This window comes from Amphibalanus amphitrite, unplaced genomic scaffold (genome assembly GCF_019059575.1).
Source record: "Amphibalanus amphitrite isolate SeventyFive unplaced genomic scaffold, NRLGWU_Aamphi_draft 001352F_arrow, whole genome shotgun sequence".
Taxonomy (NCBI): Eukaryota; Metazoa; Arthropoda; class Thecostraca; order Balanomorpha; family Balanidae; genus Amphibalanus; species Amphibalanus amphitrite.
In genome coordinates this window covers 25,662-169,840 of record NW_024882845.1, presented here as the reverse complement: position 1 = coordinate 169,840, position 144,179 = coordinate 25,662, and the positions used below count along the sequence as shown (strand labels likewise).

Here is a 144,179-nt window from a genome sequence, read left to right as displayed (position 1 = left end):
AATGACATTTGACCTGTGTACTATTTCTCGAGACCATGTTTTTCATAAACGGCTTGTTTATTTCAGAAATTAAACAAATGGCAATACTGGACTATAAAATGGGTCAAAGCGATAACTGGAATCACCCGAAGCAATTGATCCGAAGGTGATCTGAAAACGCGCACAGTAATGTACATCGTCTTTGCTCGCAGTAATAGCATGACACAATCAACAGAATGATAATATCAACACAATACAATACGGCATGTCATCGATGGAGGATGCGCATTGCGAACCGTGAACAAAACGGGCTACCTACCACTTAGCTAAACAACGCGGCGTTTCACGCATGCAGACAGGCATGAGGAAAAACGCAGACAGTGTAGGCCAGGGCAGGAACAGGAAGACCTCAGCCACAGCACACAATGCACATACACTAGACATGAATATGGGTGCATAAACAATGAATAGGTACTTTGGTGTCGCCGCAACTGGCGTGTGAGTGGTAAAGTTGCTACAGGCTGTCGGTGGTTTCAGCCAGAAAAGATCTCCTGAAAACCATGGCGATGGTGTATTTTATGTTGCCGTGGCCTGTTCTTACTCCAGTCCATTAGCCTGTCTCTCAGGCCACCTTGACCATCCAAGACGGCCATAGATAATATCTATGAAGACAGCCACCCAAGCAAGTCTCATGTGGCGGAAATACACAAAAAATCACTAAAATCACAACCCATCACACCTCTCCATATCACAATACTGCACCCACGTGAACACACCAACCATCTCGAGACCATTTTTGGCCGGAATCGCGATTCGGCGGTCGGCTCACATTATCCGCGCGTTTGCAGTTTTTGTGGTTTTAACCCGCGCATGACTGGGGTGTCCATATGTCCAGCAATGTGGAAGATATTGCGGAAAAACGGAAGCGGAGTTCTGTTGAGCCCCTCCCCTCCCTCCAGTCATGCACGGTTAACCCGGCGGCCGCTGGGCCTCCGCGCCACCCGCCGGCCGCTGGGGGGGGGGGGGGGGGGCATATAGTTGCCCCCCCCCTTTACTTCCGCGGCGATATCGTCGCAACGCGAAGAGATAGAGAAGCGAAACTTTGCACACATCTTCCTGAATACCTAGCCGAGGTTGTGTCCAAATTTGGTGTCGATCTCATTTGAAATGACGTCACAGTGACGTCATAAGTCAAATTATAGATTTGCGACTCTCAGTTTCCTCACGATACATCAGGTATATGGGACCGAATATAAAGGGCCGATTATTGGTTAGGAACTAGATGGAAGTGTACTTAGATGTTTTAGGATGACAGCAGGTGCTGTCTAGTTCATTTACAGTTGAGTTTCATGCTCAGCGTCATCAGAAACGGTCCATATCGGGAAACGACAAAACTTTATGACGTCACTGTGACGTCATCTTAGATGCTACAGCCACCAAACTTTCTTCAAACATTGCCTAGGTATTCATTTGAAGCTATGCCAAGTTTCACGTTCGTAGCTCATCAGGTTTCGGAGATATTCCACAAAACGTAAAGGGGGGGGGGCAACTTTATCCCCCCCCCCCCAGCGGCTCGTGGGTTAACGGAGCCGGTGTTCCAAATATAAGCACTAACCACTAAGCAGTCCATTTAAAACTCCGTCAAGCTATTTGCACACACTTTCCCTCGCTCCCTCTTGCGGCACGGCCGGCTCCTGCAGTAGCGACAGAGGCTGTTGAAGGCCTTCAGCGCATCCAGGTCGCGGTCGGTGGGCGTAACCACCACGCTGGGACTGAAGACGGTGCCGCTGGGTCGTCCGAGCCGGGGGTAGTTCTGGTTGACCGTGTGACGGACGCATTCAGCCGACGTGGCGAAAAGTCTGTCATGAAGAAAAATACAATCGTTAGCTCAGGTAACATCAACAAACCTGAGAGAATATCTTAGGCTAAAAAGCACATGGTCAAGGTTGAGGAAGGTGTCGGTGCAATATAGGCTACGTGATACCCTAGCGGGGGACCCTGGGAGTGGGGAGGAGAGGGCAGGGTGCGCTAGTGTCAGCCATCAAAGGTCTTATCAAAGTTATCATAGAAGTTCTGTTTGGAGACACATGATAGGGTCAGCCGTGCAACGAAACTCAAACATCCGCGAACGTTGATATAATGCGCCGTTCATTTTCACCACCACCTTGCTGCACTGTGGGGAGGGATCAACCCCCTCCTAACATTTATTTTTTTTTACAAATATCTCAAACACAATGGAGTGCCACACCTTTATATGTATTTTTACTTGTGAAAATTTTTGACCCAGGCATTTTAACTGTTGCACTGGCGACAGTTAAAAAGGTCGATGTGACCCTCCCCTGTTTTTTTTTTTTTTTTTTTTTGGCGATGGGCGCCGAACTTTTAGTCGAATCGTGCTAGAATTTTACATAGCCTCTGAGGCATCCTTTGCACTATGTTTGGCAAGAAAAAATATTTTCGGGTCATTTCAGGTCACCGAGCTATGACGTCATAATAGGTACAATCTCCGACCGTGTTTGACAAGATCGTACATTCCGCGTAGCTGGATGTTATCTCATCGACAAGAACGAAACTATTCCATGTGATTTATGTCAGAATTTGACAAGACATGAATCTTTACACTGTATATTGACCTTTCAGAGGTCAACAAAGGTCAATGACCTCGAATCGTAACACGCTGACCTCCGTGATATGAGCTGTGTTTAGTGGAATTTCTTGAGGTCCAGAAGCTGGATCTGTGGCTCAGCTACCACCTAAGCGCCTTCAAAACTGTTCTTTGACCTCTACACAACGTCAACCCAGATCAATTACAACCGTTCTCGCCGGCAACGTGTGTGAACTTCAGTGTTCCCGGGGCCTAAGCCACGCAAGTAATGACTGAAATGCAATCAACTATACATCATTTTGTTGCTAATTCGTTGATAAATTTTACATTGTACATTCCGCGTTACTGGAATTTGTTTCACGTTCCTTCTTTCATAGATTCGCCAAAATTGGTTAAGTAACTTGGAAATTATAGCTTTTTCTCCGAAATTTGACCTTTGACCTGCCATAACGTGAGCAATTATTGACCCAGGGTCAAAAGATATACCACCAATCGCGAGTACTCGTTGAGAGCAATCGACTGGTCTTTGTTGCGAAGCGCTACGACGCTTAGTTTCGAAACGCTAGGGGCTGGGTAGCATCGAGCCCCCCCCCCCCCACGCCACGCTGTGTTATGAAAAATGCCCTGCCAGGGCGAGGGTTAAGGGCAGGTAACCAGGTTACGTCAAGTGGCGTTAGCCGAGATAAAGTTATAATGTTTGCAACAGCTACAGCGACTGAACAATGTGTTTGAAACTTTCAGCGATTGATAAGGACAGTACTATGCAAGGAACGCCATGCTTCAAAAAATTGATATCGGTGACCTAGGGTCAGGTCAGTTTTGCGACCTCTTAGTTCTAAATCAATGGAAAAAATTGAAATGCGTCTCTTTGGTCGAAGGATATACTAAACACTCTCAAGTTATAGGTGAACATGAAACTGCACTGAATCGGAAAATTACATTCGTGAGCCCTCTGTTTACCCCTTGGGTCATCGCAGGTCAGGAAAGGTCTTTATTATAGATATAGAAGCTTTACGACAGTAACTTTTGAAAGAGACTAGTAAAAGAGCAATGACTGAACTTTGCCTTAGTCTGAAAAAAGTGACAGAATCAAATTACCTATTTTTGATTTTTAGCGCTCTTTCGAACGCCGCCTACTGCATGTTGCTACGTGGCCTAAAAAGCCGAGTTAGAACGGGGGGATGGGATAGCTCAAACGTCAGATCCTGAAAATACAGGGGCGTGGTTAAAAAAACTTTAGAGTTGCATGCCAACATTTGTAGATTTGTGCTGAGATTTGCACTTTGTCGTAAGATTTGTTGATTGTATGTATTAGACAATACCCACGACAGATGTCTGACATGAAATGACAGATGTGCCGTAAAATATGGTTAAATATTTACATAAAAGCCCAGTCCTATCAAAAAGCCCGTGATCAAAAGTCAGAACATGAGATGCCTAATTAACATTCGCCCCAGTGGGGGGAGCATATGTTACCACCCTGTCGCGTTTTTGCGTGTGAATAAAAAACCGCGACGCGTAGCGCCGCGCCGCTTTAAGTAGCATTTTGTAAATCAATTTTGGACAATGTGTGAAATTTTCGACCCCAGGTCATGTCAGGTCAGGTCACCAGGTGAAGTTAATGCATACACTTACTGATTAAAGCCCGTGACGTAGATACCCAGTTGTTCTGTTATCATGCCAGTGATGAACAGATCGTCGATCCAGAAGAGCGGTACCTCGGTGGACCGTCTAACCATTGCACGAGCAACATCCTGACTGACGATGTACAGCCAGCCTGAAAACGAGCACAAATTCTTGTTAGAATCCCTGTAAGTGCCTTGACGTATTATTATAATGAATGTCCCTGTTTCAACTGCCAATTTTCACACTCATTGAAGTCAAATTGTTGATGAGAACAAAGTGACAGTGTTCTGCTACCTAGTGTGTCATATTGAGTTATTTACATATGACTATTGCAATATTGTGGACGGATGCGGGTCAGGCATGAGGCATGTGTACATACATGGCGGTCATGCGTACTTAAAAACAATATTTATCATTTTATACTGCTAGGGCTTTATTTCAATTTTTTTTTTTTTTGCTCCGCCAGCCTAAAACCAGTCTGGAGCCGGGGGTCATTACATCTGACAATTTTGGCCAGGAACAAAGTTTTACGTTAAGCCGGTTTATGTGAACCCGGAAGCAATAGCAACGTGGGAGCCCATCCTTAGCGTGTGTGAGCAAATTTAACCATATTAGTGGCAGGCTCCTGGCTACCCCTATTAGTGGCAGGGGGGGGGGGCTGTTTACGACCCCCCCTTGATATCTCGAGATCTAACGGGCTGATTTTCAAAATTCAAACGGCATTCGATTTGGCTCAACGAGATCTATATTTCTTTAAAAAAAAAATTAAAAAATGTCAATAGGGGGGTAGAGGGGGGTAAAAACGGGCAAATTGCAGATACATTTTAGACTGTTTATCACGGCCAGGTTTCTGAACCAATCTTAACGCAACTTTTGCCGATCGATAGAGAATGAACCAGGAATTCACATGGATCCTAAAAATATGCATTTTCAAAAATCATAGGCGGATACAGATCATTGAGATTGGGGGTGCACAAAAAGTATAGTAAATAAGGTTTTTGTTGGTACTGTTTCTAAAAAGGGTGGCAATGGTCTTGTTATGTTACAATTTTCTTATGAGAGAACGACTAAAATTGTATTGGTCATGCATAGGCGGTGTCAGGGCACCTATGTTGGGAGGTAAAAAATAACCCCCCTTTTTGGACGCCTGGATCCGCCTATTATAGCAAAAACGTGTCAAAAGAGGATGCACAAAAACTTTGTATATGTTATCACATGATACCTTTCATTCACTGTTCGTAAAACTGGTGCAGCATCGTGATCTTCGCCCAAATGACTCGCTTCACGAATAGAACCCCCCAATTCCCAGTGCTCTGGAGCCGCCCCTGGTAAAGTTATGAACTTGAAATTTTCAGGGAATGTGCCCAATTTAGTTTTAGGAAAAGTCAGAAAATTTCAGCATCGTAGCTTCAGCAGTTTCGGAGATATTCCCGAAAAACCTGAGGGGTGGATAAAAACAACCCCCCCTGCCACTAATAGGGTTAATGGGGAAACTTACTTTTGCCGAAGTGCCGAAAAAGCCGGAACAAAAAACACAGATGAAGAAACGGTAACATTTATTCACATCACATATTCATACACTTGTGGAAGGTGTCAGTGTACTGGTGTCGGGTGTATTGGTCAGGGAAAAAGTCCTAAATAACAAAAAACCTGACGCCTATTGCAAAGGGGAAAACCCCGCGTTGAAGCCAAAGAGCGCGGGGAAAAACCCCTACGTTTAATCTAATGTGTAGGAGGCAAAAGGGAAGGGATAATGACGGCCCCGTGCTGGGGAGGGGCGCCCGGCGACCACAGGCGTACTAACACCTTGGCCGCCAGTCGGCATTGGCTCTCAACGACTTCGCCTTAGCGGGTCGGAGAGCGCAATAGGGGGCCGCCAGTTGCACAATGCAAGAAACATCAATGGCTATAGCGTGAGCACACGATGCAATCATAAGGAAAATGTAAATAAACGACCGGGATTTAGGTTGCACAAGGAACTGGGCGCCGCGTTACTATCGTCCCCACGGCGCCCACTCATGTCCGTGCTCGGGTTCCTTTTGTCTCAGTGAGGTGGTTTTTATATGCTGTTAACCCTCGCCCGCACATGGGGGGGGGGGGGTGGTTGCCACCCCCCCAGGCAGTCTTTCTGCTCTGCACTCAACATTTTTAGAGCTAGAGGGCTGATTTTTCGTATAGCTGCTCGTCTATCCTTTCTTGATGTCCACTGAAAATTTCAAGTTTCTGTGATTTTTGGTTTCGGAGATATGACCTTGTTTTTCAGGTCATGTCATGACCCAAATGGCCAATTCTCAACATCTTGCGTTTGCCATGGGCCTTGTGAGCTTTTGACACCCTGATTTCGGCCTTTTTTGCCAGTCTTACCTCCCACCTATCATGGAACATGTTGTTCGACGATGTACAGAGGTCAAGGTCAGGGTCAAGGTCAACCTAGGTCATCTAAGATAATTGCGTTTTAGGCAAGCTGAATTTACTTTTTGTGAAGTTTTTTGACTGCATTGTTGGTAAAAGCTTCTCAGATCATGATTTCATGTGATATGCACCCAAAAACAATCGGTGCACACATCAGTATACACACAGACACACACAGACATACAAACACATATAATTGACCTTGACCTAACTTGACCTGAAATGACCTCAGCAGCAAAATTCTGGTCGGATAGTGTGACAAAGAGGTTCTAGCTGGCTTGGCACCAGAAAACAGCATCGTCATCGGTATTTGATAAGCAGCGCACTTGATATCCAACGGTGACCCAAAACAGCAACATTTTTTAGTTTGACCTGACCTGGAAGGTCAATGACTGACCTGAGAAGGTGAAACTGGATATCATTGGATTCGTCTCTTCCCAAAGAATCTTTTTGGTCTTTACTGCTAAGCTCTATCTCCAACAGGAACGAAATGGCGCGGGGGGGGTGGCAACCCCCCCCCCCCATGTGCGTTCTAGGATGGCAAAATGGCATGTGCGGGCGAGGGTTAATAAGACGTGCCTCCTGAAGAAAGATAAAAAGCAAATCATGAAACTCTGGATGATCGTCAATAAATTAATTTTGCTGCGCAAATACAACAAAGGCAGAAATCTGTCATAATTCGAGGACGCTACCGTCTCTGCGGGGGTTTATGTACAGCCCGTGATACTTTGAGGCACGTCGAACTAAGCGAGACAACACATCGTCTTAAAGTCGAGTAATTCCATTTCAGGTCCTCGATTACGAGCTGGTCAAAGTTTCTGTTCATAGACGCTATTCAATCTGGATCTCTTGGAATTCGTAAAATATCCTAACTACGGAAAAACCTACCTGATATGTACGGCGGGTAATACTCCTTTGGCCACTCCTCTAGGCTGACATGCCATTTAGAATTACCCCGGTAGGGTTTGGACGTTCGGAAGGCATTTCCACCCAGGTATCCCTTATCAGGGGTCTTCTCCAGCAAGTGCAGTACCTCGTACACATTGTAAGCTATGTCGTCATCCATCTTGATTATATGTCTGCAACAAAAGTGGATTGATCTGATCTGACCAACAAGTAAACCAAAATTGAACACATACATTTCTGAATAAATCCTGAAAATCGTTTTTGAAGCATCACCTCTACCAAATGGCCAACAGTCAGCTCTCGCTTATCAATGCATTGAGCAGTGAGACACCTCCCTTTAGTTTTGCGCCGGATTATCATTGGTAACCAACCATGTTATAAGATGAAGAAGACCTATAGACTAGGCCCCTTCGAGATGGCCATTTATCGTCTTATCCCTCTGACCGGGCTAAGTTCGGCGTTGCACCATTTGGTGGTCACTAACTAGAGCCCAGCGCCACTTAACCTACTCGAACTTTGGTCCATATCGTATCAAATCCTTATCCTTGTTCAATGCGGTTTCAGAGCGCACCAACCCATCCCCTCACCTGGCCTGGGGACAGAAGGTGGTGGCCCAGTCGAGGGCCATGATGTGCTTGTAGGTCAGGTTGTAGTAGGAGTCGTGGAAGTCTCCCTGCACTATGTCGTGATAGAGAGCATTCTCCGCCGCCACCGCAAACTGTGGTAAAAAATGCCAGTGAAAGGTAAAGCCTGAAACAGACTCTTTCTGCAGTCAGGAAATCGCGCTCGAGAGCCTATTCAAATACATGAAACACTCACGGCTCAATCACACGCACCTCACGCATGAGATTGATGCGGGTAGAATTATAATATATTTGAATATAAGCTCTCGCATGCGATTTACTGAATGCGGAAAGAGTCTGTTTCAGCCTTAATTAATTAACCCTCGCATGTGTAGGGGGGGGGGGGTCGGATGGACCCCCCCCATGGTTTTTCGCGAATAACTCGCGTAAAAAGCGGCTGATCGCGACGAAAGTTTCAGTACCCTCGCATTGATCAATTTTACACCTACCCTGAAAATTTCATGACCCTGACCCAAATGACCTTTGACCTGTGACCTCTTTTCCGAGACCATGTTTGGCCGGAATCGCGATTCGGCGTACGTCGGCTCGCATTAGCCGCGCGTTTGCAAGCTTTTCGTGATTTCAAACGTTCAAACATGTGATTTGATGTTGCTCCCATGCATTAGGGTGGGTGTCAAGGTCACCTGAAGGTCAGGTCAGGTCATTGACCTTTGGTGACCTCGGGTGACCTCGGTTCACTTTTTCGAGTTTTACATGTTTCTAGGCTAGTTTTTGGAGCTGAATTCGAATTTAGCAACCATTTGAACATTTACGAAGTAGTTTTGGTGCCTTCGTAACATGTTACGAAGCTGTCAGAGGCGGTTGACACGTACTACGAATACCCGTCACGACGCCTACTGATTGACCTGACCTGACCTGACCCGACCTGGTCTAAATGCTTAAAGACATCATCTGTGATCAAAACTAACACGATATTCGTGATCAGCACCCCGAAAAACCCCTTAGCAGCCACACTTTACGACTTTCTAATAGGTCCCGATTTTCCCGACTTTGGGTCATTGACCTGACCTGGAAGGTCAACCAATGACCTAGGACCTTAAAATTGGGTATCATCGGCTTCCTCTCGTCACGGGTAACACGCTCGTTTTTTCCGCGAAGCTCTAGCTCGATCAGGGGCCAAACGGCAAGGGGGGGGGGGTCCAACCGACCCCCCCCCCTACACATAAGCTGGAAAACGCCGCACACATGCGAGGGTTAAATCTGCCACATGAGCTGTCGAGCCAGGAAAAGAAGGTGATTTTTCAATGTCATGCTTTCTTTCATTTCGGTTTTCCTTTATGACCCATAACCCCTAATTTGATGACAATCTGCCCCAACGGTTCCTGGCCCTATGAAAAGCTGTGGGCAGAGACCCCACGGCCCCAGAGTTGTGAGAGCACGCTGCCCCCACTGCCCCTCCCCCTCCCCTGGTTTCCGCGCCTATGAACTGTAGCCAGTATATAATGGAACCTTTGTTCCTGGCTACCAAAATGTAGGTAAATACTTGACGCAGGTGAAAGGGAAAAGTTGTAACTTTAGAAAAGTACTTTCGTTTTTCTTATCAGGGAAAAAGAAAAAATGACTGGCCTAAAACCCGTGGGAGCACTAGACTTGGTGATTCCCTACGGGCTACGATGATCCATGTTATGAAACGATGCCAGGAAATATCAGGTGGGGACACCCGCTCCCATCCGTCAGAAAAATAGTTCCCGCGCCACTGCTCACTTGTAAGATAAGTCTTTGCAAGACCGCAAAAACGGCTCTCACTTGGGATATGGTGGTGTCGTCCTCCCGAAGCTTGGTGGACGCCTCTGCCAGCATAAAGGCGCGCCTCAGACCGAGCTGGGCCAGCTCGGCTGCCGGCAGCGAGTCCCTGATGGCCTGGCGCACCTCCGGGCGGCGCGGGTCCGAGTGGACCACGATCACGGCCCGCACCTCCTCCTCGCCACCACACACGGGACTGTTCAGCAGGTACTGGTACCGGCCGTACTGCGGCAGTACGGCGGCGCCCGGGCGCGGCTCCGGAACGGCTGGGGGCTCCATCCAAGGAGCCTGATGCACGACCTGCTGGGCCACCAGCAGCAGCACCAGCAGCGAGCAGCAGCAGGTCAGCAGCAGCCGCCGACGGAACGCGATAGGCGTCGGCATGGCGCCGCCAGAGAACGACCCTCTGGAATATGTTTTGGAGGGCTAAATGCGATAGTTGACACAGACTTATCAGTTTTTTTCATACATATGTCATCCATCCATCCATCCATCCATCCGTCCATCCATCCATCCATCCGGCATCCATCCATCCATCCATCCATCCGGCATCCATCCATCCATCCATCCATCCGGCATCCATGTCCATCCATCCATCCATCCGGCATCCATCCATCCATCCATCCATCCATCCATCCATCCGGCATCCATCCATCCATCCATCCATCCATCCATCCATCCATCCGGCATCCATCCGGCATCCATCCGGCATCCATCCGGCATCCATCCGGCATCCATCCGGCATCCATCCGGCATCCATCCGGCATCCATCCGGCATCCATCCGGCATCCATCCGGCATCCATCCGGCATCCATCCGGCATCCATCCGGCATCCATCCGGCATCCATCCGGCATCCATCCGGCATCCATCCGGCATCCATCCGGCATCCATCCGGCATCCATCCGGCATCCATCCGGCATCCATCCGGCATCCATCCGGCATCCATCCGGCATCCATCCGGCATCCATCCGGCATCCATCCATCCATCCATCCATCCATCCATCCATCCATCCATCCATCCATCCATCCATCCATCCATCCATCCATCCATCCATCCATCCATCCATCCATCCATCCATCCATCCATCCATCCATCCATCCATCCATCCATCCATCCATCCATCCATCCATCCATCCATCCATCCATCCATCCATCCATCCATCTATCATGCATACATACATGCATACATGCATATATAAATAGATACATGCATACATACATACATACATACATACATAAGTAGTCCAAATTTCACAATTTTAAACTTTTCAAATCTTTTTTTTCGGTACGTTTTTTACATCGTACAGTAATATAACTAGCATTATCATGTTCCTGAACTCAAACTGCAGCTAATAGCCAGACCGATACACGATATTAAATTCAATGACCAAAGATGACCTGGCCTTGACCTGACGAATTCGAAGTACAGGCTGGGTACCTTAACCCGCGCCGTGCTGGGGGGGGGCGTTTTTACGCCCCCCCCCCCTCAGGTTTTTCGCGAATATCTCAAAAACGGCGGCGCGCAGCGCCGCCGTTTTTGGTACACGTGTTCCTACATCATTTCCGCACATGTTGTGAAAATTTCAGACCTAGGCCATTCAAGGTCAGGTCACCAGGTCACGTCAAGTGACCTTACCTCAGAAAAAGTTCAAAGGCTCGCTATAGCTACACCGACTGAACGATCACTTTGAAACTTTCAGCGATTGATATGAGTAACAGTATGTATAAAATGTATATCTCGGATTTTTGATATCTGTGACCTAAGGTCAGGTCAATTTTGCGACCTCTCCATTATAAGTCAATGGGAGAAAATTGAAATGCGCCTCTTTTGGACGAATATCGTTCAAAACGCTCTCAAACATCGGTTCATAGGTAAACATGACACACTGAATAGGAAAAATGCACCTGTGACCCCTCTGTGTGCCCCTGAGGTCATCTCAGGTCATGAACGGTCGCCAGCAGTTTTTTGGCTATAACTTTTGATAGAGACGTGCTAGAGCGGTGAAAACACGTCAGATGTGTTCAGCTCGACGATACGGATCGACTGATATGCAACATGACCCTTTTCGGTCAGGTCATGACCTTGACCTGAGGTCAAATTTTCAAAATGACCTTTCAAGGTCAACGAATAGTTCATTCGACGCGTCTCGACGAGAGGAACACGATGCTGGCAAAAGTAATGTCATGGCGCTTATGAGTCAAAAGTTATTGACGAAAAAACGTTTTTCGTAAAAACGGTTATTTTTGGAGTTTTTGCCCTCTGGAGGCTAAACCGTTGACCTGAGGTCAAATCTGAGAACATTACTCAGAAAGGTCTGTAAAAGGGCTATCGAATGCGCTTTTCCGCGGCGCTGTAGCTCTATCGGTTCCCGAGATAGCCGTTGGCAGTTTACAAAATGTTGAAATAGTCAACATTTTACCTTTGGTGACCTCTGGTGACCTGACCTTTGACCTGACCCAAAAAATGACCGAAGTGTTTTCGTCCTTATTTTTGACGCTCTTTCGATTGCCGTTTACCGCGTGTCGCTACGTGGCCCAGGAGCCGAGTTAGACGGGGGGGCGTGAAAACCCCCCCCCCCCCAGCACTCGGCGGAAAGTTCAGGCCACCAGCACGGCGCGGGTTAACCCGGCAGTTGCTGGGGTATTTCGCCACCCACCGTTTGCTGGGGGGGGGGGGGGGGCGTTAAACGCCCCCAGCCGATAACTCGAGAACCAATAGGCGCAGCGAAACGCACGAGGCGGCAAACGAAAGAGCGCGACGAGACGCTTCAGATGAGTACTTTAAAGTTGAATTTTGAGGTCACAGGTTGGGTCAAGGTCAGGTCAAACACCTGAAATCGGGCTTTCAGTAGCATGGACCTCAGGAGTTTGCAATGGGCGCCTCTCGTCACAAACTCTGTCAAAACGGTGCACAATCCATCATATAAAGCCTACAAGAGTGTCAGATCCATTAAGGGGTCAGTCAAGCATAGGTCAGGGTCAAGGTCAGGTCAACCGGGTAGGCACATATCCCCAAAAATCAAAACTGATATCCGCAGCCTGTGACACATGTTTTATGGGTAATTTGGGGCGTAGAACACGATGGTAACATTCATTTTATCATATGTGTACGTGTTTGGCTCAAAAAGTTCAATTTAAGAAATGCATGTATCATGGTCGTGAAGCAATCACGTGAAATGTTCCAGATTTAGTTCAAGATTTTGGAAAATGCGGAACGATAATCAATAATCGAAGATAGCCATTTGATTGTTCATGGTATTGCCAGTCTAACGGCGTTTACGGCATGGCTGTATGTCTATTCTGTGATTTTATATGATTTTTTGAACATATGTCGTTTTTTGGTCGAAAACTCAGAAATCATGACGTCACTAAAACCTCGATATCTCAAAAATTTTCCAACCGATTTTTTTTCAAACTTTGTAACAATAAACTTCAATCAATTCCCTATAGGTACCAAAAATTTGGCGCGCATGCGGCGCGCCGTTTTTATGCTATGGCCCGGCGAAAAAAAGTGGGGGCGTTTAACGCCCCCCCCCAGCAACTCGCGGGTTAACCCTCGCCCTGGCAGGGGGGGGTCGATGCGACCCCCCCCCTAAGGTTTTTCGAAGATAGCGTAAAAACGGCGGCGCGCAGCGCCGCCAAATTTGGCACAGCCTATGGGGCAACCTTTTTACATATGACCTGAAAATTTCAGGTCCGGGTACCTTGGGTCAGGTCACCAGGTCAGAAAAACCGGTACAAGGTCATGGTCAAATTTCAATTTTCTTTTTGCACCTGTCCAGCTCACAGTTTTGGACTGATTTCCTTCAAACTTTCAGGGTGTGCTAAGTTCACCGAGTTGTATAACATATAGTTCGGGTTTTTTGAGGTCACTGACCTGAGGTCAGTTAGAGGTCATTACGTCGTAATGTTAAGCCTACGGGAAAATACTAAATTCGGAAAATACTGGAGATATCCGCTTCGTTCTATCACTTTTGTGCTTTGAAACCACAGTACTTAACAGCAGGTCACTTGGTGCTTCTTTGTTTGGTGTACTTATCCATGGGTCAGGTCAAATGAGGTCAACTGAGGTCAAATGACGTTTTGGCCAATAACTTGGCACATAATGACGCTAGAGCTTAAAAAAATGGTGTCATTGTGTTCCTGGTGATCAGCCGAATCGAATGATATGCGATATGATGCAATTTGGTTAACTTGAACTTAATTGATTAATTAAAGTTTACTTAAAAATTAACCCTCGCCCGTATTGGTGTTTTTCCAGCCGCGAACGTATAAGGGGGGGTCCGTTGGACACCCCCTTGCCGTTTCGCCCCTGATTGAGCTAGAGCTTCGCGGCAAAAACGAGCGTGTTGCCCGTGACGGGAGGAAGCCGATGATACCTAATTTTAAGGTCCTAGGTCATTGGTTGACCTTGCAGGTCAGGTCAATGACCCAAAAGTCGGGAAAATCGGAACCTGTTAGAACGTCGTAAAGTGTGGCTGCTATGGGGTTTTTCGGGGCGCTGATCACGAATATCATGTTAGTTTTGATTACAGATGATGTCTTTATGCATTTAGTCCAGGTCGGGTCAGGTCAGGTCAGGTCAACCAGTAGGGGTGCTGCCGGGTATTCCTAGTAGGTGTCAACCGCCTCTGACAGCTTCGTAACATGTTACGAAGGCACCAAAACTACTTTGTAAATGTTCATATGGTTGCTAAATTCGAATTCAGCTCCAAAAACTGGCCTAGAAACATGTAAAACTCGAAAAAGTGAACTGAGGTCACCAAAGGTCAATGACCTGACCTGACCTTCAGGTGACCTTGACACCCACCCTAATGCATGGGGGCAACATCATATCACATGTTTGAACGCTTGAAACCACGAAAAGACTGCAAACGCGCGGCTAATGCGAGCCGACATACGCCGAATCGCGATTTCGGCCAAACATGGTCTCAAAAAGTAGGTCACAGGTCAAAGGTCATTGGGGTCAGGGTCATGAAATTTTCAGGGTAGGTGTAAAATTGATTAACGCGAGGGTACTGAAAGTTTCGTCGCGATCGGCCGCTTTTTACGCGAGTTATTCGCGAAAAACCATGGGGGGGGGGGTCCGTTCGACCCCCCCCCCCCTATACGGGCGAGGGTTAAGAAAAACTTTAAGTACACTTAAGCAAGCTAAAAAGTATATCATTCGACGCGCCTTGACGTGCTGAGTTCACTGGTGCTTTTCGTTTTGCTCTATCTTAATTAGATCAAAAGTTATAAGCGAAAAGTTTTTGACCTGTTTTTAGCGAAATTTTTACATTTATACCCCCCAAAACCCCCCTAAATATTGACCTAGAGCAACCAAATTTGCACAGGGGCGAGAACTCCGGGGGGCCCACCTACCTACCAAATTTGGTGTTTCTGGGTGCCATAGGAGTCAATCGCGAGGGGGGGGGGGGGTCGCATCGACCCCCCCCCCCCTGCCAGGCCGTGTTATGAAAAATGCCCTGCCAGGGCGAGGGTTAAAGGGACCCTCCCACCTTAACCCTCGCATGTGTGCGGCGTTTGCCAGCTTCTAATGTGTAGGGGGGGGGGGGTCGGTTAGGCCCCCCTTGCCGTTTGGCCCCTGATCGAGCTAGAGCTTCGCGGAAAAAACGAGCGTGTTGCCCGTGACGAGAGGAAGCCGATGATACCCAATTTTAAGGTCCTAGGTCATTGGTTGACCTTCCAGGTCAGGTCAATGACCCAAAGTCGGGAAAATCGGGACCTATTAGGAAGTCTTAAAGTGCGGCTGCTAAGGGGGTTATCGGGGTGCTGATCACGAATATCGTGTTAGTTTTGATCACAGATAATGTCTTTAAGCATTTAGACCAGGTCGGGTCAGGTCAGGTCAGGTCAACCAGTAGGCGTCATGACGGGTATTCGTAGTACGTGTCAACCGCCTCTGACAGCTTCGTAACATGTTACGAAGGCACCAAAACTACTTCGTAAATGTTCAAATGGTTGCTAAATTCGAATTCAGCTCCAAAAACTAGCCTAGAAACATGTAAAACTCGAAAAAAATGAACCGAGGGCACCCGAGGTCACCAAAGGTCAATGACCTGACCTAACCTTCATGTGGCCTTGACACCCACCCTTATGCATGGGAGCAACATCAAATCACATGTTTGAACGTTTGAAACCACGAAAAGCTTGCAAACGCGCGGCTAATGCGAGCCAACATACGCGGAATCGCGATTCCGGCCAAACATGGTCTCGGAAAAGAGGTAACAGGTCAAAGGTCATTTGGGTCAGGGTCATGAAATTTTCAGGGTAGGTGTACAATTGATCAATGCGAGGGTACTGAAAGTTGCGTCGCGATCGGCCGCTTCTTACGCGAGTTATTTGCGAAAAACCATGGGAGGGGGATCCATCCGACCCCCCCTACACATGCGAGGGTTAACGTTAGATTTGAGTTGATATAGCCAAAATGGGGTCCCTGGCTCACAATTACCGGTTTCGGCACTCACAACATCGAGAAATGCCTTAAATCGGAAATATTGAATTTCAAAATTGCAGCATTTTGATTCAGAGGGGCTAATGCATACGAATACCCCTCTGAATGTGTGACGTCAGCGCAGATATCTAACGATTTTTAAATGTTTGAACTGTAATCGCCACGGCCCGTGTGGAATGTCCATGATGGTAATTAGAGATGTAAATCGGATACTAACTTTTTGGTATACCGATACCAAAGCGATACCAACTTGGTATTTGCTATTTCAATCATAATGTGTTTGGTATTTTGTTGGTATTATGAACCCTCACTAATGTGGTAAGAGGCTAAGAAATTGGTAAAAAGTTGGTATTTCCCTCATGTTCCCATGTTGGATCGGTTTCGGTATTTCCCCACGGTTTTGGTTGGTATTTGGTTTTGGTATCGGTACCTATTCCGATTTTCTGTAATTGACATCACTAATGGTAAAACATACATATTACATACACACACACACACATGATTTTACTTTGACCTTACCTGTTACGTCATCGGTAACCTCGAGTTCAATGAAACGATAGGCGTTATCACAAGTGTATTCGCGGCCATTGGAGCGACGGAAGAAAAGAAGAAAACAACTGGCCCCAAGAACTTTAAATTATGAAATAGCATGCACCTTTTCCTTGATATGTAGAGAATTTACCATTAATTGTTAGAGAAAATTGCATTTAAAATCTTCCATTTATGCTTTTTTCATCGTTTGCACAGTATGTTCTTTTACTAAGCTAGAAACACTAATTAGAAATTCCCGCATCATCAAGAACAATAGGGAAGGCTTGAAGTGAATACAATAATCTTAAACGGTTTTGTAATCCATGCGAAGACACTTCTAAAATTGCCTGTAGAAATATTAAAGGCAAAAGTTCAACTTTTCACAAGACGGATGGCTATAAACCTATTCAACGTGTGACAACTCAGCCGGTATATCGTCGCCTACAGCCCAGCTTTCCCTAGTGACCGATAGAGGCGCTGCTATCGATGTCCGCCCGTGCCGCCTAACGGTTAGGTTTTGGTCGACAGTTTGTCCAGGGCTATCAGACATCGTTAGAATTTTGACAATCAGTTTCGGAGATAGCAGGGGAGCCCCTGTAGAGCCACCGTCACCACCAGTCACCCGAATTATTGAAAATACCCCAGTCAGACGCGGGTTAAGACAGCTTTGACTACTGCCATAGGTATCATGAGCTACCATATTATCTAGTTGATGCTATCTCAGCTACTGCTAAAACATTCTTCGCAACATTTCCACTAGCCACCTACGCCTCAAGGTTTATATTCATCGTTCGTGGAGCTGATTATGTTTCAGAAATCGCCAATATAGGTACCTATGAATCAGTGGCGGATCCAGGATTTTCACTGGGGAGGGGCTGCAGGTCATAATTGGGCGCCACGCCCCGGATGGGCGCCATAGTCGCATCGTATTGGCGCTGAAATATTGGCGACCAGTGGCCCTGACAAGAGGCGCCCAGGATCAGTATGTACAGTGACACCACACGATTGGAAATATCGGTGCGGAGCGTACTGAAACGACGTTATTCGACTGATTTTTGCATCCTAGTCCTAGTATGCGGCACTCCGATGAGTTGCGAATTGAAAATTGGCGCCACTGCGCCTTCGGCGCAGTGGCGCCAGTTTTCCTTGGGTGGGGGCTGCCAGCCCCCGCAGCCCCCCCCCCTGGATCCGCCACTGCTATGAATGAAAGACAGACACATGTTATATGAGAGGTAAAAAAAGGTCTTACCGAGCCGAGCGAGTGGCCGACTGGCTGCAGGTCAGCAGTGCAGGACTTCCCTGCAGAGTGGGTCGGCCTGCCGGTTTCACGTCACATCATACACTGGTGCAGCCGCCATGTTGTCTCTGACGTCACTGATACCAGTTCTGGGACGCCACAAAGCCGTGATTGTTCAAGATTAGATTGGGGTCCTAGTCGCGTATTTGGAAATTCCAATAACAACGAGCCTCAGTGGTAGAAACCCATCACATTGGTAGTGCAAACTACTGCGGTATAGTTGAAATTTTGCTACCAGCTGTGTCACAAGGCAAGGGGATTTGTCTCACACGAAAGTCGCACGCCGTGATTACCTATTTGATGTCCAAAATTCTTATTGAGATATTTCTGCAATGGATGTACCTAATCAGGCGCGGATCCAGGGGGGGGGGGGCGACGGGGGCGGCCGCCCCCCCCCCCCCCGCCATCCGAAAAAGGCCCCCATATCCCGCGGCAGAGAGGGCGCCCCGAGCAGAAGAGCGGCGACACAGCAAAGGTTCAGCAGAAATAGGGCGCCTCCAGCAGAAGTTGGGCTCACCAAGCATGAGAGTGACGCCCAATTGCCAATTCCCAGCAGATGAGAGTCGCCCCAGCAGCAGATCGGCGCCCCCAGCAGAAGAGGGCGTCTCGTTACAAGAATATAAAATACCTTCTGTTCAAGAGGGGCGCCCCTGGCAGCGGAAGGGCACCCTTAGCAGGAGACGTGTCCCCCTGAAGAGGAGCGACGCCCCAGCAAAAGGAGAGAGGCGCCCCCATTCCGAGAAGAGGGGCGCCCTGACAGCTGCTGGGCGCCCCAGCAAAAAAGGAGCCCCTATAATAAGAAAATGGGTGCCACTGGCAGAACAGGGGCGCCCCAGCAGAGGAGAGGGGTCTCCAGCAGGAGACGGGCGCCCCAAGCAGAAAAGGGGCGCCCCAGCAGAAGAGAGGCGCCACAGCAAAAGTTAATCAGAAATAGGGAGCCTCCAGCAGAGGTTGGGCCCGCCAAACAGGATATGGGCGCCCCATTGACAATATCCGGCAGAAGACAGACGCCCCAGCAGCAGATGGGCGCCCCCGGTAGAAGAGGGGCGCCCCATTACAAAAAGAAAAGGAGTATATTCTACCAAGAGGGGCGCTACTGACGACAGCGGAAGGGCAGCCCCAGCAGAGGGGCGGTGCCCCAGTAAAAGGAGATGTGTGCCCCGTTCCGAGCAGCAGAGGGTCGCCTCGCCCCAGAAAAAAAAAACAGGAGCCCAATAAGAAGAAAAGGGGTGCCTCTGGCAGAAGAGAGACGTTCCCCGCAGTGGAAGGGCGCCCCCACACGAGTGGCGTCTCCAGCAAAAGAGAAGTGCCCTCTGCAAGAGAGGGGCACCCCACCAAAAGTTGGGCAGAAGTGGGGCGCCTCCAGCAGAATTTGGGGTCGCCCAACAGGAGAGGGCCGCCCTATTCACACAAAAACTCCTCAGCAGCAAAGGGGCGCCCTAACAGAAAAGGTGCACTCGTAGTAGAAGTGGGACGCATCAGGAAGAAGAGGGGCACTTCTAGCAGAAGATGGGCGTCCCAGATAAGTGGGCCGCCTACAGTAAATCGGTCGTTCTTAGAAGGAAGAAATGAGGCGACTTAAGCAAAGTGGGTCTCTCCATAATGGATTAGGCGATCCAAGCAGAGGTTGGGCGCCCCCGGGAAGTGAGGCATACCAGCATAAGTGAGACGCTTCCAGAAAAAGGAGGGGGCATCACCGGGAGAAGAAGGACTGCACCAGTAAATGGAGGCCACCTTTTTGCTAATATCTTTTGCTACGGTAGCGGTGCCCATCTACGACTTTTAACCCGGGTGCCGTGCTGGTGGTCTGGGTTTTCCGTGTCCTGCTGGGGAGGGGGGGGGGCACACTCCCTCGTCTAACTCGGCTCCTGGGCCGCGTAGTGACACGCGATAAGCGGCATTCGAAAGATCGTCAAAAAAACAGGACGAAAACAAAACGGTCATTTTTTAGGTCAGGTCGAATGTCAGGTCACCAGAGGTCATCAAAGGTAAAATGTTGCCTGTTTCAACATTTTTCCGTTTTCGAAGCAGCGGCACATAACTCGGAAACCAATAGAGCTATAGCGCCGCAGAAAAGCGCATTCGATAGCCCTTTTAAAGGTGTTTCGGCAAGCTGCGCCCAGATTTGACCTCAGGTCAACGGTTTAGCCTTCAGAGGGCAAAAGACTAAAAATAGCCTTTTTACGAACAATGTTTTCCTGCAATAACTTTTGACTCAAGAGAGTCTCGACATTACGTTTGCCAGCATTGCGTTTCTGTCGTCGAGACACGCCGAACTAACTAAAGGTTGACCTTAACCCTCAATTCAATTTAAAGCACTCAGTGGGGGAGGGTTCCCAACTGTTCCAAATGGAACTTATGAAACACCAGAGGAGACCAGGGAGGTCACAAAAAAGGTCATCCAAGAAAAACTGGGTGTCAAACTCAATGGACAAATTTCGGCATGCCACAGGCTGAGAAACAACAAGCGAGTGCTGGTCAAATTTCAGGACCTGGATGATCGGAGTGCTGTGTATGAGGCAAAATTCAATCAAACTGGCATGGGGCAGGCAGAAAAAATTACCATTCATGAAAACTTAACTGCAAAGAGAGCCAAACAAATTCAAGTGCTTGGGGACATGTGGGAAAAGAAAGAAATATCAAACTACTACACAAAGAACGGTGTGATCATGGCACGCATGACACGTGATCAGCGTTACGTGATGATCAGTCCTGACATGTCCAGAGAGGAGATAATGACAGCTACAGAGCAAGCAGTACCCAAAGTGAAAAAACAAACTGAAAACCAGAACCTCCTCAAATCCCAAACTCTTTCATCCATCCCACCTGGACGAGTGGCAGGTCAGAGAGCTGATCTAGAACAGCTGGAGTTAAAAGTGTCTACCCGAAGTGCAAGCAGGGGTAGAGGCAGCCAGGGTCGGGGCAGAGGCAACCAACAGTAATGACTACTTTGTCAATTTAAAGCACTTGGCAGATTTCATTGGTGTTCATAAACTGGCATTTTTCCCTCCTGAAGGCTTCACAAGTGTATTGATGGTACACTGCTGTCTGTGGAATGCCTGTGGTATGGATGATGCAACTTTTTCTGTCTTATGTGGATTTGTGGTCCCATTGCTAGATGACTTTGGAGTAAAGATGCATGTATTCATGCAATATAAAATACCTGTGGGCATTTTCCTGCTCACACTGCCATTGCGCTATTGGTGTGACGTAGGACTATGTGAGTACATGTGAGCGTGAATGAGAGTGTGAAGCTTGAATAAGCTTAGCCCCAGAAATGGAGCTTTTTAAACTTGTGACACCACAGGTATATTGATGTGCATTTCTCCAGTGCACCTTACCTAAATTCTGGAGAGGCCTGTCAAAAACTGCCAGCAAAGTGGCAATGAAAAAACTGACAGGAATTATATGGATAATACTTTATCCATATCATATGACTGCATTATTTCAGCAGTGCAAGCTGTTAGCTCAACAGACTTCAGCTGATACCTAGTAATGGAGAGTCGCCATCCACTTGGACATACTAATCCGAACCCAGACTTGAAGCTGACTGCAGCATTGATGTGCCTTAATATTATTTGTGGAACTTTGGGAATGCCATACATGTTACCACTGTTTGCTGCCATGAAGCTAGTGTTCTGATATCACTTTGATATGCAAATCAGGCAACTCTGCCTGTTTTTACCCATGCCTTGCAAGCTTGCGCCTTGCTAATGCCCATGCTTGCTGCTATTGGTCATGCACACTGACTAAACTCATATTGCCATATTACCCAACATGTTAAACATGTTGCCATGTTACCCTTTGTACTCAATATCACTTACTGTATCCATGTAACCCATGCACTGATCACCTATAGGCTATATTAACCTATTCCAGACATAACTAGTTAAATACCATATTTAACTTACCTACCATATAGGTATGCAAGCATACTATGCTTACTCTAGCTCTGTGCTGACATTGTTTCCGCTCCTACAATGTGTTTGGATTGTGTAAGCAAATAACTTAAAAACTAAGGAAGTACTTCATGAATGGTAATTGTGACTGTTTTGGCTCCTAAACTCAAGTGGATGTTACATGTAACATCAACATGGGAATGTTTTATTGCTTTCTCAAATAAGCATAATTGTTTGGTGATCCAATTAGCAGTAATTACAGCTCTCTTACTACTGAGGGTCAAGTTGAAATACCCTCAATCATAAATGATATAATATGATATAAATACTCACTTGAACCTGAGCACAACCTAACTATGCTTGCAGATCGATAGTAACAAAGCACCACTGTTTTCTTTTCCTTATCACAAAGGAATGAAAAATATAAGAAAACATAAAAATGTGAGAAATACGCAAGGCGTGCGTACACACCACGTGTTACGATACACGACTTTACGCATCCCATTCAAGGATCTCCCATTCACAAATTTTCCCTGAATTACACTTTTGCTATCAAATTTGATTTCTTTGATATCAAAAAAAAAAATAGGAAGAAATATTAGGAATGGAAAAGCTTTCATTTTTGCAATTCTTTTAAAGCTAGAATACCATCCATGCATTCAATTCTTTTTTTTGTGATTGGCATAGTGTGAGTCCATAATTGATTACTAGCAATCCCACTACTATTTTTACAAATGTTTTGTTTTTGAGTAAAGGCTTATTTGCATTTCAACCATTACATTTTTTTTCTCCCATTTATTCATTTATCCAGCACTTCTAAAAATACCAATTATCATGTTGACTGATATTGTTATTGCTTGCGCGTCGGTTTCGTAAATCGACACGCACTAAAATTCCTCTTTCTTTGTGGCACCTCCGGAAAGTGTCAAGTAGCGTTTGTTTATACTGTGTATGTGCAAGTGAGGTCACGCCTCGGTCCGACAGTGGGCTAGTGTCTAGGTTACCTTAGTAGCTACTAGCTAGAAATATCATTCAGTATTGCTACCCTCGGCAATAGCGCAAGGTACAAAGATGCATCTTTTGATCCATTTTCAGATATAATATCTGATGAACTTTCGCTTACACATGAACATTTTGAAAGACTTAGAAGCAAATGCACATTTTGGAAACCAGATCATATTAACAAAATTGATATAAACGGTATCACCATGTTGCATATGAATGCTCGTTCTGTAGTTAACAAGTTTGATGAAATCATTTCATTCTTATCCTTGAGCAAATGGTGTTTGATTTTTGTCTCCGAAACATGGCTTACAAAGGATATGGAGCATCTCTTTAACATAAACAAATACAAACTGTTTTGTACTAGCCGCACCGCCAAAGCTGGTGGTGGCTCAGCAGTTTATGTATTTGAAGATACACCAGTACAACAAATAAGTTTGTTTCAATTTACTACAGCAGATGTAGTGTTCCTAATGGTTAATCAAGATAAACATAGACGCTGTCTTGTGATTCAAATTTATAGATCACCAAAAAATAGTGCAGAGTTCTTAGAGGAATTAGAGCAGTGTTTGTCTGCGGTTTCCAGGCTAAATATACTGACGTACATTGTTGGAGATTTCAATTTTGACCTGTTTGCCATGAACTCCAACACTTTGTGTGAATCATTTTTCACACTCATGTGCTCATATGGTTTTCTTCCAACCATCTCAAAGGCTACAAGAGTATCTGACACATCTACTACTCTGATAGACAACATATATTGCAATGACATATCAATGGTGCAGCACTCTGGTGTTATAGAAACAGACTTTTCTGATCATTTCTCAATATTTGCATGTACAAAGATTGAATCAGAAAAGAGAGTCCTTGCGCCAGAAGAGATAGTGTACTTTGACTATCAATACATTGATGACCTGAAACAATTCTTAAGCAATGATTTGAGAGACTTCTGTTCTGAAACAGACCCTGAAGTAGCCTGTTCCAGAATAATCTCATCATATCAAAAAGGCATAAATAAATATTCAAAAAGAAAAATTGCATCACGCAAAAATAGACCCATCCAACCTTGGATCACACCAGGGCTATTGAACTCAATAAACAAAAAGAATGTTCTGTTCAGTGCTAAACTGAAAAACCCAAGCATTCAAAATATTCAACAACACAATTCATACAGAAACTGTCTGAATGCTGCATTACGAAATGCAAAGAAACAATATTACATGTCAGAATTCTCAAAATACCACAACAAACCCAAACAAACTTGGGAAGTCCTTAAAAATCTCCTAAATCAGCAATCCTCAAAAAATGAACTCCCAAATAAGTTTCTTTCAAACTTGGGAGATGAGATGGAAAATGATTCAATTATATCTAATCACTTCAACAAATACTTTGCTGAAATAGGAAAGGAATTAAAAGATGTCATTCCACCTTGCAGTAGAGATCCCCTAGAAAATTTGGGAGAGCCTGTGATAGATGAAATGAATCTATCTCCAACTGATGAAAATGAAGTGGAAACAATTATCCTGGGGTTAAAAAATGTTGGAGCAGGATATGACAAGATTAACTCAAGAATATGTAAAAATACATATAAAGCTATACTGCCTCAGCTAACTCATCTCTTTAACCTATGCTTGGAATATGGTGTTTTTCCAAAAAAACTAAAAGTTGCTGTAATTAAACCTATTTTTAAAATGGGTGACCCAGCACATGTGATGAATTATAGACCCATCAGTATATTGCCATACCTATCAAAATTCTAGAAAAATTAATATATGACAGGCTTCTAAAACACTTCATGCATCACCAGCTGCTTAGTGATAAGCAATTTGGATTCCGCAAGGGGTTCTCTACATATATGCCCATTCTTTTAATTCAAGACCTGATAGCAAAGGCCTTAGAAGAGGATAATATAGTGGTTGGTATATTTCTTGATCTGAAAAAAGCCTTTGATACTGTAGACCACAACCTGCTCTGCCAGAAACTTAAAAAATATGGGGTCTGCAATACAGCATACAATATAGTAAAATCATATCTCACTGATCGTCAACAAACAGTAGAAGTAAGAGGCAAGTATTCTGATTTCAAAAATATAGATATTGGTGTACCCCAAGGATCAATTTTGGGGCCACTGCTTTTCATTATTTACATAAATGACATTGAAAATATTGATAAAAATGTTGAGTATTTTATTTATGCTGATGATACAGCAGTTTTCTTCAAACACCACAACCCGGATGAACTGCAATATGTGATAAATAGAATAATGCCTAAGATATCTGAATGGCTTCATTCAAATTACCTTTCATTGAATGCATCCAAAACAGTTTATCAACTGTACACAAAACGGAAAAGTAATGTGACCATAGACATAGCAATAAACAGCATTGCTATGAAAAGACAAGATACTGTAAAATACCTTGGTGTGCTCATAGATGATGACATGAAATTTATTTCTCATATAAATACCATTACTAGTACAGTAAGTCGCAACTTAGGCATGATAGGTAGAGTCAGACCTTTTGTGGGAAGTAGACAACTGCTTTGTCTTTACAATGCAATCGTACTTCCATACATTAACTACTGTTGTTTTATCTGGGGTTCTGGATATGCTCATCACACTTCAAAGCTTCTGACACTACAGAAAAGAATCATGCGAATAATTGAGGGAATCCATATCCCTCAAAGTGCCAGTCCGGTGTTTAAAAAATATAATATCTTGAAGGTACAGGACATCGCAAAACTGCAAATAATGCTTATCATGCATCGATACATATGCAACACACTCCCACCCCAAATTAAAAAGTTATTCAGTATTTATGCTGAAAACAACTATGGGATCAGACAACGCAAGCATTTTAAAAATAGTTTTTCAACTAAAAACTATAGACTATGCACCATAAGTTGCTTAGGACCAAAGCTGTGGAACACCATCATGGCACCAACTTCTCCACTAAGTGAAGTACCGAAATCCAAAGCAGTGGTAAAGAAGTTGGTGAAAGAACATTTCATATCAAAATATTGATATTTGATAGAATTGTTCATCTTTTCAGGGTACCATCTATGTACCAACATATATGTTAGTTGATGCTCCAACATTTATTATACTTTACAGCTACTTCATTGTTTTGCTGTAGATATCATAACTAGTGTAATATACATATGCTTAATATGTATGATATGTATATGTATGCTGTGTATGAGTATGTATATGCTATATACGCTATACATATTAATATATATGTGTATATATATATGGTATATAATGTGTATATGTGTGATATGTATGTATGTATGTGTATATGTGTATCAGTGTATGTGTGTGTATTTGTGTGTATGTGTATGTGTGCATATGTATATCATAATTTATATGCCTTTTGTCTGTTTACAGATATTTTCTGTATTCTGTATTCTAAAGGCTCAACTGCCTTAATTTTTCCTTTTTTTCCTTTTACAGTACAGTACGGTACAGTAGGTACACTGTACAGTTACAGTACCTTTTTTCTCTTTTTTATCACTTCTTTCACTGTACCCCAGGTACGATGACCAGTAATACATATGTAGGTACACACTTGCTGATAATACCATTGATGATGGTAATAATGGTTGTATGTTGATGTATGTTATTTACATCTCTTATTGCATTACGAATGTACGTTGATGTATGCTGTTTGTTTACATCGTTGTGTTACATGTAAGTGTTTTGTATTGACGTCCTACCGTGTATTATTGTGGTATCAAATATCACCCAATAACCATCGCTGGAACCGGTGAGACCGAGCGGCAACAAGCTTTGCTTAGCTGCGGGGTCTCACTTGGCTCCAGCAAAAGCAAACTGCTAAAATGACCAGATAATGTATGCATATATTATTTTGCATATTACTCAGAAAATTGTATAAATGTTAAATTCTCTGCATGGCTGGGTCTCCCATGATCACTTTAACCTTTTTTATTGGGGATTGTAGTGGGGGGTCAGTCAATGACTTATGAGCACATTGACTACTTTCTATCTTATGATTATACCATGCCTACATCCTCGCTCCCTTCTTGTCTTCTTTTTATTTCTTTTCCATTTCTTAGCTGGGAGTGCCGCGACATTGCTTTTTTTGTTTTTCTCTGGTGTTAACGTAAGGGTACTGTGTGTCGCTGGGTTCGAGGGTGGGGGCACTCCTGGTCACCTATTAATGGGTGGCGGCGTAGAAAAAAAAAAAAAAAAAAAAAAAAAAAAAAAAAAAAAAAAAAAAAAACCCTCGCCCTGGCAGGGGGGGGGGGGTCGATGCGACCCCTCCCTAAGGTTTTTCGAAGATAGCGTAAAAACGGCGGCGCGCAGTGCCACCAAATTTGGCACAGCCTATGGGGCAACCTTTTCACATATGTCCTTAAAATTTCAGGTCCGGGTCACCTTGGGTCAGGTCACCAGGTCAGAAAAACCGGTACAAGGTCATGGTAAAATTTCAATTTTCTTTTTGCACCTGTCCAACTCACAGTTTTGGACTGATTCCCTTCAAACTTTCAGGATGTGCTAAGTTCACCGAGTTGTATAAGATATAGTTCGGGTTTTTTGAGGTCACTGACCTGAGGTCAGTTAGAGGTCATTACGTCGTAATGTTAAGCCTACGGGAAAATACTAAATTCGGAAAATACTGGAGATATCCGCTTCGTTCTACCACTTTTGTGCTTTGAAACCACAGTACTTAACAGCAGGTCACTTGGTGCCTCTTTGTTTGGTGTACTTATCCATGGGTCAGGTCAAATGAGGTCAACTGAGGTCAAATGACGTTTTTGCCAATGACTTGGCACATAATGACGCTAGAGCTTAAAAAATGGTATCATTGTGTTCCTGGTGATCAGCCGAGTCGAATGATATGCGATATGATGCAATTTGGTTAAGTTGAACTTAATTAATTAATTAAAGTTTACTTAAAATTTAACCCGCGCCCTGCTGGGGGGTGTTTGAACACCCCCCTTGTGGTTTTTCGCGAATATCTCAAAAACGGCGGCGCGGAGCGCCGCCGTTTTTGGTACACCTTATCATACATCAATTCTACACATGTTGTGAAAATTTCAGACCAAGGTCTTTCAAGGTCAGGTCACCAGGTCACTTGAAGTGACCTCACCTCATAAAAGTTTCAATGTCTGTCATAGCTACACCGAGTGACCGATCGCTTGGAAACTTTCAGCGATTGCTAAGATCAATAGCATGTACAAAATGTATATCTCAGAATTTTGATATCGATGACCTAAGGTCAGGTCAATTTTGCGACCTCCCCATTATAAGTCAATGGGAGAAAATTGAAATGCGCCTCTTTTGGACGAAAGACATTATAAACACTCCCAAACAGCGAATTACAAGTGGTTAAGACACAATGAACATGAAAATGGTGTCCGTGACCCTTGTTTGTGCCCTGAGGTCATCTTAGGTCACGAATGGTATCTAACAGTTTTTCGCAAATAACTTTTGATAGAGGCATGCTAGAGCGATGAAAACGCCTTATATGTGTTCAGCTCGACGATACGGATCGGCTGATATGCAACATGACCCTTTCCGGTCAGGTAATGACCTTGACCTGAGGTCAAATTTTCAAGTTGACCTTTCAAGGTCAAGTTATAGTTCATTCGATGCGTCTTGACGAGAGGAACACGATGCCGGTAAAAGTAAGCTCGTACATGGCTTGGGTCAAAAGTTATTGCAGAAAAACTGTTTCCGAAAAAATCGGCTTTTTTTGCAGTTTTTGCCCCCTGCAGGCAAAACCGTTGACGTTAGGTCAAATCTGAGGGAATTACTCAGAAAGGGCGTTAATAGGGCTATCGAATGCACTTTTCCGCGGCGCTGTAGCTCTATTGGTTCCCGAGTTATGCGTTGGCTTCTTGGAAATTTTTGACATTCGACCTGGAAATCGGCGAAATTTTGCCTTCAATGACCTCTGGTGACCTGACCTTTGACCTGACCGAAAAATTGACTGAAGTGATTTCGTCATTATTTTTTACGCTCTTTCGAACGCCGCCTTCCGCGTATCGCTACGTGGCCCAGGAGCCGAGTTACAAGGGGGGGGGTGTTCAAACACCCCCCCCCCCCCCAGCAGGGCGTGGAAATCCAGGACCCCCAGCCGGGCGCGGGTTAAGAAAAACTTTAAGAACACTGATGCAAGCTAAAAAGTATATCATTAGACGCGCCTTGACGTGCTGAGTTCACTGGTGCTTTTTTTTGCTCTGTCTTAATTAGATCAAAAGTTATAAGCGAAAAACTTTTGACCTGTTTTTAGCGAAATTTTTACATTTATACCCCCCAAAACCCCCCTAAATATTGACCTAGAGCAACCAAATTTGCACAGGGGCGAGAACTCTAGGGGGCCCACCTACCTACCAAATTTGGTGTTTCTACAGGGTGTTTCATAATGAATGTCAATTTTAAACTGGGGAGTTCAAAAAGAAAAAATGTGTCTAGCACGTGCAAACTTTCAAGCATTGTTGGAAATTGATGGACATTTTATATAAATAGCATTCAATGCCAAAGTTGTTGTCATCCTTTTTTCAGAACGGGATATGTCGGGTTCACCTCGCGGCTCGCCGTGCTCAAATGATAAATACGCCATTTTCGAAAGAACAGCAGGCGTGGATAGTGCTACAGTTCGGAAGCCTTAAGAACATCTCCAAATTTATGAGAAAGTTTCGGCTTCACTTTAGAGTTAACCCTTCACTTTAAAGTTCACTTTAGACTTGAGCAAGACTTCGTTGACTCCCCCATGGACTGCGAAGAAGTGCTCCGGGCCGTGCGCCATATCCGTGGACGGGACCGAAAGTGCGTTGATCTTCACGGGGCTGTGGTGGAACCGTTTGTCTAGATAGAGAAAAGTGAACAGACAAAAATCAAATGTCCAAGTCTTCTGGTGTATGTGAATCTAAAAACTATGCAAATATATTGTTTTATATGGCTAATATGGCAAATTTAAAATTGACATTCTTTATGAAACACCCTGTAGGTGCCATAGGAGCCAATCGCGAGGGGGGGGGGGGGTCGCATCGACCCCCCCCTGCCAGGCCGTGTTATGAAAAATGCCCTGCCAGGGCGAGGGTTAAGAAAGGTAATTTTGAGAATTTACCTAAGGTCAAGGTCATGACCTGACCGGGGAAGGTCATGCTGCATAGCAGTCGATGCGTATCGTCGAGCTGAACACAGCTGAGGTGTTTTTATCGCTCTAGCTTGAATCTATCAAAAGTTATTAAAAAAAACTGCTGCGGACCTTTCATGACATGGGATGACTTCTGGGACATAATGAGTGGTCACACTAGGTGCAATGTTCTTATTCAGTGTGTTAATTTTATATGTATCCCAATGCTTGATATTGTCTAGAATGGCGCTCGTCCAAAAAAGATGCCTTTCAGTTTTCTCCCAAAGACCTAATTATACCTACCTACCTAATGGAGACGTCGCACAACTGACCTGACCTTAGGTCACAGATATCGAAATTCCGAGATATACATTTCATGAATAGTGTTGCTTTCATCAATCGCTGAAAGGTTCAAAGCAATCGTTCAGTCGGTATAGCAATGGTAAGCATTTGAACTTTTTCTAAGGCTAGGTCACTTGGCATAGCCTGGTGACCTGACCTTCCATCACCCGCGTCAGACATTTTTACATGTGCAAAAAAGATGCATGATAAGGTATGCTGAAAATGGCGGCGCTGCGCGCAGCCGTTTTTCAGATACCTATTTGCGAAAAATCTGAGGAGGAGCGCGATAACGCCCCCTAGCACGGCGCAGGCTTTTAGCTCCGGATTTCGACGGTTTGGCGCCCCCTTTGTATGGAGCGCCCCCGGATTGCCAGGTCGCCCCTATTTCGACTTGCCGCCCCCCCCCCTCCCGAAAATTCCTGGATCCGCCCCTGTACCTAATGATGTCATTGCTAGCTACAACTTGTTTATCTCGGAATTTTTATATCGATGACCTAAGGTCAGGTCAATTTATTGACCTCCCCATGATAAGCCCACGTCCCACTGGGGGGCTAATCATAGCCCCCCTTCCCGCTGCAATAACTTCCTAACCTTCCTCTCCTTTCTGCAATAAATTCCAAAACCCTAGACGTATCAACGCCCAACTTTTAGTACCTTCGGCTGCATCAATGTGACACTTTGTGTCAAAATATGAACTTCGTAGCTACCATAGGTCGGCCGGAAATCACGTCAGAGTGACGTCATGTTCGGCCGATTTCGACGCAAGATATTGAACCACGGCAATCGCTTCGATGAGCTCAGCAATTAATAAAACGTTTATGTTAATTAAAAGTTTTTATGAAAAACATAAAAAGTAATGTCGTTTCTTTCTAGAACGATATTCCGCAAATCACGCAAGCTCGCAAAAAACGCACGCAGAAAACGCAGTGTAGCCAGGCCTTAACAACTCATGCCGGTATTTCGTCGCCTACAGCCCAGCTTTCCCTAGTGACCGCTAGAGGCACTGCTATCGATGTCCACCCGTGCCGCCTAACGAGTCGGCGCCACCGTCGCACTTGGCCGCAACCGGTATACTGGCAATCATGGAGCTATTATGATATCGCTCGTTTGTAACTTGTGTAGAGTGCTTCATAAATGATCGCCACATAGAGAAACAACTGTTTAATGAAGCAAATGACTTATATTTTACTCAAAATAACAATTTGAACCCTAATGTCCACTTCTATATGGATTTTGGCGCATAACGGGCTATCAAGTGGGCTTTTCCGCGGCGCTGTATGTTTATTAGTTTCCGAGCTGTACGACGATTTGTTGAGAATTGTCGACATCTGACCTACAAATCGGTGAATTTTGGCCTTCAATGATCTCTGGTGACCTGACTTTTGACCTGTCCAAAAACAGTGACCGAAGTGATTCTTCCTTATTTTGCCGCTCTTTCGAACGCCGCCTTTCCGGTATCGCTACGTGGCCCAGGAGCCGAGTTAAAAAAGGGGGATGTTCAAACCCCCCGCCAGCAGGGCGTGGAAGGAAATCCAAGACCCCCAGCAGGGCGCGGGAGGAACCTACTTAAGTTTCATAGTCTAGCTCCCAGAAAACATTTGGTGTCTTGAGAATCTAGCACATCCGAACAGCCCACAGTGCGCTGATAAGCGCCGCCTGGGTAGGCGCCACACGTCACGACGCGGCCGCTGACCGCCGACACACCACCCGAGAACCGCGAGCAGTCTGCGCCAGCCGACTGCACAGGTCGCACCGCCTCCCTCTCTCCAGTCCACACCACCGACCCTTAGCTCGGGTGGAGGGCGGCGCATCGCAAACTGTAAGTAGCCTTTGGTCGTAAGGTGATCGATGAAGCTCTAGGTGACCAGAAACAGTAGGTGATCTCGTTTAGTAGAGTCGTGGGTGTATTCACGGAGACATATAATTCATATATTTGTGATCTTTGTACTTGCTTACCTGATTAAATGTGATTCCTTGATAAATCAATCAGACAAAAAAGGTCAAATAATTTTGCAACAGTTGCCAATAATTCCAGGGTAGAAGCTAGAAGATATAACATATTAATTAATATTGATGTTTTCAAGCACTTATATTGATATGCTTTTACAAGAATGCTATAAAATAAAACACACAATGTTATTGAGATACACCCCGGTTTTTACTATTTTGTTGCAGATGATGTCTTATCCCAGAAAGACAACTTTTAGCAGAGCACTGCTTCTACTCAGTGCACTCTTAATGCTTTCCATAATAACGTCCCTCGGTCGTAGGGGAGAAACTCTAAAATCACTGCCAGAAATCAGCAAAACATCTGGTGAGTGTATCGTGCCAGACATTGTGATGTTTATTCACATTTGATGACAGCACAAAAGCAAGTATTCTAAATAGCCATTAGAGTTGGCTATTTATAATATTTGCTTTTGTGTTGTCATCGAATGTGAATAAACATCACATCTGGTAAGTTCATCATATCTGGTGAGTGGTGAGTTTTTTGGTATTTCTAAGCGGCCATTGTTGCTATCTGGTTTCATTGCATAGTTTTGTTAGATGGTCGTATCACAATTGATTGAAAACTGAACTGTTCTTTTTTTTAACGAAAGCATACCCAACAACTCACTGGGAATTCTGGATTTCCATGACCTGCTGGAGAGGTGTCTGAACGCCCCCTTCTAACCCGGCTCCTGGGCCACGTAGCGACACACAGTAAACCCAGTAAACCGTTTCGGGCCAAGGCCCATTAACCACAAATAGGGAACCGATAAGCCTCAAAACATTTCAAAACATCTTGGAAGTTCTTGCGCAAGATTACGAAAAAGTGCAAAGTTTGAGGTCAATTTTGAGCGTGACCTTGACCTTGACCTTTGATTTTGAGCACAGTTTCGAAGTCCTCAGATTCTCTTCTTTCCTTCCTTTGACAACCAATTTTGCCGGATTGATGCATCCTGCCGTCCTCTAGAACGCTTATTTTGATATCACTACACATGTGACGGTTTTTGCCTTTGACCTTGACCTCTGACCTTGAAAACTGACCTGAGGTCAAAAATTTTAGGTGCTTTAGAATCGTCTCGTAAGGAGTTTTCGTTTGATATCGCCTTTGTTTCCGTAACTTCCTTATTTACGGAGTTAGACGGGGGGGGGGGGGCGAAAAAACGCCACCCCGGGCTGCGGTGGTTGGGATTACCCCCGGGCCCGGCCGGGTTAAAGAACATATTATAAAATGTCAATAGTAAAGTACATGGGTTAACGCTCCTAAGGATTGTTCAGAAACTACTGCTGTTCAGATCTTAACTTCGCTGTTTTAATTTCAGAACAATTTTCCGCAGTTGCTGAAGCTGATATGATGGCACAACAGTACCGGCGGGAACTCTTAGAGAAACGCTGTATTAGCACAAAGTCTTTGAAAACATTCGATTATCTCATCGAACGCCCATGGCTGCTCCGCTGGCTTATCTACAATGATGAACATCGACTGATGTACTGCTACGTTCCAAAGGTGAGTAGGTGTCTTGCCTTTTTTATATAGCATGAATAGGATTATAGTTTAGGTTCACGGTAGGAGCAGAGGTCAACCGGTGACCTCTGAGGTCAGGTCAAGTGCCCCAAGGTACGATTCAGTTTTTGGTGAATAGCTTCGCAAAAAACGGCCGCAGAGCCGCGATTTTGGCAGAATGGAGGTCAGATCAGGTCATTGACCTTTGGTGACCTCGGCTCACTTTTTCGAGTTTTACATTTTTCTAGGCTAGTTTTTGGAGCTGATTTCGAATTTAGCAGCCATTTGAACATTTACGAAGTAGTTTTGGTGCCTTCGTAACATGTTACGAAGCTGTCAGAGGCGGATGACAGGTACTACGAATACCCGTTACGACCCCTACCGGTTGACCTGACCTGACCTGACCTGACCCGACCTGACCCGACCTGGTCTAAACGCTTAACCCGCGCCCCACTGGGGGGGGCTATTTATAGCCCCCCTCCCGTTTTTCTGCAATAACTTCCAAACCGCTTGACGGATCGACGCCAAACTTTCAGTACCTTCGGCTGCATCAATTTGACACCTTGTGCCAAAATTTGAACTTCGTAGCTACCATAGGTCGGCCGGAAATGACGTCAGAGTGACGTCATGTTCGTCCGATTTCGACGCAAAACATTGAACCACGGCAATCGCTCCCAAGAGCTCAGTTTTTCAGCTAGATCCAATTTCTTTGCATGAAAGGACTCAGAATTGACCGCGCTATCAAACTGCTATCTCGGATTTTCAAAATTTTGAAAATTACGAAAATTTCATATAATAATATTCAAAATTTATATTTTTATATTTTTTTCAAAAAGTTTTTGACTTTTCGAAAAAACCGGAATATATGTGACAGAACGCATGATTATGACTAACTCTAGCCAGTTTTAGCTAAATATCTTCAAAAATGGCCAAGTTATACGCATTATTGCAAAAAATTTACAATTATTAATTTTTCAAATCAATTTTTCAGTACGTATTTGACATCGTACACCAATATAAATAGCACCATCGTGTTCCTGAGCTCAAACTGCATCCAATAGACACCTTTTTTGTTGAAAAATTTTAACTTCAAAATTTGACCTTTTTTGACCTGAAAGTGACCTGACCTAAGCTAAATTCGACTCAAAATGACCTCGAATGACACATACGACATCAAATTCGAAATCTATGGCCTAAATGGACCATAAAACATGTGTCACGTGACCGACGCATGATATAATATTTTCGTGACCTGTGATGACCTGACCCTGACCTGAAAATCAAGGTACAAGTTTGGTACCCTCAAGGTATCTAGAGCATCTGTACACGAGTGTGGAAACCAAAAATGAGCCTGATCTGACTTGTAAGACGGCGGCCAGAGCCCAAAATGTGAACAAGCTAAAGTGCTAATAATTTTTACTTTGACCTGACCTGTGACGTCATCGGTGACCTTGAGGTCAATGAAATTAGGTTTCGCTCGACAGTTTTTCCGGGGCTATCAGACGCCGTTTGAATTTTGACGATCGGCCCAGTAGTTTCGGAGTTAGGAGGGGGGGCTATGAATAGCCCCCCCCCCCCCCAGTAGGGCGTGTTATACACAGACCCCAGTGGGGCGCGGGTTAAAGGAAATAGTTCACTTTCCTGAAATTAGTATTTTGCTATGGATTTATGTTTTTTTATGCTCAAAATGATCAGAAAATAAAGCAAAACGTTTTGTAAAAAGGATTATTTTCTATATTTTAGTATAAGAAGAACTATATTCTATATAAAATAATGTTTGGCGCGGAAGCTTATTACGCGTTGACCAATCATATTGCGTAGGACAAACCCATCGGCTGTAAGCAGCATTCTGATTGGCTGACGATGACGTGACTGCATTCCTCAGCAAGGCACGCATTCATCTGCAAGGCACTCTTTTCGGAACGAAAAATGGAATATCTTCGTCTAGGGTGATCGTTGGGCCGTAAAAACTTCTGATTTGTGCTAGTCTCAGCGCAAGCAACAAAACTGCAATTCCAGTTCCAAACCCCATGTTAAAAGTGAACTATTTCCTTTAAAGGTAGTGTGCCAGCTTTCTTGGACCGTATGGAGTTAATGGCCCAGATAAGGAGAACCGGATTTTTAGAACTTATCCATACCTTCAAAACTCATGGAAACGTCTTAAATTCTTCAAATTTTGAGTACCCCAGTGCGAAATTCGCCCCGACGGGTTGTCGGTCGTACCCCAACCACATTTCACACCACTATGAACAATAAATGCACACACTGAAATCGCTATTACCGATATGCTCATCCAATCAAGTTTCGATAAACCCGTTCATCATCATCTCCTGCGGTTTCGAACACGCCTGTTAGGTGGCTTCTGATGCTCGTCGAGGTCGGAATTTCCAAATACGCGTGGTGCGTCGGGCCGCGCGCTCTGACTTCGGCCAAGAAAAATGGGTCAGCTGATCATTGTCATTTCTGCCACTTGCGTGTGGTGAAATGGGGTCATAACTTATAAGACGGCTTTTTCATATCAATTATTTTACATAAAATCATATTTCAAACCATAAATAATGTTCGACAGCCAAATAAAAGAAACAATACAATACGGGCTTACAGTTTAAGGCTCGACATTGTGTTGTCTACGATTAGACAGCTGATAACTCATTCCCGTACGTCGTATGGTCGTAACACTATAATGACCTTTGCTTATTGTCACAAGTGCGCCGCATTCGCGATTGTTGCCCGACGCCTGTTTGCAGGTGAGCCCACTACAGTTGTTATACATATCTAAAAACCGAAAAACTTTTAGGCGAAAAAGGCACTATTCCAGGCCCATTTTTGATTTTTTTTTGCGATATTAGGTAAAAACAGAAGCTTCTTATCCTAGGAAAAATAAAATGGGAAATCTTTCAAAGGTGGCACACTACCTTTAACGACATCATCTGTGATCAAAACTAACACGATATTCGTGATCAGCACCCCGGAAAGCCCCTTAGCAGCCACACTTTATGACTTTCTAACAGGTCCCGACATTCCCGATGTTTGGGTCATTGACCTGACCTGGAAAGTCAACCGATGACCTAGGACCTTAAGCCTCGCCGGCACAGGCCATTTTGAGTCCTTCGACGGGGTTGGTTGGTACCACCCCCCTCGCGTGTGGCCCCTGATGGAGCTAGAGCTTCGCGGAAAAAAAACGAGCGTGTTGCCCGTCACGACAGGAAGCCAATGATACCCAATTTTAAGGTCCTGTAGGCTGTAGGCTGGACATGATTGCAAACATTTTTTTAGGCTTGGTCAGTTAACTTGACCTGGTGACCTGACCTGACATGACCTGGGGTTAAAATTTCACACATTATCCAAAATTGATGTACAAAAAAAACTACTCCAAGCGGCGCGGCGCTACACGCCGCTCTTTTTTATTCACACGCAAAAAATGCGACAGGGTGGTAACATGGTTAACCCTCGCCGGCACAGGCCATTTTGCGTCCTTCGACGGCACAAGGGGGGGGGGGTTGGTACGACCCCCCCTCTTGCGTTTGGCCCCTGATCGTGCTATAGCTTCGCGGAAAAACGAGCGTGTTGCCCGTCACGAGAGGAAGCCGATGATACCCAATTTTAAGGTCCTAGGTCATCGGATGACCTTCCAGGTCAGGTCAATGACCCGAAAACCGGGAAAATCGGGACCTGTTAGAAGTTCGTAAAGTGTGGCTGCTATGTGGTTTTCCGGGGTGCTGATCACGAATATCGTGTTAGTTTTGATCAGAGATGATGTTTTTAAGCATTTAGACCAGGTCGGGTCAGGTCAGGTCAGGTCAACCGGTAGGGGTTGTGACGGGTATTCGTAATACGTGTCAACCGCCTCTGGCAGCTTCGTAACAAGTTACGAAGGCACCAAAACTACTTAGTAGTTAGTAAATGTTCAAATGGTTGCTAAATTCGATTTCAGCTCCAAAAACTAGCCTAGAAACATGTAAAACTCGAAAAAGTGAACCGAGGTCACCCGAGGTCACCAAAGGTCAATGACCTGACCTGACCTTCAGGTGACCTTGACATCCACCCTAATGTATGGGAGCAACATCAAACCACATGTTTCAACGTTTGAAATCACGAAAAGCTTGCAAACGCGCGGCTAATGCGAGCCGACATACGCTGAATCGCGATTTCGGCCAAACATGGTCACGGAAAAGAGGTCACAGGTCAAAGGTCATTGGGGTCAGGGTCATGAAATTTTCAGGGAACGTGTAAAATTGATCAATGCGAGGGTACTGAAAGTGTCGTCGCGATCGGCCGCTTTTTACGCGAGTTATTCGCGAAAAGCCTTAGGGGGGGGGTTGCATCAACCCCCCCCCCCCCTGTGTCGGCGAGGGTTAATTCGACGCGTCTCGACGAGAGTAACACGATGCTGGCAAAAGTAATGTTGTGGCTTGTTTGAATCAAAAGTAATTACCGAAAAAAACTTTTTTTGTAAAAACGGTTATTTTAACACTTTTTTGCTCACTGGAGGCTAAACCGTTGACCTGAGGTCAAATCTGAGGACAATGCTCAGAAAGACCCGTAAAAGGGCTATCGAATGCGCTTTTCCGCGGCGCTGTAGCTCTATTGGTTCCCGAAATAGCCGTCGGCAGTTTCAAAAATTGTTGAAATGGCCTGAATTTGACCTTTGTGATGACCTCTGGAGTCTGGCGACCTGACTTTGACCTGACCCGAAAAATGACTGAAGTATTTCCATCATTATTTTAGACGCTCTTTCGAATGCCGCTTACCGCGTGTTGCTACGCGGCCCAGGAGCCGAGTTAGTTGTTGGGGAGGGGTGTTCAGACACACCCCCCCCCCCGGCCCGGCGCGGAAGTCGCAGAGCACCAGCCCGGCGCGGGATAATATAAACGATTTTCTATGGTTGCTGATGACCAGGAAAGTGACTGGGTTGCATATAACCATGACCATCGGATTTGGCGTGAAAAATAAGCCATAAAACATGTGTCGCATGCCCATGTAGCAGAAAGTGAAAACCGTGACCTTTCGTGACCTGACCTGACCTTGACCCGTGCTTAGTATGACCCTTATACGCACATGGTATCTTCACTAGGCCTTTGAGGTCATTCTGGGTGAGTTTCCAGCAGGAGCTTTCGATTCCGCTGTCCGTAAGCCTCATCATGCAAAACCCCAGAATTTGACCTTTGACCTGGCCTTGATCCGAAAGGTGACCTCAATCTTAAAATCTTAAGTGTTTTGGGAAGGTCTCGTAGAGATCTTTCGAACGCCGCTTTGCGGGGATCGATACGACCATTAGTTCTCCAGATAACAGGGGAGTCGGATCCGACCCCCCCCCCCCCCCCGGCTGTCGTGGGTACGGAAATAGCCCAGGCGGTGCCGGGTTAAAGGGAGGGTCGATCGATCACCCTCATCTGTTTGCCTTGTTCGCTCTGATCACGTTTGCACCTTTGGCTGTTACTGGCCACATCTCAACGGGTCACTAATCACCGTTTGTTCCCGTTTCAGGTTTCCTGCACGCAGTGGAAGAAGCTCTTTGGTATACTGTCCGGAGTGTTTCCAAACGTACCTTTCAATAGCATAAATTCTGGACATGCGCACGAGCCAAACCTTTTCCCTAGCCTGGCACAACTCCCCGAGCCCGAAATACGCCGCCGGCTGGAGACGTACACCTCCTTCATGTTCACGCGGCACCCCCTCGAGAGGATGGCCTCTGCTTACCGCGACAAACTAAGCCCAGGCAATACCGTATATCGCCAGCAATATGCGGCAAAGATAATGGGTCAGCCCAACGGCAGCATTTCAATTCACAATCGCCAAAATACATCCCTCCCTCTAGATGAGCTGCCGACGGTCACATTCGATAAGTTCGCTGAGTGGATAGTTCGGGCGGGTCCTGTGGACCTAGACACGAACAGCAAGAAAGCGCAGCACGACGAACACTGGCGTCCGATGGTGGACCTGTGCCACCCGTGCACCATCCCGTACACGGTGCTCGGCAGGACGGCCACCCTCGACGAGGACGCCCGGCTCGTGCTGCGGACCGCCAACATCACCTCGGTCAAGTTCCCCGAGGGGTACCGGTCGGCCACCCCGGGCGTCACGGAGAGCCTGGTGAGCACTGTGCCGTCGGCCGTGCTGAAGGGCGTGCTGCGACACTACCTGCACGACCTGTTCCTGTTTGGATATCGTCCGCAGGCTGTCTTCCATGAAAACGCGACGGCTCGCGATATCACCCAAAACATGTATGAGGAACTTCTGGCAGAAGCTATGATGCCGCACACGTGAATATGATGTGTTTACTGATCAGCGTCACCCTGAGCGGGCGCCGTAAAGAAAACCGTGTCTCTTCGGTGGGAGGGGTTTGTAAACCAATCGGTGCACACATCAGTATACACGCAGGCACACAAAGACATACAAACACACATCGTTGACCTTGACCTAGCTTGACCTGAAATGACCACAGCCAGTGAAAACCTAGTCGGATAGTGTGACAAAGAGCTGTTCTAGCTGGCCTGGCACAATGTAACTTATACCACAAAATGTATTTTGCAGTGGCTAAGAATTGACTGAACTTGGACTGAAATGCCATTTCCCATTATTTTCCATCAGAATTTACCAAATATTTTAATTTTGGGGTAGAGTAATAGCAAATAGAATTTCGGTCAAATTTCGGTCAAATTTTGGCTTGGTAACTATGTTATCGGTCGGTATTCGGTCGGAAATTTTTTTCCAAAAGTTTGGTTTCTGTCGGTATCGGTCAGACATTTTTTTTTTTTGGAAAATGACACCACCATGTATGCGCGGAACTAGGTTCGACCATCGCCCTGTGATGACTGCCTATATCGCCCACGTCCGGTCGGTGATTGAGTATGCCAGCATCATATGGTCAGGGGCTGCTGTAACCCACATGGCCCGCCTAGAGCGTCTCAATCACCGCTTTCTTATCCCGCGAGTTGCTGGGGGGGCGTTAAACGCCCCCACTTTTTTCGCCGGGCCATAGCATAACAACGGCGCACCGCAGGCGCGCCAAATTTTGGGTACCTGTAGGGAATTGATTGAAGTTTATTGTGACAAAGTTTCAAAAAAATCGGTCGGAAATTTTCTGAGATATCGAGGTTTTAGTGACGTCATGATTTCTGAGTTTTCGACCAAAAACGGCATATGTTCAAAAAATCATATAAAATCATAGAATAGACATATAGACATGCCGTAAACGCCATTAGACTGCCAATACCATGTTTAATCAAATGGCTATCTTCGATTATTGATTATCGTTCCGCATTTTCCAAAATCTTGAACTGAATCTTGGCAATTTTTCGTGACTACTTCACGACCATGATACATGAATTTCTTAAATTGAAGTTTTTGAGCCAAACACGTACACATATGATAAAATGAATGTCACCATCGTGTTCTACGCCCCAAATTACCTATAAAACATGTGTCACAGGCTGCGAATATCAGTTTTGATTTTCGGGGATATGTGCCTACCCGGTTGACCTGACCTTGACCCTGACCTATGCTTGACTGACCCCTATATGGAGCTGACACTCTTGTAGGTCTTATAGGGTGGATCGTGCACCGTTTTGACAGAGTTTATGGCGAGAGGCGCCCATTGTGAAGTCCTGAAGTCCATGCTACTGAAAGCCCGATTTCAGGTGTTTGACCTGACCTTGACCCGACCTGTGACCTCAAAATTCAACTTTAAAGTACTCATCTGAAGCGTCTCGTCGCGCTCTTTTGTTTGCCGCCTCGTGCGTTTCGCTGCGCCTATTGGTTCTCGAGTTATCGGCTGGGGGCGTTTAACGCCCCCCCCCCCCCCCAGCAAACGGTGGGTGGCGAAATACCCCAGCAACTGCCGGGTTATGTGGCTAGCTGCAAAAACACAGGGTAGGTGTCCTTCTATGGACTACCAATCCCTTTTAAATCACTTTAGATGTCAGTCAATTAAGGCACGCATGACACAGGCCGATATAACTTTTATGCGTTCTAATGTTCTATCTTTAGCGGCCGGATTGACTGTCACGAGCTGGTGGCGAAATTCAGCCTTGTCACTCAGGTTAGGCGTTCTCGGCACACAGGCCTTTTCATGTCCCATTTGGCAGAGTTAACGCTGTGAAGTGTGGCTTGTTTATTCGACTACCCAACCAACTAAACAAATTCTTACACGAGCATTCGGAGGCCGACTTCTTCCAGCCGTCATGTCATTGGAGAGCACTACTGCTCCGCTTTGCGAGTAGTCAGGGCACTTTTAATGAGTGATATCGACTGATGTCAGCCAGTACTCTTTGCTACTTACTTTCTGTGATCGCGTCTGGTGAATGTGTATGTATGCTGGGAGGGGATTGTATGTGTGTAGAGGGAGGACGGAGCGGGTTGAATGCCTGAGGGGCTGGGATGGGAAATTTTATTGCGACTGCAGCCTTAACCCTCGCCCGCACATGCCATTTTCCCATCCTAGAACGCACATGGGGGGGGGGGTTGCCACCCCTCGCGCCATTTCGATCCTGTTGGAGATAGAGCTTAGCGGTAAAGACCAAAAAGATTCTTTGGGAAGAGACAAATCCAATGATACCCAGTTTTACCTTCTCAGGTCAGTCATTGACCTTCCAGGTCAGGTCAAACTAAAAAATGTTGCTGTTTTGGGTCACCGTTTGATATCAAGTGCGCTGCTTATCATATACCGATGACGATGCCGTTTTCTGGTGCCAAGCCAGCTAGAACCTCTTTCTCGCACTACCCGACCAGGTTTTTGCTGCTGAGGTCATTTCAGGTCAAGTTAGGTCAAGGTCAATTATATGTGTTTGTATGTCTGTGTGTGTCTGTGTGTATACTGATGTGTGCACCGATTGTATATGTGTCCATATTACATGAAATCATGATCTGAGAAGCTTTTACCAAAAATGCAGTCAAAAAACTTCACAAAAAGTAAATTCCGCTTGCCTAAAACGTAATTATCTTAGATGACCTAGGTTGACCTTGACCTTGACCTTGACATCTGTACATCGTCGAACAACATGTTCCATGATAGGTGGGAGGTAAGACTGGTAAAAAAGGCCGAAATCAAGGTGTCAAAAGCTCACAAGGCCCATAGCCAACGCAAGATGTCGAGAATTGGCCATTTGGGTCATGACATGACCTGAAAAACAAGGTCATATCTCCGAAACCAAAAGTTACAAACCTGAAATTTTCAGTGAACATCAAGAAAGGAAAGAGGAGCAGCTATACGAAAAATCAGCCTTCTAGCTCTAAAAATGTTGAGTGCAGAGCAGAAAGACTACCTGGGGGGGGGGGGGTGGCAACCACCACCCCCCCCCCCCCATGTGCGGGCGAGGGTTAATGTGGGCCTCGGCCTGTGGTTGTTATGAAATAAATAAACAAATAAACCACAAGTGTAGACAAGGATTCAGCTATATCAAGGGTCGGCAAATGGTGGGGCATGCCCCCTTTGGGGGTAATGGAGCCCTTTCGGTATGGGTAATTAGGGATTCTGAGAAAGCCTATCTTTTTAGAGTTTGTAGCTCCAGTGATGGAGCCATCGTGACTGTTGCATCCCAGGGTTCAAAGATTAGCCCAGGCCAAAGGCACAGCACACATTGATTAGATACCAATTTTCATGTACCTGCTCGCCTCACCATCTCACCCCTCCGTACAGTCGTACAAAAGCAGCTGCAACTTTTAACCGTCGCCCGTCTGTTGGCGTTTCAACAGCCGCTAACGTAAGGGGGAGGAGTCGATCGGACCCCCGCGGCCTCTCGGACTCTGAGATGGAGCTGTGCATAAAAAAGACGAGCGTGCTACCCGTGACAATAGGAAGCCGCTGCTGCCCATTTTTAACCCTCGCCGGACCTATTGGTTTTCTACATACGCGCCGGCCGAGGGGGGGGGGGCGGGTACGACCCCCCCCCTCGCCGTTTCGCCCCTGGTGGAGCTAGCGCGTCGCGGAAAAAACGAGCGTGTGCGCCGTTACGAGACGCAGAGATTGGTACCCGATTTTAAGGTCCTAGGTCAACCGGTGACCTCTGAGGTCAGGTCAAGTGCCCCAAGGTACGGTTCAGTTTTTGGTGAATAACTTCGCAAAAAACGGCCGCAGAGCGCCGATTTTGGCAGCATCGTGTTCGCCTCGCTCAGGCGCGTCGAATGATATACTTTTTGTCCGGGTCAGGTCAACTTGGGGTGTTGACCTCAGGTCAAGGTCAGGTCAGCACCCCCAGGTCACGAAGTTGGTCGAAAGAGGTCATGTCGCATATCATTCGATTCGGCAGGCCTTCCTGAGTCCATTGGTGCCTTCCCCGACTCGCTAGCTCAATTTGATCAAGAGTTATTGACGAAAACCTAATTTGACCTTGATGACGTCATAAATGACGTCACGCAAGGTCAACATTGCAAAAGTGACGCATCTAACCTTGCAAGGAGTGCATCAAATCACGATTCTGTGTGCTTGAGATAGTTGGAGATCGTTCCCGGCGCCAGAATAGCAGTTTGAATTTTTCCCCATTGACTTATAATGGTGAGGTCACGAAAATGACCTGACCTCATATGACCTTTAGGAAAAATCCGAGATATACAAGTTGTGGGACTCATAATGGATACTAGATCCTGCAAGTTTCATTTCCCTGTGACATCTCCTCTGGCAGTGAGGGCGTTGCGAAGTTGCGACATCTGAAGACCGTGCAGAGGTTCACTTATGACGTCATAGGTCAGTGACCTGACCTGACCCAAAAATGCGGTTGGTGTCAAAAGATGCGGCTTGGATCAAAGGTCAGGTATGCCAAGTTTCAGCTCTCTATCGCCAGCGTGTTCGGAGCTATCGCGAAAAAACCCTATGGGGGGGGGCGGCACCCGCCCCCCCCCTCGGCCGGCGAGGGTTAAGGTCCTTGGTCATTCCGTCTCATTCAAGAGGGCAATGACAAGTGTCGAGAAAATCAGAACCCGCTATAACTTCTTGAAGTGAGAATTTATGGCTCAAGATGATCTCCAGAAAAAGCTCATAAGCCAACGGTCATTATGGGTGCAGAGGCCAGTTTCACCAACAGAAAAATAGCCGCCTGCCGGAATTTTTTGCCTAAAGATCGTTTCACATATGGAGCGTAAACGGTAAAGCCCTATCCGCTTACGAGCCCATCGCGTTTACGCTCCGTATGTGAAGCGGTCTTGAGGCAAAAATTCCGGCAGGCGGTTATTTTTCTTTTGGTAAAACTGGTCTCAGGTCATGATATTTTCCGGGCTGGTAAAAAAAAAAAAAAAATGATGGGCTCGAGGGTACAATTTGGTCGTGATCCAATGCCTTTTACGTGAGCTTTTAACGAAAAACCATCCGCCACCCCTATACGTACAAGGGTTAAATGGGATATAGCATAGGCGGCGGAACGGGGAGGGCACCGGGGCACCGTGTCCCCTTTGATTTTTGCATTTTAACCCGCGCCCTGCTGGGGGGGGGGGGGTGTTTGAACACCCCCCCTTGTGGTTTTTCGTGAATATCTCAAAAACGGCGGCGCGGAGCGCCGCCGTTTTTGGTACACCTTATCATACATCAATTCTACACATGTTGTGAAAATTTCAGACCAAGGTCATTCAAGGTCAGGTCACCAGGTCACTTAAAGTGACCTCACCTCATAAAAACTTTCAATGTCTGTCATAGCTACACCGAGTGACCGATCGCTTTGAAACTTTCAGCGATTGCTAAGAGCAATAGCATGTACGAAATGTATATCTCAGAATTTTGATATCTATGACCTAAGGTCAGGTCAATTTTGCGACCTCCCCATTATAAGTCAATGGGAGAAAATTGAAATGCGCCTCTTTTGGATGAAATACATTATAAACACTCCCAAACACCGAATTACAAGTGGTTTAGACACACTGAACTTGAAAATGGTGTCCGTGACCCTTGTTTATGCCCTGAGGTCATCTTAGGTCACGAATGGTATCTAACAGTTTTTCGCAAATAACTTTTGATAGAGGCATGCTAGAGCGATGAAAACGCCTTAGATGTGTTCAGCTCGACGATACGGATCGACTGATATGCAACATGACCCTTTCCGGTCAGGTCATGACCTTGACCTGAGGTCAAATTTTCAAGTTGACCTTTCAAGGTCAAGTTATAGTTCATTCGATGCGTCTTGACGAGAGGAGCACGATGCCGGTAAAAGTAAGCTCGTACAAGGCTTGGGTCAAAAGTTATTGCAGAAAAACTGTTTTCGAAAAAATCGGCTATTTTTGCAGTTTTTGCCCCCTGCAGGCAAAACCGTTGACGTTAGGTCAAATCTGAGAGAATTACTCAGAAAGGGCGTTAATAGGGCTATCGAACGCGCTTTTCCGCGGCGCTGTAGCTCTATTGGTTCCCGAGTTATGCGTTGGCTTCTTGGAAATTTTCGACATTCGACCTGGAAATCGGCGAAATTTTGCCTTCCATGACCTCTGGTGACCTGACCTTTGACCTGACCAAAAAATTGACCGAAGTGATTTCGTCATTATTTTTGACGCTCTTTCGAACGCCGCCTTCCGCGTATCGCTACGTGGCCCAGGAGCCGAGTTACAAGGGGGGGTGTTCAAACACCCCCCCCAGCAGGGCGTGGAAATCCAGGACCCCCAGCAGGGCGCGGGTTAACATTAGCCCTATGGCGTTGCATGGAAAGAATGGGACCAAAAGCCGGCAGTGCCCCCCCCCCCCTCCCCCTTAATTGAAGGTGTTCCGCCGCTACTGGGATATAGGTATTAAATGTTTTGTGGAGGAAGTGTCATGTTTACAATTTGATGCATTGGAAATGCACAAATACCTAAAGAGTTCCAGGACGGTATGAAATTTCAGTAAACTTGGTTGTGTCAGCAATGGGGTCTGGTAGGTGGGGTAATGGCCCTGCCTGGCGCCCTTAAAGGGGGCACGACCCCGAATGACCTGCCGACCACTGAGCTATATAATTTTGGAAAGACGCCCAGTCGGCCTTCTTAACCCGCGCGGGACTGGGGTCTCCAGCCGAACGCGCGGGGCTGGGGGTGGGTAACTTTTACCCCCCCCCCCCCTGTTATCTCCCGAACTAATGGTCCGATTTGGAAAATTCAAACGCCAATCGAAAGATCTCATCACGAACAACTTAAAACATGTACTTAATTTAAAGTTTGAGCTTTGAGGTCAAGGTCAAGGTCAGGTCAAGGGTACAAATTGCAAGTTTGTATTGTATTGCATTGTATTGTATTTACGTCATAGACTCATCCCTTCATGAGATCGGAATCACAGGGCTATTCTCGAGTCAGAGTCAACACACGCTAAGAAATGCAATGATGAGGATAAAAAGTGAACACACATAAACCACACTACACACACGATGCAGAAGCTAAAAGCGGTTACAGCGACGTGTCAGCTCATGTCACCGAAGATAAGAGTTCTAAGACCTTGCTGGTAAACATCGAGGTGGACATGTCCCAGAACTCGCGTGGTAGGGCGTTATAGCCTGCGGCAGCGCGGTACACGAATTGCCGCTTCCCCGCAGCCGAGCCGTGTATGCGGGGAAGACTAAGCAGGTGGTCCTGCCTGGTGCTGCGGCTACGGTCTGGACGCTCGGCATTAGTGGCAAATAGTGCAGCTAGTGACTCGGGCTGACCTGTTCGTCTAGCTTTGTGTAGGATGTTTAGGGTTTGGGCTTGAACCATAGTGGAGGGGTCCGGCCAGCCGAGTGAGGCACGGACAGAGGAGATGTGGTAGAATTTCTTTTTGCCGGAGATGATGCGGGCCGCAAAATTTAGAATTTTGTTGATGGTGGCGAGGTTCTTGGCAGACCCGTTGCCATAGACGGAGAGGCAGTAGCGGACGTGGGAAAGGACGAGGGCAGACACAAGGATTGGGAGAGTGCCGGATGGTAGGTAGTGGCGGATGTGGGAGAGACCGATAAGGATGCCGAAGCACTTCTGTGACAGTTGCGATACGTGCGAGTCCCAAGTGAGATGGCGATCAATTAATATCTCGTTTTTTGGCCAAGTTATAGCGAAAAGACTGTTCAAAAATGATGACGTCAAATTTTCAAACTCAATTTTTGGCAATTCTAGACTACGTAGGGCAAAATAAAGACCACCATTGGACTCCCCGTGACGAGCTGCATCGAATCGATACCCATTTTATGCAAAAATATCAACTTTGAAATTTGACCTAATTTGACCTGACCTTGACCTGACCTTCACCAAAACGTGACCTAAGCTGGCCTCAAAGGCTTCCTGACCCGCATAATCGCATTTGTCATGTAAAATGGACCATAAAACATGTATCACACGGCACTTTCATATTGTCACCCCAAGTGACCTGACCTCTTTGACCTGACCTGTGACCTGACCTGGTATCAGTGACCTCATATAGCGAACTATGTGTTTGACGAACAATGTACCATCGATGGTTTTCAATAACTTACCAATTTACTCGATTTCACAACACATTTCTTGAAGTGCCTGTGAACGGTGAAAATCCGACCTTTGACCAGACCTGTGACGTCATCAGTTTGACCTAGGTCAATGAAATTTGGTCACAAGGTAGTTCCCTAGTGGGGCTATCGAACGCCGTTTGAATTTTGAAAATCGGCCGGTAAATTTCCGAGATCTTAGGGGGGCCGAAACGGCCCCCCTACGGGTGGTAGGGTCCGCCGGTAGCCCTACGGGGCGCGGGTTAAACGAAACCTATTTTCAATGACGTCGAGGTCACTGATGACGTCAGAGGTCCGGTCAAAGTAAAAATTATCGGCATTTTTGCTTGTTTACAATTTAGGCTCTGGCCGCAGACTGACAAGTCCGATCAGGCTCATGTTTGGTTTACGCACTCCTTGACATATGCCTTAGATACCCTGCGGGCACCAAACTTTTACTTCAACTTTTTTAGGTCAAGGCCAGGTGATCCTAGGTTATGAAAATTGTATATCATGTATCGGTCACGTGACGCATGTTTTATGGTCCATTTTACACGTAGATTTCGAAAATAATGTCGTCTATGTCATTTGAGGTCATTTGCAGCTGTATGTACCGGAGGTTAGGTCAATTTCAGGTCAGAAAAGGTCAAATTTTGAAATTAAAATGTTTTAACAAAAAAGATGCCTATCAGATGCAGTTTGAGCTCAGGAACACAATGGTGCCATTTATATTGATGTACGACGTCAAAAACGCACTGAAAAGTGGTTTTGAAAAGTATATAATTATAAAATTTTGTCAATAATGCAAATCACTTGGCTATTTTTGAAGATATTGGGCTAAAACTTGCTAGAGTAGTTTATCAGTATGTGAACTCTATCACATATACTCCGTTTTTTAAACAGTCATTTTTTTGTAATTGTAAAAAACATTTTTTTAAAAAAATCAAAATTCCGAAAATTTAAGATGGCAGTTTGATAGCTACGTGTATTTGGAGTCTACCAATGCAAAGAAATTGGATTTAGCTTTAAAACTAAGCTCTTGAGAGCGTTTACCGTAATTCAATATTTAGCACCAAAATCGGCCGACCTGACGTCACTCTGACGTCATTTCCGGCCAAACCACGGTAGCTAGAAAGTTGAAATTGTAACACAAGGTGTCAAATTGATGCCGCTGAGAGCACTGTGAGTTTCGTGTTGATCCGTGAAATGGTTTAGAAGACATTGCCGAAAAACGGGAGGGGGCTCGAGCCCCCCAGTCATGCGCGGGTTAATTAAATCACATCGCCTCTTTACCCTAAGGATGCGTTCTGGGTGAACAAATTATTCACGTTATGCGCCAAACTCCATATAGAAGCGGACATTGGGGTTCAGATTGTTATTATGAGTAAAATATAAGTCATTTTCTTCATTAAACGGTTGTTTCTCTATGCGGCGATCATTTATGAAGCACGCCACACTTAGTTACCAACGAGCGATATCATAATAGCTCCATTTTTGGCAGTATACTGGCTGCGGCCGAGTGCGACGGTGGCGCCGACTATCGGCTACTCGTGCAACTAGGCCTCGCGGTGGCTCCGGCGGCCAAACTTCAGATGAAAACGTCCCTGTGTGGAGACTTAACGATAAACTGAAAAATGCGATATAATGCAATTAAATTCAGTAATATGCGTTTACACTGACGTATTTTTTACCAATATTCGGGGAGAATTGGCACCGGGATTTGGCAGGAGAAGATAAAATGTTTATGAACATTCCAAATTGTATTATACCTACATTGCATTGTCAAAATATGTCTCAATATATGCGAGACGTCATGCTGTTTGCCGTAGTATAGCGAAATTGTTTCATGAAAGACTCAATACAAATATAACGGGAGTGATGTATCTTAATTACATTTGGTGGTGCAAATATTTTTTTCTTCCATGTCCCGATCCCGGGTCGAATTTTTCTCTCCTATGGATAAAAAGTGCAGAGATGTGTTGCTCAGTTAGTGAGCTACAGCGTAGTATAGCGACATTTTTATGTAAGCTGCCTATTTTTTCATACTGTGCTAGTTTCCACGAAAATCCGTGCATACACTGACCAATATTTTTTCTTCCATGGCCAGATCCCAGGTCCAATTTTTATCCGCTATGGATAAAAAATGCATAAATATGTTGCTCAGATGGTAATCTACAGCGTAGTATAGCGACATTTTTATGTAACTACCCTATTTTTTCATACTGTGCTCATTTCCACGAAAATCCGTGCTTACGCTGACCAACATTTTTCTCTTCCATGGCCAGATCCCAGGTCCAATTTTTATCCGTCATGGATAACAAATACATAGATATGTTGCTCAGATAGCGAACTACAACGTAGTATAGCGACATTTTTATGTAACTTCCCTATTTTCTCACACTGTGCTCATTTCCACGAAAATCCGTGCTTACACTGACCAACATTTTTTTCTTCCATGGCCAGATCCCGGGTCCAATTTTTATCCGCCATGGATAAAAAATACATAAATATGTCGCTCAGATGGTGAACTATACCGTAGTATAGCGACATTTTCATGTAACTTTCCTATTTTTTCACACTGCGCTATCACCCATCAAAATCCGTGCTCTCACCGACCTTAGTTCTCTGGCGTTGCCGATAGGCGGCGCTGGCGTCGCGTCCCGCGCTATGGCCGCGCCTGGCGCATAACGAATGTTTCTCATTAAATCCATGTAAGACTCCTAACAAAAACGTATTGCAGAGAAAGTAATTTTCACGCTTTGACTGGGGGGGGGGCAAATGTTGGCTACTGGGGGGGGGCAATCCGCTCGACTGGGGAGGCAATTGCTCCCCCCCCCCCCCCCCCCAGTTAACATGTTAACCCGCGCGGGGCTGGGGGGGTAAATTTTACCCCCCCTCGCGAATCTTTGCGATATCTCAAAAACGGCGGCGCGCAGCGCCGCCAAACTTTTAGTACCTTTTCTTACATCAATTTGACACGTTCCCTGAAAATTTGAGCGAAATCCGTCGGAAAATTTTTGAGAAATTGACGTTTTAGTGACGTCATGTTCGCCATTTTCGCCTCAAAAACGGCAAAAGTTCAAACGCCGCTAACATCTTCATTTTTAAAGGAATCAAGACGTAACAAAAAAGGTTATACGTAATTTTACTTTGTCTATCAAATGGCTATCTCGGTTTTTTGAAAATTTTGGATTTTGGCATAAATTTTTTCAAAAAACTGACTTTTTTGGGAAAATCATTATAAAATCCAAAATTTTGAGTCTTTCGAAAAAAACGGAATATATGTCAGAGAAGGGGTCTATGTGCACCTACATACCAAATTTTAGAAGAATCGGTTCAAAAATGTGGGAGTTATTCAAAATTTTATGACGTCACGACACACAAAATTTTTGAAAAATGACTTTTTTGGAAGTTCTAGACCTCGTACGGAAACAAAAATAGCACCATTCGATTCGCCGTGAAAAACTGCATCAGATAGACACCTTTTTAGGCCTTAACAACCAACTTCAAAATTTGACCTCACTTGACCTGACCTTGACCTGACCTCGACCTGAAATTCATCCAGAGGTGGTCCATATCACTTATTGAGTGTGCCTATTGAATTCTATGAGTAAAATGACCCATAAAACATGTGTCGCACATGCCCTTTTCTATATTTTGTTTTTTGGTGACCTGACCTGACCTGACCTGACCTTGACCTTGACCTCTGAATGATATTGTATGCAACGAATGTTGTCTTGGTAGCCTAAGAACACGTTTTGGGCGATCAGTCTCAGTCCATGACTCCATTCTTCGGCAACTACGGTGCAAGGCCGATACCGTAGAAACTTGCAATTTGTACCCTTGACCTGACCTTGACCTTGACCTCAAACTTTAAATTAAGTACATGTTTTTAGTAGTTCGTGATGAGAGCTTTCGATTGGCGTTTGAATTTTCCAAATCGGACCATTAGTTCGGGAGATAACAGGGGGGGGGGGGTAAAATTTACCCCCCCCCCCCAGCCCCGCGCGTTCGGCTGGAGACCCCAGCCCCGCGCGGGTTAAGGCTGAAACAGACTCTTTCCGCGCTCAGGAAATCGCATGCGAGAGCCTATTCAAATACATTGCAATTCTTCTCGCATCAATCGCTTGCGGAAGGTGCGTGCGATTGATGCGAGCGTGCTCCATGTATTTGAATAAGCTCTCGCATGCGATTTTCTGATTGCGGAAAGAGTCTGTTTCAGGCTTTAGACGAGGTCCTGGGTCGTGACCGGTAAAAGGAGGTACGACGTAAAAAAGGTCTGGTGCTATACGGCAGCTGAGTTGGTTCACAGCTAAACAGCTGGCATCGTACCACGCAGTATATGCCGTCGGCGTCGAGCGTGTGATTGTGTCCGGTCAGCCTGAGTACAGACCATTGGACCCCGAGCCTGCCAGCGGCACAAGCACGAAACGAGACGAGCCGATTCGTTTGCCCTCCCCGCTATTCGCAAAATCTGGAAGACGCCGTCTTTGTTAACGAGCTGTGTCGCTGATGAATGAATGGCATGCGCATTGAGCCCGGCATGCCGGCATTAACCCGCGCCCCAGTGGCGGTCTCAGCCAACTTCGCCCTAGTGAGGGGGGGCATATGTTACCACCCACCTCTAACTCAAAAACTAAGAGGGCTAGAAAGACGCGGTAAAAAGCAGTCGATAGCTCTCAATGCGTACGTTTGAAAGTATTTCGGTCATTTTTCACCTTAGAGCAATATTGGGGTCACCAGAGGTCATCAAAGGTCAAAATTTGCCAATTGTCATTATATTTTTCAGAAAACATGCCGCTATCTCAGGAACTATGGTAGCTAGAATAACGCAGGGAAAAGCAATCGATAGCTTTTGAACTCTTCTTTTGAAAAGGTCATTATCAATATTGACCTCAGGTCAACGGTTTGGCCTCCAGAGGGCAAAAAGTCCAAAAATAGCTGTTTTTACGAAAAGTGTTTTTCGACAATAACTTTCGACTACAAAAAGTCACGACATTTCTATTGCCAGAATCGTGTTCCTCTCGCCGAGACGCGTCGAATGAACTATAATTTGACCTTCAAAGGTCAAGTTGAAAATTTGACCTCAGGTCAAGGTCATGACCTTACCGGAAAAGGTCATGTTGCATATCAGTCGATGCGTCTCAACAAGGCAAACACAATGAGACCATCCCCAGCGTTCTATCTATCTCTTTCCAATCGCGAGTTATTGGCAAAAAACTGTTTGTAGCCTCAAGTGACCTCGGATGACCTGTCTAGAGGCTATCAGCAAAAATGACACCTTGGTCATCACGAGTGGACTAAATCATTGTGATTCTGAAATATTTGGACTGTTCCGATGCGTACACACGGATCTAGAGGCATTTTCATTTTTCTCCATTGACTTGTAATGGAAAGGTTTCGCCACTGACCTGACCTTAGGTCACGGATATAAAAAATCCGGGATATACAAATTGTAGGCGCCCATAACAGCATGCAATCCACCAAGTTTGAAACCTTTCTGACAAACACTGCAAGCTGGACATGATTGCAAACTTTTTTTTAGGCTTGGTCAGTTAACTTGACCTGGTGACCTGACCTGACATGACCTGGGGTCAAAAATTTCATACATTGTCCAAAATTGATGTACCAAAAGCTACCCCAAGCGGCACGGCGCTACGCGCCGCGGTTTTTTATTCACACGCAAAAAACGCGACAGGGTGGTAACATATGCCCCCCCCCCCCCCCCACTGGGGCGAAGGTAAAACCACTTGGAGTGATCGTGGTTGAATGTACAGTATTGACTTGGCTATCGCAGACAGTTTTGCAATATGCAATGGTCACTTTAATTTAAATAAATCAGGCAATGGGGAATGTAAGCATCCGCTTGCATTGCGAGGGAAACGGGGACGACATCCGACAAAAAAAAAAAAAAAACGAGGGAGGGTTCTCTGTTGTGGGGGAAGACATCCCCTGCCATTGGGCGTAGTACTCGCAAGTTGCGGTCAAGTTGCGGTCCTTCCACTGCACGTGATGCGGCGCAGCGTAGTCTTGCTAGAACTGATATAATCCATGGTGTGTCAAAAGTGGAAATAGCCGGTGCGCCGTCTGGCAACCCGGCAGCCCGCCGCCATAGGGAAATTCATGCTTTTTGTCGCTTTTTCGCTCCTTATGAGTCACTTGATCTAATTAGAGCTTAACTAGGAACGAGGCGGGTCACTTACACGTATTCGGGAGCCGAATACGGTGTTTTGGAGCCAATACCTGGGAAACCCTACCCGCCCAATGCGAGTTTTTAAGAGTCTGCATGCCCAAATTAACGTTGAGCGCGGCTGTTTTCGGTCGGTTTTCCGCGACCTTGTGGCGAAATCGCCTTATTTATTCAACCAGGGTGGGCTAATTCGCTTAACTAGGAATGAGGCGTTGAAGAGAATTATTCAAGGAATAGAGCTATGCAAAAATATTTTTTGTATTGTTAAAACTGTATCCGCCCTCGAACGATAAATATTGTTGACCCATCAGAAACACATCCCCTGGAATGTGTTTGGACTTGGCTGGATCTAATATTAGCGAGTATCTGCTAATGCAGTTTCATGGCTTACACAGTACGCACACAAGCATACATACTTCCTGCCCTTGGTTATTCCTCACTTGAATGAAAATTTTGCTATAATAACTATTCCAAGCAGTTAACAGGTTTTAGTGCAGTGCCAAGTCGGAACCGTTCAGCGCCGCCAGTCTCCCAGGCGGCGCGTAACGGCCGCCGCCGGCCGCCGCGCCGCCGCTCTGGCAGGGTGTTTGACTTCACATCTCTGTTGCTAGAAAAGTTGTGGACCGATTTACTTGATTCTTGCATGAAAGATCCGCCATTCAATTCTGAGCAAATAACAAAAATTTGACGTCAATTGCACGATCCGCTGCCCATATTGTGGTACTGCCATCTATTGACAAGGCTGGCGAACTAAAGCCGGGCGGCTATTTCCACTTTTGACACACCATGCCTACCGCTAAACCCTTTCCTAAAGGTTCTAGACCTGGTCTTTCAGGGTGAATAATCAAGCAAAATGCGGCGGACGTGCGACATCGTGCCCCCACTTTTCGAGTCGAGCGCGTAATATAGGGAGAAGGTAAACATATGTAATATGCATAAAAGTGTACTACATTGCCGTGTTTTGAGATAACGCTGTTACATCAATGCAAAAAATGGCATGCCTGTGTCAGCTTGCCACGAAACAGATTAAACTTTTGATGGATAATTTTGTATGGCGCACCCTGTATTTGCCATTTATCTACCAAAGTGGGCCAGCCAGTCGGCGCCGCTTGAGCTGATAGGGGTCGGTTGACGTCGTCCCAGAGTTGGCATTTGTGACGTCACAGACAACGGGCTGGCGTGCAGCAGGCCAGCATCAGTTTCAAAGGTTACGGGAGATTGGCCAGAAGGCGGACAAACTGTGCAGGGAAGTCCTGCACTGCTGACCTGCAGTCTGAGCCAGCCGGTCACTCACTTCGGTCCGGTAAGACATGCTTTTTGTTCTTATACAACGAGGGCTTGATAGCTGTTATTGGCAGGGGGTTGTTTTTATCCACTTTTCACTCCTCAGGTTTTTCGGCAATATCTCCTAAATCGCTGGAGCTAGGATACTGATAGTTTCTTATTTTTCATAAAACTAAATTGGGCACATTCCCAGAAACTTTCGAGCTCATAACCTTAGCAGGGGTAGTTCCAGGACATCGGAAATCGTGAGGTCCTTTTCGTGAAGAGAGTCATTTGGGTGAATATCACGATGCTGATGCATTATAACTGAATACACCAGTTTTGCAAACAGCGGACTGAAAGGTATCATATAATAGCATATACGAGTACACAGTGATTGTGCATCTTTTTTAATTTTTTTTTTTTTATGATAGGCGGTGCCAGGCGTCTACAAAGGGGAGCTTAATATTAACCCTTCGCCCTGGCAGGGCATTATTCATAACACGGCCTGGCAGGGGGAGGGGTCGATGCGACCCCCCTCGCGATTGGCTTCTATGGCACCTAGAAACACAAAATTTGATAGGTAGGTGGGCCCCCTGAAGTTCTCGCCTCAGTGCAAATTTGGTTGCTCTAGGTCAATATTTAAGGGGGTTTTGGGGGGTATAAATGTAAAAATTTCACTAAAAACAGGTCAAAAGTTTTTCGCTCATAACCTTTGATTTAATTAAGATAGAGCAAGAAAAGGCACCAGTGAACTCAGCACGTCAAGGCACGTCGAATGATATACTTTTTAGCTTGCTCAAGTGTACTTAAAGTTTTTCTTAATTATTAAGTAAACTTTCATTAATTAGTTAAGTTCAAGTTTACCAAATTGCATCATATCGCATATCATTCGATTCGGCTGATCACCAGGAACACAATGACACCATTTTTTAGCTCTAGCGTCATTATGTCCCAAGTTATTGGCAAAAACGTCATTTGACCTCAGTTGACCTCATTTGACCTGACCTATGGATAAGTACACAAAACAAAGAAGCATTAAGTGACCTGCTGTTACGTACTGTGGTTTCAAAGCACAAAAGTGATGGAACGAAGCGGATATCTCCAGTATATTTTCCTAATTTAGTATTGTCCCCCAGGCTTAATCCGCGACCTGGTGGGGGGCTATTTTTGCCCCTCTCCAGACTTTTCGATATATCTCCAGAACCGCTGCGCTGATCGTCACCAAACTTTCAGTACCCTCCCGGACATCAATTGTACACATTGTGACCAAAAATTCGTCCAAAGGCTATGATAGGTTGGCCAGAAATGACGTCAGAGTGACGTCATGTTCTGCCGTTTTCGACCCAAAAAAAGGGTTTCACGGGAAGAGCTGTCAGGCCTATAGCTTTGCAAATACAGAAAAATGATAAAGACATAAAAGCTGTAGAATTGACAGGGCTACAAAACTATTATCTCGGATCTTTGGAATTGTTTTGTTTTGACCCCAAAAATCAAAAAATATTTTTTTTATATATAATAATAATAAAAAAAATCCAAAAAGTTTTTCGAATTTCGCAAAAAACGGAATATATGTGATAGTCTTTCATTTTATGCAAAACTATCAACTTTAAAATTTGACCTTTTTTGGACTGACCTTGACCTGACCTTGACCTGAACTTCACCAGAAAGTGACCTAAGCCGTACCTGATAGTCTTATAACCAGCACCATTGTGTTGGAAATGAAAAATTGGCCATAAAACATGCATCACACAACCTTAGTAAAGTTGGGCTCATGTGACCTGACCTGTGAAGTGTGACCCTTGGTGACCTGACCTGTGACCTGACCTGGTATTGTCAGTGACCTCTAATAGCAACATATCTACTAGGCAACTGACGCCCTATCGCTGATTCTCGATAAAATGCGTTTTCCTCGGTGTTATAGCGCATTCCCTAGAAGACCCGTGAACGGTGAAATATTTCATCTTTGACCTGACCTGTGACGTCATCGGTGACCCCGAGGTCAATGAAATTTGGTTACTTGGAACAAATTTGACAGGCCTTTCAAACGCCGTTTGAATTTTGCGGATCCGTCCAGTAGTTTCGGAGATACGAGGGGGGGGCAAAAAATAGCCCCCCCACCAGGTCGCGGGTTAACATTACGACGTAATGACCTCTAACTGACCTCAGGTCAATGACCTCAAAAAACCCGAACTATATGTTATACAACTCGGTGAACTTAGCACACCCTGAAAGTTTGAAGGAAATCAGTCCAAAACTGTGAGTTGCACAGGTGTAAAAAGAAAATTGAAATTTGACCATGACCTTGTACCGGTTTTTCTGACCTGGTGACCTGACCCAAGGTCACCGGACCTGAAATTTTCAGGTAATATGTAAAAAGATTTCCCCATAGGCTGTGTCAAATTTGGCGGCGCTGCGCGCCTCCGTTTTTACGCTATCTTCGAAAAACCTTAGGGGGGTCACATCGACCCCCCTGCCAGGGCGAGGGTTAACCCGTGCCCAGAGGGGGACATTTTACACCTTACCTTGTGTTTTTTCTTGATTAGAAAGAAAACGGCGGCGTCACAGCGCCACCAAATTTTCAAAACCTTCCAGAGCATCAATTTGACACCTTCACACAAAATTTCAAAACAAGGGTCACCCTAAGGTCAGGAGTTATGGAGGTCAATCTGAGGTCATGTGCGAGCAAAAATGAGCAACAAACATGACATCTCGAAACGCTCACAAAATCTTGTTAACAAGCACTTTCCATGAGTCCTTTATGTGGTCGTGTAGAGAAAAGACGGCGCTATAAAACTGCAAGCTTCAAAATTTTCAAAAACTTTGGGATTTTTACCCAAAAAATAAAAACGTTTTTTTTAGAAAACAAAACAACTTAATCCCAAAATAAATCGAATTTCGAAATAATCGGAATATATATGATATTACCTGCGCCCTTCTATCTAAATACCAAATTTTTGATCGATACCTCCTTTTTTGGCGCCGAGTTATAGCGAAAAAAAAACTGTTCAAAATTGATAAAGTCAATTTTTTACTCAATTTTTAGCAATTCTAGACCACGTAGCGCAAAAGTTTTCATATCTCAAAAACTACACATCGGAGCGACTAACAGCAAACAGTGTTTGATAGATCGTTTAACCCGCGAGTTGCTGGGGGGGCGTTAAACGCCCCCACTTTTTTCGCCGGGCCATAGCATAAAAACGGCGCGCCACAGGCGCGCCAAATTTTAGGTACCTGTAGGGAATTGATTGAAGTGTATTGTGACAAAGCTTTTAAAAAATCGGTCGGAAAATTTTTGAGATATCGAGGTTTAAGTGACGTCATGATTTCTGAGTTTTCGGCCAAAAACGGCATATGTTCAAAAAATCATATAAAATCACGGAATAGACATACAGACAAGCCGTAAACGCCATTAGACTGCCAATACCATGAACAATCAAATGGCTATCTTCGATTATTGATTACCGTTCCGCAGTTTCAAAAATCTTGAACTGAATCTTGGCAATTTCTCGTGACTACTTCACGACCATGATACATGCATTTCTTAAATTGAACTTTTTAAGCCAAACACGTACACATATGATAAAATAAATGTCACCATCGTGTTCTACGCTCCAAATTACCCATAAAACACGTGTCACAGGCTGCGAATATCAGTTTTGATTTTCGGGGATATGTGCCTACCCGGTTGACCTGACCTTGACCCTGGCCTATGCTTGACTGACCCCTACATGGAGCTGACACTCTTGTAGACCTTATATGATGGATTGTGCACCGTTTTGACAGAGTTTATGACGAGAGACGCCCATTGCGAAGTCCTGAAGTCCATGCTACTGAAAGCCCGATTTCAGGTGTTTGACCTGACCTTGACCCGACCTGTGACCTCAAAATTCAACTTTAAAGTACTCATCTGAAGCGTCTCGTCGCGTTCTTTCGTTTGCCGCCTCGTGCGTTTCGCTGCGCCTATTGGTTCTCGAGTTATCGGCTGGGGGCGTTTAACGCCCCCCCCCCCCCCAGCAAACGGTGGGTGGCGAAATACCCCAGCAACTGCCGGGTTAACCCTATTCTCGGCGGGGGCCTTTAAGGCCCCCCTTCAGGTTTTTCTTGTGCCATTGCCAAACGCCGCAGGACTGAAAGCTCATACTCGGTGACTTTTTCTAAACATTCATTGCGCACATTTTGACAAAAAAAAGTTGCCGGGTCAGGTCAGGTCAGGTCACCAGAGGCGGTTTGGTGACCCCACCTCAGAAAAGTTTGCAATCACGCCAGAGCTAGAGTTTTTGACCGATCAATTTCTTCTCTTCAGGTTTTAGTTAGGGTACTAGTATGCGCAATTTGTATCTCTCAGAATTTTCATATCTGTGACCTGAGGTCAGGCCGAGGCCAGACTCGTGACCTTTATTTACATTGCAAGCCTATGGGAAAATATTGAAACGACTCCTGCTTCGTGTAAACGAGTCAAAACCACCCAATTCTTTCAGTATTATGGAAGATTATCTCATCGGTGATGATCCTGGTGCCGCTAATTGACAGGGGCACCGGCAAAGGTCATCTGAGGTCATGTGACGTCATAAATCGTTTTTCTGTCAATAAATCACGACATGATGGTGCTTAAGACTTGTAAGTGGTACCAAACTACTCGCCTGGTCAAGGCGCGTCGTTTGGTATGCAGCATAACCATACCCCACAACCTCATTGATGAATGACCTGACCTTGACCTCAGGTCAAATTTCAGATTGACCTGTGAAGGCCATCACATACTTATTTCGCATCGCCTCGACGAGAGCAACAAAAAATGCATTGGTTTTATGTCTCTATGTTTCTTAGTTTAACCCGCAACCGCCTGGGGGTCGGATCCGACCCCCCCCCCCCCCCTCCGTTTTTCTTGAATAACTCAAGAACCGCTTACGTTATCAACTTGAAACTTCGCATACCTTCTCCCTCATTAATTTGACGTTTCCTGTGTAATTTGTAAGAAAAAATTTCCAAAAGCTTTTGAGATATATCGATTTTAGTGATGTGACTACATGGCGTTTTTAGTCAAAAAGTGGTAAATGTTTAAAAAATCGCCAAAAATCAGAGCTTGAAGCAAATTGCAAATTAGGGACATGAATAGACGCAGCTTAATGAGTTCTTAAAAATGGCTGTCTCGGATTTTCCATAAAATGTGGTTTTTACCCCTAAAAAATCAAAAACTATATTTTTTTGGAAAACAGCTAATAAAATCCAAATTTTGAGAATTTCCAAAAAAAAACGGAATATATGTTATAGAGCTCTATTAGAACATTACAGGTCCAAACTTTCAACTTTCTATCTTGATTGTTGACCCCCAAATTGTAAAAAATAGCTCCAACATGCATAGTGCATGGTGACGTCATAAGCATTTTCGTGAATTAGAGGCACTTCTGAACATCGCATGTGAAAACAAATGGCACCACTAGATTCCTGGGACAAAGCCAGGGATACGGAGCCGGAGCCGGAGCCGGAGCCGGAGCCGCCGGAGCCGGCATATTTTGCCCGGAGCCGGAGCCGGAGCCGGAGCCGTCAAAAAAGGGGGCGACTCCGGCTCCTTTTCTTACGAGGAAACAATTGTTTACCTAGTTCGGTTTGACAGTACAAGGCGTAAAACAATGTGGTATTCAAAATAGCTGTTTATACAAATACAGAAGCAACGTGTACCAATCCCATCGCCTTTTTTCTTCCACCCGTATTTAATTGATCGCATAGGAGATGTACTGAGTTCTGTGACTGAGTAGAAGCCGGAGCCGGGGCCGCCGGAGCCGGAGCCGCCGGAGCCGGATCATTTTACTCGGAGCCGGAGCCGGAGCCGGAGCCGCAATGACATTTCACCCGGAGCCGGAGCCGGAGCCGGAGCCGATTTTTTTCTCCGGAGCCGGAGCCGGAGCCGGAGCCATCTGAAATTTCCACGGCTCCGCATCCCTGGACAAAGCTCGTCTAGAAAATAGCATTTTTATGTCAAAACTAAAAGGTTGAAAAATTGACCTTTTTCTTAGCCCTCGTTTAGTTATGTATGGTATAAACGATTTTTTATGCTTTCAATGCACACTTATCACCAGCACAGTGACTTGGGGTCACATATAACCATTACCATCGGATTTGGCGTGAAAAATAAGCCGTGTCGCATGCCCATGTAGCAGAAAGTGAAAACCGTGAACTTTCGTGACCTGACCTGACCTTGACCCGTACTTAGTATGACCCCTATACGCACATGGTACCTTCACTAGGTCTTTGAGGTCATTTTTGGTGAGTTTCGAGCAGCAGCTATCGATTCCGCTGTCCGTAAGCCTAATCATGCAAAACCCCAGAATTTGACCTTTGACCTGACCTTGACCCGAGTTGACCTCAATCTTAAAATCTTAAGAGTGCTTTGGGAAGCTCTCGTAGAGACCTTTCGAACGCCGCCTCGCGGGGCTCGATGCGACCATTGGTTCTCGAGATAACAGGGGGGGGGGGGTCGGATCCTACCCCCCCCCCCCAGGCTGTCGTGGGTACGGAAATAGCCCAGGCGGTGCCGGGTTAAAAGTTATATAGGTAACTAATTTTAAAACATTTTATCGTTGATGACCTCTGGTGACCTCAATATTGACCTGACCTAAAATTGCTTTATGTAAAAGTTTTAGATCTTTAAACGACCTATCAAACGCCGTCTGCCGTTTGTCGCTGCGATGTGTAGTTTTTGAGATCAGAAGGGGGGCCGAATCGGCCCCCCCGCCAGTTTCTTGTTCCGGCGGAGCCGGCCAGGAATAGGGTTAAAGATCTACAACTTTTACACAGAACATTTTCGGGTCAGGTCAATATTGAGGTCACCAGAGGTCATCAACGATAAAATGTTTTGGAATTATTTACTTATATAGTTTTTAACCCGGCGGCCGCTGGGCCTCCGCGCCACCCGCCGGCCGCTGGGGGGGGGGGGGCATAAAGTTGCCCCCCCTTTACTTCTGCGACGATATCGTCGCAACGCGAAGAGATAGAGAAGCGAAACTTTGCACACATCTTCCTGAATACCTAGCCGAGGTTGTGTCCAAATTTGGTGTCGATCCCATTTGAAATGACGTCACAGTGACGTCATAAGTCAAATTATAGATTTGCGACTCTCATATTCCTCACGATACATCACATATATGGGACCGAATATAAAGGGCCGATTATTGGTCAGAAACTAGATGGAAGTGTAGTAAGATGTTTTAGGATGACAGCAGGTGCTGTCTAGTTCATTTACAGTCGAGTTTCATGCTCAGCGTCATCAGAAACGGTCCATAGCGGAAAACAACAAAACTTTATGACGTCACTGTGACGTCATCTTAGGTGCTACAACCACCAAACTTTCCTCAAACATTGCCTAGGTATTCATTTGAAGCTATGCCAAGTTTCACGTTCGTAGCTCATCAGGTTTCGGAGATATTTCACAAAACGTAAAGGGGGGGGCAACTTTATGCCCCCCCCCCAGCGGCTCGTGGGTTAACACGCGCACCGACGGGGGGCGGATATCCGCCCCCCCCCCCTGAGGTTTTTTTGCGAATAGCGGAAAAACCGCGACGCGTAGCGCCGCGAAATTTTGTACGACTATTTTCTCATCAATTTTACACATGGTGTGCAAGTTTGAACCTCCTAACTTTCAAGGTCAGGTCACCAGGTCACTTTGAATAACCCAACCTCGTCACTTTTTTGCAACTTTATCACTGTGCCAGAGCTACAGTAGATGTCGGAGGTCTTTGAAAGTCGCAGGATATTATTAGGTCACTAGTAGCTACAATTTGGTGATCTCGGAATTTTGATATCGGTGACCTAAGGTCACGTCAATTTATCGACTTCCTCATTATGAGTCCGCTATTCGCAAAAAAACCTCATGGCGGTGGGGCGGATATTCGCGGCCCTGGTGGCGCAGTCGGTTAAGGCGTCGACCCGCGGTGCGGGCGGTGCCGGGTTTCGGGTTCGATTCCCGGTTCCGCTCGTTCCGCGGGCGTCGTCCCCGGCTGCGTCACCAGGTGTGGGGTAGGCTCCCACTTCAGCCGTAGCCTGGGGGTTGGGGAATAGGACGGCGGGAGGAGCAGGTGCTCTCTCCTATAATTGGGACAAGAGCCCGTTGGAGAGAGGTCCGACTAAATAAAAAAAGTCAAAGGGGGAAAAATCAACTCCATGTTTTAACCACTAAAACGGGTGGGAATGGCCCGATATACCATACACGACTTCATATACGATCAACCTTCACTACGAAGAAATAGTATGCAGTGCTCTAGCGAGGAACATCTTGATTCATATATACCATTCGATGCGGATTGACGAGATAATTACGATGATGCCCTTAGTTTGTTCCTATCTTGACTAATTCGAAAGTTATTCGAGAAAAACTCTCCATATATAGCGTGCCATTTTGACTTTTTTGACCCCTGTGACGTCATCTTTGACCTGACCTGAAAATGACCTGTGTAAAAATTGTAGACCTTGTCTGTGCGTATCCGATGCCGTTTACCGCTTGCCGCTATCATGCTTCCTTCTCGAGATCTCAGGGGGGAGGGCGGTCATCCGCCCCTCCCCACGTCGGTACGAAGTTGGCGCAGACCCCCGTCGGTGTGCGTGTTAAACTAAGAAACATAGATATATAAAATTTATGCATCTTATATTGCTCTCGTCGAGGCGAAGCGAAATAAGTATGCGGTGACCTTCACAGGTCAATCTGAAATTTGACCTGAGGTCAAGGTCAGGTCATTCACCAATTAGGTTGTGGGGTATGGTCATGCTGCATACCAAACGACGCGCCTTGACCAGGCTGTTACGAGATGTACTATATTCCACACTTGTGTGCACGGTTAACGCCGGTGGTCAAATCATCGGTACGAGAAAGTAGATAGATACCTTTGTAGGTACTTTACGAGACAAAATTCAAGGATCATTCCAAAGACCGAACAACTTTCACCCTCAATCTAGGTTTCGCAATCTACAATCTAGGATGTTCAATGTATAATCTAGGATGTACAATCTAGGCTCAATCTAGGATCGTTTTTCACCCAGACTTTCCCTTTTTCTAGTTCCACACATTCCGTCTCAAAACTCAGGCTCCAAAAACACAACGCTCGCGATTTGAAGCGTGACTAAAGGAAATCGGTCTTCCATTTTAGAATCCACATTACAGGCGAACAGTTTAGTACCACTTGCAAGTCTTTAGCACCATCATGTCGTGATTTATTGACAGAAAAAAAAATATGACGTCACATGACCTCAGATGACCTTTCCCGGTGGCCCTGTCAATAAGCGGCATCGGGATCATCACCGATGAGATAATCTTCCATAACCCGCGCCCCGTAGGGGGGGGGGGGCGAAACGGCCCCCTGTCCTTTTCCGTCGATATCTCCTAAACGTGGCTAGAGATATCGCCACCAAACCTTTAAGACCCCTCCGGGCATCAATTTTACACATTTTGATTAAAATTTGTTCCAGAGGCTATGAAAGGTTGGCCACAAATGACGTCAGAATGACGTCATGTTCTGCCATTTTCGACCGAAAAAAGACCTTCGCGAGAAGAGCTGTCAGGCCTACAGCTGTGAAGATACAGAAAAATGTTTAACCCTCGCCGGACCTATTGGTTTTCTACATACGCGCCGGCCGAGGGGGGGGGGGGCGGGTACGACCCCCCCCTCGCCGTTTCGCCCCTGGTGGAGCTAGCGCGTCGCGGAAAAAACGAGCGTGTGCGCCGTTACGAGACGCAGAGATTGGTACCCGATTTTAAGGTCCTAGGTCAACCGGTGACCTCTGAGGTCAGGTCAAGTGCCCCAGGGTACGGTTCAGTTTTTGGTGAATAACTTCGCAAAAAACGGCCGCAGAGCCGTGATTTTGGCAGCATCGTGTTCGCCTTGATCAGGCGCGTCGAATGATATGCTTTTTGTCCGGGTCAGGTCAACTTGGGGTGTTGACCTCAGGTCAAGGTCAGGTCAGCACCCCCAGGTCACGAAGTTGGTCGAAAGAGGTCATGTCGCATATCATTCGATTCGGCAGGTCTTCCTGAGTCCATTGGTGGCTTTCCCGACTCGCTAGCTCAATTTGATCGGGAGTTATTGACGAAAAACTAATATGACCTTGATGACGTCATAAATGACGTCACAGAAGGTCAACATTGCAAAAGTGACGCATCTAACCTTGCAAGGAGTGCGTCAAATCACGATTCTGTGTGCTTGAGATAGTTGGAGATCGTTCCCGGCGCCAGAATAGCAGTTTGAATTTTTCCCCATTGACTTATAATGGTGAGGTCACGAAAATGACCTGACCTCATATGACCTTTAGGAAAAATCCGAGATATACAAGTTGTGAGACTCATAATGGATACTAGATCCTGCAAGTTTCATTTCCCTGTGACATCTCCTCTGGCAGTGAGGGCGTTGAGAAGTTGCGACATCTGAAGACCGTGCAGAGGTTCACTTATGACGTCATAGGTCAGTGACCTGACCTGACCCAAAAATGCGGTTGGTGTCAAAAGATGCGGCTTGGATCAAAGGTCAGGTATGCCAAGTTTCAGCTCTCTATCGCCAGCGTGTTTGGAGCTATCGCGAAAAAACCCTATGGCGGCCCTGGTGGCGCAGTCGGTTAAGGCGTCGACCCGCGGTGCGGGCGGTGCCGGGTTTCGGGTTCGATTCCCGGTTCCGCTCGTTCCGCGGGCGTCGTCCCCGGCTGCGTCACCAGGTGTGGGGTAGGCTCCCACTTCAGCCGTAGCCTGGGGGTTGGGGAATAGGACGGCGGGAGGAGCAGGTGCTCTCTCCTATAATTGGGACAAGAGCCCGTTGGAGAGAGGTCCGACTAAATAAAAAAAGTCAAAGGGGGAAAAATCAACTCCATGTTTTAACCACTAAAACGGGTGGGAATGGCCCGATATACCATACACGACTTCATATACGATCAACCTTCACTACGAAGAAATAGTATGCAGTGCTCTAGCGAGGAACATCTTGATTCATATATACCATTCGATGCGGATTGACGAGATAATTACGATGATGCCCTTAGTTTGTTCCTATCTTGACTAATTCGAAAGTTATTCGAGAAAAACTCTCCATATATAGCGTGCCATTTTGACTTTTTTGACCCCTGTGACGTCATCTTTGACCTGACCTGAAAATGACCTGTGTAAAAATTGTAGACCTTGTCTGTGCGTATCCGATGCCGTTTACCGCTTGCCGCTATCATGCTTCCTTCTCGAGATCTCAGGGGGGAGGGCGGTCATCCGCCCCTCCCCACGTCGGTACGAAGTTGGCGCAGACCCCCGTCGGTGTGCGTGTTAAACTAAGAAACATAGATATATAAAATTTATGCATCTTATATTGCTCTCGTCGAGGCGAAGCGAAATAAGTATGCGGTGACCTTCACAGGTCAATCTGAAATTTGACCTGAGGTCAAGGTCAGGTCATTCACCAATTAGGTTGTGGGGTATGGTCATGCTGCATACCAAACGACGCGCCTTGACCAGGCTGTTACGAGATGTACTATATTCCACACTTGTGTGCACAGTTAACGCCGGTGGTCAAATCATCGGTACGAGAAAGTAGATAGATACCTTTGTAGGTACTTTACGAGACAAAATTCAAGGATCATTCCAAAGACCGAACAACTTTCACCCTCAATCTAGGTTTCGCAATCTACAATCTAGGATGTTCAATGTATAATCTAGGATGTACAATCTAGGCTCAATCTAGGATCGTTTTTCACCCAGACTTTCCCTTTTTCTAGTTCCACACATTCCGTCTCAAAACTCAGGCTCCAAAAACACAACGCTCGCGATTTGAAGCGTGACTAAAGGAAATCGGTCTTCCATTTTAGAATCCACATTACAGGCGAACAGTTTAGTACCACTTGCAAGTCTTTAGCACCATCATGTCGTGATTTATTGACAGAAAAAAAATATGACGTCACATGACCTCAGATGACCTTTCCCGGTGGCCCTGTCAATAAGCGGCATCGGGATCATCACCGATGAGATAATCTTCCATAACCCGCGCCCCGTAGGGGGGGGGGCGAAACGGCCCCCTGTCCTTTTCCGTCGATATCTCCTAAACGTGGCTAGAGATATCGCCTCCAAACCTTTAAGACCCCTCCGGGCATCAATTTTACACATTTTGATTAAAATTTGTTCCAGAGGCTATGAAAGGTTGGCCACAAATGACGTCAGAATGACGTCATGTTCTGCCATTTTCGACCGAAAAAAGACCTTCGCGAGAAGAGCTGTCAGGCCTACAGCTGTGAAGATACAGAAAAATGTTTAACCCTCGCCGGACCTATTGGTTTTCTACATACGCGCCGGCCGAGGGGGGGGGGGGCGGGTACGACCCCCCCTCGCCGTTTCGCCCCTGGTGGAGCTAGCGCGTCGCGGAAAAAAACGAGCGTGTGCGCCGTTACGAGACGCAGAGATTGGTACCCGATTTTAAGGTCCTAGGTCAACCGGTGACCTCTGAGGTCAGGTCAAGTGCCCCAGGGTACGGTTCAGTTTTTGGTGAATAACTTCGCAAAAAAACGGCCGCAGAGCCGTGATTTTGGCAGCATCGTGTTCGCCTTGATCAGGCGCGTCGAATGATATGCTTTTTGTCCGGGTCAGGTCAACTTGGGGTGTTGACCTCAGGTCAAGGTCAGGTCAGCACCCCCAGGTCACGAAGTTGGTCGAAAGAGGTCATGTCGCATATCATTCGATTCGGCAGGTCTTCCTGAGTCCATTGGTGGCTTTCCCGACTCGCTAGCTCAATTTGATCGGGAGTTATTGACGAAAAACTAATATGACCTTGATGACGTCATAAATGACGTCACAGAAGGTCAACATTGCAAAAGTGACGCATCTAACCTTGCAAGGAGTGCGTCAAATCACGATTCTGTGTGCTTGAGATAGTTGGAGATCGTTCCCGGCGCCAGAATAGCAGTTTGAATTTTTCCCCATTGACTTATAATGGTGAGGTCACGAAAATGACCTGACCTCATATGACCTTTAGGAAAAATCCGAGATATACAAGTTGTGAGACTCATAATGGATACTAGATCCTGCAAGTTTCATTTCCCTGTGACATCTCCTCTGGCAGTGAGGGCGTTGAGAAGTTGCGACATCTGAAGACCGTGCAGAGGTTCACTTATGACGTCATAGGTCAGTGACCTGACCTGACCCAAAAATGCGGTTGGTGTCAAAAGATGCGGCTTGGATCAAAGGTCAGGTATGCCAAGTTTCAGCTCTCTATCGCCAGCGTGTTTGGAGCTATCGCGAAAAAACCCTATGGGGGGGGCGGCACCCGCCCCCCCCCCTCGGCCGGCGAGGGTTAAAGCATAAAAGGTGTAGAATTGACAGGGCTACCAAACTACCATCGCGGATTTTTAAAATTTTAAAGTTTTGACCCCCAAAAATCAAAAAAGCAATTTTCTGGATATAATTGCCAAAAAATCCAAAAACTTTTTTGAGTTTCAAAAACACCGGAATATATATGACAGTACCTACCGTCTTCTATCTACATACTAAATAAGATCAATATCTTGTGTTTTGGCCAAGTTATAGCGAAAAAACTGTTAAAAATGGTGACGTCAAATTTTCAAACTCAATTTTTTACAATTCTAGACCACGTATAGTAAAACAAAGACCACGATTAGACTCCCCGTGACAAGGTGCATCGAATTGATACCCATTTTATGTAAAAATATCAACTTTGAAAATTTGACCTAAAATGACCTGACCTTGACCTGACCTTCACCAAAACGTGACGTAGGCTGTCCCCAAAGGCTGCCTAACCCACATAATCGCATTTGTCATGTAAAATGGACCATAAAACATGTATCACACGACACTTTCATATTGTGAACCCCCGGTGACCTGACCTCGCAGTGACCTGACCTGGTATCAGAGACCTCAGATAGCAAAGTATGTGTTTGACGAACAATGTATCATCGACGGTTTTCAATAAGTTACCAATTTACTCGATTTCACAACACATTTCTTGAAATGCCTGTAAACGGTGAAAATCTGACCTTTGACCTGACCTGTGACGTCATCGGTTTGACCTAGGTCAATGAAATATTGTCACAAGGTAGTTCCCGGGTGGGGCTATTGAACGCCGTTTGAATTTTGAAAATCGGCCGGTAAATTTCCGAGATCTTAGGGGGGCGAAACGCCCCCCCCCCCCTACGGGTGGTAGGGTCCGCCGATGGCCCTACGGGGCGCGGGTTAGCCCTCGCCAGAACTATTGGTTTTCTACATACGCGCCGGCCGAAGGGGGGGGGGTACGACCCCCCCTCGCCGTTTCGCCCCTGGTGGAGCTAGCGCGTCGCAGAAAAACGAGGGTGTGCGCCGTTACGAGACGCAGAGATTGTTACCCGATTTTAAGGTCCTAGGTCAACCGGTGACCTCTGAGGTTAGGTCAAGTGCCCCAAGGTACGGTTCAGTTTTTGGTGAATAACTTCGCAAAAACGGCCGCAGAGCCGCGATTTTGCAGCACTGTGTTCGCCTCGCTCAGGCGCGTCGTATGATATACCTACTTTTTGTTTGGGTCAGGTCTACTTAGGGTGTTGACCTCAGGTCACGGTCAGGTCAGCACCCCCAGGTCACCAAGTTGGTCGAATGAGGTCATTTTGCATATCATTCGATTTGGCAGGTCTTCCTGGGTCCATTGGTGGCTTTTCCGACTCGCTAGCTCAATTTGATCGTGAGTTATTCACGAAAAACTAATATGACCTTGATGACGTCATAAATGACGTCGCGCAAGGTAGACATTGCAAACGTGACGCATCTAACCTTGCAAGGAGTGCATTTAATCACGATTCTGTATGCTTGAGATAGTTAGAGATCGTTCCCGGCGCCAGTTTTCATTTTTCCCCATTGACTTATAAGGGTGAGGTCACGAAAATGATCTGACCTGATATGACTTTAAGGAAAAATCCGAGATATACAAGTTGTGAGACTCATAATGGATACATAATGGATCCTGCAAGTTTCATTTCACTGTGACTTCTCTTCTGGCAGTGAGGGCGTTGCGAAGTTGCGACATCTGAAGACCGTGCAGAGGTTCACTTATGACGTCATAGGTCAATGACCTGACCTGACCCGAAAATGCAGTTGGTGTCAAAAGATCCGGCTTGAATCAAAGGTCAGGTATAACAAGTTTCAGCTCCATATCACCAGCGTGTTCGGAGCTATCGCGAAAAAACCCTATGGGGGGCGGCACCCCCCCCCCCCCCCTCGGCTGGCGAGGGTTAACTCGTCACAACCGTCACCTCAGTGCCTCGGGCCGTGACCCGTTAAAAGGGGCTCACAATTCGTATGGTGCCGTGGCTCTCAAACCAACATAGAACAGTTACCGGGGTTACATGAGCGATCCGTTCCAAATACGCACTACGCTAATGCGCATCAGCTCCCCACAAACGTATCTACGGCACCGGTTACATGAGACTAATTCGTTTTATCTACGTCAAACGGATCTTGTTTGGCTCACCCGGGCTGACTCCTCGACGGCCGGTAATTCGTATCACAAACGGAATAGGATTAGCGTACAGTCATGGCGCAGTTGCGGCATTTACCGGGACGACTGAACTAAATTTTAAATACTTACTAGAGGTACAGGTTTGCGCGATAACTGTATGTTTTGATTAATTATATGTGACGGATGCATTAGTTTGGGTGAGTAGCTTGTATTTTAGCTGTATTATTTGGGTAGATTTGGGTAGCTGTTTTTAATATAATAGCGATAGTTGCGGAGTGTCCAAGTCTTTTGTATGTTACGCCCTTTTTTTAACTCAACCCTACCCCTACCCTACCCCTACCCTACCCTACCCCTACCCTACCTACCCTACCCTACCCCTACCCCTACCCTACCCTACCCTACCCTACCCTACCCTACCCTACCCCTACCCCTACCCCTACCCCTACCCCTACCCCTACCCCTACCCCTACCCCTACCCCTACCCCTACCCCTACCCCTACCCGTACCCCTACCCCTACACTACACTATACTACACTACACTACACTACACTACACTACACTACACTACACTACACTACACTACACTACACTACACTACACCACACTACACTACCCTACCCTACCCTACCCTACCCTACCCTACCCTACCCTACCCTACCCTACCCTAGGCCCTATTTTAACTCAACCCTACCCCTACCCCTACCCCTACCCTACTCCTACACTACACTACACTACACTACACTACACTACACTACACTACACTACACTACACTACACTACACTACACTACACTACACTACATTACATTACACTACACTACACTACCCTACCCTACCCTACACTACCAGCGACAGTCCAAGTTTCAGCTAAATCGGCCCAGAAACGGCTGAGATGTTGCAAAAATAAATTAATTGTATTTACTGGCAAATCCTCTTGGCCATCGGTGCCTTGTGTCGGCCTTCGTTGTCAAAGGTCAATGACCTGTCGGCCCACTCCACAGTTTTTTAAGCGAACAACTGAGCCTAAAGCACGGCCCTCTGCTCGGCGCCGGTCGCGGCCCCACCACGTGCACACCGCTGAACCAACCCCCTCGAAAATTTAATACGACAAATGAGTGCACGCGTCCGACTTGCAGTGAAAATTTCACCCCCGTAGCCCTTACCGTTCCTGAGCAATAGCGTGTTTTTGCCGATTCTAATGTTAACCCTAGGGGCACGCGAGCACGCGCCGCGGGCGCACCCCCGGCCCCATCATGTCCAAAATTTAATACGAGCTACGTGTAAAGGTGGCCCACATCGCTGTAAAATTTCACGGCCATAGGTCAACAGACGCCGCCGCAATAAGCGCCACAAAGTGCGTACGTCGCACACGGCGTGGGCGGCGGGGTACTTTTTAGGATTTATAATATAGACTAGAGGTACAGATTTACGCGATAACTGTATGTTTTGATTTATGTTATGTTACGGGTGCATTAGTTTGGGTGATTGACTTGTATTTTTATCTGTATTATTTGGGTAGATTTGGGTAGCTGTTTTTAATTAAACTGTAAGGCGGGCCCGGGCAGCGCTTGTCGAACAGCACTGCGGATCCGAAGGTTGGGACTTGAATTGTGAAAAACCGCCCGCCCGCCGCAAAACGCAAACACCGCAAAACGCGCAAAACGCCAACGCAAACTTCGCAAAAAAGAAACAATCGCCCGCCCGTCGAAAACCGCAGAAAAACGCAAAAAAAACGCAAAAAACACCCGTCCGCCGCAAAACGCAAACACCGCCGCCGCAAAAAAAGCCCGCATCGCCCGCCGCCAACCGCGAAACGCCGCAAAAAACGGCCGCCCGCCGCAACACCGCAAATAACGGCCGGCCGCCGGCAACCGCAAAACGCCGCAAAAAACGGCCGCCCGCCGCAAACCGCAAAAAAAACGGCCGCCCGCCGCAAACTGCCGCAAAAAACGGCCGTCCGCCGCCAAACGCAGACACCGCAAAAACACCCGCAACGCCCGCCCGCCCGCCGCCAAACACAAACACCGAAAAAAACGCAAATACCGCCGCAAAAAAACGCCCGCAACGCACGCCCGCCCGCCTACCCTACTCTACCCTACTCCTACTCTACCCTACTCCTACTCTACCCTACCCCTACTCTACCCTACTCCTACTCTATCCTACTCCTACACTACCCCTACTCCTACACTACCCCTACTCCTACACTACCCCTACTCCTACACTACCCCTACTCCTACACTACCCCTACTCCTACACTACCCCTTCTCCTACACTACCCTACACTACACTACACTACACTACACTACCCTACCCTACCCTACCCTACACTACACTTGTAACGTGGCGCCCCTCGTGCTTCTTGGTGTTGGTGAAGCAGACTCAGCTCCGAAGAAAACTCAGATGTCAGTTGTTTCTTCTATTCAGCCAAGCAGGGGACACGCTATCATGACGACCCGGTGGATCTTGCGCCGCCCTAGGACAGAGGTCTTGATGGTACAGTGCCTCGGTCCGAACTGAACTGCCCTAACCTAGCGACAGTCAGCTTTTATACGCGCCGGTCACGTTGCTGGCCTCGTGATCCCTTTGTCTATACGATGGTGAGATAATACAGATGCTACCTAACATATACAAAGCGTTATTACAAAAAATAGCAGTGCGTACACTGGAGACAAAAAGCAGAACACATCTGTCATAACAATGCCGCGTACTTGTCAGTTAACGCTGGGTGTGGCGCATGTTGACCCCATACTTCTTTATACATCTGTCGACGTTTGAAAAGAACAGGAAGGGCGAGTTCGCTTTTATACACCTGTCAGTTTGATAAGAGCCAATTATAAACAGTCCCATCATAATAAACCGCTTCACGGAACGGGTGTGTCTCGGTGACAACAATTGTATAAATTGTTTACGTTCAGCGGCGGAACGGCTGGCCTTGGTGACGTCGAGCGCACAGTGATGAGTCACATCGCCGCCGGGGCCGCGAACAAAGACAAGCCGATTTGAAATTTTTGTGGAGTGGGAGCTGGGCCAGAGGTGGACCAGATGCTACACACTACCACCGACAGTCCAAGTTTCAGCTAAATCGGCCCAGAAACGGCTGAGATATTGCAAAAACAAATTAATAGTATTTACTGGCGAATCCCCTTGGCGAGCGGTGCCTTGTGTCGGCCTTCGTTGTCAAAGGTCAATGACCTGCCGGCTCTAATGCTTTTCACTCAGTTTTTTTTTTTTAAGCGAACAACTGAGCCTTAAGCACGTGCCCTCTGCTCGGCGCCGGTCGCGGCCCCACCACGTGCACACCGCTGTACCCGCACCCTCGAAAAGTTGATACGACAAATGGGTGCACGCATCCGACTTGCAGTGAAAATTTCACCCCCGTAGCCCTTACCGTTCCCGAGCAATAGCGTGTTTTTGCCAATTCTAATGTTAACCCTATGGGCGCGCGAGCACGCGCCGCGGGCGCAGCCCCGGCCGCATCATGCCCAAAATGTAATACGACCTACGTGTAAAGGTGGCCCACATCTCTGTAAAATTTCACGGCCGTAGGTCAACAGATGCCGCTGCAATAAGCGCTACAAAGTGCGTACGTCGCACACGGCGTGGGCGGCGGGGTACTTTTTAGGATTTATAATATAGACTAGAGGTACAGGTTTGCGCGATAACTGTATGTTTTAATCAATTATATGTGACGGATGCATTATTTTGGGTGAGTAGCTTGTATTTTTAGCTGTATTATTTTGGTAGATTTGGGTAGCTGTTTTTAATATAATAGCGATAGTTGCGGGGTGTCCAAGTCTTTTGTACGTTAGGCCCTTTTTTAACTCAACCCTACCCCTACCCTACCCCTTCCCTACCCTACCCTACCCCTACTCCTACCCTACTCCTACACTACACTACACTACACTACCCTACCCTACCCTACCCTACCCTACCCTACCCTACCCTACCCTACCCTACCCTACCCTACCCTACACTACCAGCGACAGGTTTACGCGATAACTGTAGGTACAGAGGTACAAGTAACTAGAGGTACAGGTTTACGCGATAACTGTATGTTTTGATTTATGTTATGTTACGGGTGCATTAGTTTGGGTGATTGACTTGTATTTTTATCTGTATTATTTGGGTAGATTTGGGTAGCTGTTTTTAATTAAACTGTAAGGCGGGCCCGGGCAGCGCTTGTCGAACAGCACTGCGGATCCGAAGGTTGGGACTTGAATTGTGAAAAACCGCCCGCCCGCCGCAAAACGCAAACACCGCAAAACGCGCAAAAAGCCAACGCAAACTTCGCAAAAAAGAAACAATCGCCCGCCCGTCGAAAACCGCAGAAAACGCAAAAAAGCCGCAAAAAAACGCCCATCCGCCGCAAAACGCAAACACCGCAAAACACGGCCGGCCGCCGGCAACCGCAAAACGCCGCAAAAAAACGGCCGCCCGCCGGCAACCGCAAAACGCCGCAAAAAAAACGGCCGCCCGCCGCAAACCGCAAACAACGGCCGCCCGCCGCAAACCGCCGCAAAAAACGGCCGTCCGCCGCCAAACGCAGACACCGCAAAAACACCCGCAACGCCCGCCCGCCCGCCGCCAAACACAAACACCGCAAAAAACGCAAATACCGCCGCAAAAAAAACGCCCGCAACGCACGCCCGCCCGCCTACCCTACTCTACCCTACTCCTACTCTACCCTACCCCTACTCTATCCTACTCCTACTCTACCCTACTCCTACGCTACCCCTACTCCTACACTACCCCTACTCCTACACTACCCCTACTCCTACACTACTCCTACTCCTACACTACCCCTTCTCCTACACTACCCTACTCCTACACTACACTGCACTACACTACACTACCCTACCCTACCCTACCCTACACTACACTACCACCGACAGTCCAAGTTTCAGCTAAATCGGCCCAGAAACGGCTGAGATATTGCAAAAACAAATTAATAGTATTTACTGGCGAATCCCCTTGGCGAGCGGTGCCTTGTGTCGGCCTTCGTTGTCAAAGGTCAATGACCTGCCGGCCCACTCAGTTTTCTAAGCGAACAACTGAGCCTAAAGCACGTGCCCTCTGCTCGGCGCCGGTCGCGGCCCCACCACGTGCACACCGCTGAACCCACCCCCTCGAAAATTTAATACGTCAAATGAGTGCACGCGTTCGACTTACAGCGAACATTTCACCCCCGTAGCCCTCACCGTTCCCGAGCAATAGTGTGTTTTTGCCATTTCTAATGTTAACCCTATGGGCACGCGAGCACGCGCCGCGGGCGCACCCCCGGCCGCATCATGTCCAAAATTTAATACGACCTACGTGTAAAGGTGGCCCACATCGCTGTAAAATTTCACGGCCGTAGGTCAACAGACGCCGCCGCAATAAGCGCTACAAAGTGACTACGTCGCACACGGCGGCGGCGGATTATTTAGGATTTATATAATACTAGAGGTACAGGTTTACGCGATAACTGTATGTTTTGATTTATGTTATGTTACGGGTGCATTAGTTTGGGTGATTGACTTGTATTTTTATCTGTATTATTTGGGTAGATTTGGGTAGCTGTTTTTAATTAAACTGTAAGGCGGGCCCGGGCAGCGCTTGTCGAACAGCACTGCGGATCCGAAGGTTGGGACTTGAATTGTGAAAAACCGCCCGCCCGCCGCAAAACGCAAACACCGCAAGACGCGCAAAACGCCAACGCAAACTTCGCAAAAAAAGAAACAATCGCCCGCCCGTCGAAAACCGCAGAAAAACGCAAAAAAGCCGCAAAAAACGCCCGTCCGCCGCAAAACGCAAACACCGCAAAAACGCAAACACCGCCGCCGCAAAAAAAGCCCGCATCGCCGGCCGCCAACCGCGAAACGCCGCAAAAAACGGCCGCCCGCCGCAAACCGCAACACCGCAAATAACGGCCGGCCGCCGGCAACCGCAAAACGCCGCAAAAAACGGCCGCCCGCCGCAAACCGCCGCAAAAAACGGCCGTCCGCCGCCAAACGCAGACACCGCAAAAACACCCGCAACGCCCGCCCGCCCGCCGCCAAACACAAACACCGCAAAAAAACGCAAATACCGCCGCAAAAAACGCCCGCAACGCACGCCCGCCCGCCTACCCTACTCTACCCTACTCCTACTCTACCCTACTCCTACTCTACCCTACTCCTACTCTACCCTACCCCTACTCTACCCTACTCCTACTCTACCCTACTCCTACTCTACCCTACTCCTACACTACCCCAACTCCTACACTACCCCTACTCCTACCCTACCCCTACTCCTACATTACCCCTACTCCTACACTACTCCTACTCCTACACTACCCCTTCTCCTACACTACCCTACTCCTACACTACACTACACTACACTACACTACACTACCCTACCCTACCCTACCCTACCCTACCCTACCCTACCCTACACTACCAGCGACAGTCCAAGTTTCAGCTAAATCGGCCCAGAAACGGCTGAGATGTTGCAAAAATAAATTAATTGTATTTTCTGGTGAATCCCCTTGGCCAGCGGTGCCTTGTGTCGGCCTTCGTCGTCAAAGGTCAATGACCTGCCGGGTCTGTTTCCACTCAGTTTTTTAAGCGAACAACTGAGCCTAAAGCACGTGCCCTCTGCTCGGCGCCGGTCGCGGCCCCACCACGTGCACACCGCTGAACCAACCCCCTCGAAAATTTAATACGACAAATGAGTGCACGCGTCCGACTTGCAGTGAAAATTTCACCCCCGTAGCCCTTACCGTTCCCGAGCAATAGTGTGTTTTTGCCATTTCTAATGTTAACCCTATGGGCACGCGAGCACGCGACGCGGGCGCACCCCCGGCCGCATCATGTCCAAAATTTAATACGACCTACGTGTAAAGGTGGCCCACATCGCTGTAAAATTTCACGGCCGTAGGTCAACAGACGCCGCCGCAATAAGCGCTACAAAGTGACTACGTCGCACACGGCGGCGGCGGATTATTTAGGATTTATATTATAGATACTAGAGGTACAGGTTTACGCGATAACTGTATGTTTTGATTTATGTTATGTTACGGGTGCATTAGTTTGGGTGATTGACTTGTATTTTTATCTGTATTATTTGGGTAGATTTGGGTAGCTGTTTTTAATTGAACTGTAAGGCGGGCCCGGGCAGCGCTCGTCGAACAGCACTGCGGATCCGAAGGTTGGGACTTGAATTGCGAAAAACCGCCCACCCGCCGCAAAACGCAAGCACCGCAAGACGCGCAAAACGCCAACGCAAACTTCGCAAAAAAAGAAACAATCGCCCGCCCGTCGAAAACCGCAGAAAAACGCAAAAAAGCCGCAAAAAACGCCCGTCCGCCGCAAAACGAAAACACCGCAAAAACGCAAACACCGCCGCCGCAAAAAAAGCCCGCATCGCCCGCCGCCAACCGCGAAACGCCGCAAAAAACGGCCGCCCGCCGCAAACCGCAACACCGCAAATAACGGCCGGCCGCCGGCAACCGCAAAACGCCGCAAAAAACGGCCGCCCGCCGCAAACCGCAAAAAACGGCCGCCCGCCGCAAACCGCCGCAAAAAAACGGCCGTCCGCCGCCAAACGCAGATACCGCAAAAACACCCGCAACGCCCGCCCGCCCGCCGCCAAACACAAACACCGCAAAAAACGCAAATACCGCCGCAAAAAACGCCCGCAACGCACGCCCGCCCGCCTACCCTACTCTACCCTACTCCTACTCTACCCTACTCCTACTCTACCCTACCCCTACTCTACCCTACTCCTACTCTACCCTACTCCTACTCTACCCTACTCCTACACTACCCCAACTCCTACACTACCCCTACTCCTACCCTACCCCTACTCCTACATTACCCCTACTCCTACACTACTCCTACTCCTACACTACCCCTTCTCCTACACTACCCTACTCCTACACTACACTACACTACACTACACTACCCTACCCTACCCTACCCTACCCTACCCTACCCTACCCTACACTACACTACCACCGACAGTCCAAGTTTCAGCTAAATCGGCCCAGAAACGGCTGAGATATTGCAAAAACAAATTAATAGTATTTACTGGCGAATCCCCTTGGCGAGCGGTGCCTTGTGTCGGCCTTCGTTGTCAAAGGTCAATGACCTGCCGGCTCTAATGCTTTTCACTCAGTTTTTTAAGCGAACAACTGAGCCTAAAGCACGTGCCCTCTGCTCGGCGCCGGTCGCGGCCCCACCACGTGCACACCGCTGAACCCGCACCCTCGAAAAGTTGATACGACAAATGGGTGCACGCATCCGACTTTCCGTGAAAATTTCACCCCCGTAGCCCTTACCGTTCCCGAGCAATAGCGTGTTTTTGCCAATTCTAATGTTAACCCTATGGGCGCGCGAGCACGCGCCGCGGGCGCACCCCCGGCCGCATCATGCCCAAAATTTAATACGACCTACGTGTAAAGGTGGCCCACATCGCTGTAAAATTTCACGGCCGTAGGTCAACGGACGCCGCCGCAATAAGCGCTACAAAGTGACTACGTCGCACACGGCGGATTATTTAGGATTTATAATATAGACTAGAGGTACAGGTTTACGCGATAACTGTATGTTTTGATATGTATGATACACGGATGCATTAGTTTGGGTGTAGAAACTTGCATTTTTATTGGTATTATTTGTGTAGAACTGGGTAACTGCTTTTAATTGAACTATAAAGTATGATGGTGATGCATGCGAGTTGTTCGAGCCCTTAATAAGTTAGGATGTTACTCAATTCAACCCTACCCTACCCTACCCTACCCCTTACCTACCCTACCCTACCCTACCCCTACCCTACCCCTACCCTACCCTACCCCTACCCTACCCTGCCCCTACCTCTACCCCTACACTACCCTACCTTACCATACCCTACCCTACCCTACCCTTACACTACCCTACCCTACCCTACCCTACCCTACCCTACCCCTACCCTACTGTATCCTACCCTACCCTACCCTACCCTACCCTACCCTACCGTTACACTACACTACCCTTCCCCCTTACACTACCCTACCTTACCCTACCCTACCTACCCCTACCCCTACTCCTACCCTACCCTACCCTACTCCTAACTTACCCTACCCTACCCTACCCTACCCTACCCTACCCTACCTTACCCTACCCTGCCCTAACCTACCCTACCATACCCTACCCTACCCTTACACTACCCTACCCTACCCTTACCCTACCCTACCCTACCCTACCCTACCCCTACCCCTACCCTACACTACCCTAACCTACCCTACCCTACCCTACCCTACCCTACCCTACCCCACCCTACCTCTACACTAGTCTACACTACCCTAACCTACCCTACCCTACCCCTACCCTACAATTCCCTACCCTACCCTACCCTACCCTACCCTACCCTACAATCCCCTACCCAACCTTACCCTACCCTACCCTACCCTACCCTACCCTACCCTACCCTACCCTACCCTACCCTACCCTACCCTACCCTACACTACCCTACACTACCACCGACAGTCCAAGTGTCAGCTAAATCGGCCCAGAAACGACTGAGATATATTGCAAAAACAAATTAATTGTATTTACTGGCGAATCCTCTTGGCGAGCGGTGCCTTGTGTCAGCCTTCGTTGTCAAAGGTCAATGACCTGCCGGCCCACTCAGTTTTTTAAGCGAACAACTGAGCCTAAAGCACGTGCCCTCTGCTCGGCGCCGGTCGCGGCCCCACCACGTGCACACCGCTGAACCAACCCCCTCGAAAATTTAATACGACAAATGAGTGCACGCGTCCGACTTGCAGTGAAAATTTCACCCCCGTAGCCCTTACCGTTCCCGAGCAATAGCGTGTTTTTGTCGATTCTAATGTTAACCCTATGGGCACGCGGGCCCCATCATGTCCAAAAGTTAATACGACCTACGTGTAAAGGTGGCCCACATCGCTGTAAAATTTCACGGCCGTAGGTCAACAGACGCCGCCGCAATAAGCGCTACAAAGTGACTACGTCGCACACGGCGGCGGATTATTTAGGATTTATAATATAGACTAGAGGTACAGGTTTACGCGATAACTGTATGTTTTGATTTATGTTATGTTACGGGTGCATTAGTTTGGGTGATTGACTTGTATTTTTATCTGTATTATTTGGGTAGATTTGGGTAGCTGTTTTTAATTAAACTGTAAGGCGGGCCCGGGCAGCGCTTGTCGAACAGCACTGCGGATCCGAAGGTTGGGACTTGAATTGTGAAAAACCGCCCGCCCGCCGCAAAACGCAAACACCGCAAGACGCGCAAAACGCCAACGCAAACTTCGCAAAAAAAGAAACAATCGCCCGCCCGTCGAAAACCGCAGAAAAACGCAAAAAAAGCCGCAAAAAACGCCCGTCCGCCGCAAAACGCAAACACCGCAAAAACGCAAACACCGCCGCCGCAAAAAAAGCCCGCATCGCCGGCCGCCAACCGCGAAACGCCGCAAAAAAACGGCCGCCCGCCGCAAACCGCAACACCGCAAATAACGGCCGGCCGCCGGCAACCGCAAAACGCCGCAAAAAAACGGCCGCCCGCCGCAAACCGCCGCAAAAAACGGCCGTCCGCCGCCAAACGCAGACACCGCAAAAACACCCCGCAACGCCCGCCCGCCCGCCGCCAAACACAAACACCGCAAAAAACGCAAATACCGCCGCAAAAAAACGCCCGCAACGCACGCCCGCCCGCCTACCCTACTCTACCCTACTCCTACTCTACCCTACTCCTACTCTACCCTACCCCTACTCTACCCTACTCCTACTCTACCCTACTCCTACTCTACCCTACTCCTACACTACCCCAACTCCTACACTACCCTTACTCCTACCCTACCCCTACTCCTACATTACCCCTACTCCTACACTACTCCTACTCCTACACTACCCCTTCTCCTACACTACCCTACTCCTACACTACACTACACTACACTACCCTACCCTACCCTACCCTACCCTACCCTACCCTACCCTACCCTACCCCACCCTACACTACCAGCGACAGTCCAAGTTTCAGCTAAATCGGCCCAGAAACGGCTGAGATGTTGCAAAAATAAATTAATTGTATTTTCTGGTGAATCCCCTTGGCCAGCGGTGCCTTGTGTCGGCCTTCGTCGTCAAAGGTCAATGACCTGCCGGGTCTGTTTCCACTCAGTTTTTTAAGCGAACAACTGAGCCTAAAGCACGTGCCCTCTGCTCGGCGCCGGTCGCGGCCCCACCACGTGCACACCGCTGAACCAACCCCCTCGAAAATTTAATACGACAAATGAGTGCACGCGTCCGACTTGCAGTGAAAATTTCACCCCCGTAGCCCTTACCGTTCCCGAGCAATAGTGTGTTTTTGCCATTTCTAATGTTAACCCTATGGGCACGCGAGCACGCGACGCGGGCGCACCCCCGGCCGCATCATGTCCAAAATTTAATACGACCTACGTGTAAAGGTGGCCCACATCGCTGTAAAATTTCACGGCCGTAGGTCAACAGACGCCGCCGCAATAAGCGCTACAAAGTGACTACGTCGCACACGGCGGCGGCGGATTAATTAGGATTTATATTATAGATACTAGAGGTACAGGTTTACGCGATAACTGTATGTTTTGATTTATGTTATGTTACGGGTGCATTAGTTTGGGTGATTGACTTGTATTTTTATCTGTATTATTTGGGTAGATTTGGGTAGCTGTTTTTAATTGAACTGTAAGGCGGGCCCGGGCAGCGCTCGTCGAACAGCACTGCGGATCCGAAGGTTGGGACTTGAATTGCGAAAAACCGCCCGCCCGCCGCAAAACGCAAGCACCGCAAGACGCGCAAAACGCCAACGCAAACTTCGCAAAAAAAGAAACAATCGCCCGCCCGTCGAAAACCGCAGAAAAACGCAAAAAAGCCGCAAAAAAACGCCCGTCCGCCGCAAAACGAAAACACCGCAAAAACGCAAACACCGCCGCCGCAAAAAAAGCCCGCATCGCCCGCCGCCAACCGCGAAACGCCGCAAAAACGGCCGCCCGCCGCAAACCGCAACACCGCAAATAACGGCCGGCCGCCGGCAACCGCAAAACGCCGCAAAAAACGGCCGTCCGCCGCAAACCGCAAAAAACGGCCGCCCGCCGCAAACCGCCGCAAAAAAACGGCCGTCCGCCGCGCAGATACCGCAAAAACACCCGCAACGCCCGCCCGCCCGCCGCCAAACACAAACACCGCAAAAAACGCAAATACCGCCGCAAAAAACGCCCGCAACGCACGCCCGCCCGCCTACCCTACTCTACCCTATTCCTACTCTACCCTACTCCTACTCTACCCTACCCCTACTCTACCCTACTCCTACTCTACCCTACTCCTACTCTACCCTACTCCTACACTACCCCAACTCCTACACTACCCCTACTCCTACCCTACCCCTACTCCTACATTACCCCTACTCCTACACTACTCCTACTCCTACACTACCCCTTCTCCTACACTACCCTACTCCTACACTACACTACACTACACTACCCTACCCTACCCTACCCTACACTACACTACCACCGACAGTCCAAGTTTCAGCTAAATCGGCCCAGAAACGGCTGAGATATTGCAAAAACAAAAATAGTATTTACTGGCGAATCCCCTTGGCGAGCGGTGCCTTGTGTCGGCCTTCGTTGTCAAAGGTCAATGACCTGCCGGCTCTAATGCTTTTCACTCAGTTTTTTAAGCGAACAACTGAGCCAAAGCACGTGCCCTCTGCTCGGCGCCGGTCGCGGCCCCACCACGTGCACACCGCTGAACCCGCACCCTCGAAAAGTTGATACGACAAATGGGTGCACGCATCCGACTTTCCGTGAAAATTTCACCCCCGTAGCCCTTACCGTTCCCGAGCAATAGGGTGTTTTTGCCAATTCTAATGTTAACCCTATGGGCGCGCGAGCACGCGCCGCGGGCGCACCCCCGGCCGCATCATGCCCAAAATTTAATACGACCTACGTGTAAAGGTGGCCCACATCGCTGTAAAATTTCACGGCCGTAGGTCAACGGACGCCGCCGCAATAAGCGCTACAAAGTGACTACGTCGCACACGGCGGATTATTTAGGATTTATAATATAGATAGATAGATATCATTTGATAGGCTCAAAAACATTTAAAATTAACATGAAATCAAAAAATGAAAACAAAGTTTTCTTGTTTTAAGTCAGTGGGCACTGATTCGCCATGCAGCGACAGCAGGGTGGTCAGAAAAAAATTATCTATCAAAATATTTCATTCATTTTATTTCACATGCAAAGACTAAACCAAATTACCAACATTTTTTTGCTATTTTTTACGAGGCAGCCAATAAAAAAATGCTTATTATTTTGCATTTTGACGCTTCCAGTCAGCAAAGAATAGTTCTTGTGAAATACGGCCCGAATCGAGTGCCTCCATAGATATAAAGACGCCTCGGTTACATGAGCGATCCGTTCCAAATACGCACTACGCTAATTCGCATCAGCTCCCCAAGAACGCATTCAGTGCACCGACTACATGAGCAAATTCGCATCAGTGACGTCAAACGGATCTAGTTTGGCTCTCGGCCCGATGCGCATTACAAACGGAATAGCATACAAATGTGGCGCACTTCCGTAGCAATAGAGGTGACTGAATTAAAAACTTAATATCTTATGTCTTTTTTGCATTTAATCTGCTCAAAACATTCTTAATTAACCCGGGAGTTGCTGGGGGGGGGGCGTTAAACGCCCCCACTTTTTTCGCCGGGCCATAGCATAAAAACGGCGCGCCGCAGGCGCGCCAAATTTTGGGTACCTGTAGGGAATTGACTGAAGTTTATTGTGACAAAGTTTCAAAAAAATCGGTCGGAAATTTTTTGAGATATCGAGGTTTTAGTGACGTCATGATTTCTAAGTTTTCGACCAAAAACGGCATATGTTCAAAAAATCATATAAAATCACAGAATAGACATATAGACATGCCGTAAACGCCATTAGACTGCCAATACCATGGAGAATCAAATGGCTATCTTCGATTATTGATTATCGTTCCGCATTTTCCAAAATCTTGAACTGAATCTTGGCAATTTCTCGTGACTACTTCACGACCATGATACATGAATTTCTTAAATTGAACTTTTTTAGCCAAACACGTACACATATGATAAAATGAATGTCACCATCGTGTTCTACGCCCCAAATTACCCATAAAACATGTGTCACAGGCTGCGAATATCAGTTTTTATTTTCGGGGATATGTGCCTGCCCGGTTGACCTGACCTTGACCCTGACCTATGCTTGACTGACCCCTGCATGGAGCTGACACTCTTGTAGGCCTTATATGATGGATTGTGCACCGTTTTGACAGAGTTTATGACGAGAGGCGCCCATTGCGAAGTCCTGAAGTCCATGCTACTGAAAGCCCGATTTCAGGTGTTTGACCTGACCTTGACCTGACCTGTGACCTCAAAATTCAACTTTAACCCTCGCCGGCCGAGGGGGGGGCGGGTGCCGCCCCCCATAGGGTTTTTTTTTTCGCGATAGCTCCGAACACGCTGGCGATAGAGAGCTGAAACTTGGCATACCTAACCTTTGATCCAAGCCGGATCTTTTGACACCAACCGCATTTTTGGGTCAGGTCAGGTCACTGACCTATGACGTCATAAGTGAACCTCTGCAAGGTCTTCAGATGTCGCAACTTCGCAACGCCCTCACTGCCAGAGGAGATGTCACAGGGAAATGAAACTTGCAGGATCTAGTATCCATTATGAGTCCCACAACTTGTATATCTCGGATTTTTCCTAAAGGTCATATGAGGTCAGGTCATTTTCGTGACCTCACCATTATAAGTCAATGGGGAAAAATTCAAACTGCTATTCTGGCGCCGGGAACGATCTCCAACTATCTCAAGCACACAGAATCGTGATTTGATGCACTCCTTGCAAGGTTAGATGCGTCACTTTTGCAATGTTGACCTTGCGTGACGTCATTTATGACGTCATCAAGGTCAAATTAGTTTTTCGTCAATAACTCTTGATCAAATTGAGCTAGCGAGTCGGGAAAGGCACCAATGGACTCAGGAAGGCCTGCCGAATCGAATGATATGCGACATGACCTCTTTCGACCAACTTCGTGACCTGGGGGTGCTGACCTGACCTTGACCTGAGGTCAACACCCCAAGTTGACCTGACCCGGACAAAAAGTATATCATTCGACGCGCCTGAGCGAGGCGAACACGATGCTGCCAAAATCGGCGCTCTGCGGCCGTTTTTTGCGAAGTTATTCACCAAAAACTGAACCGTACCCTGAGGCACTTGACCTGACCTCAGAGGTCACCGGATGACCTAGGACCTTAAAATCGGGTACCAATCTCTGCGTCTCGTAACGGCGCATACGCTCGTTTTTTTCCGCGACGCGCTAGCTCCACCAGGGGCGAAACGGCGAGGGGGGGGGGTCGTACCCGCCCCCCCCCCCCCCTCGGCCGGCGCGTATGTAGAAAACCAATAGGTCCGGCGAGGGTTAAAGTACTCATCTGAAGCGTCTCGTCGCGTTCTTTCGTTTGTCGCCTCGTGCGTTTCGCTGCGCCTATTGGTTCTCGAGTTATCGGCTGGGGGCGTTTAACGCCCCCCCCCCCCCCCCAGCAAACGGTGGGTGGCGAAATACCCCAGCAACTGCCGGGTTAACTTAACAAAAAAAGTTAAACATAAAGTTGTCTGTCTTGCTCTGACTCATTAAACACTTGCCTCTCTTGATTCGTCTGTAGTGCTGTCAGAAAAATGTTTCAACTGAAAGTACTTTGATATTTTCTTTTTGGTTTTCACTATATTTATTTTTGAAAACTTGACAAAATACCGAAATATTTTTTTTCCTAATTATTATTTTAAAAGAAAAAAATGAAAAATACCTATTATTTTGCATTTTAAATGTTTCTTTTTGGAAAGAAATAGTTCCTGTAATACGTATCTTGGTCCCATTCGCTTCTAAGCCTCTTTCCCTGCGGATTTTGTTCGGACCGCCGATTCATATTAGCAGGTGGATACATGAGTCGGTAGTACGCTCCTGATTCGCATTAGCGGTGAATCCGATCGCGATACGTATTTGCTTTGCTCATGTAACCGCGGATCGGATGGCCGATTCGTACTAGCAGGTGGCTACATGAGTCGGTAATGCGTTCCTAATTCGAATTATCGGCTAAATACGTATTTACTGTGCTCATGTAACCCCGATAAATGTTACAAGCGATACGCTTAGGCCGATCTTGCACACAGCACTTGTATTAAAGTATTCAATTACCGGGGTTACATGAGCGATCCGTTCTAAATACGCACTACGCTAATGCGCATTAGCTCCCCACAAACGTATCTACGGCACCGGTTACATGAGACTAATTCGTTTTATCTACGTCAAACGGATCTTGTTTGGCTCACCCGGGCTGACTCCTCGACGGCCGGTAATTCGTATCACAAACGGAATAGGATTAGCGTACAGTCATGGCGCAGTTGCGGCATTTACCGGGACGACTGAACTTAATTTTAAATACTTATATCATTTGATAGGCTCAAAAACATTTAAAATTAACATGAAATCAAAAAATGAAAACAAAGTTTTCTTGTTTTAAGTCAGTGGGCATTGATTCGCCATGCAGCGACAGCAGGGTGGTCAGAAAAAAATTATCTATCAAAATATTTCATTCATTTTATTTCACATGCAAAGACTAAACCAAAATACCAACATTTTTTTGTTATTTTCTACGAGGCAGCCAATAAAAAAAAAATGCTTAGTATTTTGCATTTTGACGCTTCCAGTCAGCAAAGAATAGTTCTTGTGAAATACGGCGCCTCGGTTACATGAGCGATCCGTTCCAAATACGCACTACGCTAATTCGCATCAGCTCCCTAAGAACGCATTCAGTGCACCAACTACATGAGCAAATTCGTATCAGTGACGTCAAACGGATCTAGTTTGGCTCTCGGCCCGATGCGCATTACAAACGGAATAGCATACAAATGTGGCGCACTTCCGTAGCAATAGAGGTGACTGAATTAAAAAGTTAATATCTTATGTCTTTTTTGCATTTAATCTGCTCAAAACATTCTCAATTAACTTAACAAAAAAAAGTTAAACATAAAGTTGTCTTGCTTTGACTCATTGAGCACTTGCCTCTCTTGATTCGTCTGTAGTGCTGTCAGAAAAATCACTGAAAACAAGTTGAAAGAACGTTATGCAAAAGTATCTTAAAATATTCCACACTTAGGTTTTTTGGGTATTAGGGTAAACTGGCTTAGAGGCGAAGCAGAACGTCTGGTTCATGAAGAACACACACAGTGTTTCACATAGACCGAAGACACGTGCTGCTTCTTCGCGTGCAATCTTAGTGGCCCCCGGGGGGCTTCAACTCGACCAACACCGGTTCTTCTTCGTTCTCCATAGTCACGTGATATTACGTCACACCAAGCGCGCGAAAGATAAACCCTTTGAAGGTTTTGCACGAACTAGCATCGGGTTTAAGAAGAAGGGGTTGCGGTTTAATCAGTGTAATGGCTTTCATCAAGACCACGCCCGCGGTACCACGTTCTAGCGTCTACCGGAAGCGATCGCCATTTTTCGATCGCGTTGGATCACGCTTTGTGCAGTGACGAGCGGCTGGTGCAAGATTGGGTGAATGGCAAGTAATCAAATATTGAAGAACTGAAATAAGGTTAATTTTTTGCTTGTCAAGTGTTGTGTATTATTTATATTACTTGTGATTGACAATAATAAGCAATATCACAACGCTCTTCAAATGCATGGATGAATGCATTGGATGAAGACAATTCATATGCAAGACCAATCAATGCAGTAAGTATTTATATGTTGTATAAATGCCCCATAGCTTAAATTATGCATGTGGTATTTAGACAAATCTTCCAAATGAAGATAAACCAGGAATAGAATCAGCTTGCCATTTTGGGGTCAATTGATTTAGGTATAAATTTGGCTGATTTTAATAAACATATGTTCGTGCTGATTAGTGCAATATCTTATCTATGCTGCACTTTATATGTCAAGTGCATTATTTTATTTTTGGAGTAGGCTCATGGCCTCTGAAGTCAATCTAAGTTTCTTTACTCCCTGCCTGTTGAATAACGCATCCGCCCGACTCTTCATTCTAGGGGACGAGGCCATCTCCGCTCTGATTGAGGCCCTGGAGTCTGAGGAGAGCGTCCTGGCGCGCGCCGCGCGGAGACGTCGACATCGTCGAAAACGCTGGCTTGAAGCTGGTGGTGGAAGGAGAAACTGTATGTGATTTGGGAGAATGCGATATCGCCACCCGGCTGCTGGCATGGGCGACTGCGCAAACATACTGTGTTTGGGAAAACATCCACTTGCTAAAGCTAAAAATGTGTTCATATTTGGCTCTGGAGTTCTTTGGCTTGGATGTGTAAGGCAAGTGACACGGCCGAATGGAAAGCGTTCCTGCAGGCTGATTGCGGGCTGATCGCAGACTGAATGCGGGCTGGTTGCGGGCTGATCGCATGGGCTGGTTGCGGGCTGGTTGTTCCTGACTGGAGACTTGCAGGCTGATTGCTCAGAGTAAAGAGGAAGGTAATACATTTTAAAGGTAGTGTGCCAGCTTTCTTGGACCGTATGGAGTTAATGGCCCAGATAAGGAGAACCGGATTTTTAGAACTTATCCATACCTTCAAAACTCATGGAAACGTCTTAAATTCTTCAAATTTTGAGTACCCCAGTGCGAAATTCGCCCCGACGGGTTGTCGGTCGTACCCCAACCAACCACATTTCACACCACTATGAACAATAAATGCACACACTGAAATCGCTATTACCGATATGCTCATCCAATCAAGTTTCGATAAACCCGTTCATCATCAGCTCCTGCGGTTTCGAACACGCCTGTTAGGTGGCTTCTGATGCTCGTCGAGGTCGGAATTTCCAAATACGCGTGGTGCGTCGGGCCGCGCGCTCTGACTTCGGCCAAGGAAAATGCGTCAGCTGATCATTGTCATTTCTGCCACTTGCGTGTGGTGAAATGGGGTCATAACTTATGAGACGGCTTTTTCATATCAATTATTTTACATAAAATCATATTTCAAACCATAAATAATGTTCGACAGTGTAGCACGCTACATCTTGACCATCTAACGTAGTATCTTTTCGGCACGGTCGGCCCGGTGACGCGCAGCTGAGCAGAGCGCTGCCGCACGCTTCCCTCCCTTGTCATTATTCCCTCCCTCCTCCCACCCGTCGCCAGGTCCACCCTCCCCAATCATTTCTCACTGTCCGCACAGAATGGGCCGCCATTAAACTCCAATTAAGACAAGCACCTCTGAAGACAGTCACATCAGGATGAGTCATTGGTAGTCATTACAAAGCAGCTGAAGCTACAAGCAAACGTCGGCACACTGTGAGACCACGCGCAGGCTTAAGGCACGTAGCACATTGGGTCTCACGTAGCCATGGTAGCACAACAGTGCGTCTCACTGCAACGGAATCTGCTAAACTTAGCAGACAGCTTCCGAAACAGACGTAGTTCAGGACGTCTCCACTGCGGACAGAAAGCGCTGTTGTCCGAAACAAACGTAGTTCAGGACGTCCCCACCGCGGACAGAAGGCGCTGTTCTACCGACCCTCCCAATCAAGATGACGTCAGTGGGCGGAGCAAGAGTGACGTCACAAGGGGCGTTGCCGGCAGACGAAACGGAAGGAAACAAAAGTTTGAATAAAATGAAATTGAAGAATCAAAATTAAAACTCGAAAATCACCAACCTTTCGGGGATTGGTTTATGCCAGCGACTACTAAGATGATAAAGCACTCAACACGAAGACGATTCGACGGCCAAAAATTGCAGACACAGAGGAGCAAGGTGACTAAACAGGACAGAGGGCGCCATCTTACGGGCCCACCCACCAGAAGAAGGCAGAGGAAGATGACGTCGCAAGGGCGTGGCAGTCACCCCTCCCCCCCCCAACTATAAAAGGGTGCGCCACCCAACCAGAGGGAGAATCACAGTCGCGCAGCCGAGAGTCACAGTCCACAGCTGGAGCCGGAGACGCTATCTGGGAGCCGCCGTCAGTCCGGGGTCACCCGCGAGAAGCCTCTTCAGTTCGAGTGATCAGAACCGAGGACAGCCGCCGACGCTTGCGACCACACTGAGAAGCGGAAGCACAGAGAAACTCCAGAATGTGAGTGTTGTTGAAAAGTCTGCTCAATCCCAATCCTTGACCCCCCCCCCCCCCTCTGCCCAGCCTGCCGTGCCGTGACGACTGCCAAACATTTTCGGTTGCGATAAAATGCCCTCTCAATTGGAATTGGAAAACTTAAATTACTTTGAACTTATTGGTCCAGACACCCTAGTAGCATATTAGGATCTGAATTGGGAAGGTCATGTCAGAGTCGCCAGCAAACCGTTATGGCCCGTCGGAATTCACGATTAGGCCGGGAGCGAGATGCTAAAATTTGAATAAGCAGCTCATTGTCACGAACGTTGAGATTGATGACATGATGCGTGTCAGCATTGAATAACGAATATGTCTTTGTGTTTGGCCAAGCTGGTTCGTTCGATTTATTATCGGCGGTAGTCAGGTGCGATTAAGATTTGAGGTTGGAATTCGTTTGTGAAATTAAGGGTGTAGATTCGTGCTGTACTCACTAAAAGTTGCTTTGCGAAATCATTGGTAATATTGCTGTAGGAATTAATTGCGAAGTCGAAATCAATTAGTGAACAGGTAAATACGGTTGACAGGGAATGTAATGTTTTAACCCGCGCCCGGCTGGGGGTCCTGGATTTCCACGCCCTGCTGGGGGGGGGGTGTTTGAACACCCCCCCTTCTAACTCGGCTCCTGGGCCACGTAGCGACACGCGGAAGGCGGCGTTCGAAAGAGCGTCAAAAATAATGAGGAAATCACTTCGGTCAATTTTTTGGTCAGGTCAAAGGTCAGGTCACCAGAGGTCATTGAAGGCAAAATTTCGCCGATTTCAAGGTCGAATGTCGACAATTTCCAAGAAGCCAACGCATAACTCGGGAACCAATAGAGCTACAGCGCCGCAGAAAAGCGCATTCGATAGCCCTATTAACGCCCTTTCTGAGTAATTTTCTCAGATTTGACCTAACGTCAACGGTTTTGCCTGCAGGGGGCAAAAACTGCAAAAATAGCCGATTTTTTCGGAAACAGTTTTTCTGCAATAACTTTTGACTCAAGCCTTGTACGAGCTTACTTTTACCGGCATCGTGTTCCTCTTGTCAAGACGCATCGAATGAACTATAACTTGACCTTGAAAGGTCAACTTGAAAATTTGACCTCAGGTCAAGGTCATGACCTGACCGGAAAGGGTCATGTTGCATATCAGTCGATCGGTATCGTCGAGCTGAACACATCTAAGGCGTTTTCATCATTCTAGCATGCCTCTATCAAAAGTTATTTGCGAAAAACTGTTAGATACTATTCGTGACCTAAGATGACCTCAGGCACAGATAACAGTAGTACTACTGTTATCTGTGCCTCAGGGCATAATCAGGGGTCACGGACACCATTTTCATGTTCAGTGTGTCTAAACCACTTGTAATTCAGTGTTTGGGAGTGTTTATAATGTCTTTCGTCCAAAAGAGGCGCATTTCAATTTTCTCCCATTGACTTATAATGGTGAGGTCGCAAAATTGACCTGACCTTAGGTCATCGATATCAAAATTCTGAGATATACATTTTGTACATGCTATTGCTCTTAGCAATCGCTGTAAGTTTCAAAGCGATCGGTCACTCGGTGTAGCTATGACTGACATTGAAACTTTTTATGAGGTGAGGTCACTTCAAGTGACCTGGTGACCTGACCTTGAATGACCTTGGTCTGAAATTTTCACAACATGTGTAGAATTGATGTATGATAAGGTGTACCAAAAACGGCGGCGCTCCGCGCCGCCGTTTTTGAGATATTCGCGAAAAACCACAAGGGGGGTGTTCAAACACCCCCCCCCCAGCAGGGCGCGGGTTAAGGTGGCGACTGATTCATGCAATCGATCTATGAATATGGCTATGAGTTATGATTTTCAACAGATATGAATGCTTGAGCTTACGGCGGAATTTCTTCTGTTACTTAGGTGTAGAGTTGAGAGTAGTCGGTTGAGGTCGACGGTCTGACACTTTGCGACTTTAGATGGTCACTTTGCGTCATTGAAATTGCGAAATGTCGAGTAACAGGTAGATGTAGAATTGTTTGTGGTTAGAACTAATATGCGACTAATATAGGTACCGATCGTTGTGCTTTTGTAGAATAAATACCAGAAAGGACCATCTTTGTTGGGGAACGATTAAATGGGACAAGGAGTTAAAAAAAACTTACGTAGAACGGAGCTGATGAGATGTCGAACAGGGAGATATTGTAGCGATATTTTACCAGATTCACACTCACTGACACACCCGGTGAATCTACCCAGCCAGAAGAGACAACACGCACGAGCACTACACCGCGAGTGATGACGCGCCCATCGGGGCGTGGCCTTGACTGACTGTCGACGCGACGCCAGCCGGCGCGGCGGCCAGTATCGTCGTCCCCGACGCGGGCGTTGAGCCGCCAGAGGGCGCGAGGAGCAGCCACAACAGGGGCAGTGGGTTAGCCGTAATTGGGGCGCGTGCGGTAGGTGAAGGTCATCGTGGAATATGGTTAGTTGTGGAAAGTTGCAACGGGATAAGAACGTAAACAGTTAATGCATAATTTTAAATATGACATGCTATATGATATCTAGGACTGCAGTTCGTTTGATGTGCATTGTTTACTGCTGATGGGATGATTTAAATTAGATTTTCTATGAAGGGCTAGGGACCCCTATGACAATATTTTGGAACTCTATAAATATAATTTGTATAGGTAACTATTAGTCCATCGGAAGCTATCGAGCGAAATTTAATGAGTCACTTCCGTTTGAGCATTCAGTAATTTACTATTATACGGTGGATCACAACCAGACGACAGATCGGTGCGTACTAATTGGTTCCATATCATCTGATTAAATCAAGAGAAGTTCAAGGCCTGCTAGGATTGTATACGAGAACTGATGATTAGGTTCACGCGTGCAGCAGCACTAAGGACTTGAGATTACGATTAGGTTGGATAAATAATGCGTTTTTGTTCTTCGCGTTCTTACGAGTTAGCGCCAATAACTACTCCACCAATATTGGCACCGGGCATTGTGAGGCACAGACGGCTTGTTTGCCCGTCTCCTATGGCGTAACGTTTACCAGCATGACCGTATGAGACACAGATGCACTTCTCATAAACACACGTCCAGACCGGAATAATCAGAGGGACACACCGTCACGTACGCAGGGCATATGCACGTTTTCCGCCAGTGGTACCGGCTACTGTTAGATTTCCCGCTTAGGTAATACTGGGTAACGAGGCAGTGAGAGGTTTATATGGCAGAGGGAAGGAGAAGACTGGTACAGTGCAGTCGGAGAGTAAGTTGGAGCTATGCCAAAGGTAAGAAGCCGAAGGTCAGGGGTGAGTCACCCAAAGGGCGGATAAGGCAAGCTGTAGTGTCCCGAATAAGTCCTCATACTTATTTTGTAAGGGTACCTTAACCCGCGCCCTGCTGGGGGGGGGTGTTTGAACACCCCCCCTGTGGTTTTTCGCGAATATCTCAAAAACGGCGGCGCGGAGCGCCGCCGTTTTTGGTACACCTTATCATACATCAATTCTACACATGTTGTGAAAATTTTAGACCAAGGTCTTTCAAGGTCAGGTCACCAGGTCACTTGAAGTGACCTCACCTCATAAAAACTTTCAATGTCTGTCATAGCTACACCGAGTGACCGATCGCTTTGAAACTTTCAGTGATTGCTAAGAGCAATAGCATGTACAAAATGTATATCTCAGAATTTTGATATCGATGACCTAAGGTCAGGTCAATTTTGCGACCTCCCCATTATAAGTCAATGGGAGAAAATTGAAATGCGCCTCTTTTGGATGAAAGACATTATAAACACTCCCAAACACCGAATTACAAGTGGTTTAGACACACTGAACTTAAAAATGGTGTCCGTGACCCTTGTTTATGCCCTGAGGTCATCTTAGGTCACGAATGGTATCTAACAGTTTTTCGCAAATAACTTTTGATAGAGGCATGCTAGAGCAATGAAAACGCCTTAGATGTGTTCAGCTCGACGATACGGATCGACTGATATGCAACATGACCCTTTCCGGTCAGGTCATGACCTTGACCTGAGGTCAAATTTTCAAGTTGACCTTTCAAGGTCAAGTTATAGTTCATTCGATGCGTCTTGACGAGAGGAACACGATGCCGGTAAAAGTAAGCTCGTACAAGGCTTGGGTCAAAAGTTATTGCAGAAAAACTGTTTTCGAAAAAATCGGCTATTTTTGCAGTTTTTGCCCCCTGCAGGCAAAACCGTTGACGTTAGGTCAAATCTGAGAGAATTACTCAGAAAGGGCGTTAATAGGGCTATCGAATGCGCTTTTCCGCGGCGCTGTAGCTCTATTGGTTCCCGAGTTATGCGTTGGCTTCTTGGAAATTTTCGACATTCGACCTGGAAATCGGCGAAATTTTGCCTTCAATGACCTCTGGTGACCTGACCTTTGACCTGACCAAAAAATTGACCGAAGTGATTTCGTCATTATTTTTTACGCTCTTTCGAACGCCGCCTTCCGCGTATCGCTACGTGGCCCAGGAGCCGAGTTACAAGGGGGGGTGTTCAAACACCCCCCCCCCCCAGCAGGGCGTGGAAATCCAGGACCCCCAGCAGGGCGCGGGTTAATCGGTACTGGACAGCCTCAGGGGAGGTAACGATGTACTCCAGGACACGTAAGGCCTTGAAAGTAAATCCCAGGGTTTAAGGAGAGTTCCTGAGGAGAGTTCCAGGATATGAACGGTGGTCCCTGGGTCGTGAACGGAGGTGTTACACGCGGACCGGAAGAGGGCATAGGTAATCTCTCCCGGATAGAGAGATAAGTCGGATATAAATCGTGTATGTGTGTACCATAAGTCTATCGGACGTGTAGTGAATCCCATAAATTAGTAGGGTGGATATTTGTGTATGATTATTCTGGACGGCCCTGCGATAAGTATCTTTGTCGCCGGTTAGCGGAGCATGCATATGGATTTCGGAAAGAGACATTTATCTCGCCGGGGAGACCATGGTTTGTAAGACGCCTAACACTATCGGAGGGAATTTCGGGGGCTACCAATTAAATTTGGGTGAATACATGAAATGTGAACGTAATGCGAGCAAGGATGTGAGAATGATGACGCATGAATCTTAGAGTAAGGCCGATAGGAATTTGGTAGAATTCGGTTATGGCAGTCGAACAAATGATTCTCGAGGGCAACTGAAACTAGCAACGCTAATACGAATTAAGTGGGTAATTTTCTTAATGGGGAGGCCAGTGATATAGGAATAGGTGACTGGACGAATGATCACATTCAATTTATCAACGTAATTACCACCCATATGTTTGGCAGTGGTCATCGGGACTTCGAATGCCCTGTCCTTCACCTACCCAACTGTGCCGCAAACCCAGCTGATCGGACCCCTCTATCCCTAATCCGAGCAGTGAAGAAGCATCTCGTGCATCATGGTCTATACAATGAACAGAATCATCAAGCCTCTAAATTAAAAAGCATCTTCCACCAGATGTATTTGTATGCAAGGAGGATCTAAATCTCCATCTCAGGATCTAATCTCCATCTCAGGATCTCTAGATCTCTCTCGGGATCTTTTCCAAGACTCTCAAGCTCCCCTGTTCTACCAGCTTTACTATCGAGGATCTCCCAGCAGCAATTTGCTCTCTTTTCTGCTACAACCAGCCGAACAACAATGGACCGCTGTTTGAGTAACTCCATCTCAGGATCTCTAGATCTCTCTCGGGATCTTTTCCAAGACTCTCAAGCTCCCCTGTTCTACCAGCTTTACTATCGAGGCATTACAGCAGCGAATTGTTCTTCTTGTACAACCAGTTGAGCGACAATGGACCGCGGTGTTTGATGAACCGCAAAGAAGATGCAGCTAATTTTATTCCTTCTTTCTTTTTTCTCTAAATCCCCTCGCTACAACAGCCAAATAAAAGAAACAATACCAATACGGGCTTACAGTTTAAGGCTCGACATTGTGTTGTCTACGATTAGACAGCTGATAACTCATTCCCGTACGTCGTATGGTCGTAACACTATAATGACCTTTGCTTATTGTCACAAGTTCGCCGCATTCGCGATTGTTGCCCGACGCCTGTTTGCAGGTGAGCCCACTAGAGTTGTTATACATATCTAAAAACCGAAAAACTTTTAGGCGAAAAAGGCACTATTCCAGGCCCATTTTTGATTTTTTTTTGCGATATTAGGTAAAAACAGAAGCTTCTTATCTTAGGAAAAATAAAATGGGAAATCTTTCAAAGGTGGCACACTACCTTTAAGGTGTATCAAGTACTGTGTTTGCGCAGCAGATGTGACGGCGCAGGTCGATAGCCATGCATGGGAGGTTCAATAGACGATAAACGGGGATTTTGCGGTATTACAATAGAACTGAAAGGGTTCTACAACCGATATTCGGAACACAGGGTGGTTTCCCTATAAACCTCAGGGACTTCTTCACAGACCCTTTGGGGTTCTTATCTAGGTGCTAAGAACGCTCTTATTATAAACCCTAAACCTCATAAGAGTCTTTGGAAGAATCGTGTGGATTCTTTTGATGAGAATGCAAAGCCGTCTACGTGAAGAACCATGGGGGTTCTAAAAAACGGTGGCATAACATTTTACCCCACAGGGGTCTAAATACCCCTGTACGTTCTTAATGTTCTTCCAAAGTGCTTTCAGTGTTCAACTGAAAGTACTTTGATATTTTCTTTTTGGTTTTCACTATATTTATTTTTGAAAACTGAACAAAATACCGACATATTTTTTTAATTATAATTTCCAAAGAATCAAATGAAAAAAATACCTATTATTTTGCATTTTAATGTTTCTTTTTGGAAAGAAATAGTTCCTGTAATACGTATCTTGGTCCTATTCGCTTCTAAGGCTCTTTCCCTGCGGATTTTGTTCGGACCGCCGATTTGTATTAGCAGGTGGATACATGAGTCGGTAGTACGCTCCTGATTCGCATTAGCGGTGAATCCGATCGTGATACGTATTTGCTTTGCTCATGTAACCGCGGATCGGATCGCCGATTCGTACTAGCAGGTGGCTACATGAGTCGGTAATGCGTTCCTAATTCGAATTAGCGGCTAAATACGTAGGGGAGAGCGGGGCCAGTTGAACCACTTTTTATATATTGACATGCACAGCGAGATCTAGTTGTCATATCGAAAAGTGCACAATGCCATGAAAAAATATGCTCTTTTGGCTTTATTTTAAGATATGTAAAATTATGTTTCAAACATATTTTGCTGCCAAACGCATGCTTATAAAACAGCTCTACGCCCGTTTCAATTGACCCCGATGCGAGGGTCAATTGAACCAGCCCATGGGGTCAATTGCACCTATCCTTAACAATGGGATGGTTTCCTCTTTAACCCGCGAGTTGCTGGGGGGGGGGGGGCGTTAAACGCCCCCACTTTTTTCGCCGGGCCATAGCATAAAAACGGCGCGCCGCAGGCGCGCCAAATTTTGGGTACCTGTAGGGAATTGACTGAAGTTTATTGTGACAAAGTTTCAAAAAAAATCGGTCGGAAAATTTTTGAGATATCGAGGTTTTAGTGACGTCATGATTTCTGAGTTTTCGACCAAAAACGGCATATGTTCAAAAAATTATATAAAATCACAGAATAGACATACAGACATGCTGTAAACGCCATTAGACTGCCAATACCATGATCAATCAAATGGCTATCTTCGATTATTGATTATCGTTCCGCATTTTCCATAATCTTGAACTGAATCTTGGCAATTTTTCGTGACTACTTCACGACCATGATACATGAATTTCTTAAATTGAACTTTTTGAGCCAAACACGTACACATATGATAAAATAAATGTCACCATCGTGTTCTACGCCCCAAATTACCTATAAAACATGTGTCACAGGCTGCGAATATCAGTTTTGATTTTCGAGGATATGTGCCTACCCGGTTGACCTGACCTTGACCCTGACCTATGCTTGACTGACCCCTACATGGAGCTGACACTCTTGTAGGCCTTATAAGATGGATTGTGCACCGTTTTGACAGAGTTTATGGCGAGAGGCGCCCATTGCGAAGTCCTGAAGTCCATGCTACTGAAAGCCCGATTTCAGGTGTTTGACCTGACCTTGACCCGACCTGTGACCTCAAAATTCAACTTTAAAGTACTCATCTGAAGCGTCTCGTCGCGCTCTTTCGCTTGCCGCCTCGTGCGTTTCGCTGCGCTTATTGGTTCTCGAGTTATCGGCTGGGGGCGTTTAACGCCCCCCCCCCCCCCCAGCAAACGGTGGGTGGCGAAATACCCCAGCAACTGCCGGGTTAATGCCACTTTCTTAAGGAGATATTTTGTCCGGTTTACTTTTCCAAATGCTACATTCAATAGGTCGTTGGAAAGCTAAAAGTGCAAAGTTCCTCATAATAGGTGACATAAAGTACATAGACTATGGTAAAATGGGCGGATGAAAAAAATGAGAAATATATCAGGCTATAGTGTGCTATCAAACAAAAGGCTGAAGAAAAAGGGGTCAAAAATTGAGCTCTAGTAAACTACTATTTCAGTTTAAAAGCTCATTTCAAAGGTGGACTATTTCCTTAAATGTTTACAGCCGTTGAACAAGAACCATTGCAAAGGTCACCGGGGTCCATTGAAACGGCATGTGGCCCTGTTTCAACTGACCCTCAGAGAAGCGTTTCAATTGACCCCATCCGCTCCCGCCATCTCGCACGCGCCGTAAAGCACACATGTCAAACGAGCTGGAGGGACGGCATCATGCTGAATGAAGGGCCAAATATGGTGTTATTCCGGAGCCAGGAGTTCTTCTTTCAGCAAACAAAGGTATATGAGATATCACAAAATATTCCTAAAAACGATTTCTCCCAAACGCCCCTCAAAAACACAAAAACAAGTGTCATATCAAAATTAACGTCCGTTTGCCGCCCAAACGCCGTTGACAAAGGAAGTGGTCGAGCGCGGATGCGCAGTGGTGTCGGCAACGCCATATGTTGCATACTGTTGAAAATAAAGCCATGTTTCATCTGACCCCGTGTTTCAACTGGCCCCGCTCTCCCCTATTTACTGTGCTCATGTAACCCCGATAAGTGAGACGCACAGGCTCACTTTCCATCTAAGGCGAACAGCTGATTTTGGTGCCGGAGTTTCATTCATGCTAAGGCGCTCAATTACAGCGCCGCATTTCAGTTAGCGTCGGGCGCAAAAGCTACTATGCTCCGCCCCTCCATCACGTGACCCTGCCCTCACGTGGCCTCAGTCACGTGGTGTTTCTACTTCTTGGCGCATGGCGGCGCTAGTCTCGCAGGGGCGGTGGTAGCTTGCTCCCCCGCCGTCCGGGGGGTGATTGGTAGCAAGTGCTGGTGACTGTATGTACATACAGTGGGGCATGCATGTATAAAATTAACCCGGCAGTTGCTGGGGTATTTCGCCACCCACCGTTTGCTTGGGGGGGGCGTTAAACGCCCCAAGCCGATAACTCGAGAACCAATAGGTGCAGCGAAACGCACGAGGCGGCAAACGAAAGACCGCGACGAGACGCTTCAGATGAATACTTTTAAATCGAATTTGGAGGTCACAGGTCGTGTCAAGGTCAGGTCAAACACATGAAATCGGGCTTTCAGTAGCATGCACTTCAGGACTTCGCAATGGGCGCCTCTCGTCATAAACTCTGTCAAAACGGTGCAAATCCACCATATAAGGCCTACAAGAGAGTCTGCTCCATGTAGGGGTCAGTCAAGCATAGGTCAGGGTTAAGGTCAGGTCAACCGGGTAGGCACATATCCCCGAAAATAAAAACTGATATTCGCAGCCTGTGACACATGTTTTATGGGTAATTTGGGGCGTAAAACACGATGGTGACGTTCATTTTATCATATGTGTACGTGTTTGGCTCAAAAAGTTCAATTTAAGAAATGCATGTATCATGGTCGCGAAGTATAGTCACGACAAATTGCCGAGATTCAGTTCAAGATTTTGGAAAATGCGGAACGATCATGAATAATCAAAGATAGCCATTTGATTGTTCATGGTATTGGCAGTCTAATGGCGTTTACGGCATGTCTGTATGTCTATTCTGTGATTTTATGATGTTTTTAACATATGCCGTTTTTGGTCGAAAACTCAGAAATCATGAAGTCACTAAAACCTTGATATCACAAAAATTTTCCGACCGATTTTTTTGAAACTTTGTCACAATAAACTACAATCAATTCCCTACAGGTACCTAAAATTTGGCGCGCCTGCGTTGCGCCGTTTTTGGTTCGGCGAAAAAAGTGGGGGCGTTTAACGCCCCCCCCCCCCCAGCAACTCGCGGGTTAGTAAATCTGGTGATCATTATCGACCAGCCATCACTATTTCAGAAAGCTGTTCTCTGGCGGCACCATGAAGACCCCGATCACGTTCCGTCGGCGGCTGCTGCTGACCTGCTGCTGCTCGCTGCTGGTGCTGTTGCTGGTGGCCCTGCAGGTCGTGCATCAGGCTCCTCAGATGGAGCTCCCAGCCGGCTGCTGGAGCGTTCCGGAGCCGCGCCTGGGCGCCGCTGTACTGCCGCAGTACGGCCGGTACCGATACCTGCTGAACAGTCCCGTGTGTGGTGGCGGGGAGGAGGTGCGGGCCGTGATCGTGGTCCACTCGGACCCGCGCCGCCCGGAGGTCCGCCAGGCCATCAGGGACTCGCTGCCGGCAGCCGAGCTGGCCCAACTCGGTCTGCGGCGCGCCTTCATGCTGGCTGAGGCGTCCACCAGGCTGAATGTGAATGACACCACCATATCGCAAGTGAGAGCTGGTTTTTGCCGTCTTGCAAAGCCTTGCTTTCTTACCAATAAGCAGTAGGGCAGGAACTATTTTCTGACTAAGGGGGGGGGGGGGCACACTTGTTATTCCCCGGTATCGTTTCGTACCATTGATCAACCTAGGGACTACCAGCAAATTTAGTTTTTCAACCTGTTTTCGGCCATTCATTTTCACACTTTCTACCCTCGCCCGCAAATGGGGGGGGGGGGGAGTTGCCACCCCTTATGTAGTTTTTCTGCTCTACACTCAACAATTTTAGAGATAAAAGCCTGATTTTTCGTATAGCTGCTCCTCTATCCTTTCTTGATGTCTACTAAAAATTTCAAGTTTCTGTGGTTTTTGGTTTCGGAGATATAACATTGTTCTTCAGGTCATGTCATGATCCAAATGTCAAATAGGTATCCAACATCTTGCGTTGGCTATGGGTCTTGTGAGCTTTTGACACCTTAATTTCGGCCTTTTTGCCAGTCTTACCTCCCACCTATCATGGAACATGTTGTTGGACGATGTACAGATGTCAAGGTCAGGGTCAAAGTCAACCTAGGTCATCTAAAAGCATTGCGTTTTAGGCAAGCTGAATTTACTTTTTGCGAAGTTTATTCGACTGTATTTTTGGTAAAAGTTTCTCATTTCCTGATTTTATGTAATATGGACACAAAAACAATCGGTGCACACATCAGTATACACACAGACACACACAGACACACAAACAACTATTATTGACCTTGACCTAATTTGACCTGTAATGACATCAGCAGCAAAAACCTGGTCGGATAGTGTGACAAAGAGGTTCTAGCTTGCTTGGCACCACAAAATGGCATCGTCATCGGTATATGGTGAGCAGCGAACTTGATATCCAACGGTGACCCAAAACAACATTTTTTAGTTTGGCCTGACCTGGAAGGTCAATGACTGACCTGAGAAGGTAAAACTGGGTATCATTGGATTTGTCTCTTCCCAAATAATATTTTTGGTCCTTACCGCGAAGCTCTATCTCCAACAGGAACGAAATAGCGCGGGGTTGGCAACCCCCCCCCCCCCGCCATGTGCGTTCTAGGATGGGAAAATGGCATGTGCAGGCGAGGGTTAACCCGCGCCCCGCTGGGGGAGGCAGATTCTGCCCCCTGCCTAACTTCAGAAACGATCGTCGTAGAAAGACGGGGAAAAGCAATCAAAAGCTCTCGACAAGGTGGATCTTCCCTCGCCGGCACAGCACCCGCCCCCCCCCCCCCCAAAGGTTTTTCGCAAATAACTCGCGTAAAAAGCGGCCGATCGCAACGAAACTTTCAGTACCCTCGCGTTAACCCGCGAGTTGCTGGGAGGGGGGCGTTTAACGCCCCCACTTTTTTCGCCGCGCTATAGCATAAAAACGGCGCGCCGCAGGCCCGCCAAATTTTGGCTACCTGTAGGGAATTGATTAAAGTTTATTGTGACAAAGCTTTTAAAACATCGGTCGGAAAATTTTTGAGATATCGAGGGTTTAGTGACGTCATGATTTCTGAGTTTTCGACCGAAAACGGCATATGTTCAAAAATCGTAAAAAATCACAAAATTGACATACAGACATGCGGTAAACGCCATTAGTCTGCCAATATCATGAACAATCAAATGGCTATCTTCGATTTTTGATTATCGCTCCGCATTTTCCAAAATCTTGAACTGAATCTTTGCAATTTCGCGCGACTTCTTTACGACCATGATACATGTATTTCGCGCCCTGCTGGGGGGTGTTTGAACACCCCCCCTTGTGGTTTATCGCAAATATCTCAAAAACGGCGGCGCGGAGCGCCACCGTTTTTGGCACACATGTTCGTGCATCTTTTCCGCACATGTTCTGAAACTTTCAGACCCAGGTCACCTTAGGTCAGGTCACCAGGTCGCGCCAAGTGACCTCACCTCAGAAAAAATAAGAATGCTCGTCATAGCTACACCGATTGATGGATTGCCTTGAAACTTTCAGCGTTTGTTTAGAGCAACATTATCTATAAAATAGTTATCTCGGAATTTTGATATTGGTGACCTAAGGTCAGGTCAATTTTGCGACCTCTCCATTATAAGTCAATGGGAGAAAATTAAAAGGCGTCTGTTTTGCACGAACGCCATTCTAGACACTCTCAAACATCGAGATGTAGATAAAATGGACACACTGAAACGGAAAATGGCAACTGTGACCCCTCGTTATGTCCCCGAGGTCATCTCAGGTCACGAACAGAATCTAACAGTTTTTCGCTAATAACTTCTGATAGAGACGTGCTAGAGCGCTGAAAACGCCTTAGATGTGTTCGGCTCGACGTTGCGGATCGACTGATATGCAGCATGACCTTTTCCGGTCAGGTTATGACCTTGATCTGAGGTCAAATTTTAAAGTTGACCTTTTAAGGTCAACTTATAGTTCATTCGACGCGTCTCGACGATAGGAACACGATGCTGGCAAAAGTAATGTCGTGGCTCTTTTGAGTCAAAAGTTATTGCCGAAAAAAACGTTTTTCGTAAAAACGGCTATTTTTGGAGTTTTTGCCCTCTGGAGGCTAAACCGTTGATCTGAGGTCAAATCTTAGAACATTACTCAGAAAGGTCTGTAAAAGTGCTATCGAATGCGCTTTTCCGCGGCGCTGTAGCTCTATCGGTTCCCGAGATAGCCGTTGGCAGTTTCCAAAATGTTGAAATAGTGGACACTTGACCTTTGGTGACCTCTGGTAACCTGACCTTTGACCTAAACCAAAAAATGACCGAAGTGTTTTCGTCCTTATTTTGGACGTTCTTTCTATTGCCGCTTACCGCGTGTCGCTACGTGGCCCAGGAGCCGAGTTAGAAGGGGGGTGTTCAGACACACCCCCCCCCCCCGACCCGGCGCGGAATCTCAGAGCACCGGCCCGGCGCGGGTTAAGATTTTAACCCTCGCCGGCACAGGGGGGTTGATGCAACCCCCCCCCCCCCCCTAAGGTTTTTCGCGAATAACTCGCGTAAAAAGCGGCCAATCGCAACGAAACTTTCAATACCCTCGCATTGATCAATTTTACACCTACCCTGAAAATTTCATGACCCTGACCCCAATGACCTTTGATCTGTGACCTCTTTTCTGTGACCATGGTTGGCCGAAATCGCGGTTCGGCGCATGTCGGCTCGCATTAGCCGCGCGTTTGCAAGCTTTCGTGGTTTTAAACGCTCAAACATGTGATTTGATGTTGCTCCCATGCATTAGGGTGGGTGTCAAGGTCACCTGAAGGTCAGGTCAGGTCATTGACCTTTGGTGACCTCGGGTGACCTCGGTTCTTTTTTTCGAGTTTTACATGTTTCTAGGCTAGTTTTTGGAGCTGAATTCGAATTTAGCAACCGTTTGAACATTTACGAAGTAGTTTTGGTGCCTTCGTAACATGTTACGAAGCTGTCCGAGGCGGTTGACACGTATTACGAATACCCGTCACAACCCCTACCGGTTGACCTGATCTGACCTGACCCGACCTGGTCTAAATGCTTAAAGACATCATCTCTGATCAAAACTAACACGATATTCGTGATCAGCACCCCGGAAAACCACGTAGCAGCCACACTTTACGACTTTCTAACAGGTCCCGATTTTCCCGGTTTTCGGGTCATTGACCTGACCTGGAAGGTCACCCGATGACCTAGGACCTTAAAATTGGGTATCATCGGCTTCCTCTCGTGACGGGCAACACGCTCGTTTTTTCCGCGAAGCTTTAGCTCGATCAGGGGCCAAACGCGAGGGGGGGTCGTACCAACCCTCCCCTTGTGCCGTCGAAGGACTCAAAATGGCCTGTGCCGGCGAGGGTTAACCCGCGCCCTGCTGGGGGGGTGTTTGAACACCCCCCCTTGTGGTTTTTCGCGAATATCTCAAAAACGGCGGCGCGGAGCGCCGCCGTTTTTGGTACACCTTATCATACATCAATTCTACACATGTTGTGAAAATTTCAGACTAAGGTCATGCAAGGTCAGGTCACCAGGTCACTTGAAGTGACCTCACCTCATAAAAAGTTTCAATGTCTGTCATAGCTACACCGAGTGACCGATCGCTTTGAAACTTTCAGCGATTGCTTAGAGCAATAGCATGTACAAAATGTATATCTCAGAATTTTGATTTCGATGACCTAAGGTCAGGTCAATTTTGCGACCTCCCCATTATAAGTCAATGGGAGAAAATTGAAACGCGCCTCTTTTGGACGAAAGACATTATAAACACTCCCAAACACCGAATTACAAGTGGTTTAGACACACTGAACATGAAAATGGTGTCCGTGACCCTTGTTTATGCCCTGAGGTCATCTTAGGTCACGAATGGTATCTAACAATTTTTCGCAAGTAACTTTTGATAGAGGCATGCTAGAGCGATGAAAACGCCTTAGATGTGTTCAGCTCGACGAGACGGATCGACTGATATGCAACATGACCCTTTCCGGTCAGGTCATGACCTTGACCTGAGGTCAAATTTTCAAGTTGACCTTTCAAGGTCAAGTTATAGTTCATTCGATGCGTCTTGACGAGAGGAACACGATGCCGGTAAAAGCAAGCTCGTACAGGGCTTGGGTCAAAAGTTATTGCAGAAAAACTGTTTCCGAAAAAATCGGCTATTTTTGCATTTTTTGCCCCCTGCAGGCAAAACCGTTGACGTTAGGTCAAATCTGAGAGAATTACTCAGAAAGGGCGTTAATAGGGCTATCGAATGCGCTTTTCCGCGGCGCTGTAGCTCTATTGGTTCCCGAGTTATGCGTTGGCTTCTTGGAAATTTTCGACATTTGACCTGGAAATCGGCGAAATTTTGCCTTCAATGACCTCTGGTGACCTGACCTTTGACCTGACCAAAAAATTGACCGAAGTGATTTCGTCATTATTTTTTACGCTCTTTCGAACGCCGCCTTCCGCGTATCGCTACGTGGCCCAGGAGCCGAGTTACAAGGGGGGGTGTTCAAACACCCCCCCCCCCCAGCAGGGCGTGGAAATCCAGGACCCCCAGCCGGGCGCGGGTTAAGATTGAGGTCAACTTTCAGGTCAAGGTCAGGTCAAAGGTAAAGTTCTGGGGCTTTGCATGATTAACCCGCGCCCTGGTTGGGTCTGTTTATAACGCGACCTGGTGGGGGGGGGGGCTTTTTTGCCCCCCTCGTATCTCCGAAACTACTGGACGGGTCCGCAAAATTCAAACGGCGTTCGAAAGGCCTGTCAAATTTGTGGAGGGAAACCAAATTTCATTGACCTCGGGGTCACCGATGACGTCACAGGTCAGGTCAAAGATGAAATGTTTCACCGTTCACGGGTCATCTAGGGAATGCGCTATAACACCGAAGAAAACGCAGTTTGGGGCATTCCATGTCAAATCGAAAAAAAATCGGTTGTTTTGCACCTTACCATCAGCGATTTCATTATAAATTTGTGAGCGAGTTCCTGTGTCGCCCCGGACATTACCTTGATGTTTTTTGCACATTCTGACCACAGGTCTTCTAAATATAGGGCATCAAATTTTTACAAAATGTTGCATCTTTATATTTTTGAACGACCATAACTTTGGTTGTACTTGTTTGATTTGAATGAAATAAACCTTACTGTTTAGGTAATTTCTTAAGCATTTGTTTAGAATTGCACCTACTTAAATATATGACCTTGAAATTTGCTTAACTCTGTTCTCAAGCACAAAAATTGAAATAGCAAAAAAACACGCCACCTTCGATTTGGCTCATTTTCATATATTTTATTGCCTACCATACCATAACAACCTGTGAAAAAAAAATAGAGTGTGCCATTCATAAGTTTTGAAGAAAATGGCACATATGCAAACGTATATTAGCGCGCGCAGTGGAGGGGGAAGAGCGAATTTCGCCCCACCCCTCCTGTTATTCGCCAATAGCTCATAATGTTAATGCGAAATTAATTATGTCTACCTGTCCAGAATTGAATTGCGCATCTCATCGTGCAAGCAATAAGAAAATCGGTTCACAACTGTTCTAGTAATAGCGGTGTAAAGTGAACATCCTGTCGCCTCGGCAGCCGGCGCCGACCGCTAGCCGCCGCCTGCAAATTGTAGACTGTGCCAGGACGGAACGGAACGGTTCCGTCTTTACATCACGCTTCTTACCGCTGATTAGATTCGATTCACGTCAAATTTTGTGAGAAGACTAAGAAATGTACAGGCAATCTTATGGTGAAAGAATTTTGAAAATCGGTTGGTAAACAATTGATATATGAACGTGTAAACACAAAATTGTGATTGCTGCGTTTCCCGCGTCGGCCGATCCCGCCTCAGCCGGCGACATGTTACTCTTAGCAGGCCTCTAACTGCCATATTTATTATTGGATTAACCCGCGCCCTGCTGGGGGTCCTGGTTTTCCACGCCCTGCTGGGGGGGGGTGTTTGAACACCCCCCTTCTAACTCGGCTCCTGGGCCACGTAGCGATACGCGGAAGGCGGCGTTCGAAAGAGCGTAAAAAATAATGACGAAATCACGTCAGTCAATTTTTTGGTCAGGTCAAAGGTCAGGTCACCAGAGGTCATTGAAGGCAAAATTTCGCCGATTTCCAGGTCGAATGTCGAAAATTTCCAAGAAGCCAACGCATAACTCGAGAACCAATAGAGCTACAGCGCCGCAGAAAAGTGCATTCGATAGCCCTATTAACATCCTTTCTGAGTAATTCTCTCAGATTTGACCTAACGTCAACGGTTTTGCCTGCAGGGGGCAAAAACTGCAAAAATAGCCTATTTTTCGGAAACAGTTTTTCTGCAATAACTGACCCAAGCCTTGCACGAGCTTACTTTCACCGGCATCGTGTTCCTCTCGTCAAGACGCATCGAATGAACTATAACTTGACCTTGAAAGGTCAACTTGAAAATTTGACCTCAGGTCAAGGTCATGACCTGACCGGAAAGGGTCATGTTGCATATCAGTCGATCCGTATCGTCGAGCTGAACACATCTAAGGCGTTTTCATCGCTCTAGCATGCCTCTATCAAAAGTTATTTGCGAAAAACTGTTAGATACCATTCGTGACCTAAGATGACCTCAGGGCATAAACAGGGGTCACGGACACCATTTTCATGTTCAGTGTGTCTAAACCACTTGTAATTCGGTGCTTGGGAGTGTTTATAATGTCTTTCATCCAAAAGAGGCGCATTTCAATTTTCTCCCATTGACTTATAATGGGGAGGTCGCAAAATTGATCTGACCTTAGGTCATCGATATCAAATTTCTGAGATAAACATTTTGTACGTGCTATTGCTCTTAGCAATCGCTGAAAGTTTCAAAGCGATCGGTCACTCGGTGTAGCTATGACAGACATTGAAACTTTTTATGAGGTGAGGTCACTTCAAGTGACCTGGTGACCTGACCTTGAATGACCTTGGTCTGAAATTTCTACAACATGTGTAGAATTGATGCATGATAAGGTGTACCAAAAACGGCGGCGCTCCGCGCCGAAATATTCGCGAAAAACCACAAGGGGGGTGTTCAAACACCCCCCCCCCCAGCAGGGCGCGGTTTAACTAGAAATTCCCCATACATACTCAAAAATGTATGTTCTTTCGTAAAGTGAAGATAAAACGACGTGAAGATATCTTTGCGTGATAATGTTTTCGTTGAATTTACTTCATGATGCATTTCCACACGGCTCAAAATTCACCGAAAAATACTGTTTGCCTGAGACACTTTTACTATGGAACTTGAATGCTTGACTACGATGACTATGCAATTCCATTCTCGCAGAATTTGGGATACCACTAATCAGCAAGCATTCATTTCAGAAAGTGTACACAAGCAAGCATGTCTTGACTCTGTCTTTCAAGGTCACGCGCGGTTGCGTGATGTTGATGCATGAAAACGGCGTTTGCCGCGAAAGTTATGGATGGCCCACTCCAGTTTTTTCACAGATGGTTAGGAACATTGTGAGGGACATAATATGTAAAAATTACCCAAATCGAAGGTGGCGTGTTTTTTGCTATTTCAATTTTTCTGTTTTAATTCAAGGTCAAATGCATTTCAAGGTCACTTCAATTTAATTTTATAATGTAATAAGATGGCGAAGTACTAAAATGAGCAGCATTATTGAATATCGTAGAAGAATAACCTTATGCTCACTATCTTTAAACAATCCAAAAAATTAGCCTAAAATCAATGAAAATGAAATTCATTGATTTTAGGCTAATTTTTTGGATTGTTTAAAGATAGTGAGCATAAGGTTATTCTTCTACGATATTTAATTTTATAATTAAAAATCAAAGCATTATTAATTGCCTACAAGACCTTGTTAATATCATTTTGATACCAGAAAAGGAACCAGAGTTATAGACATTTAAAAAATTGATGTGTGACCTTTTTGACTATATTCGATGGCCTATATCTCAGCGATACGTTATCAAATTTCGAAAATATTATACGTAACTCAGTTTTGAACCATGCCCAGTCTGCCTACAAATTTTCAGAAAAATCGAAGGGGATGACGGATTTCGGTGTTTGATTTGACGTGGAATGCCCCGTTTGTCGAGAATCAGCGATAGGGCGTCAGTTGCCTAGTACATATGTTGCTGTAAGAGGTCACTGACATTACCAGGTCAGGTCACAGGTCAGGTCACCAAGGGTCACAGGTCAGGTCACATAAACCTAAGTTTAGGTACTCCGTACTAAGGTGAAAGGTCGTGCGATGCATGTTTTATGGCGATTTTTTTATTTCCAACTCAATAGTGTTGGTTATAAGACTATCAGGTACGGCTTAGGTCACTTTGTGGTGAAGATGAGGTCAAGGTCAGGTCAAAAAAGTTCAAATTTTAAATTTGATAGTTTTGCATAAAATGGGTATCGATTCGATGCAGCTCGTCACGGGGAGTCTAATGGTGGTCTTTGTTTTGCGCTACAGGGTCTAGAATTGCTAAAAATTGAGTTTAAAAATTTAACGTTATCAATTTTGAACAGTTTTTTTCGCTATAACTTCGCCAAAAAAGAGGTATCAATCTCAAATTTGGTATGTGAATAGAAGGCGGTAAGGACTATCACATATGTTCCGGTTTTTGCGAAATTCAAAAAACTTTCTGGATTTTTTCAGCTATTATATTCAAAAAATCTATTTTTTATTGTTGGGGGTCAAAATCCAAAAATTTCAAAAATCCGAGACAGCAGTTTTGTAGCCCTTTCAATTCTACAGCTTTTATATGTTAATCGTTTTCTGTATTTGCAAAGCTATAGGCCTGACAGATCTTCCCGCGAAACCCTTTTTTGGGTCGAAAACGGCAGAACATGACGTCACTCTGACGTCATTTCCGGCCAACCTATCATAGCATTTGGAAAAAATTTAAGTCACAATGTATAAAATTGATGTCCGGGAGGGTACTGAAAGTTTGGTGACGATTGGCGCGGCGGTTCTGGAGATATATCGAAAAGTCTGGGGGGGGGGCAAAAAATAGCCCCCCACCAGGACGCAGGTTAACCCTCGCACGACCAGGCCATTTCTCATAACACGAACGACCAGGGGGGGGTTGTTACGACCCCCCCTGGCGTTTCGAAACGGAAGGTCGTAGAGCTTAGCGGAAAAAACCAACGGATTGCTCTCAACGAGATCTCGCGATTGGTGGTATATTTTTTGGTCCTAGGTCAACATTTGACCTACTTATGACCGGTCAAAGGTCAAATTTTCCGAAAAAATCAAACTTTTTCAATTTTCCGCGGCGATTGCGGCAAAACGGTGGGAGATATCGACTTGAAACCTTCACTATCGTGTTCCTTGATCAATTCTCTATCGTTTGGTATGTATTTCGTTTCCCTAGCTCTAAAAATGGCGCGTTGGGAGCGCCGGAAGTCGGCAAGGTCACAGTCGGCGGCAGAAATTCGAAAAGTCAAAATTTAAATTTTTGAAATCTGATTGTATTTTTGGATTTGGGAGGTCCATTTGCTCCCTATAGAAGCTAATATTGCTGCATATTCCCATTGAGGTGACAACAATTAGCAAAATAGTGGTTCGGCCGCTTTTCAAAAATAGTACCGGACGCTGTTCCTCTTGTGACGTCATAGCTCCGTGACCTGACCTGACCTGGTCAATTTTCTTGCACCACACGATAGCCAATGCTTGCCCCAACATGCATGGGAAGTTTCATCATGATCCATCAAACAATGTGGGTATCACCGGCAGAAAACCTAGGGATTCGGCGCACACGTTTGGTAACTGTCGGCCAGAGGCTGTACCTCTTATGACGTCATAACTCCGTGACCTGACATGACCCGATCAATTTTTTTCGGCAAAAGATGCGCAAAGGTTGCCCCAGAGGGTATTGAAAATAGCCCGCTACGACAAGCCGTTTAGCGTGCACTTCGAAAAAACCTCAGGGGGGGGGGTTGATACAACCCCCCCCCCCCCCTAGGCGTTCTAGGGTTAAGCTTACGGACAGCGGAATCGATAGCTGCTGCTCGAAACTCACCAAAAATGACCTCAAAGACCTACTGAAGGTACCATGTGCGTGTAGGGGTCATACTAAGTATTGGTCAAGGTCAGGTCAGGTCACGAAAAGTCATGGTTTTCACTTTCTGCTACATGGGCGTGCGACACATGTTTTATGACTTATTTTTCACGCCGAATCCGATGGTAATGGTTATATGTGACCCCAAGTCACTGTGTTGGTGATAAGTGTGCATTGAAAGCATAAAAAATCGTTTATACCATACATAACCAAACGAGGGCTAAGAAAAAAAGTCCAAGTTTTCAACTTGTTTATCTTTGACATAAAAATGCACTTTTCTAGTCGAACTTTGTCCCAGGCATCTAGTGGTGCCATTTGTTTTCACTTATCATGTTCAAAAGTGCCTCTAATTCACGAAAATGCTAATGACGTCACCATGCCCTATGCATGTTGGAGCCATTTTTTACAATTTAGGGGTCAAAAATCAAGATAGAAAGTTGAAATTTGGGACATCTGATGTGCTGATAGAGCTTTACAACATATATTTCGGTTTTTTTTTGGAAATTCCCAATTTTTTGGATTTTATTTACTCTTTTCCAAAAAATGTAGTTTTTTGAATTTTTAGGGGTGAAAAACGAAATTTATGGAAACTCCGAGATAGCCATTTTCAACAAATCGTTGAGCTGCGTCTATTGATGTCCTTAATTTGCAATTTGCTTTAAACCTCGATTATTGGCGATTTTTTAAACATTTACCACATTTTGACTGAAAAAAAGTGATGTAGTTACATCACTAAAATCGATATATCTCAATTTTTTTGGAAATTTTTTCCTAAAAATTGCACAGGAGACGTCCAATTGATGGGGGAGAAGGTATGCCAAGTTTCAAGTTGATAGCGTAGGCGGTTCATGAGTAATTCAAGAAAAACGGAGGGGGGTCGGATCCGCCCCCCCCCCCCCCCCGGCGGTCGCGGGTTAACCCTCGCCGGCCGAGGGGGGGGGGGCGGGTGCCGCCCCCCCCATAGGGTTTTTTCGCGATAGCTCCGAACACGCTGGCGATAGAGAGCTGAAACTTGGCATACTTGACCGTTGATCCAAGCCGCATCTTTTGACACCAACCGCATTTTTGGGTCAGGTCAGGTCACTGACCTATGACGTCATAAGTGAACCTCTGCACGGTCTTCAGATGTCGCAACTTCGCAACGCCCTCACTGCCAGAGGAGATGTCACAGGGAAATGAAACTTGCAGAATCTAGTATCCAGTATGAGTCTCACAACTTGCATATCTCGGATTTTTCCTAAAGGTCATATGAGGTCAGGTCATTTTCGTGACCTCACCATTATAAGTCAATGGGGAAAAATGAAAACTGCTATTCTGGCGCCGGGAACGATCTCCAACTATCTCAAGCACACAGAATCGTGATTTGATGCACTCCTTGCAAGGTTAGATGCGTCACTTTTGCAATGTTGACCTTCCATGACGTCATTTATGACGTCATCAAGGTCATATTAGTTTTTCGTCAATAACTCCCGATCAAATTGAGCTAGCGAGTCGAGAAAGTCACCAATGGACTCAGGAAGACCTGCCGAATCGAATGATATGCGACATGACCTCTTTCGACCAACTTCGTGACCTGGGGGTGCTGACCTGACCTTGACCTGAGGTCAACACCCTAAGTTGACCTCACCCGAACAAAAAGTATATCATTCGACGCGCCTGAGCGAGGCGAACAAAATCGCGGCTCTGCGGCCGTTTTTTGCGAAGTTATTCACCAAAAACTGAACCGTACCCTGGGGTACTTGACCTGACTTCAGAGGTCACCGGTTGACCTAGGACCTAAAAAACGGGTACCAATCTCTGCGTCTCGTAACGGCGCACACGCTCGTTTTTTTCCGCGACGCGCTAGCTCCACCAGGGGCGAAACGACGAGGGGGGGTCGTACCGGCCCCCCCCCCCCCCCTCGGCCGGCGCGTATGTAGAAAACCAATAGGTCCGGCGAGGGTTAAAGTGACATGCGTGGCTTTCAATTTGAACTTGTGCGTTTGTACAGTGGCTATAAAGACTGTGCTTATGATTGTAAAATGTACAGTCTTTAATATATTATTTGAATTGTAATTTACTAGGTATTTCTCGAGAGAAGCTACATATTATGATCTTGCATTTCAGTCCTTAACCCTCGCCCGTATTGGTGTTTTTCCAGCCGCGAACGTATAAGGGGGGGGGGTCCGTTGGACCCCCCCCCTTGCCGTTTCGCCCCTGATCGAGCTAGAGCTTCGCGGAAAAAAACGAGTGTGTTGCCCGTGACGAGAGGAAGCCGATGATACCCAATTTTAAGGTCCTAGGTCATTGGTTGACCTTGCAGGTCAGGTCAATGACCCCAAAGGCGGGAAAATCGGGACCTGTTAGAACGTCGTAAAGTGTGGCTGCTATGGGGTTTTTCCGGGGTACTGATCACGAATATCATGTTAGTTTTGATCACAGATGATGTCTTCATGTATTTAGGCCAGGTCGGGTCAGGTCAGGTCAGGTCAACCAGTAAGGGTATTCGTAGTAGGTGGCAACCGCCTCTGACAGCTTCGTAACATGTTACGAAGGCACCAAAACTACTTCGTAAATGTTCATATGGTTGCTAAATTCGAATTCAGCTCCCAAAACTGGCCTAGAAACATGTAAAACTCGAAAAAGTGAGCCGAGGTCATCAAAGGTCAATGACCTGACCTGACCTTCAGGTGACCTTAACACCCACCCTAAGGCATGGGGGCAACATCATATCACATGTTTGAACGCTTGAAACCACGAAAAGACTGCAAACGCGCGGCTAATGCGAGCCGACATACGCCGAATCGCGATTCCAGCCAAACATGGTCTCGAAAAGTAGGTCACAGGTCAAAAGTCATTTGGGTCAGGGTCATGAAATTTTCCGGGTAGGTGTGCAATTGATGAACGCGAGGGTACTGAAAGTTTCGCCGCGATCGGCCGCTTTTTACGCGAGTTATTCGCGAAAAACCATGGGGGGTCCGTTCGACCCCCTCCCCCCCATACGGGCGAGGGTTAAGGCTCCACATTATTTGTTCTTTTTCCCAGAGCGGTGGCCGGTTTTCTTTATTCAGTGATCTGTTTTTTTTTTTTTGCCGCAGATTGCTATAGCGACGGAGAACGCCCTCTATCACGATGTGGTGCAGGGAGACTTCCATGACTCCTACTACAACCTGACCTACAAGCACATCATGGCCCTCGACTGGGCCACCACCTTCTGTCCCCAGGCCAGGTGAGGGGATGGGTTGGTGCGCTCTGAAACTGATTGAACAAGGATAAGGATCTGATACGACATGGATCAATAACGGATAAGTGGCGCTGGGCTGTAGTGGCCACCACATGGTGCAACGCTGTTACTTTGCCCGGCCTGATAGAAAGTGCTATAAGTAGTCGTCTCGAAAGGGTCTATTCTAGAGATGTCTGTCGGATACCGAGTTTTTGGTATACCGATACCAAACCGATACCAACTTGAGATGATGTTTTTCGTACTCCAGCGGTATTTCAACCCTACTGTTTTTGGTATTTGTTGGTATTATGAATCCTCACTAATGTATAAAAGGCTGTGAATTTGGTAAATGGTTGGTATTTTCCCGGTATTTCCAAATTGGTTTGGTTTCGGTATTTTCCCATGGTTTTGGTTGGTATTTGGTTTGGTATCGGTATCCTGATTTTCTGTAATTGACGTCACTAATCTATTCCATAGTTGTCATATTTCCCACAACACGGTTACCAGTGATTATCCGGCGCGAAACCAAAGGGATGTGTCTCACTGCTCAATGCATTGATAGGCGAGAGCTGAGCGTTGGGTATTTTGACGAGGTCGATAAGGGACGCTTCAAAAACGATTGTTAGGATTTATTCAGAAATATAAAGAAGGGTGGGGTAATTATTTGGCCGCTTTTCGTAACCCGGGCTCCACCGGGGTCTGCGTATAACGCGCCCTACTGGGGGGGGGGGGGGGCTATTCATAGCCATTTAACCATCATTTTACAATGAAAATATTTGAATAGGCGGATCCAGGTACCTGAGAACAGGGCACGGGCGTAGGAACGTCATTAAAAGTGGGTGGGCCACCCTGTCAAGGGGCCTCCTTTTCCACGGGGCCTTCTATTTTCAGGGGCCTCCAACTTTTGCCTCGTCCTGCTGGCTGCTTTCAAGTATGACCTCCAAATCTAGCTTCTGAGATCGGGCAGATGTACCCAGGGGCGTAATCGCTTAACCCGGCACCGCCTGGGCTATTTCCGTACCCACGACAGCCTGGGGGGGGGGGGGTCGGATCCGACCCCCCTGTTATCTCGAGAACCAATGGTCGCATCGAGCCCCGCGAGGCGGCGTTCGAAAGGTCTCTACGAGACCTTCCCAAAGCACTCTTAAGATTTTAAGATTGAGGAGGTCAACTTTCGGGTCAATGTCAGGTCAAAGGTCAAATTCTGGGGTTTTGCATGATTAGACTTACGGACAGCGGAATCGATAGCTGCTGCTCGAAACTCACCAAAAATGACCTCAAAGACCTAGTGAAGGTACCATGTGCGTATAGGGGTCATACTAAGCACGGGTCAAGGTCAGGTCAGGTCACGAAAGGTCACGGTTTTCACTTTTTGCTACATGGGCGCGCGACACATGTTTTATGGCTTATTTTTCACGCCGAATCCGATGGTAATGGTTATATGTGACCCCAGCTGGTGATAAATGTGCATTGAAAGCATAAAAAATCGTTTATACCATACATAACTAAACAAGGGCTAAGAAAAAAGGTCAATCTTTCAACTTTTTATTTTTGACATAAAAGTGCACTTTTCTAGACGAGCTTTGTCCCAGGAATCTAGTGGTGCCAATTTTTTCACATGCGATGTTCAGAAGTGCCTCTAATTCACGAAAATGCTTGTGACGTCACCATGCCCTATGCATGTTGGAGCTATTTTTTACAATTTGGGGGTCAAAAATCAAGATAGAAGGTTGAAATTTGGGACATATAATGTTCTAATAGAGCTCTATAACATATAATCCGGTTTTTGGAAATTCTCAAAATTTTGGATTTTATAAGCTGTTTTCCAAAAAATATAGTTTTTTTTTTGAATTTGTAGGGGTGAAAAACGCATTTTATGGAAAATCCGAGATAGCCATTTTAAAGAACTCGTTGAGCTGCGTTTATTCATGTCCTTAATTTGCAATTTGTTTCAAACCCTGATTTTTGGCGATTTTGTCAACATTTACCACTTTTTGACTGAAAACGCCATGTAGTTACATCACAAAAATCGATATATCTAAAAAAAAAAATGGATTTTTTCTTAAAAATTACACAGGAGACGTCAAATTGATGGGGGAGAAGGTATGCCAAGTTTCAAGTCGATAGCGTAAGCGGTTCATAAGTTATTCAAGAAAAAGGAGGGGGGTCGGATCCGACCGCCCCCCCCCCCAAGGCGGTCGCGGGTTAAGGTCCTAGGCTAACCGGTGACCTCTGAGGTCAGGTCAAGTGCCCCAAGGTACGGTTCAGTTTTTGGTGAATAATTTCGCAAAAACGGTCGCAGAGCCGCGATTTTGGCAGCATCGTGTTCGCCTTGCTCAGGCGCGTCGAATGATATACTTTTTGTCCGGGTCAGGACAGCTTGGGGTGTTGACCTCAGGTCAAGGTCAGGTCAGCACCCCCAGGTCACGAAGTTGGTCGAAAGAGGTCATGTCGCATATCATTCGATTCGGCAGGTCTTCCTGAGTCCACTGGTGGCTTTCCCGACTCGCTAGCTCAATTTGATCAAGAGTTATTGACGAAAAAATAATATGACCTTGATGACGTCATAAATGACGTCACACAAGGTCAAAATTGCAAAAGTGACGCATCTAACCTCGCAAGGAGTGCATCAAATCACGATTCTCTGTGCTTGAGATAGTTGGAGATCGTTCCCGGCGCCAGAATAGCAGTTTTCATTTTTCCCCATTGACTTATAATGGTGAGGTCACGAAAATGACCTGACCTCATATGACCTTTAGGAAAAATCCGAGATATACAAGTTGTGGGACTCATAATGGATACTAGATTCTGCAAGTTTCATTTGCCTGTGACATCTCCTCTGGCAGTGAGGGCGTTGCGAAGTTGCGACATCTAAAGACCGTGCAGAGGTTCACTTATGACGTCATAGGTCAGTGACCTAACCTGACTCGAAAATGCAGTTGGTGTAAAAAGATCCGGCTTAAATCAACGGTCAAGTATGGCAACATTCAGCCCTCTATCGTCAGCGTGTTCGGAGCTATCGTGAAAAAAAAAACTATGAGGGAGCGGCACCCCCCCCCCCTTGGCCGGCGAGGGTTAAACCTTACCTGTGACGTCATCGGTTAGACCGAGGTCAACCGAGGACCCAGGTACTTTAAGTTCACTTAATTTTTAAGAAAATTTTAACCCTCACCGGCACAGGGGGTTAATGCAGCCCCCCGGTCCCCCCCCCCCAGGTTTTTCGCGAATAACTCGCGTAAAAAGCGGCCAATCGCGACGAAACTTTCAGTACCCTCGCATTGATCAAATTTACACCTACCCTGAAAGTTCATGACCCTGACCCAAATGACCTTTCACCTGTGACCTACTTTCCGAGACCATGTTTGGCTGGAATCGCGATTCGGCATATGTCGGTTCGCATTAGCCGCGCGTTTGCAAGCTTTTCGTGGCTTCAAACGTTCAAACATGTGATTTGATGTTGCCTCCCATGCATTAGGGTGGATGTCAAGGTCACCTGAAGGTCACGTCAGGTCATTGACCTTTTGTGACCTCGGTTTACTTTTTCGAGTTTTACATGTTTCTAGGCTAGTTTTTTTGGAGCTGATTTCGAATTTAGCAACCATTTGAACATTTACGAAGTAGTTTTGGTGCCTTCGTAACATGTTACGAAGCTGTCAGAGGCGGTTGACACGTATTACGAATACCCGTCACGACCCCTACCGGTTGACCTGACCTGACCTGACCCGACCTGGTCAAAATGCTTAAAGACATCATCTCTGATTAAAACAAACACGATATTCGTGATCAGCACCCCGGACAACCACATAGCAGCCATACTTTACGACTTTCTAACAGATCACGATTTTCCCGATTTTCGGGTAATTGACCTGACCTGGAAGGTCACCCGATAACCTAGGACCTTAACCCGCGCCGGGCCGGTGCTCTGAGATTCCGCGCTGGGCCGGGGGTGTATGAACAGCCCCCCTTCTAACTCGGCTCCTGGGCCACGGGGCCACGTAGCGACACGCGGTAAGCGGCAATCGAAAGAACGTCCAAAATAGGGACGAAAACACTTCGATCATTTTCTAGGTCAGGTCAAAGGTCAGGTCACCAGAGGCCACGTAAGGTAAAATGTTGATTATTTCAACATTTTGGAAACTGCCAACGGCTATCTCGGGAACCGATAGAGCTACAACGCCACGGAAAAGCGCATTCGATAGCCCTTTTACAGACCTTTCTAAGCATTATTCTCATATTTGACCTCAGATCAACGGTTTAGCCTCCAGAGTGCAAAAACTCCAAAAATAGTCAAAAGAGCCATGACATTATTTTTGCCAGCATCGTGTTCCTCTCGTCGTGACGCGTCGAATGAACTATAATTTGATCTTGAAAGGTCAACTTGAAAATTTGTCGTCAGGTCAAGGTCATGATCCGACCGGAAAAGGTCATGTTGCATATCAGTCGATCTGCAACTCGAGCCGAACACATCTCAGGCGTTTTTAGCGCTCTAGCACGCCTCTATCAGAAGTTATTAGCGAAAAACTGTTAGATTCTGTTCGTGACCTGAGATGACCTCGGGGACATAACAAGGAGTCACAGTTGTCATTTTCCGGTTCAATGTGTCAATTTCACCTACATCTCGATGTTTGAAGAGTGTCTAGAATAGCGTTCGTACAAAACAGACGCTTTTCAATCTTCTTCCATTGACTTATAATGGAGAGGCCGCAAAATTAACCTGACCTTAGATCACCGATATCAAAATTCCGAGGTTAACATTTTATAGATAATGTTGCTGTAATCAATCGCTGAAGGTTTCAAGGCAATCGTTCAGTCGGTGTAGCTTTGACGAGCATTCTTATTTTTTTCTGAGGTGAGGTCACTTTGCGTGACCTGGTGACCTGACCTAAGGCGACCTGGGTCTGACATTTTCACAACATGTACGGAAAAGATGCACAAACAGGTGTGCCAAAAACAGCGCCGCTTTGCGCCGCTGTTTTTGAGATATCGGCGAAAACCCCAGGGTGTGTGTGTGTTCAAACACCGCCGGCCCGGCGCGGGTTAAAAACCAAGAAGTATATATAGTTACCTCACTTTTAGCCTAATGTATTGGTAGCATACAGTCACGATCTCTCTTATTGAACTGTGTATGAATCGGCGTTCTAACACAGTTCTAAAACACAAATATTACCTACAACCCTTTGCATGCCAGTACCAGGCGGAGTTCCTTCACACTACATATTTGAATTCCTAAGAAATAGTATGCAGTGCTCTAGCGAGGAACATCTTGATCATAGACCACTATACCGGGTGGCCCAAAAAAAAACGTTCCGAACTTTGGAGGCCTATATCTCAAATTCGAGTGCAAATAACGAGCCAAAATTTTCATCGATCTTGCGTCACTTCTTTGCGCATTGGTATGCCAAATTATAACACTGTACCATCATTTTCAAGCCAGCAATCTTATGTTGAATGAAGTAAGACGTTTTTGCTTTTTTTGCCGTTGTTGAACGGAAGTGATGATTGGCTTAGACGTACAATGTTAGAAAAAATACAAAAAAAAAAAATAGAACGGCTTGAGTGATACCAGCACGTGTGTTGCTATTTTATATTTTTTGTCACACTTATGTGCTAAATATTCAAATACTAAGCCAAAGTTGTGTTAATGGATGCCATTCGTTTCAACACAAGTTCTGTTTCAAGGCGAAGGAGTGGCACGGTGCATGGGTTATTGTTGATCGCCCTCCCTTCAAGAAGATCAAATAGTAAATCGACCGAATAAGGAAAAAAGCTAGAGGGAATGTGTCACCCTGAGGCCTGAACCACCAATGAGACTAGTTGCCAGTAGCAGTCATGGCTGTAGGCCGTGGTGGCGAGATGGAAGTGGCCCGTTCACTCACATTTTTGGTAAACATCAGAGCAAAAACGTGATTTTTACATGGCATGCTAGAAACACGAACCGTTTAAAAAGTAATTGACCGAATAACATAAAAATCACACCATTTACTGAAAATGTGTGCCGCATTTACTATTCGAAGTTTCAATGTTGTATCGTTATCACTTTCTGAGAAATATTGATTTAAAGTTGGGAACGTTTTTTCTGGGCCACCCGGTATATCTGGACTGTGCACAGAAATTAGGGCCCTGCCATTAGGGCCCTAACTTTCGAAGGTCGTCACAGCCAACTTATTCGCCATATGATGATGTGCTTTGGGAAACATCACCACTAGTCAATTTGTAATCTGAGTTATATCTTACATTGAGCAAAAAATATATAATATTAGCGCAATCATCGAAAAAAGAAGGGCATTTTCTGTCCATTTCTTCCATGATTTAACCCGCGCCCTGCTGGGGGGGGGGGGTGTTTGAACACCCCCCCTTGTGGTTTTTCGCGAATATCTCAAAAACGGAGGCGCTCCGCGCCGCCGTTTTTGGTACACCTTATCATACATCAATTCTACACATGTTGTGAAAATTTCAGACCAAGGTCATTCAAGGTCAGGTCACCAGGTCACTTGAAGTGACCTCACCTCATAAAAACTTTCAATGTCTGTCATAGCTACACCGAGTGACCGATCGCTTTGAAACTTTCAGCGATTGCTAAGAGCAATAGCATGTACAAAATGTATATCTCAGAATTTTGATATCGATGACCTAAGGTCAGGTCAATTTTGCGACCTCCCCATTATAAGTCAATGGGAGAAAATTGAAATGCGCCTCTTTTGGATGAAAGACATTATAAACACTCCCAAACACCGAATTACAAGTGGTTTAGACACACTGAACTTAAAAATGGTGTCCGTGACCCTTGTTTATGCCCTGAGGTCATCTTAGGTCACGAATGGTATCTAACAGTTTTTTGCAAATAACTTTTGATAGAGGCATGCTAGAGCGATGAAAACGCCTTAGATGTGTTCAGCTCGACGATACGGATCGACTGATATGCAACATGACCCTTTCCGGTCAGGTCATGACCTTGACCTGAGGTCAAATTTTCAAGTTGACCTTTCAAGGTCAAGTTATAGTTCATTCGATGCGTCTTGACGAGAGGAACACGATGCCGGTAAAAATAAGCTCGTACAAGGCTTGGGTCAAAAGTTATTGCAGAAAAACTGTTTTCAAAAAAATCGGCTATTTTTGCAGTTTTTGCCCCCTGCAGGCAAAACCGTTGACGTTAGGTCAAATCTGAGAGAATTACTCAGAAAGGGCGTTAATAGGGCTATCGAATGCGCTTTTCCGCGGCGCTGTAGCGCTATTGGTTCCCGAGTTATGCGTTGGCTTCTTGGAAATTTTCGACATTCGACCTGGAAATCGGCGAAATTTTGCCTTCAATGACCTCTGGTGACCTGACCTTTGACCTGACCAAAAAATTGACCGAAGTGATTTCGTCATTATTTTTTACGCTCTTTCGAACGCCGCCTTCCGCGTATCGCTACGTGGCCCAGGAGCCGAGTTACAAGGGGGGGTGTTCAAACACCCCCCCCCCCCAGCAGGGCGTGGAAATCCAGGACCCCCAGCAGGGCGCGGGTTAACATGGTGTGGATGATGGTTCCCAGCTAATTTTCACGAGAATTAGCAAATTTTCACAGACATGTAGCGAAGATTTTTGCAAGATTATTGTTGTTTGTTGTTTATCATTGACATGCGGGATAGTTCTCTTTTGTCTTTAAATAAAATGAAACCTTTTAATGCATACATGCCACTGAAATACAGTAAAATGTGTCGCTAGTGATAATCACTTCAGAATATCCTATGAACAGAACGGGGAGTGAGCATATTCAAAGAGCCAAGACAGTGCATGCAACAATGTCAGTTTTCCGGTTCCTGGCTAAGGCATCAATATGAAGTCAATTTCTATATGCCCTAAAGCTGAAAATGTCTTGGAATTCTGACCACTGGGCTCCCTGTGAGTTTTATTACATGCTGTGACGCTGGCCGAGACCGAAAAATTGAGCAGAAGACAACTGTAAGGAGAGGTGGCGGATCCGTTTCCAGACTGGCGGCTCCTATAATATCAGTCACAAGTGAAGCCCAAAACTAGCTAAAGTCTTGCAATTTGGTCAAGTGATGGTCACATATGTTATCCCGCGCCCTGCTGGGGGGGGGTGTTTGAACACCCCCCCTTGTCGTTTTTCGCGAATATCTCAAAAACGGCGGCGCGGAGCGCCGCCGTTTTTGGTACACCTTATCATAGATCAATTCTACACATGTTGTGAAAATTTCAGACCAAGGTCATTCAAGGTCAGGTCACCAGGTCACTTGAAGTGACCTCACATCATAAAAACTTTCAATGTCTGTCATAGCTACACCGAGTGACCGATCGCTTTGAAACTTTCAGCGATTGCTAAGAGCAATAGCATGTACAAAATGTTTATCTCAGAATTTTGATATCGATGACCTAAGGTCAGGTCAATTTTGCGACCTCCCCATTATAAGTCAATGGGAGAAAATTGAAATGCGCCTCTTTTGGAAGAAAGACATTATAAACACTCCCAAACACCGAATTACAAGTGGTTTAGACACACTGAACTTAAAAATGGTGTCCGTGACCCTTGTTTATGCCCTGAGGTCATCTTAGGTCACGAATGGTATCTAACAGTTTTTCGCAAATAACTTTTGAAAGAGGCATGCTAGAGCGATGAAAACGCCTTAGATGTGTTCAGCTCGACGATACGGATCGACTGATATGCAACATGACCCTTTCCGGTCAGGTCATGACCTTGACCTGAGGTCAAATTTTCAAGTTGACCTTTCAAGGTCAAGTTATAGTTCATTCGATGCGTCTTGACGAGAGGAACACGATGCCGGTAAAAGTAAGCTCGTACAAGGCTTGGGTCAAAAGTTATTGCAGAAAAACTGTTTAAAAAATCGGCTATTTTTGCAGTTTTTGCCCCCTGCAGGCAAAACCGTTGACGTTAGGTCAAATCTGAGAGAATTACTCAGAAAGGGCGTTAACCCGCGAGTTGCTGGGGGGGGGCGTTAAACGCCCCCACTTTTTTCGCCGGGCCATAGCATAAAAACGGCGCGCCGCAGGCGCGCCAAATTTTGGGTACCTGTAGGGAATTGATTGAAGTTTATTGTGACAAAGTTTCAAAAAAATCGGTTGGAAAATTTTTGAGATATCGAGGTTTTAGTGACGTCATGATTTCTGAGTTTTCGACCAAAAACGGCATATGTTCAAAAAATCATATAAAATCACAGAATAGACATACAGACATGCCGTAAATGCCATTAGACTGCCAATACCATGAACAATCAAATGGCTATCTTCGATTATTGATTATCGTTCCGCATTTTCCAAAATCTTGAACTGAATCTTGGCAATTTCTCGTGACTACTTAACGACCATGATACATGCATTTCTTAAATTGAACTTTCTTAGCCAAACACGTACACATATGATAAAATGAATGTCACCATCGTGTTCTACGCCCCAAATTACCCATAAAACATGTGTCACAGGCTGCGAATATCAGTTTTGATTTTCGGGGATATGTGCCTACCCGGTTGACCTGACCTTGACCCTGACCTATGCTTGACTGACCCCTACATGGAGCGGACACTCTTGTAGGCTTTATATGATGGATTGTGCCCCGTTTTGACAGAGTTTGTGACGAGAGGCGCCCATTGCGAAGTCCTGAAGTCCATGCTACTGAAAGCCCGATTTCAGGTGTTTGACCTGACCTTGACCCGACCTGTGACCTCGAAATTCAACTTTAAAGTACTCATCTGAAGCGTCTCGTCGCGCTCTTTCGTTTGCCGCCTCGTGCGTTTCGCTGCGCCTATTGGTTCTCGAGTTATCGGCTGGGGGCGTTTAACGCCCCCCCCCAGCAAACGGTGGGTGGCGAAATACCCCAGCAACTGCCGGGTTAATAGGGCTATCGAATGCGCTTTTCCGCGGCGCTGTAGCTCTATTGGTTCCCGAGTTATGCGTTGGCTTCTTGGAAATTTTCGACATTCGACCTGGAAATCGGCGAAATTTTGCCTTCAATGACCTCTGGTGACCTGACCTTTGACCTGACCAAAAAATTGACCGAAGTGATTTCGTCATTATTTTTTACGCTCTTTCGAATGCTGCCTTCCGCGTATCGCTACGTGGCCCAGGAGCCGAGTTACAAGGGGGGGTGTTCAAACACCCCCCCCAGCAGGGCGTGGAAATCCAGGACCCCCAGCAGGGCGCGGGTTATGGCTTGCGGAGAGCTGGCGTGCCCACATCAGCAATCTGTGTTTCGCTCCTGCATGCAAACAATGGGTCCTGCTCTGGTAACAGCTGCCGAGTCGCTCTCTCTTCGGCACACGTATAGCTTCAAACGTGTGTTTCAAGACAGCGCGACTACCATTGTAAAGGAAAACGATAACTTTCTTCACATTGCTCGCTGAGGGAGTCACACTGTCGAGAAGCACCTCAAGTTACAACGCTACGACCTGCATTCCTTCAACACATTGATGTGTATAGTTGAGCGAAAACAAACATTGCAATTCATGGAGTCAATATGGACAGTATACCGTCACTCAACACCAGCGATGCGCGAACAGAGCTTCATGAAATAAGAAAGCTTCATGAAAATGAGAAAGGTTGAGCCGCAGGACGTAAACACAATGCAACATTCCTGGGATCAGTTTGTCTATGCAATCAATAACTACGATCCTATTCGTCGATGTGTAAGATACCTACATGGCTGAGAATTTCAGATGTGGATTTACAATTCGAATAGTAACTAAAGGCAAATGTAGCACAAGAACTATAAGAAAGTGCATTCCTAAGTGCGAAGCTCTGCTGCAGTGTCCAGTGAACCGAGATCTCGTGACTCCGTCTAAATCTCGAATCTCGATCGCCATCACCCGCTGCAAAATGCGGCCACCGTCACTGACAACGGTGTTCAAAAGTCCCCTTCTCTCGAGAGGGACAGATGACAGAACCCGTCTGTCCCTATGCTGAGCATGAAATCGGCCTCAGTGGAAGCAGGGAATAGTTGTGGCCCAGCAGGCCACCTCGGACGGTCTCGCTAAAAACGCAGCACCGGCAGCTTTGTTATTTACCCATAGGAATCTTCGTAATTCCGTGGCGCAGATCGTGTGGGCTTTCAAAGCATTGAGCCGGGTGCGTGTCTGATTTAGACAGGCAAATTAATCTGCAGTGTGTCCAATATGTCATCAGACTGTCTCTTGTCAAAAACGACCGATCACGGATTGTTCCTGTCTATTGATGCTTTGAACTTAATACAGTGTGATATACCTGTCTATAAGTGCTTTTATTTATTTATCGTGTTAAAAATCATGCTATAAATTATACATTTATTAAAATATACATCACATTTAAGAAGTTACTTTCATTTAAATGGGCTTACTAGAGCGTCAATACACAATTCCGCGTGCTACGTCGAATTTCCCAGCAGGGCCCTAATAGCAGTCGGCAAAATCCGTGCACAGTCCAGATATATAGTGGTCTATGTCTTGATATATGTAGTTGGGATTTTAAATGACCTTTTCTTCGATACTGAATTGGAAATGCAATAAAAAGCAATAAAAGCAATGCCGGGAGCCTCGAAGCTGGCCTCGAGCACCGGAGAATCTCGAAACTGTTGTCGCCGCAGGTCCGAAGTTTATCTCGGAAACGCGCTCGTTGCTGTTTTTGTTTATTAGAGGCAAACGAAACGGTTTCTGGAAGAAAAATAACAAACAAACATACACGTTAACATCCAAATCATACTGAGGAAATAAGTTAAAGACAAACAAATACAAATGAGCATTAACATAAATTCAAGCAGGCGAGCGCTACAAAATGTCAACATGTCAGCACATCTTTTCTTACCGAGGTTATCTTCCTTCCGCGTCTCGCGACGACAGCGCAACACTCCGAACACTCGTACAAAGACATCTAGGTATGCAGACTGCGCGTTCCCGGCAGCCGCGCGCCCCGGGTCGGCCCGGTCACGTGATACCGCCCGGGGTCATCACGTGGATCACGTGGCGTCCGCATCCACAGCCAATCACGAGGGGGAGCATTCATTCTGGCCAGGGTTCATAATGTCCAGGGTACGCTATGCCCAGTGTCACAATGGCCAGTGCCTTGAATGGGCCAGAGTTCATAATGTCCAGGGATTGCATGGTCCAAATGTGGCCAACTGGCTGCAGATAGGGTATATTCAAAGAGGCCAGGGTTCATAATGTCCAGGGCACGATGTGTCCAGTGTTCAAAATGGCCAGGGTTCATAATGTCCCGGGCACGATGTGTCCAGTATTCGAAATGGCCAGGGTTCATAATGTCCAGGGCACGATGTGTCCAGTGTTCAAAATGGCCAGTGCCTTGAATGGGCCAGAGTTCATAATATCCAGGGATTACATAGTCACTGAAAGTGACGTCATTATGTAAAAAACACGGAATCAGCTCAATGCAAAGCAGTGCAGTGCCGAAGGCAATGCCTTAGGAGAGATTACAGGCAATAGTAAATCAAATATTTTTAGGTTAAGTGGTTATGTATCTGGCTTCAGGCCGAAGGCCTAAATAATACGTACCCGTTGATGTTTCCATGGAAACCCAATTTGACACGTGTAAAAGCAGCGTGCTGCTATCACCGGTGAAACAGGGCCCTGGCCGCAGCTGCCGCTGCGGCAGCGCCCGCCCGCCGAACAAAGACGCAAATGGCACAAAGGCATACACACTAAAATAAAATAAAGATGAATAAAAAAAAACTCAAGCGCCCGCAAGGCGCTTACATCTATCATCCCCTATTTGCTCAATTTGGGTTTACATATTGGTCAGATAAGGTTGATCCACTTCTGTTGCAGACATATAATCAAGATGGACGATGACATCGCTTACAATGTGTACGAGGTACTGCACTTGCTGGAGAAGAGCCCTGATAACGGATATCTGGGTGGTAATGCCTTCCGAAAGGCCAAGCCTTACCGTGGTGATTCTAAATGGCATGTGAGCTTGGAAGAGTGGCCCAAGGAGTATTACCCACCGTATGTATCAGGTAGGTAATTATTGGTCGCTGTGAGGTGTACTGGCGCGGAGGCCCAGCGGTCGCCGGGTTAACCCTCGCCCGTTTAAGAGGGATGGGTCGAACGGACCCCCTCCCTCGGTTTTTCGCGAATAACTCGCGTAAAAACGGCCAATCGCGACGCAACTTTCGGTACCCACGATTTTATCAACTTTACACCTACCCTTAAAATTCCATGATCCTGACCCAAATGACCTTCGACCTGTGACCTACTTTTCAAGACCATGTTTGACCGGAATCGCGATTTGGCGTATGTCGGCTCGCATTAGCCGCGCGTTTGCAGCTGTTCCTGGTTTCAAGCGTTCAAACATGTGAAATGATGTTGGTCCCATGCATTAGGGTGGTTGTCACGGTCACCTTAACCCTCGCCGGCACAGGCTATTTTAACCCGCGCACCGACGGGGGGGGGCGGATATCCGCCCCCCCCGTACCTTGACCTTTTCGCGTAGCGCCGCGAAATTTGGTATGACTATTCTCTCATCAATTTTACACATGGTGTGCAAGTTTGAACCTCCTAACTTTTAAGGTCAGGTCACCAGGTCACTTTGAATGACCCAACCTCAAGTCACTTTTTTGCAACTTTGTCACCGTGCCAGAGCTACAGTAGATGTCGGAGGCCTTTGAAAGTCACAGGATGTTATTAGGTCATTAGTAGCTACAATTTGTATATCTCGGAATTTTGATGTCGGTGACCTAAGGTCAGGTCAATTTCGCGACCTCCCCATTATAAGTCAATGGGGGAAAAATCAACTCCCTGTTTTTACCACTAAAACGGGTCGGAATGGCCCCATATACCATACATGACTTCACATACGATCAACCTTCACTACCTTGAGGTCTGTTTTGCTGTTGGGCAGCTGTAAGGTCATGTGACGTCATCAAAGGTCACCAAAGGTTTTTTGCCAATAACTCCTTACAGGAACAAGATACAGCCGCGCGGATGGTCTCATTGTGTTCAGCTCGTCAAGACGCATCGAATGATATACATGATGACCTCGAGGTCACGTGACCTGAGGTCAACCTTTGACCTTGACCTTTCGAGGTCAACATATATATCATTCGATGCGGATTGACGAGAGGATCACGATGATGCCCTTACTTTGTTCCTATCTTGACTACTTCGAAAGTTATTCGAGAAAAACCATCTCCATATCTAGCGCCGCCATTTTGACTTTTTCGACCCCTGTGACGTCATCTTTGACCTGACCTGAAAATGACCTTTGTAAAAATTGTAGACCTTGTCCGTGCGTATCCGATGCCGTTTACCGCTTGTCGCTATCTTGCTTCGTTCTCGAGATCTCAGGGGGGGCGGTCATCCGCCCCCCCCCCCCCCGTCGGTACTAAGTTGGCGCAGACCCCCGTCGGTGCGCGGGTTAAGTCCTTCAACGGCACAAGGGTGGGGGGGGTACGACCTCCCTCGCGTTTGGCACCTGATGGAGCTAGAGCTTCGCGGAAAAAACGAGCGTGTTGCCCGTCACGAGGGGAAGCCAATGATACCCAATTTTAAGGTCCTAGGTCATCGGTTGACCTTCCAGGTCAGGTCAATGACCCAAAACTCGGGAATATCGGGACCTGTTAGAAAGTCGTAAAGCGTGGCTGCTAAGGGGTTGTCCGGGGTGCTGATCACGAATATCGTGTTAGTTTTGATCACAGATGATGTCGTTAAGCGTTTAGACCAGGTCAGGTCAGGTCAACCGGTAGGGGTCGTGACGGGTATTCGTAGTACCTGTCATCCGCCTCTGACAGCTTCGTAACATGTTACGAAGGCACCAAAACTACTTTGTAAATGTTCAAATGGTTGCTAAATTCGAGTTCAGCTCCAAAAACTAGCCTAGAAACATGTACAACTCGAAAAAGTGAACCGAGGTCACCAAAGGTCAATGACCTGACCTGACCTTCAGGTGACCTTGACAACCACCCTAATGCATGGGAGCAACATCAACTCACATGTTTGAACGTTTGAAACCACGAAAAGCTTGCAAACGCGCGGCTAATGCGAGCCGACAAACGCCGAATCGCGATTCTGGCCAAACATGATCTGGGAAAAGAGGTCACAGGTCAAAGGTCATTTGGGTCAGTGTCATGAAATTTTCAGGATAGGTGTCAAATTGATTAATGCGAGGGTACTGAAAGTTTCGTCGCAATCGGCAGCTTTTTACGTGAGTTATCCGCAAAAAAACCTTAAGGGGGTTGCATCACCCCCGTGCCGGCGAGGGTTAATGTCCGGATTTGGATCGGTCCTGAAAGTTTCAAGTCGAAATACGCAGCAGTTTTTGAGTTATCTGCGAAAAACCGCAGGGAGGACCACTTTGCCCCCCCGCCCCCCCCCCCCACACACACACACGGGTCGCGGGTTAGGAGGAGTCACTGGTGCAAATTTTCTGTTCAGCTTGTCAAGTTAATCTGTACCTATCCGATGTGTGATAGTGTTTGGAATGCAAAATTGATACTGTAACCATTTTTTTCAGGGTGGCTGTATATCGCCAGTCAGGACATGGCAAGTGCGATGGTTAGACGGTCCACCGAGCTGCCGTTTTTCTGGATAGACGATCTATTCATCACCGGAATGATAACAGAAAGGATGGCAATTAACATTACAGGATTTAACGAGTAAGTATTGATGTAACGATACAATATTTTCGTCAAAAACCACAGGGTGTAAAGAAATGATCCGGATCTATTCCTTAACCCGCGCCCCGTTGGGCTATTCAGCCATACGCACCCTGCTGGGGGGGGGGGGGGGCAGATTCTGCCCCCTTGTCTACCTTCCGAACCGATGGTCGTAGAAAGACGGAGAGAACGGCAATCGAAAGCTCTCAACAAGGCGGATCTTAACAGACCAATTTTTTTGCTTAAGTATGTCAGAGGTCGGGTCAAGGTCAGGTCAAGGGTACAAATGCAAGTTTCTACGGTATCGGCCTTGCACCGTAGTTGCCGAAGAATGGGCTCAGACAGATTGCCCAAAACGTGTTCTTAGACTACCAAGACAATATTCGTTGCATACAACGTCATTCAAAGGTCAAGGTCAAGGTCAGGTCAGGTCAGGTCAGGTCACCAAAAACAAAATATAGAATGTGCATAAAACATGTGCGACACATGTTTTATGGGTCATTTTACTCATATAATTCAATAGGCACACTCAATAAGTGATATGGACCACCTCTGGATGAATTTCAGGTCGAGGTCAGGTCAAGGTCAGGTCAAGTAGGTCAAATTTTGAAGTTGATTGTTAAGGCCTAAAAAGGTGTCTATCTGATGCAGTTTTTCACGGCAAATCGAATGGTGCTATTTTTGTTTCCGTACGAGGTCTAGAACTTCCAAAAAAAAATCAAATTTTGTGTGTCGTAACGTGTCATAAAATTTTAAATAACTCCCATATTTTTTAACCGATTCTTCTAAAAATTGGTATCTAGGTGCACATAGACCACTTCTCTGACATATATTCCGGTTTTTTTTCGATACAGTCAATGTTTTGGATTTTATAATTATCGTCCCAAAAAAGTCAGTTTTTTTTAGAAAAAAATAATTGAAATAAAATCCAATATTTTCAAAAATCCGAGCTAACCATTTCATAGACAAAGTAGAATCACGTATAACCTTTTTTTATTGCGTCTTGATTCCTTTAAAAATGAAGATGTTAGCGGCGTTTGAAATTTTGCCGTTTTTGAGGCAAAATGGCGAACTTGACCTCACCAAAACGTCGATTTTTCAAAAAAAAATCCGACGGATTTCGCTAAAATTTCCGGGGAACGTGTCAAATTGATGTATGATAAGGTACTGAAAGTTTGACGTCGCTGGCGCAACGCGTTGAGAAGTTATTGGCGAAAAACGGGAGGGGGCAGATTCTGCCCCCGAGCGGGGCGCTGTTAAACCTCGCCGCACATGCCATTTTTTTATATTAAAAAAAAATTAGGGGTTTAAATCCAAACATTTCAAAAATCCGAGATTGCAGTTTTGTAGCCCTGTTAATTTTACACCTTTTACGCTCAAACATTTTTCTGTATCTCTAAAGCTGTAGGCTTGACAGCTCTTCCTGCGAAACCTTTTTTCGGGTCGAAAGTGGCAGAAATGACGTCACTCCGACGTCATTAGCAGCCAACCTATCACAGCCTCTGGAAAAAATGGTTACAATGCATAAGCTTTTCACGAGAGGGTACTGAAAGTTTGGTGACGATCGGCGCAGCGGTTCTGGAGATATATCGATAAAACTAAAGGGGGCAAAAAATGCCCCCCTCCCACCGCATGGAAAGCTAAAACATCAACCCAAGATAGCTTATCTGAATCCGCCTATGATTTTTTAAATATCCTAAATACCGGAATACTATATGAAGTCCCACTTCATGAAGAAGGGTCCCCAAAAGTTTCATCAAAATCCGTCCAATAAGAAAGAAAATATCGCATTTTTAGTGATAAGGTTTAAAACGCATTTTTTCTAAAGTTTTTGATTCGTGGACACTCAATTTTGAACTTTTTTGACTTGTTTATAGTCAATCTGAAAGTTCACGATGAGAGCAATCGAATGGCGTTTGTCCCATCAGGATCGGATGTTTAGTTTTCGAGATATCAAGGGGGCCGAATCGGCCCCCTTTCACCAGTTAACCCGCGCCCAGGTGGGCTATTCAGCCATACGTGCCCTGCTGGGGGGGGGGGCAGATTCTGCCCCCTTGTCTAACTTCCGAACCGATGGTCGTAGAAAGACGGAGAGAACGGCAATCGAAAGCTCTCAACAAGGCGGATCTTAACAGACCAATTTTTTTGCCTAAGTATGTCAGAGGTCGGGTCAAGGTCAGGTCAAGGGTACAAATGCAAGTTTCTACGGTATCGGCCTTGCACCGTAGTTGCCGAAGAATGGGCTCAGACAGATTGCCCAAAACGTGTTCTTAGACTACCAAGACAATGTTCGTTGCATACAACGTCATTCAAAGGTCAAGGTCAAGGTCAGGTCAGGTCAGGTCAGGTCACCAAAAACAAAATATAGAATGTGCATAAAACATGTGCGACACATGTTTTATGGGTCATTTTACTCATATAATTCAATAGGCACACTCAATAAGTGATATGGACCACGTCTGGATGAATTTCAGGTCGAGGTCAGGTCAAGGTCAGGTCAAGTAGGTCAAATTTTGAAGTTGATTGTAAAGGCCTAAAAAGGTGTCTATCTGATGCAGTTTATCACGGCAAATCGAATGGTGCTATTTTTGTTTCCGTACGAGGTCTAGAACTTCCAAAAAAAAAAATCAAATTTTGTGTGTCGTAACGTGTCATAAAATTTTAAATAACTCCCATATTTTTTACCCCATTCTTCTAAAAATTGGTATGTTGGTGCACATAGACCACTTCTCTGACATATATTCCGGTTTTTTCGATACAGTCAATGTTTTGGATTTTATAATTATTGTCCCAAAAAAGTCAGTTTTTTTTTAGAAAAAATAGTTGGGCTAAAATCCAATATTTTCAAAAATCCGAGCTAACCATTTGATAGACAAAGTAGAATCACGTATAACCTTTTTTATTGCGTCTTGATTCCTTTAAAAATGAAGATGTTAGCGGCGTTTGAAATTTTGCCGTTTTTGAGGCGAAAATGGCGAACATGACCTCACCAAAACGTCAATTTCTCAAAAAAAAAAATCCGACGGATTTCGCCAAAATTTCCAGGGAACGTGTCAAATTGATGTATGATAAGATACTGAAAGTTTGACGTCGCTGGCGCAAACGCGTTGAGAAGTTATTGGCGAAAAACGGGAGGGGCAGATTCTGCCCCCGAGCGGGGCGCGTGTTAACCCTCGCCCGCACATGCCATTTTTTTATATTAAAAAAAATTAGGGTTTAAATCCAAACATTTCAAAAATCCGAGATTGCAGTTTTGTAGCCCTGTTAATTTTACACCTTTTACGCTCAAACATTTTTCTGTATCTCTAAAGCTGTAGGCTTGACAGCACTTCCTGCGAAACCTTTTTTCGGGTCGAAAGTGGCAGAAATGACGTCACTCCGACGTCATTAGCAGCCAACCTATCACAGCCTCTGGAAAAAATGGTTACAATGTATAAGCTTTTCACGAGAGGGTACTGAAAGTTTGGTGACGATCGGCGCAGCGGTTCTGGAGATATATCGATAAAACTAAAGGGGGCAAAAAATGCCCCCCTCCCACCGCATGGAAAGCTAAAACATCAACCCAAGATAGCTTATCTGAATCCGCCTATGATTTTTTAAATATCCTAAATACCGGAATACTATATGAAGTCCCACTTCATGAAGAAGGGTCCCCAAACGTTTCATCAAAATCCGTCCAATAAGAAAGAAAATATCGCATTTTTAGTGATAAGGTGTAAAACGCATTTTTTTCTAAAGTTTTTGATTCGTGGACACTCAATTTTGAACTTTTTTGACTTGTTTATAGTCAATCTGAAAGTTCACGATGAGAGCAATCGAATGGCGTTTGTCCCATCAGGATCGGATGTTTAGTTTTCGAGATATCAAGGGGGCCGAATCGGCCCCCTTTCACCAGTTAACCCGCGCCCCGCTGGGCTATTCAGCAATACGCGCCCTGCTGGGGGGGGCAGATTCTGCCCCCCCCCCCCTGTCTAACTTCCGAACCGATGGTCGTAGAAAGACGGGGAAAACGGCAATCGAAAGCTCTCAACAAGGCGGATCTTAAGAGCCCAATTTTTTTTGCTTAAGTAGGTCAGAGGTCAGGTCAAGGTCAGGTCAAGGGTACAAAATGCAAGTTTCTACAGTATCGGCCTTGCACCGTAGTTGCCGAAGAATGGACTGAGACTGATTGTCCAAAACGTGTTCTTAGACTACCAAGACAATATATGTTGCATACAATGTCATTCAAAGGTCAAGGTCAAGGTCAGGTCAAGTCAGGTCAGGTCACCAAAAACAAGATATAGAAAAGGGCATGTGCGACACATGTTTTATGGGTCATTTTACTCATAGAATTCAATAGGCACACTCAATAAGTGATATGGACCACCTCAGGATGAAGTTTAGGTCGAGGTCAGGTCAAGGTCAGGTCAAGTGAGGTCAAATTGAAGTTGGTTGTTAACCCGCGAGTTGCTGGGGGGGGGCGTTAAACGCCCCCACTTTTTTCGCCGGGCCATAGCATAAAAACGGCGCGCCGCAGGCGCGCCAAATTTTGGGTACCTGTAGGAAATTGATTGAAGTTTATTGTGACAAAGTTTCAAAAAAATCGGTCGGAAAATTTTTGAGATATCGAGGTTTTAGTGACGTCATGATTTCTGAGTTTTCGACCAAAAACGGCATATGTTCAAAAAAATCATATAAAATCACAGAATAGACATATAGACATGCCGTAAACGCCATTAGACTGCCAATACCATGGAAAATTAAATGGCTATCTTCGATTATTGATTATCGTTCCGCATTTTCCAAAATCTTGAACTGAATCTTGGCAATTTCTCGTGACTACTTCACGACCATGATACATGAATTTCTTAAATTGAACTTTTTTAGCCAAACACGTACACATATGATAAAATGAATGTCACCATCGTGTTCTACGCCCCAAATTACCCATAAAACATGTGTCACAGGCTGCGAATATCAGTTTTTATTTTCGGGGATATGTGCCTGCCCGGTTGACCTGACCTTGACCCTGACCTATGCTTGACTGACCCCTGCATGGAGCTGACACTCTTGTAGGCCTTATATGATGGATTGTGCACCGTTTTGACAGAGTTTATGACGAGAGGCGCCCATTGCGAAGTCCTGAAGTCCATGCTACTGAAAGCCCGATTTCAGGTGTTTGACCTGACCTTGACCTGACCTGTGACCTCAAAATTCAACTTTAAAGTACTCATCTGAAGCGTCTCGTCGCGTTCTTTCGTTTGCCGCCTCGTGCGTTTCGCTGCGCCTATTGGTTCTCGAGTTATCGGCTGGGGGCGTTTAACGCCCCCCCCCCCCCCCCAGCAAACGGTGGGTGGCGAAATACCCCAGCAACTGCCGGGTTAAGGCCTAAAAAGGTGTCTATCTGATGCAGTTTTTCACGGCAAATCGAATGGTGCTATTTTTGTTTCCGTACGAGGTCTAAAACTTCAAAAAAAATCATTTTTCAAAAAAAAAATGTGTCGTTACGTCATAAAATTTTGAATAACTCCCACATTTTTAAACCGATTCTTCTAAAAATTGGTATATAGGTGCACATTGACCACTTCTTTGTCATATATTCCGGTTTTTTCGATACACTCTAAATTTTGGATTTTATAAATATTTTCCAAAAAAATCAGTTTTTTGAAAAAATTTGGCCCAAAATCCAAAATTTTCAAAAAACCTAGATAGCCATTTGATAGACAAAGTAGATTCACGTATAACCTTTTTTGTTAGGTCTTGATTCCTTTAAAAATGAAGATGTGAGCGGCGTTTGAAATTTTGCCGTTTTTGAGGCTAAAATGGCGAACATGACGTCACTAAAACGTCAATTTCTCAAAAATTTTCCGACGGATTTCGCTCAAATTTTCAGGGAACGTGTCAAATTGATGTATGATAAGGTACTGAAAGTTTGACGTCGCTGGCGTAACGCGTTTAGAAGTTATTGGCGAAAAACGGGAGGGGGGCAGATTCTGCCCCCCCCAGCGGGGCGCGGGCCTTCGCCCCAGTGTGGGGGGGGGGCATATGTTACCACCCTGTCGCGTTTTTTGCGCGTGAATAAAAATCGCGGCGCGTAGCGCCGCGCCGCTTGGAGTAGCTTTCTGTACATCAATTTTGGACAATGTGTGAAATTTTTTACCCCAGGTCATGTTAGGTCAGGTCACCAGGCCAAGTTAACTGACGAAGCCAAAAAAGTTTGCAATCATTTCCAGCCTGCAGTGTTTGTCAGAAAGGTTTTAAACTTGGTGGATTGCATGATGTTATAAGCGCCTATAAGTTGTATGTCTTGGATTTTTTGTATCCGTGACCTAAGGTCAGGCCAGTGGCGTGAACTTACCATTATAAGTCAATGGAGAATAATGAAAATGCCTCTAGATCCGTGTGTACGCATAGGAACAGTCCAAATATTTCAGAATAACAAAGATTTCGACCACCCGTGATGACCAAGGTGTCTTTTTTGCTGATAGCCTCTAGAAAGGTCATCCGAGGTCATTTGAGGCTACAAACAGATTTTTGCCAATAACTCTCGATTGGAAAGAGATAGGACGATGGGGATGGCCTCATTGTGTTTGTCTTGTTGAGACGCATCGACTGATATGCAACATGACCTTTTCCGGTCAGATCATGACCTTGACCTGAGGTCAAATTTTCAAGTTGACCTTTCAAGGTCAAATTATAGTTCATTCGACGCGTCTCGGCGAGAGGATCACGATTCTGGCAATAAGAATATCGTGGCTTTTTTAGTCAAAAGTAACTGTCGAAAACCACTTTTCGTAAAAACAGCTATTTTGGAGTTTCTGCCCTCGGGAGGCTAAACCGTCGACCTGATGTCCATTTTTTTGATGATGTTCTTATCAAACGAAGAGTTCAAAAGCTGTCTATTGCTTTTCCATGCGTTTTTCTAGCTATCATAGTTCCTGAGATAAATGCATGTTTTCTGAAAGATATAATGACATTTGGCAAATTTTGACCTATGATGACCTCCAGTGACCCCAACATTGCTCTAAGATGAAAAATGACTGAAACACTTTCAAACGTACGCATTGTGAGCTATCGACTGCTTTTTATTGCGTCTTTCTAGCCCTCTTAGTTTTTAAGTTAGAGGTGGGTGGTAACGCCCTCCCCCCCCCCCCCCACTAGGGCGAAGTTGGCTGAGACCGCCACTGGGGCTCGGGTTAATGTAGTCCAGAGAGCCCACCAGTAATAGGGTTAAAATAACCTTTAGTCTTTTGTGACAGAGTTTAGTGATCGAGACTGACAGGGTTGTATGTAGCAAACCAATAGATCCAGTGAGGGCTAAGGTATTTTCAGTTTTCACAGTCTGTGCTTTGATGTGACACTGACAAATACTTTGTCTTACAGTCTTTTTGCCACGTCGGCTGAATGCGTCCGTCACACGGTCAACCAGAGCTACCCCCGGCTCGGACGACCCAACGGCACCGTCTTCAGTCCCAGCGTGGTGGTTACGCCCACTGACCGCGACCTGGACGCGCTGAAGGCCTTCAACAAGCTCTGTCGCTACTGCAGGAGCCGGCCGTGCCAGAAGAGAGAACGAGGGAAAGTGTGTGCAAATACTTACTGACGTGGCTGCATAACTTGTATATGCAGCAACTCTCAGGTGTTTCGCGCATATATAAAAAAAACGGCGACGAATTGCGCCGCCATTTTTGTCACACTAGTTCATACATCGTGCCCGCACACGTTGTGAAACATTCAGACCTGGGTCGTTCAAGGTCAGGTCACCAGATCACGCCAAGTGATCTTCCCTCAGGACAAAAAAGTTTCCACGCTCGCCGTAGCCACACCAACTGACGATCACTTTGAAACTTTCAAAAGTTGATGAGAGGAATAGTATAAAAGTACTCGGTTTTTCATATCTCTGACTAAACCACAGGTCAATTTTGCGACCTCTCCATCAATAGGGTAAAATCGAAATGCGTTTTTTTTTGTATGCTGTTCTAATCACTCTCAAACATGGTTTTATAGGTAAACATGACACACTAGAGAGGAAAATTGCACCCGTGACCCTTTGGTGTGCCACTGAGGTCATCTCAGACTCAGGCCATGAAAGGTCCCCAGCAGTTTGTTGGCTATAGAGACGTGCTAGAGCGGTGCCGATGTGTTCAGCTCGACGATACGGATCAACTGATATTGAGCATGGCCCTTTCCAATCTGGTCATGACGTTGACCTGAAGTCAAATTTTCAGCATGACCTTCCAAGATTAAATTTTGATTCATTCGAAACGTCTCGACGAGAAAAACACGATTCTGGCAAAAGCATAGGCGGCGGAACGGGGCACCGGGGCGCGAGTTACCTAAGTGTGGAACTACACGTCGATTATAGGGCTCTGATTGGTGACTTTGGTCGGGGGATGACGCTTATAACATGATGTCACTCACGTACTTGGCCGGACCAACGGCGCAGCGCAGGTCAATTTTCCGGTCATGACCTGACCGGAAAGGGTCATGTTGCATATCCTGCGCCCCAGTGGCGGTCTCAGCCAACTTCGCCCTAGTGGGGGGGGGGGGGCATATGTTACCACCCACCTCTAACTCAAAAACTAAGAGGGCTAGAAAGACGCAGTAAAAATCAGTCGATAGCTCTCAATGCGTACGTTTGCAAGTATTTCAGTCATTTTTCATCTTAGAGCAAAATTGGGGCCACCAGAGGTCATCAAAGGTCCGAAAATTTGCCAATGGTCATTATATTTTTCAGAAAACATGCCGTTATCTCAGGAACTATGGTAGCTAGAAAAACGCATGGAAAAGCATTCGATAGCTTTTGAACCCTTCTTTTGATAAGGTCATCATCAAAAATGACCTCAGGTCAGTCGTTTAGCCTCCAGAGGGCAAAATCTCCTAACCTTCCAGGCGGTGGGGGGGGGACATTTTTTGCCCCATTTAGTTTTTTTCAATATATCTGGAGAACCGCTGCGCCGATCGTCAGGTTAGGTTAGACAATAACTTTCGACTTTAAAAAGTCACGACATTTCTATTGCCAGAATCGTGTTCCTCTCGCCCAGACGCGTCGAATGAACTATAATTTGACCTTGAAAGGTCAGCTTGAAAATTTGACCTCAGGTCAAGGTCATGACCTGACCGGAAAAGGTCACGTTGCATATCAGCCGATGCGTCTTAACAGGGCAAACACAATGAGACCATCCCCAGCGTTCTATCTCCTTCCAATCGAGAGTTATTGGCAAAAATCTGTTTGTAGCCTCAAATGACCTCGGGTCGTCACGGGTGGTCCAAATCATTGTGATTCTGAAATATTTGGACTGTTCCTATGCGTACACACGGATCTAGAGGCATTTTCATTTTTCTCCATTGACTTATAATGGTAAGGTCACGCCACTGACCTGACCTTAGGTCACGGATATAAAAAAAATCCGAGATATACAAATTGTAGGCGCCCATAACATCATGCAATCCACCAAGTCTAAAACCTTTCTGACAAACACTGCAGGCTGGACATGATTGCAAACTTTTTTAGGCTTGGGCAGTTAACTTGACCTGGTGACCTGACCTGACATGACCTGGGTCAAAAATGTCACACATTGTCCAAAATTGATGTACAAAAAGCTACTCCAAGCGGCGCGGCGCTACGCGCCACGGTTTTTTATTCACACGCAAAAAAACGCGACAGCGTGGTAACATATGCCTCCCCCCCCCCCCCACTGCACTGGGGCGAAGGATATCAGTCGATCCGCAACGTCGAGCTGAACACATCTAAGGCTTTTTCATCGCTCTAGCATGCCTCTATCAGAAGCTATTAGCGAAAAACGGTTAGATTCTATTCGAGACCTGTGATGACCTCGGGGACATAACGAGGGGTCACCGTTGCCATTTTCCGGTTCAATGTGTCCATTTTACGTGCATCTCGTTGTTTGAGAGTGTCTAGAATGGCGTACGTGGAAAACAGACGCTTTTCAATTTTCTCCCATTGACTTTTAATGGAAAGGCCGCAAAATTGACCTGTCCTTAGGTCACCGATATCAAAATTCCGAGATATGCATTTTATAGATAATGTTACTCTTATCAATCGCTGAAAGTGTCCGAAGGCAATCGTGCAGTCGGTGTAGCTATGACAAGCATTCTTATTTTTCTGAGGTGAGGTCACTTGGCGTGACCTGGTGTCCTAACTTAGGGCTACCTGGGTCTGCAATTTTTACAACATGTGCGAAAAAGATGCACAAACAGGTGTGCCAAAAACGGCGGCGCTCCGCGCCGCCGTTTTGAAGATATCTGCGAAAAACCGCAGGGTGTGTGTGTGGGGGGGGGGGGGTTTCAAACTTCCCCCGGCCCGCCGCGGTTTAATTATTCCGAAGCCACCAGTGAATGTCGTCACAGTCACTCACAACAATACGAATCGTGCAGTCATGCGCTGGGGGTCCGCCAAGTTTGAGCTAGGGGCGGGGGAGGGGAGGGGAGCGGGGAGCGGACGGAATCAATGGCGGAATGACGGGGAGACAGCAGGCTGCTGTCACTGTGAGCTGTTGAGACAGTGAGCTGCTGTCACTGTGAGCTGTTGAGACAGTGAGCTGGTGGAACTGTGAGCTGATTGTAAAATTGTGAGTTGGTGACTGTCAGCCGGTGTGACCGTGAGCCAGGGGTGGGACTTGGATCGTAACAGGTTTTATTTCTTTCTTTTACAAAGAACATGTCCGGTCTGTATGTTCCTGGTGAAAATATATATATTAAAAAGAAAGAAAAATAAGTTTGAGTGTCTTGCAGAATGCGGACTGGACCGCCGAGAATATAACATTCCCGTCTGCCTGGGCGAGCGGCGCATTGGAGCCGAGGGAAACTGCTTATCCCTCGCCCGTTTAGGGGGGTCCGTTCGACCACCCCCATGGTTTTTCGCGAATAACTCGCGTAAAAATAGGCCGATCGCGATGACACTTTCAGTACCCTCGTGTTAATCAATTTTACACCTACCCTGAAAATTTCATGATCCTGACCCAAACGACCTTTGACCGGTGACCAACTTTTTGAGACCTTGTTTGGCTGGAATCGCGATTCGGCATATGTCGGTTCGCATTAGCCGCGCGTTTGCAGTCTTTTCGTGGTTTTAACCCTCGCCCGTAAACGGTGTTTTGCCACCTTCGCCCATGCAGGGGGGGGGTGCGACCCCCCCCCCCTGGCGTTTGAAAACGGAGCGTCGTAGAGCTTAGCGGAAAAGACCAACGGATTGCTCTCAACGAGATCTCGCGATTGGTGGTATATTTTTTGGTCCTAGGTCAACATTTGACCTACTTATGACCGGTCAAAGGTCTAATTTTCGGAGAAATCTAACTTTTTCAGATTTCCGCGCCGATTGCGGCAAAACGGTAAGAGATATCGACTTGAAACCTTCACTATCGTAATCCTTGATCAATTCTCTATCGTTTGGTGTGTATTTCGATGTCATAACTCTAAAAATGATGCGTTGGGAGCATCGGAAGTCTGCAAGGTCATTTGTGCATTGGGTCACGTCAGGCGTGTGACGTCACTGACCTGACCCTGACCCAAAATGAACTACAAGAAACAACCGACGATGCCTGAAATGGATAGCAAATTCGAATTCAGGGCATCAAAACACCCCGAAAGGGCATACAAGTGCAAGAAGTCATTACAGGTCAACCGAGGTCACTGACCTGACCTTGACCTTTAGTAACCTTGAAAAGGTCAACGGACATTGTGCCAATGTCAAATCAGCCAGTTATGATTCTAAAACAATCCATCAGTGTGTCAGGTCAGTCGGCATTTATACCAATGTGAAGCAAATCTCCAATTTAGCGTAAATCTGGCCGGAGGTTGTTCCCTTTATGACGTCATAACTCCGTGACCTGACATGACCTTGACAAAAAAAAATTTACCGAAAGTTGCGCAAAGGATGCCCCAAAGGGTACTGAAAATTTGAGCAGGCTATCTGAAACGATTCGGCGTGTAGCTAAGAAAAACCTCAGGGGGGGTTGCACCAACCCTCGCCCCCTACATGGGCGAGGGTTAAGCGTTCAAACATGGGATATGATGTTGCTTCCATGCATTAGGGTGGGTGTCAAGGTCACCAGAAGATCAGGTCAGGTCATTGACCTTTGATGACCTCGGTTCACTTTTTCGAGTTTTACATGTTTCTAGGCTGGTTTTTGGAGCTGAATTCGAATTTAGCAACCATTTGAACATTTGCGATGTAGTTTTAGTGCCTTCGTAACATGTTACGAAGCTGTCAGAGGCGGTTGCCACCTACTACGAATACCCTTACTGGTTGACCTGACCTGACCTGACCCGACCTGGCCTAAATGCATGAAGACATCATCTGTGATCAAAACTAAAATGATATTCGTGATCAGCACCCCGAAAAACCCCGTAGCAGCCACGCTTTACGACTTTCTAACAGGTCCCGATTTTCCCGACTTTTGGGTCATTGACCTGACCTGGAAGGTTAACCGATGACCTAGGACCTTAAAATTGGGTATCATCGGCTTCCTCTCGTCACGGGCAACACGCTCGTTTTTCCGCGAAGCTCTAGCTCGATCAGGGGCGAAACGGCAAGGGGGTCCAACGGACACCCCCTCCCCCCTTATACGTTCGCGGCTGGAAAAACACCAATATGGGCGAGGGCCCTCGCCGGCCGCCGCCCCCCCCCCCCCCATAGGGTTTTTCGCGATAACTCCGAACACGCTGGCGATAGAGAGCTGAAACTTGGCATACCTGACCTTTGATTCAAGCCGGATCTTTTGACACCAGCCGCATTCGCGGGTCAGATCAGGTCACTGACCTATGA

At 46.3% G+C, this 144,179-nt stretch overlaps 3 protein-coding genes across 4 annotated transcripts; 2 read left to right on the top strand and 1 right to left on the bottom strand.

The window, feature by feature from the left end:
• Positions 1–38: 38 nt before the first annotated feature.
• On the bottom strand, positions 39–18,272 carry LOC122372370 (beta-1,3-galactosyltransferase 5-like). The gene is made up of 6 exons (XM_043349490.1): positions 18,155–18,272; positions 9,919–10,321; positions 8,116–8,246; positions 7,511–7,701; positions 4,220–4,361; positions 39–1,838 (listed from the first exon to the last, which is right to left on the bottom strand). Exons 2-6 carry the CDS (start codon positions 10,297–10,299, stop codon positions 1,610–1,612), a joined length of 1,074 nt encoding a protein of 357 aa, XP_043205425.1. The 5' UTR covers positions 10,300–10,321; positions 18,155–18,272; the 3' UTR covers positions 39–1,609.
• Positions 18,273–32,261: 13,989 nt separating this feature from the next.
• On the top strand, positions 32,262–43,415 carry LOC122372371 (carbohydrate sulfotransferase 11-like). Its single transcript, XM_043349491.1, has 4 exons — positions 32,262–32,370; positions 32,727–32,865; positions 33,860–34,044; positions 39,529–43,415. The coding sequence occupies exons 2-4, from the start codon at positions 32,727–32,729 to the stop codon at positions 40,306–40,308; spliced, it is 1,104 nt and encodes a 367-aa protein (XP_043205426.1). The 5' UTR covers positions 32,262–32,370; the 3' UTR covers positions 40,309–43,415.
• Positions 43,416–55,748: 12,333 nt separating this feature from the next.
• On the top strand, positions 55,749–142,130 carry LOC122372372 (beta-1,3-galactosyltransferase 5-like). 2 transcript variants are annotated; one of them, XM_043349493.1, is made up of 6 exons: positions 55,749–55,903; positions 101,746–102,160; positions 115,696–115,826; positions 128,586–128,776; positions 131,272–131,413; positions 138,776–142,130. In XM_043349493.1, the coding sequence occupies exons 2-6, from the start codon at positions 101,768–101,770 to the stop codon at positions 138,993–138,995; spliced, it is 1,077 nt and encodes a 358-aa protein (XP_043205428.1). In that variant the 5' UTR covers positions 55,749–55,903; positions 101,746–101,767; the 3' UTR covers positions 138,996–142,130. The 2 variants fall into 2 exon arrangements, with proteins under 2 accessions (XP_043205428.1, XP_043205427.1); XM_043349492.1 differs by having other exon boundaries at positions 128,565–128,776; positions 138,776–139,751.
• Positions 142,131–144,179: the final 2,049 nt, after the last annotated feature.

Excerpts from the sequence above, each read along its gene's own strand:
- LOC122372370 (XM_043349490.1), bottom strand. The coding sequence starts at position 10,299 with ATGCCGACGCCTATCGCGTTCCGTCGGCGGCTGCTGCTGACCTGCTGC. Across the intron at positions 7,702-8,115 it reads ACCTTCTGTCCCCAGGCCAG|ACATATAATCAAGATGGATG; the intron begins GTGAGGGGATGG and ends CTTTTGTTGCAG. Across the intron at positions 1,839-4,219 it reads TACGTCACGGGCTTTAATCA|ACTTTTCGCCACGTCGGCTG; the intron begins GTAAGTGTATGC and ends TCTTCATGACAG.
- LOC122372371 (XM_043349491.1), top strand. The coding sequence starts at position 32,727 with ATGATGTCTTATCCCAGAAAGACAACTTTTAGCAGAGCACTGCTTCTA. Across the intron at positions 32,866-33,859 it reads AGAAATCAGCAAAACATCTG|AACAATTTTCCGCAGTTGCT; the intron begins GTGAGTGTATCG and ends TTTTAATTTCAG. Across the intron at positions 34,045-39,528 it reads TGTACTGCTACGTTCCAAAG|GTTTCCTGCACGCAGTGGAA; the intron begins GTGAGTAGGTGT and ends TTCCCGTTTCAG.
- LOC122372372 (XM_043349492.1), top strand. The coding sequence starts at position 101,768 with ATGAAGACCCCGATCACGTTCCGTCGGCGGCTGCTGCTGACCTGCTGC. Across the intron at positions 115,827-128,564 it reads ACCTTCTGTCCCCAGGCCAG|GTTGATCCACTTCTGTTGCA; the intron begins GTGAGGGGATGG and ends TGGTCAGATAAG. Across the intron at positions 128,777-131,271 it reads TTACCCACCGTATGTATCAG|GGTGGCTGTATATCGCCAGT; the intron begins GTAGGTAATTAT and ends CATTTTTTTCAG.